The following is a 137,529-nucleotide window of genomic DNA, read 5'->3' on the forward strand; positions in this document are numbered from 1 at the left end:
CTTTTTAAGGTAGGATTTGCCCAATCCGACGTTGGCAATGGAGAAAAGAAACAGTTGGTGGGTTTTTACAATAATATTGCTGCTTTCCTTGTTTTTATGTATGGTTAGAATGAGCAGCCTTTCTCAAATTATGATCACATTTTATTATTATTATTATTATTTTTTGAGATGGAATCTTGCTCTGTCGCCTAGGCTGGAGTGCAGTGGCACGATCTCGGCTCACTGCAACCTCCGCCTCCTGGGTTCAAGCGATTTTCCTGCCTCAGCCTCCGGAGTAGCTGGAATTACAGGTGTGTGCCACCACGCCAGGCTAATTTTTGTATTTTTAGTACAGACGGGGTTTCACCATGGTAGTCAGGCTGGTCTTGAACTCCCGACCTCATGATCTGCCTGCCTTGGCCTCCCAAAGTGCTGGGATTACAGGCATGAGCCACTGCGCCCAGCCTTATTATTATTTTTTAATGGAGACAAGGTCTTGCTCTATTGCTCAGAATGAGCAACACATTCATATCTCACTGAAACCTCAAACTCCTGGGCTTGAGCCATCCTTCCACCTTAGCCTCCCAAGTATCTGAGACCACAGGCACATACCACCATGCCTGGCTAATTTTCTGTTTTTTAATTATTTTTTATTTATTTGAGATGGAATCTTGCTCTGTCACCCAGGCTGGAGTGCAATGGATCGATCTTGGCTCACTGCAACCTCAGTCTCCTGGGTTCCAGCAATTCTCCTGCCTCAGCCTCCCAAGTAGCTGGGACTACAGCCGTGCACCACCAAGCTCGTCTAATTTTTTTATTTTTTAGTAGAGATGGGGTTTCACCATATTGACCAGGCTGGTCTTGAACTCCTGACCTCATGATCCGCCCGCCTCAGCCTCCCAAAGTGCTGGGATTACAGGCATGAGCCATCGCGCAGGGCCAGAATTTTATTATATTTTATTTTTTGTAAAGATGAGATCTTGCTATGTTGCCCAAGCTGGCCTCAAACTCCTGGGCTCAAGTGATCCTCCCACCTCAGCCTCACAAAGTGCTTGGATTACAGGCATAAGCCACCATGCCTGGCCCAGTATTCCTTTTTATGGCTGAATAGTATTTCATTGGATATAACACATTTTGTTTCCATCATCAACTGATGGACATTTGGGTTGTTTCTGTTTTTTTGGCTATTACAAATAGTCTGGCTCCAAACAACTGTATAAGTTTTTGTATGAACATGTTTTCATTTCTCTGGATATATACTTAAGAATGGAGTTGCTGGGTCATACTGTGCTATGGTTTGAGTGTTTGCACCTCCACCACAATCCATACGCTGAAATCCTAACCCCCAAAGTGATGATATTAGCAGTTCGGGACTTATGGGAGGTCATTAGTTCATAGGAGAAGCCCCGAGAGCTACCTTGCCCTTTTACATCACATGAGGATACAGTGAGAAGGTACCATCTATGAACCAGGAAATGGGATCTCACCAGATATTAAATCTGCCGGAACCTTGATATTGGGCTTCCCAGTCCCCAGAACTGCAACAAATAAACTTCTCTTGCTTGTAAGCCACCCAGTCTACCTTATTTTGCTACAGCAGCCCAAATGAATGGACTAAGACCCATGGTAACTATCTTTAACCTTTTGAGGAACTGCCAGACTGTTTTCCAAAGCAGCTGCATCATTTTACATTTTCACCAGCAATGTATGAGGCTTCTGGTCTCTTTACATCCGCACCAAACTTGTTATTGTCAATCTCTTTGGCTATAGCCATCCTAGAGGGTATGAAGAGGTATCTCATCGTAGTTTTAATTTGCATTTGTCTGATGACTCAAAGATGTTTAGCATCTTTTCATGTGCTTATTTGCCATTTGTATATATGTGTGTGTGTGTATATATATATATATGCATATATATATATTCAGATTCTTTGCCTTTTTTCTTTTTTTGAGACTGGGTCTCACTCTGTCCCTCAGGGTGGAGTGCGGTGGCCCAATCACGGCTATCCACAGCCTCAACCTCCCCAGGCTCAGGTGATCTTCCTACCTCAGCCTCTTGAGTAGCTGGGACTACAGGTGCGTGCCACCACGCCCGCCTAGTTTTTAATTTTTCTAGAAATGGGGTTTCGCCATGTTGCCCAGGCTGCTCTTGAACTCCTGTCTCAAGCAATCTGCCCGCCTCAGCCTCCCAAAGTGCTGGGGTTACGGGGATGAGCCACCAAGCCTGGCCCTCATTTTTAAAGTAGATTGTCTTCTTGTAAGACTTATTTTTAATTTTTAAATTTTATTTTTTTTTTATTTTTAGAGATGAGGTGTTGCTATGTTGCTCAGGCTAGCGTACACAGGCATGGTACTCCAGTGCATGCCATAGTGCACTTCAGCCTTGAACTCCTGGCATTAGGCAAACCCTCTGCCTCAGCCTCCCCAACAGCTGGGACTACAGGTATGCATCAGCATGCCCAGCCTTCCTTTGCTGAATACTGAATACTGAAGACTAGACTTATCAGATATATGATTTGCAAATATTTTCTTCAATTTTGTGGGTTCTTTGCTTGCTTTTTTTTTTTTTTTTTTGAGATGGAGTCTCACTGTTGCCCAGGCTGAAGTGCAGTGGCGCGATCTTGGCTTACTGCAAGCTCTACCCCCCGGGGTTCACGCCATTCTCCTGCCTCAGCCTCCCGAGTAGCTGGGACTACAGGCGCCCGCCACCTTGCCTGGCTAATTTTTTGTATTTTTAGTAGAGACGGGGTTTCACCGTGTTAGCCAGGGTGGTCTCGATCTCCTGACCTCGTGATCTGCCCGCCTCGGCCTCCCAAAGTGCTGGGATTACAGGCGTGAGCCACCGCGCCCGGCCCAGTTCTTTGCTTTCTTGACAGCATCTTTTGAAGTACAAAAGTCATGAAGATGTGTCTTTATTTTCTACTGAGAGTTTTATAGTTTTAGCTCTTATGTTTAGGTCTTTGATCCATTTTGAGTTTTTAAAAAAATATTTATTTATTTATTGAGACAGAGTCTCACTCTGTCACCCAGGCTGGAGTGCAGTGGTGCGATCTCGGCTCACTGCAACCTCTGCCCACTGGATTCAAGCAATTCTCATGCCTCAGCCTCCCGAGTAGCTGGGATTACAGGTGCCTGCCACCACGCCCAGCTAATTTTTGTATTTTTAGTAGAGACAGGGTTTTACCATGTTGGCCAGGCTGATCTCGAACTCCTGACCGCAAGTGATCTGCCCGCTTCAGCCTCCTGAAGTGCTGGATTACAGACCTGAAGTGCTGGATTACAGACACCCCGCCCTTGAATTTATTTTTGTTTATGGTATAAGACAGGGGTCCAGTTTTCTTCTTTTGCATGTGGATATCCAGTTGTCCCAGTATCATTTGTTAAAAAGACTTCTTTTCCCATTAAATTGTCTTGGTCCCCGTTTTGTAAATCAATTGACCAGTCTCTGGACTCTCAATTCTATTCCATTGATTTTCGTGTTTGTCCTTATGGCAGTACCACACTGTCTATATTACTGTAGCTTTGTAATAAATTTTGAAATTTTAGGAGTGTGAGTCCGCCAATTTTGCTCTTTTTCAAGATTATTCAGCTACTGTGGGTCTTTTGCATTTCCATGTCAATTTTAGAATCAGCTTATCAGTTTCTGAAAAAAAGACAGCTGGGACTTTAATAGTGAATACACTGAATCTGTAGATCAATTTAGGGAGTATTGCCATCTTAATAATATATATGTATATATTTTATTTATTTATTTAATTTTTTTGAGATGGAGTCTTGCTCTTGTCACCCAGGCTGGAGTGCAGTGGCGCAATCTTGACTCACTGCAACCTCTGCCTCGTGGATTCAAGCGATTCTCCTGCCTCAGCCTCCAGAGTAGCTTGGATTACAGGCATCCGCCACCACGCCTGGCTAATTTTTGTATTTTCAGTAGAGAAGGGGTTTCACCATGTTGGTCAGGCCGGTCTTGAACTCCTGACCTCAAGTGGCCTGCCTTGGCATCCCAAAGTGCTGGGATTACAGGCGTGATCCATCACACCTGGCTCATCTTAACAATATTAAGTCTTCGAATCTGTGAATGTCTCTTCATGTATTCAGGTCCTTAATTTCTTTCATTGGTGTCCCCTAGTTTTCAGTGTACAAGTCTTGCACTTCTTTCATTAAATTTATTCCTAAGTATTTTGGGATTTTTTTCTATTGTAAATGGAATGGTTTTCTTAATTTCATTCTCAGATTTCTGAAATTGCTATTGTATGGAAGTACAATTGAAGTTTTATATGATTTATTTTTTCTTAATTTGTTTTTAGAGACAGAGTCTTTCTGTCACTGAGGCTGGAGTGTGGTGGCACATTCATAGCTCACCGCAGCTTTTAACTCCTGGGCTCAGGTGATCCTGCTACCTCAGTCTCCTGAGTAGCTGGGACTACAAGTGTACATCCCCACACCTGGCTAATTAAAAAAAATTTTTTTGTAGAGATGCGGTCTTGCCATCTTGCCCAGGTTGGGCTCAAACTCCTGGTCTCAAGTGATCCTCCCACCTTGGTTTCCCAAAGTGCTGCGATTACAGGCATCAGCCAATTTGCCCAGCTATATTGATTTGTATCTTGCAAGTTTGGTAACCTTGCTGAACATATTTATTTTTAATAGTTTTTTATGGATTCCTTGGCATTCTCTCTAAATAAGATCATGTCATCTGCAAATATAAAGGGTCTTATTTCTTCCCTTCCATTCTGTGTGGTTTTATTTCATTTTCTTTCTTTATTACCCGGGCTAGAACCTCCAGTACAATGTTGAATAAAAGTGGCAAGAGCAGGCATCCCTATCTTATTGATCTTAAGGGAAAAGCTTTCAGCCTTTTGCTGAATGTGATGTTAGCTGTGGGTTTTTCATAGATGTCCTTTATCCATGGATGTTTGAAATAAACATCCTGTTTCCTGTTTTCCAAGCACACCATATCATGTCATACCTCTAGGCTTTACAAACATTTGCTGAAAGAATAAACAAATATTACTCAACTTTTGGAATATCTACCATGTGTCACACATTGGTGTTTCTAAGTTGAATAAGACAAAGTTCCTGTCCTCAAGGAGCTGCAAACCAAAAATAAAATTTGAAGGCCTCCCATGTACATCTGAATGGACTTCTTCCTTGGCTAGGGCACTCTAAAATTTAACCTGAAAGACTGTTTCAGGCTATTATGGGAAGTGGGGGTCTGACATGCCTCATTATACCCCTCTGGCACTAACATCAATACAAACCTTAAGTCTGATAAGAAACATTTACAGGCCGGGCGTGGTGGCTCACGCCTGTAATCCCAGCACTTTGGGATGCCAAGGTGGGAGGATCACGAGGTCAAGAGATCGAGACCATCCCGGCCAACATGGTGAAACCCTGTCTCTACTAAAATACAAAATCAGCTGGGCATGGTGGCGCGCACCTGTAGTCCCAGCTACTCGGGAGCCTGAGGCAGGAGAATTGCTTGAATCCGGGAGGCGGAGGTTGCGGTGAGCCGAGATTGCACCACTGTACTCCAGCCTGCCGATAGAGCGAGACTCCGTCTCAAAAAAAAAAAAAAAAAAAGAAAGAAACATTTACAATCTATTCTCTCTGAAGCCTTCATCTTCATGATAAAACCTAGGTCTCCAAAACCCCTTATCTTACTCCAAACATTCCTTTCTACTGATAATTACTCTTTCAACCAATTGCCAATCAGAGTGAATATGTTTAAATCTAACTACGGCCTGGAAGCCCCTGTCCCTGCCTTTGAGTTATCACAAACTTGCAGATTTAACCATTCTAAGTCTTATGCGTGCTGATTGATGTATTATGTCTCCTTAAAATGTATAAAGGAAGCTGTACTTCGACCACTTTGGGCACGTGTCCTCAGGACCTCCTGAGGCTGTATCATGGGTGCATCCTTAACCTTGGCAAAATAAGCTTTCTGAATTGATTGAGACTTGTCTCAGATAATTTTTGGTTTACAAATTGGTGCCCATGAAGGGAGTCTGAGTGTATGTAGCCCTGACCTTTGACAAATCTCCTATCGGTGCTCGGCACCAGCTTGAGCTATCTTTATGGCTCAAATCAACAGGACAATTTGCTGAGGCTTGGGAACTCCCCTTTCTCCAGAGAATCCCTGATCTCTCAAAATTTGGTTGAGATCTAAAGTTTATTTTGCTCTACAATTCCTTTTCTGGAGTTATACTTGCTTCCAGCAAGGAAGGCAAGTTTTCCTGCTCCCATGATGTTGGAAGGCAGGTAACAGGTAACTCCTTTTCGGAGTTTTAGCTAATACCTAACAGGGAAGGCAAGTTTGAGTTTCTTCCTGCTTCTAGGATGTTAGAGAGTAGTCTTCAACCTGAGACCCATTTTTAGGTAAGAAGCTGATTTGGTTTTCTTGCTTGCTTGCTTGCTTTTTTTTTGTCTTGAAAATTCTCCATAATGACTAAAGGTTAAAGTTGACAACCAGCTGGTCTTAATTTCTCCTTACCATTAGAGCGCTAAGTGATCATATTGTTGGTTTTTGTTGTTGTTGTCCCTTTCTCCCATTGGATTTGACTAACTCTACCTGTCTTGGTCAAATCCTAATGAGAATTCCAAATTATGGGGAACAAGGCCTCTGAATAAGTTAAAATTTCTCACAGCTGTAAAAAGAAAAAAAGAAACCATGGGCTTAGTTTCTGTGTTCGCTGTCTTAATTTTCATCCATCCTATTCCTCCTTCCCCTTTGCCATCTTCAGTACCAAGAAAAAATCTAGAGAAGGCTTCTAATGACTTGAATTCCTCAAATAACTCAAAACAAAGGTGCCACTCATCCCTTTTGGAGTGTTCTGTTTTCTTTTTGAAGTTTCAAGAGTTATAGGCAGATTCTTCTTCGGTCTAAAGTTCTGCTCTCCTGTATTGCATTACCTGACCTCTTTGGCTTTGGGGGATACCAAAGATTACTTTGCGCTGTGTGAGGATTTTACCTTGGTGTGTGTAATGGCGGACAAGTGCTACAAAGTTAGGGGTGGCTAAGAACAGTTTACAGAGAGTGGTCTTCGATTTTTTTTTTTTCCTCCTGGGAAGATATTTAGGATCCTAATTCTAGTTTGGAGGTACATTTTAAAAAGTGTCTTGTCCGGCTGGGTGCGGTGACTCATGCCTCTAATCCCAACACTTTGGGAGGCCGAGGTGGGTGGATCACGAGGTCAAGAGATCGAGACCATCCTGGCCAACATGGTGAAACCCCGTCTCTACTAAAAATACAAAAATTAGCTGGGCATGGTAGAGTGCACCTGTAGTCCCAGCTACTTGGGAGCCTGAGGCAGGAGAATTGCTTGAACCCAGGAGGCAGAGGTTGCAGTGAGCCGAGATTGTGCCATTGCACTCCAGCCTGGTGACAGAGCGACACTCTGTCTCAAAAAAAAAAAAAAGTGTCTTTTTCATTGCCTTTCCTCTTGAAATTAGTCTTGATTGGCTGCTCTGTGCATTTGTGGGAGGAAGTGAACTGTCTTTTTCATAGATAAATGAGAGACTGAGTTTCTACAGCTCCAAAGAGAAAGGGCATTTTGCTCTTCCCAGTCAAAAGGTGCCCCTGAGTGCCAGGGGGCTGAGTGGGAATGTTGGGGGGTTGAGCCCCCATGATGTGCAGTGACCCTACAGGGAACTCCAAACAAAATTAGTTTAAAAAGGCTCATCCAGGAAGCACATATAGGAGCTGGTCACCCCATGCTATCAGCCCTCCCGGAGATGCTAGACCTCCAGAGTAAGAAACTGAGACACACTGTGTGTGACACACTGTGGAGTCCCACTCACAACGAGCACACTTTTCCCCACTCCACCAAACTCTAGGCCACAGCTTAGTTCCTCCTTTTAAGAAAAAATGTGGGAAATGAATTATCTAGGAATGAGGACAGACAAGGAGAATGACCCCTCTCAGGCACCCTGTTTGGTTTTATGACCCTCTACTTGCAAGTGGTTGTGTAAATGGAATGGCACGCCAGGTTTTCTAATACTCCAGCTGGTTACACATCGGGTCTGCTCTTGTGCACGTTTTAAACTGATGGGCAAATCACCTCAAAGAGAATTCAGAGCCTGAAGGTCAATCTGCAACTATAAACTTCCGAAGTTCTGTATTTCTTTGCTTTCTTTTCTGTCTGCTTTAAGTCTGCTGTTACTTTTCTACTGAGATAAAATCCACTGTTTGTATCCAACCATTTCTTTTGTTATTGTTTTTGCAAACCAATGAGTTTGTATTAATATCTCATGGCTAACATTCTGAAGTAAAAGCTGTAGGATCTTTGGTTGTATGAGTGTGTATGTGTGTTTATGTGTACATACATGGATTCTGTTGTGTTTTGGGTCACAAGGTAACAAATTGGCTACCAATTATAGATTATCCATAAATTAAATAATAAGCCCAAATGCATTTCAAGTTTACATGACTTAAGTAAAATCTTTAATAAGCTAGCTTTAAGATTGTCGGTAAAGTAATATTTGAAATGTCTTAAGACTTGTCAGCATACATTTTTGTTTGCATTTATTGATCAAGTGATTTCATACTTATCTCTGCTGAATACTATAAGGTGTCAAAATTTGGCATAAGGGTTATAAAACTATAAACCCAGCAAAAAAGTAATGATTTTTGTTTGTGTCATTTTAAATAAAAAAGACATTAATATTGTTGATTTAATGAAAACAGCTAAATCTTGAATTATTGGTAAAATAATCATATATTTAATCTTAAGGTACTTACTTAGGTAATCACCTGAAATTCACAAGCTGTAAAAATGGTTGACAGGGAAATAACTTTAAATAATGACTATCACAATTTTCATAAATAATCTAGTTTCTCTCTCTGGAGGTCTATTTTCACATTGCTATAAAGAACTATCCAAGACTAGGTAATCTATAAAGGAGAGAGGTCCATCGATTCACAGTTTAGCATGGCTGGGGAGGCCTCAGAAAACTTACAATCATGGCAGAAGGCAAAGAGGAAGCAAGGCACCTTCTTCATAAGGCAGCAGGAAGGAGAATGAATGCAGGAGGAACTACCAAATACATAAAACCATCAGATCTCATGAGAACTCACTCACTATCATGAGAACAGCATGGGGTAAACCACTCCCATAAGTCAATTACCTCCACCTGGTCTCTCTCTTGACACATGGGGATTATAGGAATTATAATTCAAGACGAGATTTGGGTGGGGACACAAGCCTAACCATATCACTAGGTAAACTATTAAAATAATTAGATAAATATAATAGAAACTTGTAAACAAACTTGTCATAAATTAGAATCTAAAGTTAAATTAAATATTTCATTAAATGTCTAGGTATTTTCCAATTAAAAAAAATTATAGTGTAGGAGAACATTCTTTAAAAAAATATATTCTTATTAAAAGGTGAATAATTTTTGTCTATTCAAAGCTTATTTAAATGTTATGTGTAAAACAAGGTAAAAGGAACCAGGAAATAAGAGAGATGCAAAGAAAGTTATAGAAATAAACAGGTATTTTTGGTAAGAAAGCTTAAAATAATTTTATATGAGAAAGAGTCTTGTATGGTGAATTTTTGTTCTAAAATAAAATGAATGGGTTGTTCAAGAAAGAGGAATATTTAGGACAAGCCAAAAGTCCAAGCATGTTGTAAATGGTCTAAGTTGTAATAAGGTTAGTAAAAAAGGAATTTATAAAAATGCAATTAATTGGCTCTAATTAAAGGAAATTATAGTAAATAGTTTTTCTAAAAATTAGACTTTGATATTAAAAATACACCCACAAAAACCTAAAGAATTGGTTAAAACAAGATTTCATTTAAAATAGAGTTACTTAATGTAATATGGTTAGGCTTTGTGTCCCATTTTCATCTTGAATTTTAATTTAACATCCCTCCTAGGTGTTGAGAGAGAGACTTGGTGGTAGGTGATTGGATCATGGGGGTGGTTTCCCCCATGCTGTTCTTGTGATAGTGAGGGAGTTCTCACGAGATCTGATGATTTTATAACTGGCAGTTTCCCCTGGGCTTTTCATGCTCTCTCTCTTGCTAGCTGCCATTTAAGACGTGCCTGCTTTCCCTTCCACCATGATTGTAAGTTTCCTGAGGCCTCTCCAGCCATGCAGAACTCTGAGTCGATTAAACCTCTTTTCTTTAAAATTACCCAGTCTTGGGCAATTCTTTATAGCAGTGTGAAAATGGACTAATACACAATGCAAGAATTTTTTAATTTTTAAATTCTAGAATCTATTTCTTTTTGAAATTATTCAGATTGATACTCAGAAGCTGTACCCTGCTATTTCAGCATCTTCTGTCTTTTGAGAAGGCCTAGGATGGTAACTCTCTCCTTCAACTTTTGTTGTAACTTTAAAAATTAATAGTCTAATGTAAGGGAGAAAATTTTTGAAAATGGGCGAATGAAAAATCTTTTGGGTCTGCTTTTGCCTGCATGTCTGTTGTATCTATATGTTTACATGTGTCATGAGGAAGTGATATTTCACTATTAAACTAAACTGTATGAAAGAGTTCTAATCATTTGACTTAAAGAAAACTAACAACTTATCAGACTGTTAGAACCTAGCTCAGATCCCCTTTAATTCATGACTTTGGCAGTCTTTGGTAAGATTAATTTGGTAAATGTAATCTCAAAATTCTCTGCAATAGTTTAAAATCTTAAAGTCATGTTATGTTAAATCAAGTAACCTTAGGTTTTTTTTCCCACTAGGAGTTTGTGTTACTAAGAATTAAAATAGTAGAAGCACAAAAGGTGTTTTTGGTGAAGTTTATAAAACACAAGGATGTGGTTCTTGCTAAAAAAAATGTGATTTTTTTCTAGTTGAGAAACCATTTAAGAGTCACTTTAAGATAAAGGAAAAATTACAGAGATAAAACTAAATGGATAAAAACAAAAAAATTAAGCCAGGGAACAAAAGTTACCTCTGAGACCTGTGGTTACAGAGAAGATAGTCAATGTGAGGGAAGGGCAAAACCAAGTAACTATTAAACCATAGGGTATAATGTAAAGGAATTGTCCCATTTTGTAGGTTGTTGTCATCAGCTTCTTGAGAAACCTTTACTATAATGGATAGTAAAAATATTATATAATTACTCTTAGGACAATTCCTTAATTTTAAATGCTACAGAAGGAAAGAGCTCGTTTGGATTGATGTAAGACCCACATCTCACTATTAAACAATCACTGATAACTACATGTGATCCAAATGTACAGGAGGTTATTCCTGAGAAAACAACCAGCCTATTGGCCATGGTAAGATCTGTTTTCCCTGAAAAGGGGACTGCCTGACTGCCCTATAAAATACCAAGTGGAGCACCCCAGATGAAGCACTTAATATGCTTCATATGTGAGCCATGTGGGACTCGCTTTATGATGGCCAAGATATTCTCCCACTGAATATGCCTATTACCCACATCATGGTAAACCTGAAGGTTAAGGGGACCCATTTTTACATGGGTACCCCTCCCACAGAATCATGCAACTGTTTGAGAGGCCTTATCAAATTTGCTGTCCCTCGTGGGGCATAACACATTGAAGTAATTAATTAAAAAAAAAAAAAAGAGAAAAGAAAACCAGAGTCGAAGGACTCTCCCCAGAAGGAGTGACGGAAATATCACCCATTTTGGATGGTTATTCACTATTTGCCTCAGATTGGAAAATTTAAAAAAAAATCAAAAGGCAAAGGTTATCACGAGAAAGCTGACATTGCCTAGGGCAATGCTGGGGCAAATTAAGATAAAAACAATTGGCAAAAGAGCCTGAGTCCCTTGGCTCAACTCCCTGGGGACCCAAGCCTTTTTTTACCAGAAAAGGTAAAATGGTCTGGGGATAGAAAAGGAAAGTTCCTGTGACCAGAACATAAAAATGTACAGATTGGGCCAGATGTGGTGGCTCACGCCTGTAATCCCAGCACTTTGGGAGGCCAAGGCAGGTGGATTATGAGGTCAAGAGATGGAGACCATCCTGGCCAACAGGGTGAAACTCTGTCTCTCCTAAAAATACAAAAATTAGCTGAGCTTGGTGGCCCAGCTACTAGAGAGGCTGAGGCAGGAGAATCGCTTGAACGTGAGAGTTGGAGGTTGTCGTGAGCCGAGATTGTGCCACTGCACTCCAGCCTGGCAACAGAGCAAGACTCCATCTCAAAAAAAAAGTACAGGTTGATGGGATTATGAAATTTGAGATGTTTACATAAATAGGCTTTATGTAAGGTAATTGTAACTCCTTTACCTAAATGTCTTATGAAAATTGTTATTGTCTGGGAGGTTGAGGTTGCAGTGAGCCAAGATGGTGCCATTGCACTCCAGCCTGGGCAACGAACTGAACTCCGTCTAAAAAAAAAACAAAAACAGAAAGAAAATGGATATTGATTGTATCTAATTGGGGGGTGTTTTCCCTATCTAGTGCCATAAAACCGAAGGCATGTAAATCTGCTCTTTCAGAAATGTTAATTGGACATGCCAAATGGGAACTAGTAAGATTGCCTGAGCCCACAAAGTGTAGGGTAGAAGCTGGAGTGCTAGTCAAACAAATCCGCCACTTTATAGCCCTTTGTGGAGCATTTATTTGTGCTGATGGCAAAAGACTGTGGGCACTTCCCAATGACAATGACTGGGCTAGAGAATTTCCACTTGAGGGGCATTTACTGCCTTGTTGTGGAATGTTGACGGAAGCTATCTTATGCCAATGGAAATAATGGTGCCCAAAGGAGCACCATGACAAAATAAAAATGGTTTACATAAGATCTTGCTACCTGAGGATACAAGGAGGAGATCCTTATGAGCAGGAAGCCTCTTCTTTTAAAATTTTTTCCCTAGGACTGATTCTAACTATGTGAGGAGCTACTAGATTCTACAGTGCCTGATAGACAACTCTCATTAGCTGTTTGGCTTGTGAATGGCAGTTCCAAGGTGAACAAACATCCTGTTTGAAAGCCCCTGTTCTGGTTATAGAAGCGTCAAACAAATCCTTTTCTTTTGAGTTATTCATAGTTTAAAGCAACTGGGTGAAGTATGTGTTTGTAAGCAAATTTGCCTTTCTATCTATCTGAGTTCTCCAAAATTTGGATTGTGAGTTCATGACAATATAGCCATTTGCATAAGCTTAGTAAGAGTCTTTTAGAACAGAGCAATTGGAGACACTGGTTATTTTGCCAAGGCTTTGACTAGAATAACATATTTGTAGGTAAAGTTCCAGCAAAGCCAACTTAATAGGAGCCTATATGGCCAAACAATTCTTGCTGCACTTTATATGAATAATCAGGCAAAGTATAAGTCTAAAATTTATTTTGCACACAAATTTCAGCCCTGACTTTTGTTTTTGAGTGCAGATTGAAGAACGAATTATTTCTTGGCTACAATAATCCTCTAAAGAGTATCAGATTATAATTTTTCTTCATATTTTTAGTCGGTACTCTAATAGAATAGCTCCCTTTTTCTGTTCTGACATACAAATATTCTTTTGATTGTCAAAATATTTATGTTATTTATCTGTCCTTGTTTTATTTCCTAGGAACCCGAAATCATGGTAGTCTGAAGACCAGGGATGTGACTCTACCTCATTTGGCATCCCACTGGGCCGGATCTGTTATTCACTGAAAATGCCCTGCTGCTAAGACTATATAAGCACCTTCTCTCTAAGCCCAGGAACTGTGGTGGATGAGGTGGATGCGTGAAATTGTTAAGGGTTGGTTTTAAGGGATAGAATCAGGTCGAGGTCAGGCCGTCCAAATCAAGGATGGGTACAAAGACACGTAAACAGATGGTAAAATAAAGGACTTTGTCTTCTAAGCTATCATGTGTCACCTTTGCATCCATCCCAACCATGAAGAATTTTCTGGCTGGGCCTGGTGGCTCACGCCTGTAATCCCAGCACTTTGAGAGGCCAGGAGTTCAAGACCAGTCTGGCCAACATGGTGAAACCCTGTCTCTACTAAAAATACAAGAAATTAGCCGGGCATGGTGGCGTACACCTGTAATCCCAGCTCCTCAGGAGGCTGAGACAGGAGAATTGCTTGAACCCGGGAGGCAGAGGTTGTAGTGAGCCGAGATTGCGCCACTACACTCCCGCCTGGGAAACAGAGTGAGACTCCATCTCAAAAAAAAAAAAAAAAAAAAAAAATTTCCTACTTCCTGTAGAATTAAAATAAAATAATTACTGATAGGATAAAGATACCTTGCAACTCACCCAGCCTCCTGGGTATAATACTCCCAGTTATAAGTTGTGCTGATAGATATATATTAAATCTTTTTTTGAACAATGCTTATGTTTTATATAGTTAATTGCTATAAGTCTGTAACTAAAACCAAGATTATAGTAGCTTAATGCATAGAAGTTTAAAAATAAGTCAATTTTGTAACCTCTCCTTTGGCTTTTGTTTGTTCACTTTCTACTTAAAAGAAAAAACAATTTTAAGGGATGAATGCCTGTCCATGTCCGTTCCTATCTAGCCTAGAGCAATTAATTGGCTGTAAGTCTTGTTGACTGTAAGTCCCTTGGCCATAGGGAGTCCCACTGACTGACAAGATGGACCTGGGGCAGGCAGCCATGTCACCCAGGCAGTGCTATGGAACAAAATTACAATTGGTGGCCATTAATGTTGTCTCTGGCAAATCTTGGCCAGAAGGGGGAGAATGTAAACTAAAAATAAAACTCAAACGCCTCGCCACCCACCCTGCAACCATCTGAATGGACTCCCCCCTCGGCCAGAGCACTCTAAAATTTAACCTGAAAGGCTGCTGCAGGTCATGATGGGAAGTGGGGGTCCGACATGCCTCATTATATCCCTCCAGTGTTAACATCAGCACAAACCTAAGTCTGATAAGGAACATTTACAATCTATTTTCTCTGAAGCCTTCATCTTCATGATAAAACCTAGGTCTCCAAAACCCCTTATCTTAACCCAAACATTCCTTTCTACTGATAATTACTCTTTCAACCAATTGCCAATCGGAATATGTTTAAATCTAACTACGGCCTGGAAGCCCCTGGCCCTGCCTTTGAGTGGTCCCGCTCTTCCAGATCCAACCATTGTAAATCCTGCACGTACCGATTGATGTATTACATCTCCCTAAAATGTACAAAGCAAGCTGTACTGCGACCACTTTGGGCACGTGTCCTCAGGACCTCCTGAGGCTGTATCATGGGTGCATCCTTAACCTTGGCAAAATAAACTTTCTAAATTGATTGAGACTCGTCTCAGATAATTTTTGGTTTACACAGCTTACACCTAGTGGGGGTAGTTTAAGAGACACTTAGGATACATTAAGTTGTTTAATCCTCATAGCAACTCTTAAAGGAAGTTGGAAGCTAAGAGATTTGCCCAAAGTGGTAAAGCCAAACCAGGTGTGGTTTAAGAGGGAGGTCCTGGCACTGAGGTAGAAGTCTCAGTTTTCTGCTGCCACCTTCCAGAGAGCCAAGAGAACCCACTCTTGCCTTCCAAGGAATGTGCCCAAAAGTTAGAAGAGTTGGGAAGGTGACTACAGTATGCATCCATGAAGAGCTCTCTGGGATCTAATCATGTCTCAGCTTTGCCACTCATTAGCTTTGTAACCTTGGGCCAGTTACTGAGTCTCTCTGACCATAAGTTTTCTCATCTTGTTTAAGAGAATAAGAACGCTGTACTGAGCTTCCATTGTTTTTTTCTGAGTGACACCCAGTTCCACTTCTGCTAACAGTGCCCAAATTTTGCTTTCCCTATTCCCAGTTGGGAGAAATAGGGGTGTGGGAGGCATGTTACTCTAGCTAGCCAGTGACATGCTCTCTGGAAATTAATCTTCAGTGGGATAACCCAAAGATTAAATTGCACTGGAGCTCATTCATCTAGAAGAAGCCCTGACAAAAATGTTGCTGGTTTTTGCTCCTCAGACAAGGAGCCTTCTCCGCTCCTGACTAGTTATTTTATGACGAGTTCTGCTTCTCCTTCATTCTGTGAGCTCCCACCACAACCTGCCCCACCAAATCGAATAATTTCCTTTTTGCTTAAGTTCATTAGAGCCAGTTTTTATTGCTTACAACAACAAACAACAACAACAACAAACAACAACAACAACAACAACAACCCCTAATTGATCCAAACACCTACCTTGCAATGCTGTAAAAATTAAATGATACGAAGTGTGTCAAGTGCTTAGGCCAGTTCTGGCAGCAGTGCAAGCAGTCAGTAAGTGGTGACAGTTGTCTGTAAGTCACCACTCGGGGCAGGGCACAAGGAGGGAGAGGGGAGCTTGTTATCGGTGTGCATTCCACTGAGAAAAACCTTCCCCCAAGAGATAGAAGGACAAACAGAAGGGAGGGAAGTCCAGGCTATGATATGCTCGTTTATTCCAAATGTCTTTATTGAAACAGAATGATAGAGCAAGAAATAATGAGGTCTGGGTGGATGTCTTTGGGCGCAGGATGGAGCCCAGACCCAGTGGTTACAGTGTGGAGCGCTCTCCCTGTCCCCTGACTCTGGCCAAGGAAGTGAATGCAAAGCAGCAGGGAGGAGGCAGGGTGGGGACGGCCCTCTGAGCTCTCCGCGATGGCTGGCGTGAGGTGCCTCTGAGCCTTCTGGGCAGCCCTGCCTTCCCTACTCAGTCTTCCCGATCTTCTTGCCACCTTTCTGTGTGGGCCAGCCTCCCGCCAGGGTACTCAGAGGCCGCTCAGAGGGCAGGGTTGGGGGTGGCAAGCAGCGGGACGTGGTCACAGCGGGTAGGGGGTGGCTGCCGCAGCAGGGAAGGCCGGCGACACAGCTCCCCGTCCCGGAGCACCTCGGGCAGGAGCTTGCGCTTGGTCTCCGGGAGCAGCATAATGCTGAGAATGCAGAGGAGGGCGCAGGCCGCCAGCACCACGTGCTGCAGGAAGGCTCCATGGCCCATGTGGAGGCGCTGGGCCGGGCCGCTCAGTCCTCCAAGCGCCCCTAGAGCCATGATCAGGCCCAGGCCACGGCCCCTGGGGGGAGACAGAGGAGGAGCTCAGCCCACAGCTGTAGCCTTGCTGGGCCCTTCTCCCGCAGCCCCCCTCCTCCAGCCCGCAGGCCCTGTCCTCAGGGGTGGGGTGGGGGAGCGGGAGGCGGAGGGGCCCGGCTCTGCCCCTGGGGGCACCCCTGCTCTCACCGGACAGTGGTGGGGATGACCTCAGCAGCAAGGAGGGTGCTGAGGATGGCGGCAGCTTGGGAGGAGAAGAGCCCAAGGACAGAGAAAGTGGTGATGGCAGCCTCGTTCAGATCTGCAGGAGCAAGAGGGATGATATGAATGCAGGTGGGGAGGTCAAGGCTGGCCTAGTCCCGGGTGTCATCCCCTTGGCTCTCTGTTCCCATGGCTGTAGCTGGGCAGGCTCTGGGCATTCAGTAATTGACTGGGAGAGCAGATGGGGCTGTGGGGCCAGGTGGAGGCTCGTGGAAGAGCTGGGCAGGGTCTGGGGCTTGTCTTGGGAGGCCTGTGCCAGAAGAAATGGCTGTGCCTGTCTGAAGCACCTCTGTTGGGGTTCCCTTGTTGAGCCCACACTGTGGGGAAGGTAGGATGCTCACAATCCCACAGGCCCAGCAGGACCAGGGAAGCAATGCCGGTAAGGGTCATGGAGAGAAGAAGGATGCCCCGGCGGCCAAATCGGTCCACGGTGACCCCCAGGAAGACACAGGCCAGGGCTGCGGTGCCGCTGGCCAGCAGAGAGCACAGGTAGAAGTCCGATGGGCTCCCTCCTCCTCCCACAGGCTGGTAGCAGTGGCGAATGGCATGGGCAATGAAGCTGTGAGAAGGGGTGGGGAAGCAAAGAACAGAGTCTGAATCCCCTCCCGCAGCCTTCCACAGTGCTGATGGTCCTCCGCAGGGGTCCTCGGGCCTTCCCACCCAGCCAGCCCCCGTTCCAGCTACTGGCCAGACACCCAGGCTCACTTGGTGAAGCCCAGGATAAGCAGATTTTTCCAGATGTTGCGGTAGTTGAGGAGGGAAGCGAAGGAAAAGGAGGATGTTGCAGGGAGAGGGCAGGTATTCTCCAGGTCTTTGGGAGAGAGAGAGGAGCTGTCAGAAGAAAACCCTGAGATCCCAGGATCCTCCCACATGGGTGGTGGGGACCCTGGGAGAAGGTGGCACAGCTACAACCATGCAGAGGGCACCATCATGTGTGCAAGTGAGGCAACACTCACAGGGATCCCTGTCTCTTACCCTGCAGGGCCTCCTGGGCCTCCTCCCCCAGCATCTGCCCATGGGGCCGGTTTCGCTCAGCCAGGATCCTCAGCACAGACTGAGCCTCCTCAATCTGCCGCTTCACTATCAGCCACCGTGCGGACTCCAGGAACAAACCAGGCCAGCTGGGGGCAGGGGGGAAGGGGTATACTGTGAGGCCTCCCTTCTCCTGATCTAGGGGTGGGAAATGTGCACCTCTGAGGGACTGGGGCTGGGGTAGGCCTGGACCAGGGGTAGTTGGAGAAGAGGAGGGGTCTCCGGGCTAGGGCTGGTTTGGAGGCAGAGATGGGAATTGCCAGATGACAGGTGAAGGGTAATACTGACCCATAAAACAGGAAGAGGATGCAGGGAGCGGTGATCATTCGCTGTAGGAATCGCCAATCCTTAGAGACAAGGGCCAGGCCCAGGAACAGGAAGTGCCCTCCCACCCCCACCAACTCCCCTGCCAGGGCCACCCGAAGCCTCTGGGTTGGGTCGCACAGCTCCAGGCCTGGAGATACAGCAGGGGTGGAGAGAGGAGAGGGAGGCCAGGGAGGAAGAAGGCATAAGAGAGAAGAGGAAAGAGGGAGGGAGGAGGACAGAGAGAGAGGTCAGACCCAGAGTGGAGGCTGCAGCCATTGCCTCCCTTGCTAACCTCTGGGTGGCAAGGACTGGGGAGATTGTTCAGCCCTCTCTCCTCTCCTGCTCAAACCTAGGAGGGCTCTAGGGCCAGAGTCCCGGGTGAGTGTTCAACATTTCCAATTTATAGGCCCTTTCCCATCAGGCCTCTTATTTGACCTTCACATCAACCCTTGTCCAAGGTCACACAGCTAGGGACAATCCTTGTCCCTGGACTTACTGCTGTCAGGGGAATAGCACCTTATTCCCCGGCAGCAGTAAGTCCAGGACAAAGACTTTAAAGATTGTCGGGAGGGGGAGATAGGTGTAGAGAGAAGCAAGAGCCCTGGATTCTTCAAGGGGGCCTGGGCAGAAAGATAGCTGAGATTCTAGGCAGCTGAAATGTGGCCTAGGGGGCAGTGAGGATGGCCTGGCGATGCAGGCAGGTAGGCATGAGACCCAAGGGAGAGAATTCTGGGAGGGTGCCACTTACGCATCAGGTAGACACCCAGGTCAACACCGGCAAGCAGAAAGCCCAAGAGGAATCGGAGGGCCATGACACCTGTGGAGGAGCCTGCAGCAGCCCCTCCTACTCCACAGGGGCCCACCAGCCCCAAGGTCAGCAGCACAATCCCGCGCCGGCCAAATCTAGAAAGTGGGAAGGGCTTCTGGTCACCCAGACTCTCTGGTGGTGGGAAAGTTGCTGGGTAAGACCCAGCTGCACACTTCAGAGCTAGAGGTATGAGAATGAAGTTCTGGGAGCAAGAGTTGGACAGAGGCTTGAGAAGATGGGGAGGGATGGGGACCATGGGTGGGTGATGCCTGGCTACTGGGCACTGGGGTGTGGTTGTGGTTCTTTAAGAGGTGGGAACATTGACTCTTGGGCTATTGGTCAGAGATTAGGGCACTTGTCAATGGATGTGACATCACTCAACAGAGGGGATGGGATATTGCTTAGGGGATTTGGGACCATTCATCCTTAGGAACAGAGCTAATGGTCAGTGGGCCTGGAGCTTATCTTGCTCAGACTGTTCAGAGGAGATGTGGGAGGGGGGTTCATTGATATACGGAGTTGGAACTATTAACCTGTGGAGGGGAGGCCATTGGCCACTTGTGCATGAGGATACTACTGGTCAGTGAAGGTAAAGCCAATGATATTAGGGGACTGAGTAATTGATTTTTGGAGATGAGGCCATTGGTCCATGGAGGTGGGACATTGGTCTATTACTACATTAAGAATGGTCAGGCTGGGCGCAGTGGCTCACACCTGTAATCCCAGCACTTTGGGAGGCCGAGGCTGGCAGATCACGAGGTCAGGAGTTCAAGACCAGCCTGACAAATATGGTGAAACCCCATCCTTACTAAAAATACAAAAATTAGCCAGGTGTGGTGGCGCGTGCCTGTAGTCTCAGCTACTCGGGAGGCGGAGGCAGGAGAATCGCTTGAACCCGGGAGGCAGAGGTTGCAGTGAGCTGAGATTATGCCACTGCACTCCAGCCTGGGCAACAGAGCGAGACTCCATCTCAAAAAGAAAGAAAAAAGAAAAAAAAGAAAGAAAAAAGAAAGATCAGTGGGGACATAGACACGGGTCTATTAATCCATAGGGTAGGACTGTTGATCAGTGGGATGAATCTATTAATCCATGGGAATAATCAGTAAGGATAAGGTCACAGACCAGGGGAGATGAGACTATTGGTAAGTGATTATGGTCACTAACTATGAGTTAGTGAAGACATGGTTACTGATTCTTGGAGGCTGGGCTATTGATCTTTGGGGATAAGACCATTGATCTATGGAGATGAAGATAGGGAGCCTCTGGTCATTGGAAAAGGGGCACCAATCTCTGGGAGTTAGGCTATTGATCTAATGGGGTGGGGCATTTTTCCATGAGGATGGGCTTATTGGTTAATGTGCTGAAGGCTACAGATTTTAGGAGACCAAATTATTGATCTTTGGGGATGAAACCATTGTTCCATAGGAATGAGGCTACTGGCCTGTGGCAATGAGGCCACTGATGCATAGGGATGGGCTATTGACCTGTAGGTTTCAGATCATTGGCCCATAGAGGTGTGTGACTATTGGGCAGTGAGGATGGGTATTGATTTTAAGGAACTGGACTACTGAATGTTGGGATGGCTTTGATCCACAGAAGTTGAGTTATTAATCCACTTGGATGGAACTGTGGATCAATGGGGCTGAGTCTAATCGGAAGTTTAGTGCAGTGAGAGCATCTGGTCAGTGGTGAAGGTGACCAGAATCAGAGACGAGATTTTTGATCTGTGGGAAGAGTTATTGGTTGCTGGGATTGGGTTGTTGATCTCTGGAGGTGAAGCTACTGACTCATGGAAACGGGGATTTCGGTGAGAGGATCTCAAAGCCCTGAGGATCCATGAGGGTGTGACTTCTAATCTATGGGCTATTCACCTACAGAGGGTTGGGTCATTTGGTGGCAGGCATGGGACTGTGGGTTATTGGGTCTGAGGATATTGTCTTTGGAGATAGTTAGTTGACTTGTAGGGGAGGGGTCGCTGGTCAGAAATGGGGTAATTTGTTTGTGAAGTTGAACTATTGATCAGTGGGAATGGAGCTGTTGGTGTTTAGGAATTAACATATTGATCTTCAGGAATGAGGTCACTGAGATGGAGCTAACAGTCCATGTGGGCTGTTAGTGGGGATGAGACTATTCTCTTTGGAGATGAGGCCATTGATTCACGGATAGGGGGCCACTAATTAGTGGGAATGGGACTAATAGTCCATAGAGGTCGAGTCATTCCCTTGCGCGGAAGAGGTAGGGAAGGTGTATTTCTTGATGGGGAGTGAAGTTGAGACATGGATAGACCATTGAATAGAAGTCCAGAGAAGACTGCAGAGTCCAGCGAATCGTCTTCGACCTCCTGTAAACGCCCGCTGCTTGGGTTAGCTTCCCTAGCACCCCCTCCTTTCTACCAGCCCTGCCCCCACGACAGCCCTCACCTGTCTGCGGGGTAACCCAGGAACAGGTAGCCGGAGGCAAAGCCCAAGATGAAGAGGATCTGCTCCAGGATCACCTGCCAGCCCAGGTCACACACCAGATCCCACTGGGGATGTGAGAAGGGTGCAGCGGGCGTGAGGCCCCGCCCTCGCCGCTCTCTGCCCGCCCCCAGACCCGCGGCCCGCCTGGCCGCCTCACCTGGCCGATGGCGTTGGTGGTGAGCACAGGAAGGCCATTATAGTCCCAATCCTTGAGGCAATGGTTGAAGTCCGGCGGGGCGAAGCCGCTGCACGAGGGGTCGGTACTGGTGGCGACACGGCTGGCGGCGCTGGCTGCTAGGGCAGCGCTGGCGACGCTGACGCCGCTGGCATTGGGAGGCTGCTCCCAGCCAGAGGCATTAGGGGGGAAGGCCCCGTAGTGGCAATGCAGCGGGGGCGCCAGCGTGAAGATGGGGTCCGAGGCCATGCCCAGAGCCACGAAGAGCACCGGCAGGCAGCAGAGGCCGAGCTGCAGCTGCTGGCCGCCGCCCAGCGCCCCCACCTGGGCGAGCAGCGCCTCAAAGCTGAGGGGGCCTGGGGGCACGGCCAGCGACAGGCTGCTGCCCAGTCCGTCGCCGCCCGCGTCTCCCTCCCCCTCCCGCTCGCGCTCCCGCTCACCCTGCAGCTGCTCCGTGGGCACCGCATCTCCGAGGGTCCCGACCTGCTGTTGGGGGGCAGGGGGTGGCAGGAGAAGGGTGAAGCGGAGGAAACCGCAGAGCAAGGGCAGGGGGCGGGTGGGAGGGAGGGCTAGGAAGGCAGTCAGGGGCGGGGGATGCGCAGGAGGAAAATGCCAGGCGCTCCGCGGGGGCGGGGGTGCTGGGAGAGGATGGCGTCGCCACCTGGGGCTCGGGCACTTACTCCGTTGGAGGTGGGGGTGATCTCTACAGTGTTGTCGATTTTGCCGCCGCCCCCGCCATTGGGCTCGGGGGTCCCGGTGGCCACCCGGGGAGCCAGCTTGCCGACCGCAGGGCCCCTGCCGGCCCGCGCCGAAAGGATGCGCTGTCCTCTGGCTCAGTTGCGCGCCGGCTGCCCGGACGCAGACAGCTCGAAGAGATCCCGCTCTGCAGCTCTGCAGCCGCGGGCGCCTCCTTGGTCTCTGCGATCTCTGCGCTGCTTTCCCCTCCCCTTCCTCTAGACTCTCCTCCCCTTCCCACGTCAGCAGAACCTTCGGTCCAGACTCTTCGTCAGAGAGAGGAAGGGGGGCCAGGGCCCAGGGGAGGGAGGGAAGGGGGGCTCTGTCGTCTCTTTCCTGGGTCTGCGGGCCATTGCGGTAAAAAAGAAAAAAAGCTGAAGGATAGTAGCTAGTCCAGGCAGATGCCAGAGATTCTTCCTCTGCTTCCAATCATTTGCCATCATTCATTCATTCATTCATTCACCCATTCACTAATCAGTAAAATTTAAGTGTCCACTACGTTCCAGGACTTGCACTAGACTTTAAGGATAACAGGGTGGACAAGTTCCACTTTGGAGACCTTTACTCCAGGGAGACAGACATGTAAACTGGCTATTACAGTACAACTTATGCATATGGAAGACTGTCTTGGCCCTGTATCAGCCCTAGCTTCAGTCCTCTACAAGGAGACCACTTTCTTGGGTTTCATCACTCCCATCCTGTTTGAATCTCCATTTCTCAACAGCATTTGGCACTGTGGACCCCTCTTCCTCTAAACACTCTCTTCCTTTGCTGCTGAGTCTCTCCTGCTCCCCTTTTCTCCATTGCAGAAATCGTCTTCCAGCTCATGGCATTGGTGCTGAGCATGGGCAGGCCATTATCCTCCCGGTTCTTGAGGCAATGATTGAAGTCCAGCGGGGTGACGCAACTGCAGGAGGGGTCTGTATTGGTAGTGATGAGGCTGTGGTGCTGGCTTCTAGGGCCATTCCTGTCTGTATCATTTAGACACCATCGTTCAGTGTCTGGAATCCTCACAGACTTAGTCCTAGGCCCTCCTCTCATCTCACACTGTCTCCACCTTGGGATCTTACCTATGCCCACAGCTTCAATCACCACCCACACAAACAATACAAACCTGACGCCCAGACTGACATCTCCAGCTTCCACCTCTGTTCTGAGCTCCAGACCTATGAAGCCACCTCTTATTTGACCTTCACCTTGGATGATTCACAGGGACCTCAAACTCAATATGTTCAAGACCAAATTTTTGCTTTTCCCCCATAACTTGGTTGGCTTCCACTGCTTTTTTCTGCAGTGAATGGCACCCTCAACATCGCATTGTGGCCAAATGCTCAGGCAACAACCTTTAGAGCTTTCTCTTCCTTATCCATGTTGAATCCTTTACAAAATTCTGCCCATTTTACTTCCTATATATTCTCAGACATCCCACATCTCTCCATCTCTACCACTATTAGTCAAGCGACCTGTTGCAAAGACCACTTTAGCCCCCTAATTCCTAACTGGTGTTCAGCATCCGCTTTGTTTATACCTCCTTACCACCCATATGTCATTTATAGTCAGATAGAATGATCTTTTCAAAATACAGATCTGATCATGTATCTTTCCTGCTAACCAGCCTTCAGTGGTGTTTCCTCACTTGTCACAGTGAATATTAAAAATCTAGATACCTCATACATGGTTCTACATGCCTGGTCACATGCTGTCTGTAGTTCCGTTTCACTTCTTTCCCCAAACTCTCTGCACTCCAGCCACAGACCTTCTTCTAGTTTTCCCAGTGCCATGAGGCCTTTGAACAAGCTGGTTCCTGCACCTAAAAAGCTTCTTAGTCACATTTTTCTCATCATTTAGCTCTCAGCTCAAACATCTTTGCTACACAGGAGTCTTCCCTAACCTCTAGAATTGCTACTCACAGTGTGGTTCATGGACCAGCAGCATACCTGGGGGCTTGTTAGAAATGCAGAATCCAAGCCTCACCCAGACCCTTGAATCATAATCTGTATTTTAACCAGATCTCCAGGCATAGGTATTATACATTAAAGGTAGAGACACACATCTCTAAGAGATTTGTTACCTGATAGGTACTTTATTCTCTAATCCTAGGTAAGGGCTAGAAAGCAGTGTTCTATCATTGTCAGCCAGGAAATCTTTCCCCCTTCTCTCCACTGAACCACACTTTTAACTTGTCTCTGTTCAGAAATTTTCCACATATGGGAAACTCTTTTCTTCAGACAGGGTCTCACTGTCTTACCCAGGCTGGAGTGCAGTGGCTTGATCACAGCTCACTGCAGTCTCCACCAACCCAGCTCAAGCAATCCTCCTACCTCAGCCTCCTGAATAGCTGGGACTACATGCATGTGCCACCACACTTGGCTAATTTTTTGATGTTTTGTTGAGACAGGGTCTCACTGTGTGGCCCAGGCCTCATACTCCTGAGTTCAAGCCATACTCCGGCCTCAGCCTCCCGAAGTGCTGGCATTACAGGTGCGAGTCACTGCTTCCCTCCGAAACATTTCTTTGCTAATGCATCAAGCAGCCTCCTACCACTTCCCCTCTCCCAACTCATTTCAGCATCTCTTCAGGTTTTACTATGGTGCTGTATAGCCAATATTCCTTGGGGATTTATTGTCTGCATCCTTGTGTCTGTCCTGGAATAATAATCACTTAATTTATACATTGTGGGGCTGTTCACATGCATTTTCTTGTTAGGTCCTCACAATAACCCTGTAAGACCATTATGATCATGCTAATATTGAAGATGAAACCAGGACTTCAGAGGGACTGGCATGATTTACCCATGGATGCACAAGTACATGGCAGATCAGAGACTTGAATTGAAACCTCTAATTCCAGGCTAATCTCTTGAAATTCTGTTTGGAAGATGATGGACGATAGACTTCAACACATAGGGGTGAATTTTGTTGGCCCCAGAATCTGACAGTGCATTTTTCTTTGAGAGTCAGATGAGAAAGGAACCTAAAGGGGAGGAGGCAAATGTGCAGGGGTGCCAACAGACTATGATTATGCCCCCAATCCAGTCATCATGCCATGGTAATATCTTGGGAAAGCAGAACTGAAGCAATTGATTTGTAGCTTGGATGTTTTCCCTTGTGGTAAATGGCTAGCGTGATCTATCTAAGCCATGGTCTTATCAATTTCACCAAAGTCCTGAAGACTGACCTTTCAACACATTGCATTCATCTGCAACCGCGGATCCTCCAGAAAATGGTTTGTCCAGAAGGATGATGAGCAGGTCATCCTGAGATGATCTACCTGGGAAGCCAAGTGAAAAGGCCTATACCCTCTTGGTGTCACCTAAGGAAGAGGGTGCCTAGACTGGCCAGCAGCAGTCTCCAGTTGGCCAGAGCTATCCTGTGGTGCAAAGCTGAGGCTGGGCCTTTAGTTGGGGTGGCCTCTCCAGGATGGCACATTTCAAGGCCCTTATGTGGTCAGCTTCTCTCCACATTGACACCTCTCTAATGACATCATATGACAATGAAGTCTTGGAGGAAGGCCCTCAGGTCAGTCATCGGCATCTGCCTTCTGGGAACACTAGTCCTCAGACTCTCCTCCTCTGGGTTTCAGTTCAGATCTCACCTCCCAACCATCCTGTCTAAAGTCTCCTTCACTGCCCTCTCCCCTCATCTACTTAGTTTCTTCACATCATCCTGCCGACTTTCATCACCAGCAAATGTCGAATCTATGGCAGGTTTATGTTTTTATTTATGTATTTTAACTGACTTATTTGTGTATCCCACTAGAACAATACATTCACAATATACTTGCAGAACTGTGCCTGGCGCATCATGGGAGCAGAGAACTTGTCCAGTGAATAGTTGTTGAAGAAAGGAGTAAAATCTCCCCCAAACCCTAAAGGCATCCTTTTCGTAGTGTGCGTCCCATAGGTATGGCTGCTGAGCACCAGGGCTGCTCACCATGCTCCCAAGAAGCAGAGTCAGGGAGGCAGACAGCAGGGTTTATTGAGGTGCACACCCATGTCTGAGCCTCAGCTCTCTCCGCCTTCTGTGGGGAGAAGCCCTCTGGTCTTTCCGAGAACCTTCAAATTCTGGACAGTTTGTGTCTTGCCCGCACTCTCAGCTAACAGTGCAGTGCTGATCTTCTAGAGCCAAGAAACAGGAAAAGAGAGAGGCTCTATGTGGCCCCAGGTTTCTGCCACCTGACTTTTCACGGCCAGTCTTCCAGAGGTGGGTGGCAGTGCAGTGACCTCCACCCTAGGCTGAGGAGAGAAGGATCCAGTTCCTCACTGCCCCAGAGCCTAGCACCTGCTCCTGACAAAGCAGGGAATAATATTAAATATAAATAATTTATACAAAATGGCTTGTACAAAAAGCTGTAGGTTAGGGGGAGAACACACCTCTGTGAGAGGTTGAGATGAGCAGAAAGGGCAGGAAAGGGGAAAGATACCCCCATTTCTCCTAGTCCCTTAACAAAGCCCTCCAGCCACCCAAGGCCTAAAGGGGGGCTTTGGCAGGCAGGGGAGGAGCAGAGCTGTGCCAAAGGACCTTCATGGAGCCAGGCTAGTGAGCAGGGTAGTGAATTGCAGGGCCTGCCCTGCCAGTTCTGTTACACACTGCACCATCTCTTGGATGGCAGGGCTGGATGGGTAGCCCAGGGCAGCTCCCTTGACAGCCAGCACAGTGGCCCGCAATGCCTGGCCCAGTGCTGTACCTGCAGCCCTGACCTGTGCTCTCAGAGGGGCAGAGGCTGCCAGCCGGCCCAGGGTGTCCCCAACAAACACCAGGCGATGAGCAGCCACCACCACCCTCTTGCTGTGGGGCACGAAAAGACGCGGGGGCTGATTAGCCTGGGTACTGGACATCAGGGCTGCCACGGCTGCCTGCAGGGCCGAGTAGTGGCTCTGGCATTGCCCAGCATAGAAGTACAGGAACTGTAGATCTCCGGTGGACAGAACCAGTGGCTCCCCTGGGGACAGGGCCTCCTGAAGGGCAAGAGGAGTGGTCAGAGAGAACATTCTCATGAGTGCCATTTCCTCCCTCACTTCTTTTCTCCTTCCTCTCTTTCTTCCCAAGGGCGATCCTTTTAGCTCTTACCTCTGCCCATCGGAAAGTTTAGATTCTAGAGAGAGCAGCAGTGAAGCACCCACACTTGATATCAGATAGGTCTGGATTCAAACAACCTCAAACTTGATTTCAGACAAGGCTTTGAACTTGGTTTCCTTAACTCTAAAACAGGGAGTCTAGGACTGCACTGTCCAATATAAACATAATGTGAACCACATGTGAAATTTTAGATGTGTTAGTAGCCACATTAAAAGTGGTAAAAAAAAAAAAAAACCCTAATATATTTTATCTAACTCCAAATATAAAAATGTTATAATTTCAACATATAATCAACATGAAAATTATTGAGATTTTTCCCATACTGAGTCTGTAAAATCCAGGGTGCATTTTATATTTGCAGCATATTTCAATTTGAACTAGGCATATCTTGAGTGCTCAATAGCCATATGTAGCTAGTGGCTACTGTACTAGATAGTGCAGTTCTAGTATGTACCTCATGAGGCTGCAGTGAAGGTCAATTGAGATAATATACAGAAAGGGCTTAGCACAGTGCATTTCACACTGTGAGCACCAGATGCGTGTTAACTGTGGCTGTGATTAATACTAACACGTGCAGTGTGCCTAGCACAGGGTCTGGCACTTGGTAAATACCTGATAAATGGTAGCTATTGTGTTGCGACCATTCTACGCAGGGTTGAGGAAACCACCTCACTTTCTGAGGCCTGGAGAGATTAACTGACGGCTTCAAAGCCCCTGGCTTCTCAGTAGTGAAGCTGGGATTAGAAGCCAGGTCTCTTAGGAGCCCAGGAATTCACAGTTGGAAGGAGGCTCAGAAGTCCCCAGGCCCAGCTCTGACCCCACAACTCAGAAACTTTCTGCTCTCCTGGCTGCTTGATTTTCTGACTCCTCTCCAACACATTCTTTCCCCTCTTTCTGAATTCCTAACATCCTCTTCCAAGGTCCAGTTCCTTCCTGTAGATTTCTAACTTGCCTCCGCTCTGTCCCTGGTTCCTGTGAACTCTCACTCCATCCTAACCTATTTCCTTCCACGGTTGATGGCTCAGTTCTTCTCCCAAGTCCCCATTCCTCCCTCCCCGGCCCCCTTCTCTAGCACCATTCCCGCCAGGGTCACCTGTGGCGCCGGCATCCCCCTCTCGGGCAGTTCAGGATCCCCTGTGCAGGCCTGATCCGGGGGCCTAGATCCCTGAGCTTTGTCCATGCCCTGCAGGAGGGGATCAGGTCTCAGTGTCGGGGTGGGGGAGCAGGACGGGGTGGCCTCTGTGGCCTTTCTGCCCCTTCCCGGACCCCCTTCCTTCCGAAGGACACTCCTGTTATCAGAGGTTGTAGTCCCTTGACTCCAGAGAGCTCTGGTGGCCCCAGGCTGGGTCTAGGAGGAACAGTGTGGCACTGGTACAAGTGTTGTGGCCAAGTACTGGGGTCCCAGGCTGCAGGGTAGAGGGAAGGGGGACAGAAGGGAGGCAGGGAGACTCTGCCTCTGTGCCCTAGGTCTCCACACCCCTCCCCTTGGTCCCTCTGGGGTCCCTCCTGGTGGGGCTGCCAAGGGGCGCTCACCTTCAGGTGGACATAGTCATACTCCTCGGCCATCGGAATGCCCTCGTACTCATTGTGGTGTCCTGCTGGGTCATCCTCCATCTCCCTGCCCTCTGGATCCCCCTCGACCTTGGGGCCTCCATAACCAGGCAGGCGGGGTGGGGGTGGGGGCAGAGGCCGGTCCTGGATGCTGCCCTTCCGGCCTGGGGCAGGAGAGGGCACTGGGGAGGGGCTGGGGGCCTCAGGGACAGGCAGGGCAGGCAGAGGGCGGCGGGACAGGCTCTCAGCTGAGGGGAGCCGGGGCCTGTGTGGGGGTGGGGGGCTTCTGGCCAGAAGCTGGGCCAGGGTGTCCTGGTCATGGGAGGCCAAGGCTCCAGGGGGCTCTGGAGAAGGGGGAGCCTCTGGCCCCAGCAGAGGCACATCATAGATCCCCTCATCAGTGCCCCCGCCCTCTCCGTCTGCCAGCAGTTCCTCGGGTGCTTCATACAAATTGAGTAAGGCTGACGCTCGTTTCAGGTTGGAGGGGGCAGCATAGATGGGGGGCCCCGGCTCCCGGCCTCCTTCCCACTCCAGATCTGGTTCCAGCTCTGCAGGTGGCTTTGGGGTCAGAGGCACATCATAAGGAGCATCATCCTCTCCAGGGGGCTGCGGGGCAACCCGGGTCAGAGGGTGGGAAAAGGAGGCAGGGCAGTCATAGGGGCCACTGGAGGGCACCCGGAGGGCGGTGGGGGGCACATCGTAGACCTGCGGAGAGGAGTGGTCAGTCATCTGTCAGCTCAGCGATGAACCCTCCCTTGGGGCCATTTGTCTCCCACCCAACATACACAGGGACCTCTAGCCCTCACCTCCAAGGCATCTCTGGGAGCAGCCAGCTGGGTCCCACTAGCTCTGGGGATCTTGTAGATGAGGTCAGGAGAGGGTGGGCAAGGTCCAGCTGGAGGTCCTGAGGTTGGACAGGGCCGAGCTGGGGGCGGCACCACATACACCTGAGGGATCAAATAGATGGGGGGTCAGGAGGAACGGAGGGGGCGGTGATCAGATAATGTCTGAGTGCGAGGAGCTTAGAGACCTTCTAACTCTCCCTGTACCGAGAGGGCCACAGCTCAGAAAGGTTGGTAGACAGGTTTCGTCCAGCGCAGAGCAGTGAAGAGCTGTGGCCTCAGGGCTCTTCCTGCCCACCTGCTGCAGGCCCTGGGTGGGGCTAGTTGGGGAGGAATGGGGCTCTTCTGGCTTGGGGTTGGGGAGGCTCCCACTCTCACCTCCTGGTCCTCATTGCTGTGATCTGGGGCTGGATATGGTGAGCCAGGCTGGGCTGGGGACGCAGGAGAGAGGCTGGGCTTGGGTGCTGGGCCAGCAGGCAAGAGCTTCACCCTGTTGGCGGGCACAATGCCCTGCTGGCCGTGTAGGGAGCAGAGGCACCAGCCGTCCAGTCCAGCGCCCTCTCTCTGCAGGACCCGTAGGACATCCCCTCGGCGGAAGGACAGCTCCTGGGGGGACTCAGCGGTGTTGTCATACAGTGCCCGGGCCAGCTGGGCCTGGTGGGGGAGGTGGGAGTAGGGAGAAGGGTCTTCAGACCCCTTTCAGGTCACGTCACCCCTGCTTAGAACCCTTCGGAGCTCCGCATTTCCCTCAAGCTAAAAAACCTGAACTCTGGATGCAGCTTTCTGCCTGGGCCCTAGCTTCTCTCCAGCTTCACCGCTTGCATTCTCTCTCTTCCTTTCAGTTCCTTCAACTAGACCAGCTCTCCTCAGAGAGGCTGATTCTTTACTCTTCTCCCCGCCCCATTCTCTGTTTGTCTCCACCTATTGTTTCCATCCTCGTATTTTATACTATTTGTCTATTTGCTTCTTTTGTATCGATTTCTTCCCTTATACTGTAAACCCTATGAACATAGGAACGGCTATATTTCTAGTCCTTGCAATAAGGCCTGACCTGGAATTGGTCATTACACATGTTGAATGAATTTCTTCCAAAACATATGAAGCCCTGCTACAGTCTCTCATAGACCTTCTCTCTGTTCCCAAGTCATTATCCCTCACTAGCAAAAGATTAGATTAAGCAGCCGCAGAGACCTCTCATTCTGAGAGACTGGGAGAGGCCTAGTCCAGACAGTGTGCCTAGGCATAATAAGAAAGAAAACAGAAACAAAGCAATTGTTTTGCTCTCAGTCTGAGCAAATAAGGTTCTACCAGAAGAGGCTGAGGTTACCATGGAGAAAAGTGTGTATTCTTGTGTGTGTCTCACCACTGCCTGGGATCCTTCCAGCAGGCATCATCATTTAGCAATGGGCCCTTCCATTGCAGGACAGAGTGTGTCTTTGTGCGTGTGTGTGAAGGGGGTTGGCAGGCCAACCAAAAGGAAACATGTATCATCCTGTTTCCAGTCCTGTCTGGTGGGGCTTATAAGCTTTTTCCATCAAGGGCCACAGGCTCAGGTAATAACTCACAGGTACCAAGTGCAAACAACGTTTCCAGACACTGTGCAAATCTTTGCATTAATCAACTCATCTCATTTAATTCTCACAACAACCTTACGAGGGAGGAACTGTCATTACCCCATTTTGGAAAGAAAACTGGAAGAGGGAGGTTAGTACTTTGTCTGATGCCATATCGCTGGCACAGCTTGTGGAGCATAATCTGAACCCTAAGCTGCTTGATCCCAGAGCCTGCGCTCTCAATCACTTGTGCTACTGCTTCTCCACAATTACAAATATAGGAATCTACTTAAAAGAAAGAGTAGTAACAGTGGCTGAGAGGGTCCCTAACTCAAAAGCAAGTCAAGCGCATAGGAAAGCCTTCTTATACCCTATTTCCCTTTGCTATAACCCTTCGCAGTGCTCTTGCTCCATGATGTCTTTTGGTAGAATCAAGCTAAAACCACTCAAAACATACAATTACATTCAGCTTCAGTTTTGATTGCTAAATGATGATGCTTGCTGGTAGGATCCCAGGCAGTGGTGACTTACATGTAGTGTTGGAGAGCAGCTAGTTAGGCATTACTAGCCAGGTAGCCAAACGGACTGACTAATTCAGCAAAAAAATCTCAAGTTAAAGATCTCAGGCAGGCTGCCACCAGACCCTAGGGAGAAGGATGCCCTGCTAGAGTCAGCAGGAGTGCATATTCCTCTTAGCTGATGTTTCCCTCTGGTGGTGAGGTTGTCCAGCCTCTCATGGCTGGGTGATTTTAACAACAAATTGACCCCTCTTCTTGCCTGATTCCCAACTCATCAAACCATTTTCTGATTATATTTTGGTTTCTAAAGGAAAGAAAAGAAACACAAAGAAACGTGCTAACCAGATGACACAAATTCCCGGTTAGTGCTGCACTTTTCTTTTTAGTTGTAAATTATAAATCAGTCTTTTGGATCTAGCCAGGGGATTAAAAGCACAGTTCTAGAGGCAGACCTGGGCTTGAGTCTTGGCTGTGTCTCTTTCTTTTAAAATTTTATTTAAAATATTTCTTTAGAGATCAGCTCTTGATCTGTGGTCCAGACTGGAGTGCAGTGGCACAATCATAACTCACTGTAACCTCGAATGCCTGGGTTCAGCCTCCTAAATACCTGGGATTACCATTGCGACCCACTGCTTGGAGGTCTGTCCCTTTCTTTTTCTTTTTTTTTTTGAGATGGAATCTCGCTCTGTCGCCCAGGCTGGAGTGCAGTGGTGCGATCTCGGCTCACTGCAAGCTCCGCCTCCCGGGTTCACGCCATTCTCCTGCCTCAGCCTCCCCGAGTAGCTGGGACTACAGGCGCCCGCCACCACGCCCAGCTAATTTTTTGTATTTTTAGTAGAGGCGGGTTTCACTGTGTTAGCCAGGATGGTCTCGATCTCCTGACCTCATGATCCGCCCGCCTCTGCCTCCCAAAGTGCTGGGATTACAGGCGTGAGCCACCGTGCCCGGCGAGGTCTGTCCCTTTCTAGCCAGGTTCCTTTGGGCAGATTGTTTAACCTTTCTGATTCTCAATTTCCTTCTTTGTAGAATTCCATATGCGCATATCCATTTTCAGATAATAACGATACTACCTTCATAGGGTAGTTGTGAGAGTTGCATGAGATAACGCATAAAGAAACTATGACAAAGCGTAGCACAGGGCCAGGTGCAGTAAATGCTCAATAAATAATAGCTGTTATTAGAATCCTGTGAGTTTGATTAGCATAAATGCCCCTGACCCCAAAAAGAAAAATCTACGTTCTTGGGACTACAAAGCTGACCAGCTGGTTTCTGAACCAGTATCTCTATGCCAGAGTACGCCCAGAGGTACTCTATCTCCAGAGGGCCTCCTTCCCCACTCTGAGCTAGGGTTTCCTGGCCATCGTTACAGATTGAGGGACTAAAAGGAATGTGGGGCCAGGTGCGGTGGCTCATGCCTGTAATCTCAGCACTTTGGAAGGCTGAGGCGGATGGATTGTTTGAGCCCAGGAGTTTGAGACCAGCCTGGGCAACATGGCAAAACCCCGCCTCTACAAAAAATACAAAAAGCTGATGTGGTGGTGCGTGCTTGTAGTCCCAGCTACTCAAGAGGCTGAGGTAGGTGGATCACCTGAGCCCAGGAGGTCAAGGCTGCAGTGAGCCGTGATTGTGCCACTGCACTCCAGCCTGGGTGACAGGGTGAGACCTTGTCTCAAAAAAAATAAAAATAAAAAAATAAAAAATGGAGTTTGGTCTGAGAAAGAACCAAACTTGAACCTGTCCTCAAAGGGTATGGGAGGACATTGGGTGGCTCTGTGCTTCTCTTTCCAGTCTCTCTCCGAGAGTCCCCACTGAGAAGGGAACAGAAAGCAGGTGACGGCCTCGCTTCCCTGGGAATCTTAGGCAGGACCTAGAAGAGGGTGGAAAGGGAACAAAGCTGCCTGGATTCAGACTGCATAGACTGTAGAACAGAAAGCAGAGGTGGGGCTGTAGAGCGCTCCTCCCGGTGTTAGGACTGAGTTCTGTCCAATGGAGCCAAGCCTCTGGGCCCTGCCATTGCAGGACAGTTGTTGATGGACTGATTGATGATGGGTGTGACCACTCCTGCTCTATCCCCCAGCAGCCCAGCTGACTGGTGAGGGAATGGCCAGCCTAATGTGGGTGGCAGAGAGCCTCTGTGCTCTCTGGGAGGCCTCCTCCCACTGTCCCATCATGCCAGCTGTCTCCTCCCTTTGTCCCGATCCTTGGAAAGTGGCCTGAGGCTGGCTGACATCACCTCCCCTCCTCCCTTTCTCCTTGCCTGATCTCCCTCCTTTGCTCTATCTCCCTTTTTTCCCTATCCCTCGTCTCGAGATGGGCCTCCTTGGGTCCTTCAGCCTCTCATTTTCCGTTTTCCGTGAGCCACTAGGTCCTTTCAGCCCCCTCCAAACCTTTTACTTGCCTCCCAATCATAAGCCTCTGCCAACCACCAGTGGCCATCTGTTCCCGCCCAAAAGGAGCAGATAGGACTCGGGCTACGCTTGCCCCCTCCCCTCCATTCAGGCGCAGCCTCTAGGAAGAAAAAGGAGAATGGGGAGGGGGCGGGGAAGAGGGGCGAGCCCTGAGCCAGGAGGAGCAGGGGATGAGGAGTGAGAGGGAGAAGGGAAACAAAAGTGAGAGGAGGGGGACACAGCCTCCTGGAGAAGAAAGGGACCAAGGAGAGAGACAAAGAGAGGGCAGAAATAACGTGACAGGAGCGCAGGGCAGGCCGTGGAGGTCTCTCCCCGGTAGCCTCCACTCCCTGGTGGACTCACCGACGTGGCAATGGCCATGGCTTTGGCCTCCCGCGCAGCCTGCCTCAGGCCAGGCTCGGTTTTGCTGACTTCAGCGGTGGCTGCCCCGCACCATGGTCCGCGGCCTCTAGCCCCCAGCTGTGGCGCCTGAGTCGTGGCCTCCGCCAAGGTTGGAGGAGGAGAAAGAAAACCCACAAAACTTCCCAAATGAGAGGCAGGCTAGCCAGGCAGGAGGAGGAGCGGGGCGGGCCGGGGCGTCGCTGCGGGACGGCATCCAAGGGCGCGCGCTGCGTGCTGTCCCCGCGGCCTCCCGGGCGCCACCGGCTCGGCCAGGCCCCGGGAGCTGCCCGCCCTAGGCCGCGGGGGCGCCCCGGGCTCGCAGGATCCGAAAATTCCCTTCCGGGGCCGGGGCGGGTGAGCAGGCGGGCGCTGGGCTGCGCTCGACGCCTCTCCAGGCCGCTCAGGAGAGCCTCGAGGGCTGGGAGAAGCCGCCGGGGCGGTTGGGCTGGACGAGCGAGTTTAGGGGCCAACCGTCTCCACCCGCCGGCCGCGCTGCAGAGCGGTGCTCCCAGGGCTGGGGTCTGCGGCGACCCCGCTGGGAGGAAGGGAGAGCGAGAACTGAGACGCTTGCCCCAAGTTGCCTGGAGCCAAAGGCCCCCGAGAGCGTGGCCGTGGGGCTGGGTCGCTGGAGTGGCCGCTTCTGCCCAGACACTCGCACCCCCGGCGGCGCGGCGGTTTTCACGCGCGCACTCACTCAGCGCGCCCGGGGGTCTGAGGTCGCCGCCACGGCGCCTCGCCCCGGGCAGCAGCAACCAGCACGTAGGCACCCCTGGAACAGGCGGGACGGCCTTCCCGAAGCGCGGCCTGCGCCCAGGCGGCGGAGGGGCCCAGCCCCCTTCCAGTCCTCGGCTCCAGGGCGCAGGGCCACGAGCTCCCGCTCCCACCCTCGGCCCCTGGCACCCGGCGCCGGCTCCGCCGCCCCCTCTCACACGCACCCTTGGCAGGGCCCCGCGGGGCGCCCCAGAGCTTGAGGGCAGCTCCCAGGTGTCTCTGGGAAGGGAAAGAAAGGCCACAAAGCAAAAGAAGGAGCAAAGAGAAGGCGAAGGAGGAGCAGGGGCCCGGGTCCTGTGGACTCGCCTGGGCTGGGAGTGGGGACACTGAGAGGGCTGCGAAGGCTCCGGGGGTCGCGCGTGGCCCGCAGGCTCACCCCTGGCCCGCGGCTGCCCTTCCCTCCCCTTCCTGGGCTCCTGGCCCCTCTCAGTGCTGTTCCTTTCTCCTCCCCTCAGGCCCTCTCCTCTCCGGCGCGGGGCTCCGTCCTGGGGATTAAGAGAAAGGAGGGAGGGGAAAGGGGAGGGGAAGGGAAGGGGCGGAGGAGAAAGAGGGACGATCCTTCCAAAGGCGGGTGTTGAGTTTCAGCTCAGGACCCTCGGGTCCGACTGCCTGTGGTACCCCCCACACCCCCCACCCCCGTCCCGCCCTGGCCCTGCCCCAGTCCCCGGCGCCTTCCTCCTCCGGACTCCGCTGCAGGCCTCGCTTGCGGTGGTCCGATCGGCTTTCTCCGGGAGCTTTCCTCTCCCCGCCACGCCCCCGTCTCCCCGGCCGTCCCCGCGCCTCTCGGCCTCCCTTTCATTAGCCCCACATCTGTCTTTCCCATGGGAGGGAGCGCGCGCCTTCCGCCCAGCGGGGCCCTTAGCAGAGCCTCTCCAATCCTCGGCGCCTCCCCTACACAGGGTTCGCTGGGCCGTTCTTGCGGGGCACAGGAGGGGAGTCTGGCGCTGGACATGGATTCTGGCCCTAGTGACAACATGAAGCAGGGCGTCTGGCCCCAGAGCTGCAGGCGGGCAGGTTGTGCGGCCTCTTACACTCCTCTGCCAGTCTGGGCCTGTCGGCCTCCTCAGCCTGGCTCACTCTTGCTGCTATGAGGAGAGGATTGGGCAGGACCGCTGGCACAAAAGTTACTAGAACTCTTCCAGAGGAGCTGGGATCTAGCCCCGCCAGGAGTTTCCACTGAAAGGACGGTGCTCCTAGCCCCCTACAGCTCCTCTGCCCTGGGATAACTCCTTAGTGTGTGCTGCTTCCCTGGACCTTCCCTCTGGGACACACACATCAGGGCCTCTCAGGCTTGAGTAAAGCCTGCCTTCTTCCATTTTTGAGGTTCCTGGTATTTAAAAAGCAAGATGACAAACAGGATTGAAAGCTGTGGTATATTTTGGATGTTTACATTGAACAAATTAACGCTTCAAACACATACAATAGAGAATGACTCTGTGCATAACCTTATTTAGAGACAAGATCAGAAATGTAATATAAGGCCCTTGGTGAACTTGAGGCCCTGGACAGATAACCCCACCTCAATATTCCACAGGCCCACACATCTAGGCATTTCCTAGGACAGTGTGGTCAGGACACCTGCCCCAGCTCCTTCCCCACTGTATTACCTGGGCACCTGTGAAGAAACCTCTGCTGGAAGGGTGTGGTGGAGCCTATGGGGTGGAATAGGGAGAGATTCTGGGATAAACATGGGGATGGGGATAAACTGTGTTGGCTCTAGGCTGGCTCTCCATGATGGAAGACTCCTGAATAGATTCCAACTCCGCTGGGATGGTAGAGGAACTTTTAAATTTCCAGGGAGAGCTCCTGCTTCCCAGCTCCAGTTAGGTTGGAGGTGGCCACTAGGGAAGATTTTCCAACCTCTTCCAGACCCCAGCCCTGGGGGACCTGGCTGCCAGGCACACGGATATCCAGCTGCTGGCGAGTGACTTGGTGTGATCTCTGCCCAGGAGACTGCCAAGGCAAATTGGGGTCCAAGGTGGAGGTGGGCAGGAAACCCTGTCTTCAAAGATGAATGCTTTGACTGGCACAAGGGGAAATAGATGGAGGCCAGAAAAGGCTAAGGAGGAAGGAAGCTGCTAGGACCAGGCAAGGGTTGGCTTGGGAGATGGGCAGGCAGTTTCCCTGCCCGGGGAAGGGTAGAAGAGGGACAGCAGAGGACAGACCAGTGGGAAATAAGGCTGCTTCTGGAATATCCAGGTGTGGAATGGAGCCAGTCAGAGTCACAAGTGAATCCTGCTTAACTAGCTGTGTGACCTTTGTCCAGTTATAGGGCATCCGAGTCTCAGGTCCTCCTCTGTGGCAGTGACTTTGGTGAGGAGTAAGCTTATGTAGATTGCCAGGCACAGTGCTCTTCTTCCATGGCTTTTCCTCTTTACCTTGGCTTCCCCTCTGACTTGTGCTTTCCAGAAAGCTGAATGTGTTCGTTGTTGAGGGCAGGTGAGGTTGGAGAAAACCCAGGCTTGGCAGGTAGCTGAGACCCTGGGTGGGTGGCAGCCTCAAGCAGTGGGTCTTCAAGGTTTGCCCTTGCCATATTCAGGGAGAAGAAGGGAAGGAACCCCTCCATTTGGCTTCCCGGGTCCCAGTCTTTTCTCCCATTCTTTCCCCTTCCCTGCAGGTCCAATGAGCTGGTTTTTTCCTCACCTGACCCCAAGACTTCCTGGACCTCTCCTTGTTTCTCCTGCTACCCAAAACTTCTTGGGTGCTCACCAATTCTTCAGTTCTCCTCTCTTTGGACCCATAGCACCTAGATTGCCTGGGTTCTAATCCTGGTTCTAACACTGGCTAGTTACCTTGGCCAAGTTCTGTGACGTCCTGGAGCCTCTGGTTCCTTGTCTGTAGAGTGGGGATGTTAATTGAACTTTTAGCATTTACTTGTTATGAGGATTAAGGGAATCCCAAGAACAGTATCAGGCCCATGAGGTGCAAATTTTGGACAAAGGCAACTACTATTATTGTTATTTGGTGATGGCCTTGTGGTGGCACTAGAATGTCAAGGACATGGTGCCTGCCCTCAAGAAACATATCATGTAGCTCATGCTTGAATCCAGTCAATACCTTCCCGCTGACTCTGGAATAAAATCCAAATGCTCCATGGTAGCCTGGAGGACCCTATGTGATCTGCTCCCTGCCCACCTCTTTCACCTCATCTTGTCTCCCTCTCCTCCTTATCTCTTGTTCAACATCTACACTGTCCTTTCTGTTTCTCAAATATGCCATGCTCTTTTCCACCTCTAGGACTCTGCATGTCCTGCCCCCTCTGCCTAAACTACTTCCCCCAGACCCTTTCTGTCATCAGGTCAAATCCTGCATCCTCAGAAAGGCCTTTCCTGGCTTTCCAACTTAAAGTTGCCCTGCCTTCCTCTCCCCCACCCCCAGTAACTCCCTATCTCATAATGCTGTTTCATTTTCTTCATAGCACTTATTATTATCAGAAATTATCTTGTTTCCTTGTTTATCATCTGTCTCCTCCTAAAACGTAAGCTTCATGAGACAGGGACCTTGTCTGGCTTGTCCTCCCCTGCATTTCTAGCAGTTAGAATAGTGCTTGGAACACAGTAGGTGCACAATAAATATTTGGTGAGTGGATAAGTGAACGAAGGCAGCCATGACTATAGGACAAAGCCGAGTAAGCTGAGGGGCCTCCTGGGGAAGGCTACAGCCCTGAGCTAAAGACATGGGTTTGTTGGGTTCTTTGTTCTGCTAACTCTGATTCTCCATGTGTCTCCCAGGGTCTAGACTGGGTTCTCCTTGAAGGCTGCTACTGAGCCTAGGCATTTTTCTAGCTAAACCATTATTATCTACCAATCAGAAAGTGGGAGCACTGTTCTGGGGGCCTCCATCTGTGCCAGGTGTTCAACCTTTAGTTGCTGGATCATAGGGAAGTATGGTAAGGTGGTGTCCCAAGGCTGAGGGAAGCATCTACTTACCAGCAGGAGCAGAAGTATTTCAACATTTGGCGTTCGGTGCCTTAGCTTCACGTACAGTGAGTGCCGATGAGCTTCAGTAGACCCTGCTGAGTCCTGTGGATTCAGCACTATTTCAGGAGCTGAGGTCTGGAGCAGCTAAGCTGGTTGGCACATTTGTGACCATCCGGGTTAATGTTCCCCCCAATCCCCGCCCACCCAAACCCACCCACTTCTACAATTAAGAGGGAGGAGCAGAGAGAGGGCTCAAGATCCAGAGCTGGTCATTGGCAGGGCCAAGACTTCAAGGCAGCAGGTGGAGACTTGCATATCTTCCTGAGAAGGGGCGGGGAAGACATATTCTCACTTTCTGTAAGCCCCAAGAGCCTTTCCAAGCCAAGATTGGGAAGTGTATTCCACCACATCTTCCCTGCCCTTTCCTGGCAAGTGCTTCTCTCTTTCCTCAGGGCCACAGGGACAGGAATCCCAGGAAACTCTCTTCAACTGCCAGGTCAGGCCTAGGCAGGTGAAGACGTGCTGGGAGGGGACCTTGATGTCATGTGCCATGCAGACTTTCCTTTGTTCCCGCCTCCAGCCTTCTCCCCATTGCCACCCCCCTATCCTCACACCCCCAAGGGTTCCCTGGAAGCTGAAGTGACTCAGGGATTCCAAAACTAGTCACCTCAGGAGGAAACCCCACTGGAAAATGTTTCTCAGGACAGGGAGTCACCCTAAGGAGTCCCACAAAGTTGCTACTGAGATAAGGACAGAGGGTGAGCAAGTGGGGTGGGGTGGGGGCATGTGGCTCAGATCACAGGTTCTCAGGTCAGTCCTGGTCATCATGGGGGTGGGAAAAGCCAACCCTTCCTGGAGGGGTTCCCCCTCTGTCCTAGAGGGACACCCCAAAGGACTCTTCTGAAGGGCAACGTTCCTGGTGACCTAGGCTGGGTCCTCCCTGCAGCGTCAGCAAGTGAAACAGGTAGTTGGGATCACTTCTGGCTCCTTTGAACACCCCCTCCTGGGCAAGGGTCAAGATAGGAGATCTGAGCCAACTCCATTTCTACTACCTTCTTAGCCCTGAGGTTCTGATTGGTGAGAGTGAGACCCATAGGTATCCAGCTCTTCTGAAACGGCACTGCCTCCTAAGAGCCTGTTCTGGGATTGAGGTTTTCCCAGGAGCACCGGAAGCCACCTTGAGGCCATGTCTGCCAGACAAAAGGCTAGGAAAGGGAGCTAGTGCAGTGAATCCGAACAGCAGGGCTGGATACCTAAGTGGGCAGACACACCCTGTGGCCCTCAGCAGGTGCAGTTGAAACTTGTCCCAACCCAAGCCCAGGTGAGCAGGAAAGCATTCACTGTGGGGCTCCCCTTCCATTCACAGCCAACTAAGGGTAGGCACAGTGTGGCACTTCCATGCCAGGAGGTTAGATGTGGAATTGGTCAGAGCTGGAATGGGAAACCAGCTCAGCCTCTTTCTTTGTGATCTTGGGTAAGTTACTAAATTTCCTTGAGCCTCAGTTTCCTCATCTGTAACATGGGGATAATAGTTTCCATGTCATGGTTTCATTGTCAGGATAAAATGAGATGATGCATGCCCAGGGCTTAGCACCATGCCTGGCACATGTAAGTGCACAGGAGCTGAGGCCAGCAGGATATGGAAGGGAGAGGACGTCTGCGAGTACTGGGGGCAGAGGGTGAGGCAGTGAGAGTGGGACCATGATACTGGCCTCATCACTGTTCCTGAGTGCCCCTGCTCTCCCAGCCACCACCTGCTTCTTCTAAGTGCCCCCCCATCCCACAGTTCCAGGTGCCCCAAGACTCACCAGAGCAGAGCAGTTTCTCCCAGTTTTCCAGATTGCCCTTTGACTTCATCACTTCTTTCTTTTGGGGCTGCTTTGCCCTAATGCATTGGAAAGATTCCTCTCACTTTGCAGTTTAAGTTATTCCTGGTTCCCTTTGTTTATTTCCTAGTCCTTGGTTACTAGAGGAGTATTTTCTAAGGGAAAGTACATGCAAATCAAGCCACATCATTCTAGGGGCAATGTCTGTGTATGGGTATGTTGGGTGGGTGTGGGGGATGAGGCAGGCCAATAGGCAAGCATGAAGAGAAGGACCTGGGGGGAAGGACACACTGGCCCACTCTCAGCACAGTGTCTCCCAAGCAGGCTGGACCCGGCTGACCTGTGTCTTTGGGGTCAAGCCCAACTCTAAGCCTTTCTGGGGCACACATACACCCTCCTGGCTAACAGTGGCCCATGTTTCTGGACCTGCTGAGGCTGAGTGGGCTCACTTCATGGCCTGAAAGCAGTAGCTGACCCTGTCATGGGCTTGGTCCCCAAGGCTCTGTGAATGAGAGCAGGTTGGTTCCTGGAACTGAGACCTCCTTCCTGTTGGGTCTTAGGTGAGGCTGTTTCAGTTTCCCTCCTCTTCCTTGCTTCACCTTCTCATTTGTGCAATGGGGACACTCACCCACAGCTTCTTCCATCAGACCTTGCCCATCCAGCCAACAAACTTAGGAAGTCAGGGTCTTCCAGCAGCCCTGTGAGGGTAGGCTTGTATCCCCGGTGGGGGGCAGTGACTGGCGAGGGCAAGGGGGAGTTAGGGAGTGGGTCATGGACAATGGGGGAGAAGTCATAGATGATGGGGGTCATAGAATTTTGGGGTCATTGAAAATGTGGAAGAGGTCAGAGAACAAAGGGAATGGGAGTCAAAGGATGTCTAAGGGAAAGGAAATAATCATGAAGGTGGATGATCAGAGGGACACCAGGGAAGAGGGGAATGGTGAAACCAGACCCTGGATGGGGGGAGCAGGGATCATGGAAACGAGGCCTCTTGAAGGGAGGCCACAAGACATTTCCTAATTTTGGCTACCAAACCAACCAGGGAAATCCCGCTAACGCCAGTTCACAAGAATGCAGAACAGCAGACTGTTATTGCTTTGACCCCATGGCCAGAAAAATTCAAAGAGCAAAGTTTACCCAATCAGCTACCAGGCATATAATGATGGTCATCACAACTTCCATGAGTATTGCATTTTAAGCAGCCTTTGGAAATACTTTCAGAGTTTTTTTGGTTTTGTTTTTTAATCTCAAGTCACTCCCTAAAAAGATAGTGGAAATAAATTTGAATAAACAAAACAGGCTTGCTGAAAATAAAATCAGGACTCCTAACCTGCTCCAGTCAGCCTGCTTCCACGAGGCCTGTCAGTCAGTGCCCCACTTGTGACTGAGTGTGCAGTGCCCAGCATGTACCAGGTCAGTGCAGAGGGCTGCCTGAGGGCTGTGCTGAGAGGGAGAGGAGCAGAGATGCTGCTGAGGGTGGAGGGAGGCCAAGCTGCCAGGTTTGGGGCTGGGGGCCAAGTGGAGTGAGAAACTGGGATCCCAGGGGGAGGGTGCAGATGAGGGAGCGACCCAGATTAGGTGAGGACAGTTCTCTCATTAGCCTTTTCCTACAGGTGGTTGCATTCTTGGCAATGGTCATGGGAACCCACACCTACAGCCACTGGCCCAGCTGCTGCCCCAGCAAAGGGCAGGACACCTCTGAGGAGCTGCTGAGGTGGAGCACTGTGCCTGTGCCTCCCCTAGAGCCTGCTAGGCTCGACCGCCACCCAGAGTCCTGTAGGGCCAGTGAAGATGGACCCCTCAACAGCAGGGCCATCTCCCCCTGGAGATATGAGTGAGTCTGCTGCCCCTCCTGAATGCCTGCCCTGTGTGTGCTGGCCAGGGTATGCGTGAGGGACCAGGGCAATTCCAGCTTACTTTCCCATTTTGATCTCAGAGGGGCTGTAAAGGTTTGGGAGTTAGACAAGGTCTGTATTTGAGTCCTAGCTCTGACTCTCATTGGATGATCTTGAGTCAATTCAAGTTTTCAAAACTCAGGTTTTTTTTTTTTTTCACCTGCAAAATGATATAATGCCCCATAGGCTAATGTGCAGATCAAATGAAATATAATGTATGTAAAAGTCTGTATTTATGTTGGTTCTCTCCTTTTCTTTTAAAACATCCCTGTAATGGCCCATGTTTTTTCTGGGTAAAATATTAGGGAATAATGGCATGATACAGGCATGAAGCATCGCAATACCAATTGATACTGCCCTGGCCATGAATGGGTTAGTTATAAGCATACTAAAGGAGTGAAACCCTTAACTTTTGGGGGCAGCTGGCTGGCTGGAGCTGTGGACTGGATATCTTTGATCATGATCATGGATACTGTATTCTTTCACTCAGTGTGCCACATGAGCTGCTTCTCAGAAAAAAGTGATGCCGGGTTAACTTGGGAAAGACTGCTCTATCTCCTACCCCTTGGAGATTCATACTGTCATTGTACATTAAAGTCTGCAAGAAGTCTGTAGAAAGTAAACCGTTAAACTAGTGTTTCCCAAATTCATTTAAGCACCCAACAGGTGCAGGTGATTTATTAGGGAACCCACTTTGGGAAGTGATGTGCTAGCTAATTCCATTTGCCAGGGCTTGTCTGTGTGGGGAATGGTCCCACAAGCTGGAGACTGTCGCCTGCCAGACTAATGGAGTCGCAGACCTGTGGGACATCTACTTTTCAGTGTTTTTCATCTTTCTTTCTTTTTTTTTTTTTTTGCCATGAAATCCTTTCAGAATAAGTAAATAAGTCTTCCCATGCACTCTCAAGTATGCTTATAATATAAGCTTGCACAGCGTCTGGAAGAATGTGCAGGAAATAGTTGAGGATAGCTTCTTCTGGGGAGTGGGGCTGGTAGGGAGAGACTATTAGCTTTCACTCTTTATACTCTTTAATACTTGGATGTCAGAGTGGTTTTTACTTTTGCAATAATGCTATAATAATAATAGAAACACCACCTAAAGTCCGGCCCGGTGGCTCATGCCTGTAATCCCAGCACTTTGGGAGGTCGAGGTGGGTGGATTACCTAAGGTCAGGAGTTCAAGACCAGCCTGGCCAACCATGGCCAACATCGTGAAATCCCATCTCTACTAAAAATATGAAAATTAGCTGGGTATGGTGGCGGGCAACAGGAGAATCGCTTGAACCCAGGAGGTGGAGGTTGCAGTTGAGCCAAGATCGTGCCACTGCACTCCAGCTTGGGTACTCCGTCTCAAAAAAACAAAAACAAAAAATCAAAAAACAAACAAACAAAAACACCTAAAGTGTAATCCTTACAATAAGAAACCTCATGCTGAGTCAGATAGAAGCAGTGCTGGTCAATGGAGGCTAAGGCAGGAGCCTGCTCACCCTCCCCTGCCTCCCTCAGGGTCCCAGGACCAGTTGGAAAGCACTCTGTCACCTGCTACCCTCATTTACAGTGGGGAAAATTTAATAAAGGAGGGAGGTGACTTGTTCAAAGTTACACAGCAAGTGGGTTCAGAACTGAGACAAGAGGCCAAGGCCCCAGACGGACCATTTCCTTCTTCTGGCACTCCCATGCCACCCCACCCTCTCTGTTTCCGGCCCATCTTTCCAGGGCCTGACAAGTGCCGCCCCCACAGGTTGGACAGAGACTTGAACCGGCTCCCCCAGGACCTGTACCACGCCCGTTGCCTGTGCCCGCACTGCGTCAGCCTACAGACAGGCTCCCACATGGACCCCCGGGGCAACTCGGAGCTGCTCTACCACAACCAGACTGTCTTCTACCGGCGGCCATGCCATGGCAAGAAGGGCACCCACAAGGGCTACTGCCTGGAGCGCAGGCTGTACCGTGTTTCCTTAGCTTGTGTGTGTGTGCGGCCCCGTGTGATGGGCTAGCCGGACCTGCTGGAGGCTGGTCCCTTTTTGGGAAACCTGGAGCCAGGTGTACAACCACTTGCCATGAAGGGCCAGGATGCCCAGATGCTTGGCCCCTGTGAAGTGCTGTCTGGAGCAGCAGGATCCCGGGACAGGATGGGGGGCTTTGGGGAAAACCTGCACTTCTGCACATTTTGAAAAGAGCAGCTGCTGCTTAGGGCCGCTGGAAGCTGGTGTCCTGTCATTTTCTCCCAGGAAAGGTTTTCAAAGTTCTGCCCATTTCTGGAGGCCACCACTCCTGTCTCTTCCTCTTTTCCCGTCCCCTGCTACCCTGGCCCAGCACAGGCACTTTCTAGATATTTCCCCCTTGCTGGAGAAGAAAGAGCCCCTCGTTTTATTTGTTTGTTTACTCATCACTCAGTGAGCATCTACTTTGGGTGCATTCTAGTGTAGTTACTAGTCTTTTGACATGGATGATTCTGAGGAGGAAGCTGTTATTGAATGTATAGAGATTTATCCAAATAAATATCTTTATTAAAAAATGGTCTAATCTCTATTTGGCATCCGTGGTGCCTGAACATCTCGCGGTCTCCCAGCCTGTCCCTTCTCCTTTCCACCATTGGCCCTCACCTCTGTCCACCCTGCCAGCTCTCTCCGCCCTCCAGAGTTTCCGCTGCACCCTCCCGTCCTCTCCCATCTCTGTCTCCCTGGCCCATCCCGAACACCAGGGTGGGGGCTAGGCCGCGCTCCCGGCATGCTGGAGAGACAGAGGCCCATTGAGGCATTGCAGCAGGCACAGAGCGCCCCCTTGTCCCCCAACAATCCGCCTTTGTCCTCCAGTCCTGGCTGCTGCAGCTTGGTCCTGGGGGTGCTGCCTGGGCTGGGCTCCAGCTCACACCCTCCCTAAAAGGAAATGGGAGAAAGGACCGGCCAAACAAGAGGGTTAAGGTTAGAGAAGGGGGACACAAATGTCTTCAGGCTTAGGTCCCTGGGGGCTCCCAGTCCTGCCCCTGTTCCTCTACTCACGTCCCAGCTCCTCCCAGTTTCTATTCGGACCTCCTCCTCTCCCCTTCCTTCTCTATTCCAGGCTGGGTTGGGCTCTAAGCAAGGGGAGGGATTAGAGCCTCCTTCCTCTCTGCCCCTCCCCATGGGTCTCTAGGGGGCTGGTGCAGGCAGCAGCAGAGGCACTCTGGGCAGCTGGGTGAGGGCCCATCTGGGCAAGGCCCCCAGCGCCTGCCTTCTCTCCCGGGGCCCTGTGGGCAAGCCTCCTGCTTCACTTTCAGGTTTCTCGAAGTGCCTTCTTGCTCCTGTCTGTTTCCCCATCCTGCCAGATTTCTGTTTCTCTTGCTGGGCTTTTGGCAGTAGGGGGCTGTGTTGATGGGCCCTACGAAGATGCTCAGTGCTCGAGATCGCCGGGACCGGCACCCTGAGGAGGGGGTAGTTGCAGAGCTCCAGGGCTTCGCGGTGGACAAGGCCTTCCTCACCTCCCACAAGGGCATCCTGCTGGAAACCGAGCTGGTAACAGCTGCCTCCCAACCTGGTGCCTCCATCTCCCTGACCCCCAGCTCCTGGCCAGCCTTATGCCAGCCCCCAGCTCGCCCTTCAGTAGCCTCCTTCCCCAGGTCCTCTGGACACCTCTCCTGCCCCCAGCTGCCCCTTCTTCATCTCCTACTCTGCCTTCTTGCTGCTTCTCCACCCGGAGACATTTACAGCAGGTTTCAGTTGCAGCAGGAAGGACTGCAGTTAGACAGGATGACTTTTTGGGACATTGAGGGAGCTTGAGACATAGGGATGGGTGGGACAGGGGCAATGACAGCCTCTAACATGGCCACTTCTCAGCACGTCCAAGAAGTCTAACTATCAAAAAGGGCAGACTTCCTGTAACTGCACTTTATCTGTGGTCTGCTGCCCAGAAACATCTCTTCTCAGGAAAGGATCTTCCCCTGGTTACTTAGCAAGACCACAGTGTAGAGTTAAGGCCTCTGCACGTATGCCACCCTAGGTCATCAGAGCTAAAGGGGCTCCCAGAAACCACTGGGCAGCATCTGCCTTCTCTCTTGGCATGGAATCAAAGGCTCTGGTCCTTGTCAGATGGCTTTCAGGCATCTGGGGGTGGGGAAAGCATTATGGGGCAGGGGGCTCCTCTTGGTCCCTGTGGAGTCGGGTCCCTGTGGGCACAACTCCAGGGGCTGGCGTTCACACTGTACCTATGAATTACTGTGGGATAGTGCTCCTGGGAGCCATATGGCTTGGCCAGACTGCTGGGGTTGATGGGTGAGCAGAGTGGGAGGCCGGAGACTGCCCTTGACCGGCAAATGCCCTGCAACGGTGGCTCCTGACACCAGGGGATAGGGAGATGTGCCTGAGTCCTTCCTCCCCTCCAAGGACAGGTAGTAGGTGCCAGCCTAGGGGAGCTTCCAAGGAGGGGAAGGCAAAGCCCTGGCCCCTGCCTGTGTCCCCTTCCTGGCATGTTCCACATGCTCGGTCCTGCAGGCCCTGACCCTCATCATCTTCATCTGCTTCACGGCCTCCATCTCTGCCTACATGGCCGCGGCGCTACTGGAGTTCTTCATCACACTTGCCTTCCTCTTCCTCTATGCCACCCAGTACTACCAGCGCTTCGACCGGCTTAACTGGCCCTGTCTGGTGAGGAACCCTGACCCCTAGCCCAGTTTGGGGCCCTTCCTTCTCCTCTAAATGATGCATTTTCCTTTCCTCCCCGAGCTTCTTTCCATTTCCACACCGCAGCTGGGCTTTGTCCCATGCTATGCCCTGCACTCAAAGGTGTGCTTTGACTCACACTGATTTCACAGCTGCAAGGCCACGGGCAATCAGGAGGACCACATCCACTAGATCTACTCTCCCACTCAGCAAAGATCCAGCCCCAGCCCTGGCCTGGCTTGACCCCCGGGGCTGGCCTACTCCAGCCTCTGTCCCCTGGGCTCCAGCCCCAGCGCCTGGCTTCTGGTCCTGGTTGCTCTGGTTCATCTGCTTCCACTCCCTGGGTAGCAGTGTGAGCGCTCTGTCTCTTGAATGTGCTTCATATTGTGTGAGGGGTATCCCATGGAGGGGTTCAGAATCCCTCAGGGTCGGGCTGCTGGCTAGCCTGGAAAACTTCAGGGCAACGCCCCCTGCCTTCTGAGGTCCTGTTAACCCTGCACCCCTGGCCCCCAGGACTTCCTGCGCTGTGTCAGTGCCATCATCATCTTCCTGGTGGTCTCCTTTGCAGCTGTGACCTCCCGGGATGGAGCTGCCATTGCTGCTTTTGTGAGTTCAGCCCTGCAGGACTCCTTAGCCCCTCAGGAGCTCAGGCTGGTGCTTGCACACTTTCTGTATCAGAAGCCACAGCCAGGGCTTGGGGTTCTGGCTTGCACCTCGCCCTATACCTTAACCCAATGGCCCTATAGCCTCTGTTTTGCCATCCCCACTCCCACTCCCACAGGTTTTTGGCATCATCCTGGTTTCCATCTTTGCCTATGATGCCTTCAAGATCTACCGGACTGAGATGGCACCCGGGGCCAGCCAGGGTGAGTGCCTGTGCTCTGTGGAGAGGAGATGCCCTCCCCACCCTAGCTACCCATCCTGATGTGGGTCCCTACCTGGCTCCATCCTCACAGGGGACCAGCAGTGACTCTGGGGCTACCTGGCTCCTAGGCCCAGCCAGCCAGAGAGGACAGTGGAGCCCAGACATGTCTCCTTGGGATTCACTAGCCCCCAGCCCGCCAAACCCCACCCCAGCCCTACAGAGCAGTCTGGCCTGAGACGTCACTGGGGACTTATCTGTGGAGCCTGGTGCTCCAGGATGTGGCTCCTCATGAAGCTCTGGCCAGAGGAGGGGAACTTATTGGGGGAGGGGGGGTGGAGGGGAGGAATCTGGGGCTCTAAGTCATTCCCAAATTAAAATATTCAAATTCTACTGGTGAGTCTCTTTCTTCCCCAGAAATTAGGCAGGTCAGGAATGTCAAGGAGTATTCATGGGAATGTTGCCAGAGCAGGTCGTGGTCTGTCTCTGGGACTGGGTCTGAGCAGTGAGGATGTGGGGGCTAGCCAGAGGAAGCTGAAGACATCCTCCAACACAAAACTTCTACGCTACACCTCTGTGTGCACGGCCACTTTGTGGTGTGCCTGGTGGCTGGGCATCTGGAGTTCTGTGTCTGAGAAGGCACAGCCTTCCTCATGGGAGCATGCATGCACCACCACACGTGTTCCCGCAGGTTAGTGGGCTGGAGGCCAGGCACTCGCCTGGGGCGTGTGCAGAGCTCCCCCTTGTGGTGTGGGGAAGACTTGGCCCACAGGACGCAGGGAGAGGGCAGCCTGAGGTATCAGAGGAGGGAGAGATTTCCCAAAATGCGAATGCTGGGAGAGCCGTTGATTATCAGCTGGTCCAATGCCCTCATTTCACATAAGAGAAAACAGGCCCAGCCAGGGGAGGTGAACTCATTTGTGACAGAGCTAGGGCCGGAACGCAGCTCTTCTGACACCTAAGCGAGTGTTCTGGATACTGTACTGAGCCTCCTTGTAGCTCAGAAAAGAATGGCCAACTCTTCCCTCCACTGCGGGTCCACCTTCCCAGCTTGCCAGCTCCTCAGCACACATTTCCTGAGCATCTCCCATGCGCACTGTGCTGGGCGCCAGGGCCTCAGAGGTGACGGGGGGCCTGCCCTTGAGCACTCACAGGCTGGGAAAGAGACAAGCTGGTCAAGAGCTCCCCACAGTGAATGCTATGGGAAGGCTCAGGGGAGTTTGGAGCAGACACTGTCACAGCCCGGGAGTCAGCCCTGCTGGGCTGAGACAGACAGATGTGCAGCCAGACATTCCTGCCCAGCCCGAGGAGCCCAGCATGGCCTGGCTCAGCAGCTCCATCCCAGCTGACGTGCTATCTCCTGTCGCTGATGTGTGTGTGTTCCCGCCCTGAGATACAATCCTTCTTCTGGAGCGCTCCTTCCAGCTGCAGGCCCCAGCTCCCAAGTCCTGCCCGAACCCTGGATCTTGAACTCTGGTCACAGTGCTCTGCTTCCTTGGTGGCAGCCACTCCTCTCTCTTGGTCTTTTTCCTGCCTCCTGCTTCCTGTTCTCCTATCCTTGTGTCCTGGCTCACCATCAGAGCTGGCAGCCTCTCCTGGGCTAGAACCAACAGGATTTTGTGTTTCTCTGGTCACTGCTCACATTTCTCAGGGCTTTATGCACAGTCCATTCTCATGGTCTCAGAGGAGGGTTAGAAGAGGCTCCACTTGGGGAGTCAGGGAGATGGGGTGCCAGGTGAACGGTTAAGGAGGCGGTCAGCAGAGCCTGGCTGCAAAGCCCAGTGGGGAGTGGGGATTTGCTTTGTGCAGAACGGGGTCAGGACCGGGCCTGTCCCACAAGCAGCTGTGTGATCCAGGCCAGACTGTCCCCAGTAGGAGCTTAGAGAGAGCAGAAATGTGACCACAGTGTTTCCCTGTACAGGCACCTGTGCCATCTGTGTCTGTGTGAGAACCAACAGGAAATGAGCAATGCCCAGGCTTGGTCCTCATGGCATATTGGTTTGGGCTCAGTGTTGATTGGCCCCAGAGTCTCAAGATGCCCTCACGGTGAGGTGCTGAATCATAGGAGGCAGGGGGAGACCCCTGGGGAAGACAGGGAGGGGGCTCCCTGGGAGTTACTTCCTAGGGGCTGACTAGAATGGAATCTCTCCCATCTCCTTTCCCATACCTTAATTCTCAGCCAGCTCTGAGCCTTTTCTGGCATTGGTGGAAAATTAATTTCAGAAAGAATGGGTGTCCTAGGACACCTTTAATCATTGCAGCCTCAGGGGTGGGGTAGGTGGAGAGTGGCTTCAACTTCGGCACCAAAATTCTATCTCCTAGCATCTTGGACTGGATCACCATTTTGATGCCATTGTTTTCTTCACTTTTGAAATTTCTCCCTCTCCACCCTTGTGTGGTTGACTGAGCAGAACTGGGACTCACAGCTGTCCACGTCAGGCAGAACACCTCACTCCTCTGCACCTCGGTCTCCTTCCTTGTGGATATGGGATGCCTTGGCTCTGGCAGCTCTGATACAGGGGCTGCGGGCCTCCCTCCTCTCAGGCCCCCTACTGCTCTGATCCAGGATGGACAGCTGGCAGGAAGGACAGATGGGCTCAGGCAGAGTTTGGCACTCATATTTATTACAGGTTGGCAAGAGTGAGGTTCCCGAGGCAGTGTCACTCCTCATCGTGCATTTTTTGCTGCAAAAAGAATAAGAGGTGTGAGGGGGCAGCTGGCAAGAGGGAGAAGTGTGTGGGGACAAATCCCTGGGGCTTTCAGAGGCCTAAGGGAGATGCCCTTGGAGGGAGAGGCAGGGCCCCAGGGATCTTGTGGTCCCACGTTAGAGGCACTTTTGGTTTAGGGGGATGGAACTGGGGATCTCTGCAGAAGTTCCAGTCAGTGGGGGGCTGTTTTGAGCAGGAGAGTGGATTCTCAGGTTATGTAAGCTATGGGACCCTCAGAACTGCCTACATATAGGGCAAGCAGTGCCCACTCTGAAGGGCACCCATATCAGGGGGCATGCTAATGTGGAAGTGACTAGTGAAGCCCAGGGGAGGGACCCACCTTGGCACCAATGTCACGGCTCTTGGCTCGAAGCTTGTTGACCTGGGACTCAGCGATGTCCGCCCGCTCCTCTGCCTCATCCAGCTCATGCTGCACCTTGCGGAACTTGGACAGGTTGGTGTTGGCTTGCTCCTCCTGTGGTGGGACAGTGGGGATGGGTGAATGAGCTGGAGATGGGCTATGGGATTCTCAGCCTCTCAACCTGAGGTTCCAGCTCCCTGTCCCTGAGGCACCCATGCCTCATGCATATTCCTGCAACAGCCTTCCCAAGGGTATCCTGCAACTGCCTTGCACTCTTCTCAAACATGTCCAGCACTCAGAGTCCTTCACGGCCATCCACTGCCCCAGACAAATCCCATGCTGCCCGATCTGGGCCCCTTCAGAATCCTGTTTTGCTGCACCTGTCCCGGACCCCAGCTTCCTGTGCAGGCATGCTAATCAGCAACTCACATCCACCCAGATGTCTTCCCCACTGCCCTATGGCTAGCTGGGTCCCCTTCTAGGCCCAATTCCACTGCCACCTTCCTGCCTTCAGCTTTGGCTGCCCCATGTCCTGCACTAGCATCTACACTGCCTTCTGTTGGGTTATGGTATCTGAATTGTAAGCAGCTTGTAGGTGGTGCCTTTGTTAATTCAGAACACCTGACAGCTCTGCGCATACCAGATGTGTCAAATAAATGTTTGAGAGTTAAAGTTTATAGCAAACTCTTTGTCCAGGCCCCTCTGTAGGAGATATTCATTGGTTCTCACAAATAGTAGGTGTGTTGATGAGAAAGGGAAGAAAGCTCTGAACTCACCGCCTCCTCGGCCTGGCGCTTGTAGGCCTTGACCTTCAGTTGCAGCTTGTCCACCAGGTCCTGCAGCCGCAGCAGGTTCTTTTTGTCTTCCTCTGTCTGGGGGTGGGAGGGTGGGAGAAGCCGGTTTGGAGGGGGAGCAAATGCAATCACCTTTCCCTCCTCCATCATTTTACTCTTCTCCCCTTGCCTTTGCTGCCCCTCCCTGCAACGATCCAGGTCAAAGAGGTGGTGGGGAAGATTCTCTGACTCTATCGTAGGTCAAAGGGGCAATGCAAGGTTGTCAGTCGGGGATCCACAAAGCGATGAAGGCTGAAGTCGTAAAGCTAGAAGTAGGGGGAGGGGCTCAGAACCTAATGGAATTCCCTAATGTGGTAATATAAAAGCACCAGGTCTGTTCCAGCTCCAATCTGGTGGATAAAGCTCCAACCTGGACTTACATAGGTTCTCTTGGCCAGTAGTTCTTGACCAGAAAAGGAATGCAGAAAGAAGGGGGTATTATCATAATCCAGATTATTCTACATTCTAATATATTGTACTGGGCCAGAATTCAGGCATTGGGATCACTGGCTCCAACGTTACTCGATCATTCCTATCTCTTTATCATTGTATGTGCCAGGATGCCATTTCTACTTCTGTCCACAAATCACTCTGTGGTTCTGTATCTGTAACCTCTTTCTTGTGCCTCTGGTATCCATCTATCAAATGGACTGACACCCTCGTCTCCTTGGCCTTTTCTTCCCAGGTACACTGAAAATAACGGGCCAAGGGCACAGCTCTCAGCTATGCAAGTGGAGGTTTTAGAGCATTCTAGGGTCCTCTTTCTCTGTGGCCTTCTCTTTGTGTGCCAGAAGTTCCATGGAAGATTTCCCGGTCTTTTCCCTTGCCCTGACTCTTATCCCCACAGTCGAAGGTGGAAGGATTCTTTGAACTGTTCTGATGTCTTCATGGTAGCACTTTGAGTTATTTAAAAAAAAAAAAAAGAGAGAGAGAGAAACCTGGGGAAAGACTAGTTAGAAGGGTTTTCAGGAAGTAGAAGTAGATTCTTCATTTGCTGGAAAAACTCATAGACTCAAGTCAAACTGACTGCAGAGCGTGAGAAGAAGGTTAAATCTACCAACAGCATCTCAAGGAGGAGGTGAGAGGAGCCCTGTGCGGGCGGGGCAGTGGGGCCAGAGAAGAAACTTCCACATCTACTCCTGGCCTCTGGCGCCCGCCGCACCTGGTAGGTGAGCTCCTTGATGCGCCGCTCGCTCTTCCTCATGCCCTTCACCGACTCTGCGTTGCGCTTCTGCTCGGCCTCCAGCTCACCCTCCAGCTCCCGCACCCGTGCTTCCAGCTTCTGCAGCTGCTTCTTGCCGCCCTTGAGGGCGATCTGCTCAGCCTCATCCAGCCGGTGCTGCAGGTCCTTAATGGTCTGCTCCATGTTCTTCTTCATGCGCTCTAGGTGGGCGCTGGTGTCCTGCTCCTTCTTCAGCTCCTCTGCCATCATGGCGGCCTGTGTGCAGGAGAGAGGTGGCAAGGAACATGGGCCAGGGGCCGGGGCCTTTTGCCCCCCAAGGATCTCCTTTCTCCCATCAGGCCCTCAAATCCACAGAACTGCAGAGTTGGCTTGGTGTTACAGCACAGTGGCCTGGCCTGGACCCAAGGCCTTGTTTGTGTCTTTAGGGGAGGCAGAAGGTGGGTGGTCACTTACATCCGTGATGGCCTTCTTGGCCTTCTCCTCGGCGTTTCTGCACTCCTGCACTGCCTCCTCCACTTCCGACTGGAGCTGGGTCAGATCCGACTCCATCTTCTTCTTCTGGTTGATGAGGCTGGTGTTCTAGACATGGAGAGAGAAAAATGATCAAATATATACTACACTTTGTTACCTGATTTCATACCCTTTCTCCAGAGAGAATTAAAGGTGGTCATTTTTTTTTTAAACAACAAGCCCACTTTTAGACTATTGATCGTTTTGTACCTGCTTTCCCTTTTCCTATGAAAGTGCATACATTCTAGACATTATATCTAAGATTACTAAACTCTGAAAAAAGACTTCAAATAGCAAAAGGTCTGCAGTATTACCCTGGAGCTCTTTAGCAACATGTTTACATAGGAGCATGACAATATTCCAAGGAAAATGGAAACAACTTTTTACCAGGACAATGTTCCAGAGATGTTTATAGCTATACCAAGAATGTAGTGGGGTAAGGAAGAGGGGATGAGGTAAGTGCATGATGTCATTCTCACACATACTAGATTAAAGAACAAAACTCCACAGGGCACTGCAAAAGGTGAGCACAAAGTCTCATTGCAGAGTATAACTGAAAACAGTGTGGGTGGGATTGCAGAAAATGGTGTTCTAGCCAGCTTGGTTTGCAAGAGATGCAGTTATGCTTCTTTAAACTCCCAAACTCTCATCTTTACAGAGCAAGCCGGAGGCTGTCTTTCAGATCAAGAATATCAAATAACAGGATACATTCCACTACTCCCAGATTTGTGGCTTTGGCAGGTATCAGCAATCAATCATGACCCTCTTAGCTTCTAAGTAGAGACCGCTTTCTCAATATAATGGTTCTGCAGCCACCACAGATGAGAGTTGGCCTAAGAGAGGAAATGATTTGTGACCCTGGCTAGATGTGCTCACTTAGAACATCTGGCTTTTCTAGATGTCCTGGGCTCTGCACTCAGTAGGTTTCCACAAGGTGGCTCCTGACCCCCTCACCTGGGAATGCAGCAGCTGCACCCGCTCGCTGGTCTCAATCAGCTCCTGCTCCGCCAGCTTCCGGGACCGCTCTGTCTGCTCCACCACGGCACGCAGCTCCTCCAGCTCAGCCTGCAGCAGGTTGTTGCGCCGCTCCACGATGGCGATGTTCTCCTTCAGGTCGTCGTTGGCACGGACCGCATCGTCCAGCTGGATCTGGGTGTCCTGAGGATCAGGAGAGTGGGTGTGAGCAGAAGCCAGCCTCGATGCCCTTCACTGAGGGCACCTGTCAGAGGTCCCTGCAGTAACCTAGGGGCAGGAGGAATCTGCTGCCTGTATCCAGACACCACTGCTTCTCCAGGCCAGTCCCCCCTGGGTGAGGGGACCTCCCGCCCCCATGTACCTTCAACAAGCTCTGGAGGCTCTTGACTTGCTTCTGGGCCTCAGCGGCCATGCGGTTGGCGTGGCTGAGCTGGATCTCCATCTCATTGAGGTCTCCTTCCATCTTCTTCTTCACCCTCAGGGCCTCGTTGCGGCTGCGTGTCTCTGCGTCCAGGGAGGTCTGCAGCGAGTCCACCACCCGCAGGTGGTTGCGCTTGGCCTGTTCCATCTCCTCGTCCTTCTCTGCCAGCTTCCGCTCGATCTCTGCCTTGATCTGGTTGAACTCTAGCTGGGCCCGGAGGATCTTGCCCTCCTCGTGCTCCAGGGAGGCCTGGGAAGGGGTGGGGCGAGGGCGGGCAGACAGGGCACAGGGCAGGGTTGAGAGGGAGGATGAGAAGATACACGGTGTCAGCCAGGACTATTGCCCAGAGAAGAAGAGCTGAGAAGAGATGGGGAGGTGGGATCTGCACCCCATGCCCACCACGGTGCTATTGGGGAGAAAGTGCTGGACTCTCTGGGCTTCCTCTGTCAAGAAAAGGGTTTGGACCTCACAATTGCCAGACCCTCCAGCACTAACACTGCATAAATTCCTGACCTGTCTAAAGTATTATAGAAAAGGGAGGAATTTTTATAACCACAAATTCAAAATTTTATCTTGTTTTCCAGGTCCCTCACCCTTTCCTGAGAAAAGTTAGAAGCCCAGAAAACTCAGGGCTATTCCCAGGTGCTTAAAAATGAAGAGTAACAATAGCTAATATATATTAAGTGCTTAAATGTGTTACCTCATTTAATCTTTATAATAATCATGTGTAAAATCATATGAAGTATGTACAGTTAATTCCATTTTACAGATGAGAAAACTGAGGCAGAGAGAGATTAAAGATTTTGCCCAACGCTGCAGTGAAAGTCCTCAAGCTGTGTTCCAACTCAGGCCTGTTTGACTCTGGAACCCCACACTCCTACCCACTGTCTAAGTGGTTATTATTATGGCCAGATTCCAATTTTTAAAACCTGGTGGGAAACAAAACCTTTGGCCTCTAATCAGACTGACATTTTCCTTTGTGCAGACCTTGGCTTTGGAGGTAGTCATGGGTAGTGAATAGTGGGTAGATAATGTTGAACAAAGAATATGGAATGAATAGATTTTGTCCTGGGGTCAGGGTCACCCCCAGGTGAGGGAGAAGTGGGAGACAGTGGCAGAACAGGGATGGGGTGCAGGGAGTTCTCGGCCCTCACCTCTGCCTCCTCCAGGGCTGACTGCAGCTCCAGCTTCTCCACCTCCAGCTGTTTGCGGACCTTCTCCAGCTCATGCACATTCTTTCCTCCTTCTCCTAGCTGCTCAGTAAGGTCCGAGATTTCCTCTGGGGACCAGAGGGCCAGAAAGCTCAAAGCCTGTGTTCCCCCTGCCCCTGCATGGCCCTCCCTCCCACCAACTCATCTCTGGCCTCTTGGACCCCCAGCACACCCTGAAGGTTCTTGTTCTCCCGCTTGAAGGTCTCTAGGTGCTCCAGGGACTCCTCGTAGGCGTTCTTGAGCTTGAAGAGCTCTGTGCTGAGGGAGCGAGCCTCCTTCTGCGAGGACTCCAGCTCCGACTGCGACTCCTCATACTTCTGCTTCCACTCGGCCAGGATCTGCCCGGGGACAAGGCTCACTCTTCAGCCCCCCAGCCTTAGCTCCCCAGCCCTCCTGCTTCCCAGTGCCCCAGCCCCCAGCCTCAGCCGCATGTCCAAGATCTGTCCCTGGTCCCGAGCCTGGGCTTAGCCCTCCTCCCCCACCTCCAAGGAGGATGGCTCTGGCCTCTCACTGAACCCCTCATGCCCCCTTGCCCTGCATGCTGGCTGCAGCCCCCACCCAGGGCCCACCTTGTCGAAGTTCCTCTGCTTCTTGTCCAGGGCTGCAGCAGCAGCATTGGAGCGCTCTACGTCCACCATCAAGTCCTCGATCTCATTCTGTAGCCGGTGCTTGGTCTTCTCCAGTGAGGAGCACTTGGCATTAACAGCCTCCACGGCCTCCTCGGCTTCCTGCAGCCGCTGGGCCAGCTTCTTCCTGCCCAGGTGAGGGTGGAGGGTGTGTGTGTGACTCTACTGGGCAACACTGGAGCCTTGGGTGGACCTTCTTCCACCCCCTCCCTATATCTCCTTGAGACACCGTAAGTCCAGCCTAGCAGGAGCTGAGCCTGCTCGTGCCTGGAACAGAGTCCGCCAGCACGGGCTGCCCAGGCGTCCTCCCTACCTGCAGTGGCATCTGGGTGTCAGTGCCCCCTGCCCTCACCCCCCACACAGGCTGATCGATGGTAGCTCCTCTGACCAACAAGCTTTTTGCTCGTCTTATACGTGAGCATCAGGTATAACCCGGGCCAAAAGCTCGCCCGTCACAGGAAGTGGGTCAGGGCCAGCCAGAGTTCACAGAGCAAAGAGTTCAGGCTTTCTTCCAAGCACTTCTGTTGCCCTCCGAGTTCCTCCTGTCTCTTCCACTTCCTTCTCATGACCACTCTGCCTGTCCCCACCCCAGGTCCTCTCGCCCCTTCCTCTCTGAGAGTCAGGTTAAGGGGGTATCTGGAGCTCACTTGGCCTCTTCGAGCTCCTCAGTCCGCTGAATCGCGTCCGTCTCATACTTGGTCCTCCACTGGGCCACCTCCGAGTTGGCCTTGGAAAGGACGCGCTGCAGCTCGGCCTTGGCCTCTGTCTCCTCCTCGTACTGCTCCCGCAGCAGGTCGCAGTCATGCCGGGCCGACTGCAGTGCGTGGGCCAGGGCGTTCTTCGCCTGGGGAGGGGTGGGCACCAGGAGGTGGGAGGGACTCCCTGTGCCCCATTCTCTAGATTCTCTTCTTATCTAGTACTTCAACCAAGCCCAGCCTTATTCACCATGTGGGCTGATGTGGCACCTCACTGTTTGAGGAGTTTCCCAGTCTGCTCACCCCATCCCCTTACGAATAAGAAAAGAGGCATTAAATGACGCTTAGCTGCAGGGCAGAACCTAGACTGGAGGGTCTTTCCCTTGCAGAGGACTCTTTCCAGCTCCAGGCTCCATTTCTGGCATTGAAGTGAATTGCCTCAGGGCTGCCATGAAGCCTGCCCACCCTCCCCACTGGGCCTCACCTTGCCCTCCTCCTCCAGCTGCCTTTTGAGGTCCTCCATTTGCTGGGTATAAGAGAGCTTCCCCCGGGTCAGCTGCGAGATTAGCGCCTCCTTTTCCTCTAGCTGCCGGGCCAACTCCCCTGGAGGTGAAACGAGGGGCTTGTGGGCCATTTCACAAGTCACGTCCTGCCCTAGGCAGGTGCAGGGCTGGTTAGGGGCACCCACCATTCTCGGTCTGCAGCTTGGCTCGCTGGGTGGTGAAGTCATTGAGGGAGCGTTGGGCCTCTTCTAGCTTCACACGGTACTCATTGGCCTGGTCCTCCAGCGTCCGAGACACTTTCTCCAGGTTTGCCTTCAGGAAGCAAGACAGGAAGGGTGAGTGTGGGAGGGGCTGAGTCGACCAGAGGAAGGAAGAGAGGGTCAGAGATGGGGAACGCCAGAGGGCAGGAGGGGGACACAGAAGGTGTGGGAGGGCGCAGTCTGAAGAGGGACTTGAATTAAAGAAAGGAGGAACATGAAGAGATAGAGAGGGAGAGGAGAGCCAGAGAGGGGCAGGGGAGACAGGAAGAGAGACCAAAGGATGATAAAGAGAATGAGAATGACAAGGGAGATGGCAGAGAGAGAAGGCATGGGGGAGGCTCCGCTGTGCAGAGGAGAGGGCGAGGGGAGGCCGAACAGAGCCTGCCTTGGCCTTGATGATCTGCTCCATGTTGGAGGTGACGTCATCCAGCTCCAGCTTGAACTCGCTCTTCTCCTTCTCCAGCTTCTGCTTCACCCGCTGCAGGTTGTCGATCTGCTCACCCAGCTCGGCCACGCTGTCGGCGTGCTTCTTGCGCAGGGCCGCGGCAGTGGCCTCGTGCTGCAGCGTGGCCTCCTCCAGGTCCCGCCGCATCTTCTGGAACTCGGCCTCGCGCTTCTTGTTCATCTCGATCTGCACGGATGTGGCCCCGCCGGCCTCTTCCAGCCGCTCGCTGATCTCCTCCAGCTCCCGAGACAGGTCTGAGCGCAGCTTCTCCACCTTAGCCCTGGCGGTGCGCTCGGCCTCCAGCTCCTCTTCCAGCTCCTCGATGCGTGCCTGGGTCAGACACAAAGGGCTCAGACCCACCGGCTGGACCCCTCCACTGGAATCCCCCCGGCTCTGAAAAGCTACCAGGAACTTAGGTTCCTCTCAAGCAGTGGTTCTCAACTAGGGGCAATTTTGTGCCCCAGGAAACAGTTGGCAATGTCTGATTGTCATGTCTTGGTGGGGCTTGCTACTGGCATCTAGAGGGTAGAGGCCAGGGATGCTGCTAAACTTCCTATAATGCATAGGCCATCAGTAGGAATTTGGTTGAAGCTCCCAAGGGCATCTCAGACCCAGTGTGAGTATCTGCAGCCCCAAATCCTGAGAACCTGTGGTTGAAGGGGGATCCGGGTATTCTGTGAGATCAAGAAGTTCTGAGTCCCCAGATTCACTAGGCTCTGTTGCGCTATCCATAAGACAGGAAAGTGAGTGCTTGTATTTTACAAATATCTGTGACAATATGCCTCGAAACAATGAGATACCTTTGCAATTCTCCAAGTTAACCACAAAGTCCAATCAACCATATTCCTTGCTCTCCCGGGCTTGCTGTGTTTATGCCCAGGGCTGGGTTTCAACATGATTGCTCCCTTCCAGGCCAGGAAAGTGCTAGCAGGCTACTCTCCTCTTCACCTTATCTCCTCATCCTCTTTAAGTGCCCTTACCTCACTTTTCGGGCCTTAGCCTTGGTCTTGACTAAATTGGGAGAATATCGTATCTACCATTTTGATCTGTTGTCTGGCTAGCCAGGAGCAAAACGGGGGTTCAGTGGAAATCCCTTCACCTCGGGTTATGGACAGCTTTAATGGACTGTTCATGGATGGGTCCTACAAGCAGCAGAGAGGACCACCATGCCTCTGCTCCCAGGATGGAGAAGGTGGGACTTCTGAGCAAGATCTTGGGGATGAAGGAGGAGCCATAGCCTATTGCCGAGACCTGATGAGATTAACAGGACTGTTATTCTGTGTCCAAGAGGCCAAAGAAGTTGCCCAGACCTAGGGTAGAAGAACCTGAGGATGGCCCGATATTCTAGCTAAAACCCAGAAGGGGCATCCAAGAAGATGGGAGGGCAAATTACTAATGAAGGCAGGCCAGTCCCTGTGCAGCCCCAGAGGAGTGGAATTGTGTTCATACATTACTTGCAGCCTGGGCCATGGGCCTCAAGTGCAGAGGGGAGACTATCTCTTTCTACCAGCCACAGTCTGCCCCAAAGTGAGAGGACAAGGTCCTGCCCCAGTAGCCGAGTTCCTGTTGCCCTTGGGGTCACTATGTCCAGACCTGGCCATGTAGCTTCTGTAGCTCTATAATGGGGATGGCAGTGGACTTCCAGGGCTCTTCTGACAAACCCGATACTAAAAGCACATTAGGGTTTGAGGTTCATTAAAGCTAAGGGAGACTATGGCTGTTCACTAAATCTTGAGCTGCAGAGGAATGAGAAGGCCATTGAGAAGACAAAACAATACCTTCTTAGGCTAGTGGCTGGCTGACTTCTCTAAATTGGGCTATATTAATATGATACTTGTATAGAATTTCCTAGTTGACAAAATGGTTTCAAATACATTATCCCCTCTGGTCCTGTGTGGTAGGTATTGTCAGTCTCATTTTACAGGTGAGAAGAGAATCTGAGGATCAGGGAGGGTAAGTGACTTGCTCACGGTTGTTGGAATTGGCTCTTATCATGAATGCCCTATGGGGACTCAGCCTGGGTTAGTGGCTGGGGTTAGTACCGGGAAGAATATGAACAGAGCAGCTCACAGGAAGGTGCTCCTTGAAGCCTTTTTTTTTTCACCCTGCGTTCAGAGGGCAGAACTACCAGAGGAAGGGTTAGAGGAGAATAGAGCTCTATCATTTGTCTTAGAGTAGAAAGTCCCTGAGGCAGAGCAGATCTCAGAAGGAGAAGCCCTTTAGTAGGTATGAGTCCCCCTTCTCAAACAGTTTTGCTAACGTAATGTATTCTTGCTCCACGGGGGAAGGCTAGTGTTCCTGAGTGCCTGTAAGTCAGGGATGGTTTGGTCTATGAGGCTGCCTGGAGTTCCAGATATTGTGTAGAACCCTACGCAGCTGCTGCAGCCTCAGTTACCTCAGGGCTATTGAGCTCCCACTTTCATGCACTGGGAAAAAAAGTCACCTGGTTTTCCTTCAGTTTCTTCTGTAGTTGAAGGGCCAGCGCCTGCTCATCCTCAATCTTACTGTTCTGCTGATTAATGTCAAACTCCTTCCTGCAGGAGAAGGGTGGGGGTGGGGGAGTGACAGGTAGCCTTCCTTCCTCTGGGGCTCATTCTTTTCTTGGCCTTAGTATGCCAGAATCGGCACCTCCCCCTCCCCTCACCAGCCCAGAGAGTGGCGGAAGAGGGCTGTGATTGACCTCATTCCCAGCGTACCCAAGGCAACTGTGGCCAGTGGAGGCGCAGAACCCTGCACTCTATCTACCAGGCCAGACACCTCCATTAGCCCCTCCTGGCCACCACAGTCTCCTACTTCTTAAGCTTTTCTTCCAGCTGCAGTTTATCATTTTCCAGGTCCATGATGCTCTCCTGGGTCAGCTTCAGGTCGCCCTCCAGTTTCCGCTTTGCTCGCTCCAGGTCCATGCGCACCTTCTTCTCTTGCTCTAGGGATCCCTCCAGCTGTTGGAGGGAAGAAAATAAGCAAAGTGTGGAAAACATGAAATCCATAGTGTATGCTCTTTTGCCTCCTTCTAAACTTGAAGTCCAGTGGGATTGGAAGTCAAACCAATAGAGAAATCCTGCAAGCACAAAGGATTCAGAGACCTACTGTAGTGAGGAACTACAGAAAGCAAAAAACTTCAAGGGCCATAGAAGTTAATTCTAGGGATCAGGACTTTCTGGGCCATTGGTGTTGCCTGCAAAATCTTGCTCTGAGAGCAGGAGCATGGTTCTTACTACTCACATCATCCACCTGCTGCTCCAGCTTGACCTTAGACTTGGACAGGCTGTTGACCTTGTCTTCCTCAACCTGAAGGTCATCCAGGGCCTGCTGATGGGCCTCTTGTAGAGCTTTCTTCTCCTTGGTCAGCTTAGCGATGATTTCATCCAGCCCAGCCATCTCCTCTGTTAGGTTCTTCACCTGCCGGCCAAAAACCCATCCCCTTTAGGGTCAAAGATCACCAGCCTGGAGACATCTGTAGGGACCTCCATGCCGAGGACCAGGACCACACTCTAGTCTGGGAGTCTTGAGGAGACCTGGGCTGAAGCCAGAGGGAGCTGCCCTCACCTTGTTCTCTGTTGCATGCTTCTCCTTCTCCACCTTGGCCAGTGTCAGCTCCAGGTCATCAATGTCCTTCTTGAGCTCTGAGCACTCGTCTTCCAGCTTGCGCTTCTTGGCAGTGAGCTCCGCGTTCATCTCCTCCTCATCCTCCAGCCTCTCATTCATCTCCTTTACTTTGGCCTCCAGCTGAATCTTGTTTTTGATCAGCTGGTCGCAGCGCTCCTCAGCATCATTGAGGTTGTCTTGTTCCTGGGAGAAGAGAACAGGGAGGAAGCTGATGGTTAAAGAGAGGAGACCTAGGGTCTTAAAAAGAGCTGGCACTCCTAGACTCCCAGTCCCTGGTCGTGAGATGGGCTATAATCTAGGGGACGGGAGGAGAGGGCTGAAGAGATAATTACGTGGCCTCACCGCCTGCACTTGGAGCTGCAGGTCATTCTTCTCCTGCAGCAGGGACACCATCTTCTCCTCCAGCTCCTTGCGGCGAGCCTCGGACTTCTCCAGCGTCTCTTTGATGCGCCCGAACTCTTCCTTCATGGTGGCCATCTCCTTCTCCGTCTCTGCGCTCTTCAGCAGTGGCTTGATCTTGAAGTAGAGCTTCATCCAGGGCCAATTCTTGACCCCCATGAAGGCCCGAATGTTCCACTGGATTACCAGCAGGGCATCCCTGGCAAGGAAACGTGGAGGCAGGGTGGGGCACTATAAAAGAGAGCTTCCCAATCATGGGCCCTACTAAGCAAGTTCGTAGGCACGTAGACTTCCTTCTTGTGCACACCCACCTCCAACATCACTACACTGAACATGGAGTTGCTTGATAAATATTTATTAATCAATTTGATGAAAGGGCAGTTTATGTCCTCCCAGCTGGGATATTAGTGGTAATGGAAACTACCACTTATAGAATGTCTACTCTGTTTGGTTTTTCTATTCTCATAAGAACTTCAAATATGTTAAAAATTATGTAGGGGTTTACATATAAGAATGTCTATAATAAGTATGTAAGTTATGCAGCATGAAAGCAAAATGACTATCCACGAACCTACCACCGAAACAGGAGCTGAAATGTTACCAGCCATTGATCTACCTGTGCGTTCCTTCCTACACCCCTGTCACCCCACCAGGAGCAGCCGCCACTCTGAATCTTATTTTTCCTTTCCTTGCTTTTTCAAAAATTACTTTAATCACATATGAATGTATCTTTATTTTTATTTTACTTTATTTATTTTGAGATGGAGTTTCACTCTTGTTGCCCAGGCTGGAGTGCAATGGCACAATCTCGGCTCACTGCAACCTCTGCCACCCGGATTCAAGCGATTCTCCTGCCTCAGCTCCTGAGTAGCTGGAATTACAGGTGCCTGCCACCATGCCCAGCTAATTTTTGTAATTTTAGTAGAGACGGGGTTTCACCATGTTGGCCAGGCTGGTCTCCATCTCCTGACCTCAGGTGATCTGCCTGCCTTAGCCTCCCAAAGTGCTGGGGTTACAGGCATAAGCCACTGTGCCCAGCCATATGTATGTATCTTTAAACAATGAATGGCTGGTTTTGATTATTTATGAGCTTTATAAAAATTGCATCATGCTGTATGTATCCTTCCAAGATTTGCCTTTGTTTACTAACAATATGCTTTAATGTTCAAACATATTGTATCATGTAGTTGGAGTTCACATCTTTTCACTGTTTTATAATATTCCACTGAATGACTGTAATACTATTTACCCATTCCCCTGTGGATGGAAATTCAAGTTGTTTTAAGATCTTTGCTATTATGACCAATGCTGCTAAAAGATTATTTTTCATGTCATGGTGTACATGTATAAGAGTTTCTCTGTAGGAATGTACTCAGGAGTGGAATGGAGAAGTATGCAGCTGTTCAACTTTTTTTTTTTTGAGATGGAGTCTCGCTCTGTCACCCAGGCTAGAGTGCAGTGGCTCGATCTCGGCTCACTGCAAGCTCTGCCTCCCAGGTTCATGCCATTCTCCTGCCTCAGCCTCCAGAGTAGCTGGGACTACAGGCACCTGCCACCATGCCCGGCTAATTTTTTGTATTTTTTTAGTAGAGATGGGGTTTCACCATGTTAGCCAGGATGGTTTCGATCTCCTGACCTCGTGATCCGCCCGCCTTGGCCTCCCAAAGTGCTGTGATTTCAGGCATGAGCCACCGCGCCTGGCCTGCAGCTGTTCAACTTTAAAAGATAGTGATAAACTGTTTTCCTAGGAAGTTGCACTAATTTACACATCTGTAAGCAATGGGTCAGGCTTCTTAATTTTTGTCAGTCTAGTGATTTTTAAAACTTTTAAAAATTATTTTTCCTTTCATTTGATTTTTATCTACTTGTTTCTTTCATTTTTTAAAATTTGTAGACCATCTGAGCAAGCAAAGTCTAGTGTTTTAAAATGGTATTTCATTGGTGTCTTAATTTGCATTTTCCTATAGAGAAGTTTCTTTAAAAAAAAAAAAAGAAGAAGAAGAAGAATTCACAATGAGATTCAAAGTGGTAAAGTAACTTGCCCAGGCCAGCTGGTAGGTCTGAACCCAGGTCTTCTGACCCACACTAGTTGACATTGCGGATCTGCCTCTACATCTCTAGTGCATGCCTCCCTTTTCCTCCTGTCTCACCTGCGTTCCACTATCTTCTTGAACTCAATGCGCATGAGCTGGCCCCGGGCTTGGGCCTGCATGCGCGTGATGATGCGGCTCAGCCTCTCATCCCGCATCTCCTCCAGCAGCCCAAGCAGCCCTGCCTTGAAGAACACCTGCAGGCAAGGGGTAGATGCAACAGGCCGCAGCCTCAGAGGGGAGTATCCAGGTTGGAAGAAGAGGGTGGAAGACCCTGGATGAGCTCCCAGGTGACCCATCACCCCATGCCTTCTAGAAGTAAGAGTAAAAATTTGACAAACAAGACCGGAAATGAAGCTTGGGTTTCAGCCCTTGATAAGGTTGATAAGGAAGCCAGAATTAGGCTTCTGCCTCCTAAACTCCTCTCTGCTCCACTCAACATGGCCACCTGCCCTGCAACCACCCAATGGGGCTCTGGACTCACCTTGGTGTGGCCAAACTTGTACTGGTTGTGGTCAATGTCCAGAGAGCTGAGCAGTTTCTCTGTCCCCTTCCTGCTATCAATGAACTGTCCTTCAGGGATGGCCGCTGGGTTCAGGATGCGATACCTGAGGAGGGAAGTGTCCAGAGTCACCCATGCTTTGCAGTGATCTGCTCTGCCCACAGAATTCCAGGGTCACCTGCAGATCCCATTCCCACCAGGGCAGCCTGGCTCCCCCTGTTCTATGAGCTCTGGGGCACCCTCATACCCACCTCTGCCGGAAGTCCCCGTAGAGGATGCGGTTGGGGAAGCCTTTCCTGCAGATGCGGATGCCCTCCAGCACGCCATTGCAGCGCAGCTGGTGCATGACCAGGGGGTTGTCCATCACCCCTGTCAGGAGGGAAGGGGAAAGGGTCAGCCTTAGGGTAAAGTGGATGCCAGCTGTCCTCCCCAGACTAAGGTCTTCTCCTGGCTCACCTGGAGCCTTCCGCTCATTGGGGATGATGCAACGCACAAAGTGAGGATGGGTGGTCCTCAGGTTGGTCATTAGCTTGTTGAGATTTTCCTGGAGGCAGATGAAGGTGGGGAGTTAGGAGCCACAAGGACCATCCCTTAGGCCCTTAAACCCTGGTCCCCAGACACTCTCCACCAGAATCATCAAAGGGACAGGGGCTGCCACATAATTTATGACGTGAGTTCAGGCTTTTGTGGAATCTACACACTAAAAAATGACTATGTAGCCCTAGCTTCTTTCCTCATCAAACTCAAGCATCAGAATAGGTGGTGCAGCGAGAAGTCTCTGGGCTGGGCCGTTCCACCAGGTGTCCTGGCACCCCTGGGCCCTTCTTACCCGGTGGAGAGCCGACACCGTCTGGAAGGATGAGCCCTTTTTCTTGCCTCCTTTGCTTTTACCACTGTCCCCTAAATAGCGAGAGGAGAAATAATCAACAGGAGCTGGAAAATAGAGGAGCCCTTGGGCAGAGGCAGAGCTCTGCTGCTCGCTTGGTAGCTCTGAGACTTTGGGCAAGGAATTCTCCAAGATTCAGTTTACCATGAGGATGACAGTAACAACTTCCCAAAGTTGTAAAGAGGATTAGATAAGACCACGCCTGTAGGGCAGCTCACCAGTGCTTGCCCATAGTAGGCACTGACATACATCAGTGCCCTTAGCTCTCCCTCTTCTAGACTTGCCCTTCCTTCTTATATCTTTCCACATTCTAGTTCTCCTCCTCCTCTTCCTCTTCTTCCTCTTCTTCTTCTTCTTCTTCTTCTATTTTTGAGATGGAATCTCACTCTGTCACCCATGCTGGAGTGCAGTGGTGCAATCTTGGCTCACTGCAACCTCCATCGCCCGGATTCAAGCAACTCTCCTGCCTCAGCTTCCCAAGTGGCTGGGACTACAGGCAGGTGCCACCACCCCAGGCTAATTTTTGTATTTTTAGTAGAGACGGGGTTTCACCATGTTGACCAGACTGGTCTCGAACTCCTGATCTTGTGATCCACCCGCCTCGGCCTCCCAAAGTGCTGGGATTACAGGCGTGAGCCACCACGCCCAACCTCTACTTTTCTTCTTACACTTTATCCTCTTCATTTCAAGCCACATCCTTTCTCTTCCTTTTCTGAAGTGGAGGCTCTTTTGTTCAGTGTCCTCTCAACATTTGTTGAGAACTCCCACATGCATCGTTCCCTGCTGGGCATGGTACAGGGATGCATGTGCCACCCTCACTGACCTCCAGTTACTCCCCATCTTGAGGAAACATGAGACAGCTATATCAACACTCATAACACAAAGTGGAGAATGGCAGGTGCTACAGAAGCCCAGCTGGACTGTGGTGAGGTGAGCCAGGAGGTGGCTTGACTCACGGGCTCCCCTGTGCCTGCCTCTGGAGTCATGTGCTTTGAAGCAGCAGGACCCTGGCCCTTTGTGTCTTCAGAAGTCCCCTGGCCCAGTGCAGGGGCTGCCTGCTTACCAGTATCGGCAGATGCGTAGGAGGAGAAGAGAGTGGCCATGAGCTTGAGGGAGGACTTCTGGTACAGGGCCACAACAGTCTCGTTGAGAGGATCCTTGTTTTTTTCCAGCCAGCCCAGGATGTTGTAGTCCACAGTGCCGGCATAGTGGATCAGGGAGAAGTGGGCTTCCTGCTTCCCCTTCATGTTGCGTGGCTTCTGGAAATTGTTGGACTTGCCCAGGTGGTTGTCGTACAGCTTGGCCTTGAAGGTCATGTCAGTGGCCTTGGGGAACATGCACTCCTCCTCCAGGATGGACATGATGCCCATGGGCTGAGGGCAGGGTGAAGAGGCAAAGAGAGAATCACTGAGCACACTCCCAGGCTTCCACAGTCCCATACCCTGACAGGAAAAGGACTCTGGAGCCAGTAGCGCTGGCCTGCTGAAGGGGCGCTGTGCTGGTACCTCTTACCCTAAAACAGGAAGCCAATATTCCCGGAATTTAAAAAGCCCCTTCCTCCTCCTTTCTGCCCAGTGGGTCCAACAAAGAGTCATGCACTCCTAATCACCACCAACAAGGCCCACAGTGCCTCACAGCACAGCCCCTTCTCTCTGATGGCTCACTGCCCCAGAGGCAGGAGGGCAGGGACAGATGTGTGTCAGAGGCACCGGGCCAGGCTCTGTCTGTATGACACCAGTAGCAATTCTTCAAGGGTTAGATAGAAGGATCCAGGTTCTTCACCACACTCTGCACTTCCAAAAACCTGGTGGTTCTTGATTTTTCTTGGGGCAGGAATCCTTTTAAGAATTTGTTGAAGCTAAAGACTGTCTCTCCAGAAAAATGCATGTACACACACACACGTACACACACACACGCACAAGCACACACAAGTATGTATGAATGTACACATGCTTTTTTCCACACACAGTTTTATGGGATTCTGAGGGCTCTGAAACATGAGAACTCTGGTTAAGAATCTGGGTAATGACCCAAAGCATGTGGGGAAGCTCCCATTTTATGAAGGCCGTGGCTGGGCTGGGTGTGGGTCAGACAATCCGGGCTCTGGCCTATGCTGACAAAGAGCAGAGGTTCACTGAGAGCAAGTCAGCCCCAGCCTATGGGGCCTCCTGCCTGCGGCCTTGTCTCTTCTGAGGAATGTCCATAAGCAAGAGGGCTGGAGACTGGCTTATTTCTCAACCAACAGGAAGGTGGTGGGAGGCCAAACATCTCTAATTTCAGCCTAGGATCTTTCCATGAATGACGCTTCTCATGGGTGGTCAGAGGGGCCAGGGGCCTCTCCTTCACTACATCTCACTCTTAAGACACTGAGGGGACCACCACAAAGGGGCATAAAGTGCAAGGTCCTGGGAAAGAAAGAGTGGGGGGATCATCCTGTTCATGCCCATGACTTCACAGTGGGGAGAAGCTGGGCCTGGAGAAAGGCCTGGGATTCTTGGGACTCTAGTTTCTTGGGTGTAGAAGGGACTCAGCCACCACTTTGTCTGGATGGCAGAGGAGGGGGCATAGGTGGTGAGGCCAAGGAGGCACCTTCTCGATGAGGTCAATGCAGGCCTGCAGGTCCATGCCAAAGTCAATGAATGTCCACTCGATGCCCTCCTTCTTGTACTCCTCCTGCTCCAGCACGAACATGTGGTGGTTGAAGAACTGCTGCAGCTTCTCATTGGTGAAGTTGATGCAGAGCTGCTCAAAGCTGTTGAACTGCAGGAGGCATGAGGGGTGGGAGCAGTCAGAAAGTGGGTGTGAGTGGCCATTGGGGCTGTGCCCGTGCACTGTGCCTGAGCCCAGCAGGGCGTGGCTGGTCCCCTCCATGTCAGGGCAGTAGAGGAGGGCTTCCCCTGAAGACAGGGACAATGACTGCCTCTGTCACCACACAGTCCCCACTGCCTTCCCATGTCTGGTCCACAGCTGGCTCTCAGCAAATGGCTGTTGAATGTGGGAGCGAGCGAGTGATTGTTCTCCCACTCCCAGGGGTCCCAACTCACGTCGAAGATCTCGAAGCCAGCGATGTCCAGGACTCCTATGAAGTACTGGCGTGGCTGCTTGGTCTCCAGGGTGGCGTTGATGCGCGTCACCATCCAGTTGAACATCTTCTCATACACTGCCTTGGCCAGAGCCCCGATGGAGTAGTACACCTGCTGCACGCTCTGCCCCTTGGTGACATACTCGTTGCCCACTTTCACCCGAGGGTGGCACAGCCCCTTGAGCAGGTCAGCTGAGTTCAGCCCCATGAGGTAGGCCGACTTGTCGGCATCTGGTTGAGAGGGAAAGGATAAGTGAGCACTTCCTTTTTTTTTTTTTTTTTTTTTTTTAAGATAGAGACTTGCTCTGTCACCCAGGCTAGAGTGCAGTGGCACGATCTTGGCTCACTACAGCCTCCACCTCCTGGTTCAAGTGATTTTCCTGCCTCAGCCTCCCAAGTAGCTGGGACTACAGACATGAGCCACCATGCCAGGCTGATTTTTGTATCTGTAGTAGAGACAGGGTTTCACCATGTTGCCCAGGCTGGTCTCAAACTCCTTACCTCAAGTGATCCACCCGCCTTGGCCTCCCAAAGTGCTGGGATTACAGGCATGAGCCACTGCACCTGGCCTGAGTGAACACTTTCAGGGAGTGAGCCTCCTTCCCTGTCCTGGGGCCAAGGCTTTAGGAAGCATCAGGTCCAATTTCTTATCCTTAAAGAGGAAGAAATCAAGGCCTGGAAGAGCACAGGGCTTGCCTTGGTTACTCAACCAACGTGTGCCTGAGTCAGGCTGGAGCGCAGCCCCCTTATCCGGCCCATGGCCTCTTGCCACAACTGGCTCTTCTCAGCTCTGTCTCTACATCTGTGGCGTCTCTGGGTCAGGTCTTTCACAGGCACTGCTGTGGGCATATCCCCACCTTCACCACATCCCTCGCCTCTCCAGGGCAAGGGTGTGGCTAAGTGGCTAGATGTCCTCTGCTCCCTGTCTCCTTCATTCTCTACCCCAGTGTCTAGCCCTGAACTGGCCATGCTGTCTTCTCCATCCACATGCTACCCAATCTGACTGGCTGAGAGTATATCAGACAGCACCACGCTCCTACCCCCAGCCAACCAAATGTGTCACCCAACATGGGGATTTCTCTGTTTAGAGGAGGAGTTATTTGGTGTGATTTCAAGAATGCTGTAATAACTGTTGGTGTGTTATCATGAACCCCAGCTTGACACTTTGATCTGGGCAGACTTGGAGAAGGGTCCCTGAAGGTAGGGAGGAATGTTCTTGGGCACCTGTCTAGCACTGTTTGCACCTTCACATTTTCTCAAAGGACCTCACAGTAGCCACCAGAGGAGTGAGGAAAGATTGTTGATCCATTTCACTGAGGAGGAAACTGACACACCAATGCCCTGGGCTGTGTCCTGACCCCTGGCCCACTGCCTCCCAAACAGAACATGGTATGAGCCCACGAGGGGCTTACCCAAGGGCTGGGCAGGCAAAGGCCCTGCATTAGTGATGGTGACGTGCAGAGCTCAGGGGCTGTGCTTCCTGGGGCTGGGCGAGTCTTGGGCACAGGAGGAAAATTCCCCACCTCAGTTCTGGTGAGTGCAGCTGGGGTTGAGGAGTTGGGATTGTGGCGGACTCTGTCTGCCCACCTCTCCCACGTCCCTGTCCCTCACCATCCCACAACACACCCCACTGCCCCACAAGCCTCAGAGTCTCTGGGATCTGAGTCCCCCAGAGAGCCTGGTCAGCACCTCAGGCCTTCCCAGGGCTGCCTGCCTGCCCCTCCCACCTTCAGTGCCGTCTGGCTCCGCCTGCTCCTCCCGCTGCTTCTGCTTGAACTTCATGTTCCCGTAGTGCATGATGGCTCCCGTCAGCTTGTAGACGCCAGCTTTCTCCTCTGAAGTGAAGCCCAGCACGTCAAAGGCACTCTGAGACAGAGCGAGAGACAAAGAGGGGGGTTGGAGCAGTGGCCCCAGGAGCTCCTGGGGTCCCTCAAACGGCCGCAGCAGCCCCCTCACTCACATCGGTGGCCATGAGCTCCTCGGAGTCATCAATGGAGGCCACGGACACCTCTCCCTGAGACACGAAGGCGTAGTCGTAGGGATTGTTGGTGACCAGCAGCATGTCTGCACCAGGCAAGGGGTGAGGCAGGGGCAAGGGGGCAGGCGGAGGGCAGGGAAGGGGCAGGGAGAGTTGGGAAAGGGAGGGAGGGGCAGGGAGGGGTAAGGGACGGGGTGAATGGAGGAGGGGAGGACAGGGAGCAGGGAGAGAAGAGAAGTCAGCAAGGACCAAGGAGTGAACCCAGAGGAAGCGAAAGGGTAGAAGAGGGGCCCTGGCAGGGGCTCCAATAACAAGGAGGAGGGAGGGTGGCAGGGGAGTGACACATGGGAGATGGGGAGGCAAATAAAGAGGAGAAGGCAAAGACAAGCCGAGGGAGGAGTGGAGAGAAGGGTGGCGAAGGAGTGAGGTGTGTGACTGCACAGGGAGGCGAGAGGAGATGCAGGTGGTCTTGGGAGGGAAGGGAGAGGGAGCCGGCGGAGTGAGCGGAGAGAGAAGGGAAGTGAGCAGCAAGGTGGGGCACAGTGGGGAGCAGGAGGGCCCTGCCCTGCATGCAGGAGTCTTTGGGGTGTGCAGCAGGGACAGCAGTGGGTGGGGGGTGGCAGGCAGGTTCACCCAGCAACTCCGGCTTCTTGTTGGACAGAATCTGGTAGAAGATGTGGTAGTTTCTCTCAGCTTTCAGCTGGAAGATCACTCGAGACTTCTCCAGCAGGTCTGAGGTGGGCGGAGGGGAGGAAGGCAGGTGAGGAAGGAAAGAGAGTAGAGCCAGAAAAAGGTGGCCATGGGGGCAGAGGGCAGGGGGCACCCACAGCTTGATGAAGAGGGCCAGGCGAGAAGATGTGGCTTAAACAAAAAGGATCCTAAAGCCCAGAGGCAAATGCAGACAAAGCAGGAGATGGCAGGAATGATGAGACTGGCCGCCAGGCAGGGAGAGAAGGCAGAGGGGGACCTGGAGGGTGGCAGCCTCCCTGCTGGTACTCACAGGTCTCTATGTCTGCAGAAGCCAGCTTTCCAGTGGCCCCAAAGTGGATCCTAATGAATTTCCCCTGGGGACGAATGGGACAGAGTGAGGGAACTGGCGGGAAGGACAGAGTGAAATCCTGGCCCTCTATTCAGCCCAGAAGCCCTGGATGGTTCTGGAAATGTAAACGACTTCTCTGGTGTCTCAGTTGAGTATAAGTGAAGCCGGGCAGAGGATGCCACCCTCACACACTGTGCAGGGACCTCCTAGTGGAACCTCGGCCCACAGGGGAACGCATACAGAATGCCTCCTGCTCATACCTCTCATATGATCTCACCTAATCCTCCCAGTAATCTGCAGGGTGGATATTAGTCCCCCTGTTTCACAGGTGAAGGAACTAGGGCTCAGAGAGGTGTAAGGACTTGCTGAGCAAGTGGAAAGTCAGACCTTTGGCTCCAAAGCCTATGCTCTCTTCCCACCAACGTGTGCATGTTGATATCCCAAAGCCAGATACAGTACAATCAACTGGGTGTGGCAAAACAGCACCCCCTTTTTCTTGTCAAGGCTGGATGAGGCCATTGGGAGTGGTCAAAGGCACTCACAAAGCGGGAGGAGTTGTCGTTCCGGACAGTCTTGGCGTTGCCGAAGGCCTCCAGAGCGGGGTTGGCCTGGATGATCTGGTCCTCCAGGGTGCCCTATGAAAGGAGCAGAACTGCATGGGTTCATCCTCCATCCACCTCCAGGCAGTGGTGAGAGGGCAGGGAGGCTGCCCTGGCCCTGAGGAATGGGGGTGCGGGGCTGGGTGAACCGCTGGTGGGTCTGCGACTCCGCAGGATCCTACCCAGACCTCAGGGTGAGTGTCTCCTGTCAGGAAGGTCTTCCATACTGGGCTGACTATCAGGAGCCCAGCTCAGTGTGGCTGTCCCCAACACGTCACAGGGAGGGGAGGGTTAGGGGTAACTCGGGTCGGCCTGCCCCCCTACCCCTGTTCTGCCGAGCCTGTGTCCCCCATGGCACCTTGTTCGCATTGGCATTGTCCTTCTTGCCACGGTCACCTATGGCTGCAATGCTGGCAAAGTACTGGATGACACGCTTGGTGTTCACAGTCTTCCCCGCCCCGGATTCTCCCCTGGGGGTCACAGAGACCAATCAAAACTCAGGATTCCTACTGTTCTCCATACAGGGCTCAGCATCACATGCTCCCCTTCCCAGCCCGGCCATCAGAGCCCAGCACCCAGCAGGATTTGCCTGACATGGTTCATTGCTCTGGCACCCCTCTAATGAGAGCTCAGTGCCCCATGCTCCCTGCAATCCCAGCCTTAAACCTCTCCTCCCAGCTACACCCTAGGCATCAGCCTGTATGCCCCCAGACCAGTCCCTTCTGTGGGAGGATGGCACTCGCTCACGTGATGAGGATGGACTGATTCTCCCGATCTGGAAGAAAAAAGAGGAGAAGCAATGGGGTCAGGGCTGAGGATCTGGGTGGGTGTCCGGGAGGAGGAGCAGAGACCAGGGGCCACCAGGCTCACCTGTCAGCATGTACTGATAGGCGTTGTCGGAAATGGAGAAGATGTGGGGCGGGGCCTCACTCCTCTTCTTGCCCCGGTAGGCGGCCACCACCTCGGCATTGTACACCGGCAGCCACTTGTAGGGGTTGACGGTGACACAGAAGAGGCCCGAGTAGGTCTGGAGCAGGAGACAAGGCTGGGCATGAGGTTGGTGGGGAGAGCCTGGGACAGGCAGTGGTGGCAGCCAGGCATGTCCCTGTTCACTCCAGCTGGCTCTGCTCCTCCTGCAGCTGACTAGGGGTGGAGGGGGGAAGGGGACTTGGGTCCTCTGGGAGTCTCTCCCCCTCTTCTTGGGAGAGCCCCCCTGGCTTATTTTGGCCTCCACGCAGCACAGGAAGCCTCTGCAGTGGGCAGGAGCCACTCACATATATCATCCAGGCTGCGTAGCGCTCCTTGAGGTTGAAAAGCACCGCGGGCTCATGCAGGAAGGTCAGCATGGCCATGTCCTCAATCTTGTCGAACTTGGGTGGGTTCTGCTGCAACACCTGGTCCTCCTTCACAGTCACTGTCTGGAGGGGGCGCATAGGCAGGAGGATGAATGACCACAATCCCTCCGGGACCCTTGCCAGCACTGCCCACTGACCTCCTCCCAGGACACAGGGACTTGGCCTTGCTCCCCTTGCTCTGACCAGTGCCCCGGCCCCTACCCCGTATGTCCCCTAGGACACTTTCCCCAGATAATTTCCCTTCCCATTGTATCTCCCATCCTAGAGACTGTCTTAGGGTACCTTTCTCTTGCCAGATCCCCAGACCATCCTGGGGACACCCTGTGCCCACGACCATCACTCTTCAGTCCCTATGTTCCAAGGGTCTTGGGGCAGACCTGGAGATTGGCAGCTCTCAGATCTGTGCACACCTTATGCTGACCCCGAGGCTGTCTCCCGCGGGCAGCGCTTTAGGGTATCTGTTGCTCAGGGCAAACCTTCACCCCTGCTGGAAAAGTAGTTCACCCATCTACTCCACACTCCCCATCCATCACTGTTGGTGTGGTTTGATTGGCAGCAGTCAGTTTGCCATGCCCTGATGTCACTAGATCCTGCCAGTAGGTATTCCAGTGTTTTTTATAGTGGAGAAATCCGTGGCTCTAAATGACTAAATGATTTGCCTGCACAGTGACTAGCGGGTGGCAGAGCTGGGATCAGAGTCAAAAGCCCCAGGGGATTGTGGCCTGTTATTCTACACTTCAATGGGTTGTAATATTCAGTCAACGAGTTCATGAGGCACACAGCCCTGAGCCGCAGCTGGTAACCAGGGGTGATTCTCTTGGCTGGCGTGAGCAAACCAGGGACCAGAGCTTCTGAGTGCCAGTCAAGGAGAGTGCTCAGCTCAAAAGTTTCTGATCTTTGTGTTCATCTGGGTCTAAGAATTACTCTTGATTTGGGTGAACGGAATTTGAGAAAGTGGACTCATGGAGGAAACTGAGGCACAGGGAAGAGGGATACAAGTGCAAGAAGGGGGCATCATTTAATGCTGTGTCTGTGCCCTCTTTATCTACAAGACCCCTCTTAGGCGAACACTGAGGTCCTTCTTCCTCAGCATCCTCTCTGGCAAGGGGCACATGGCCCTGGGTGGCACCTGTTGCACCAGCTCAGGTCAATTTGAGAGGGATCAGATTCTGGGCTCCTCAAAGGAGCATGTCCTGGCATCCCCACTGGCCTTGGCTTTTCTCCAGCCCTCTCAGCTCCCCCTGCAAGTGGCTCCACCTCTGCATCTTCTTTCCCAGACCTCCTTCCCTTCTGCCCCGGCACCATGCCCTACTCACCTTCCCATTCTCGGTTTCAGCAATGACCTTGCCTCCCTCCCGGGACAAAATCTTGGCTTTGACAAACTCTTCCTTGTCATCGGGCACGAAGCACTCAGTGCGAATGTCAAAGGGCCGGGTCTGGGCCTCTAGACGCTCCTTCTCTGACTTGCGGAGGTACTGGGCCGCTGCCCCAAAGTCAGCCATCTGGGCATCGGTCATCTTGGTGCTTCCCCTGGGTCAGAGACAGGAGGGCTATGTTACTCCTGAGGGAGCCCAGGCTCCAGCGAGTGGCTTTGTCCTCTGCAGCCCCCCTCCCTACCCCCGCTCCTCTCCTCCACCCTGGGAGAGGCACCTGCTGTTGCACCCTCCCCTACTCAGGGCTCTGCTTCTCCTGCCCTCTGAGGTGATGCTGAAGGACAGTCTCTGTAAGGGGTTTCCCTGGGGTGGCATTGGCTGGAGTATGCTAAGGGTTGGCGCTGAGTGCTTGGGACAGCAGACCCCTGGTCCAGCAATCCGGCTCCCAGGAGAAGCATGCCCCGCTCTCTGCAGAGAAAATGGGGGCAGTTCTCACCCGGTTATCCCTTCACGGAGAATCCTGAAGAATCTGGACCGTGGGTGGAGCAAGGAACCACAGAGGTAGAGCCGGGCAGAGAGAAGAACAGATGAGGAGAGTGAAGAACAACAGAGGCAGGCCACCCGGGGATGGAGGCAGCCCCAGAGCGCAGACAGGCAGGACAGACCAGGGAGTCAGAAAGGGAAAGACGCAGAGGCAGAAAAGAATGGGCGCCGAGTCAGTATGAGTGCGAGGGACGGGGTGTGGAAACAGGGTTAGAAGCAGAGAGGCAGGGAGGTGAGAACACGTGCCAAGAAGGAAGGGCAAGGGAGAGAGACAAAGAAGCATGATTGTGACAAGTGTCGATGAAGACCAAGAGGCAAGATAAAACCAGGATCAAGGGAAGGAAGCCATCCAAAGGAGGAAGGAAGATGGAAAGATGGAGACAACATGTAGGAGACTCAGAATGATGCAGAGAAAGAAATGGAGAGTCAGAGAAGAAGAAAATAGGTTTCTGGGTTTCCTGTGGAACCTCCTTGTGTCAGGGGGAACTTCCCTGGGCCTGGAGATAGGCAGTTTTAATAGAGCCCTTAGGCCTCCAACTGACCTGCACCCCACTCCTGGTGAAGGATGTCCCTCACGGTGGGGGCTCTGTGGACGGGCTGCAGGGCATCCCACCCCAAACCTCCTCTTACCTGGGCCGCAGGAGTCTCTCTATCTGTCCTCAAAGCTCCAGTTCCTTTATATCCCGTTTCCCCCACCCCCTGTCTAAATTTGGAGTCCTTCCGGAGGGACCCTCCCTCCCACCTCTCTCCCCTCCTGGCTCCTCCTCCTTTGATCCTTTGGCTCTGGAGGTGACAGGAGGACAGCAGGGCCCCCTGATTTGCCCAAGAAAGGTCTGCTGCCCCAGCCTCTCTGGCTCCACGGCCTTTTTTTAGTCCTTGGGCACATTCCTCCCCTTCAAAGGGCTGATGAGCAGATAGTGGGAAGACAGGACCTTCTCACACCGCCTCTCCCACCCTGCCACGGCCCTTACCTCGGTTATTTTTAACCCGAAGGGTGAACTGAAAACATGGGTGAGGGTCACCTTCTCCTGCAGGCCAAATGCCTGTCCTCTGCCTCCCAACCATGGGCTTTCCTCCCCTGTTCCCCAGCCTCTCCTTCCCATTCTGACCTCCCTCACACAGCCCCAGGCTGGGAGCATCTTCCTGCTCTTAGTACTGGAGCCCCCAGTGCTAGGGACTAAAAGCTGCAGTATGGTGCCCAGGGAAGGGATCTGCTGTCCATCTCCATGGCTCAGTTTTCTTTTGTCAGGAAATTCTGTCCTGGCCTCAGTCTGCATAAGTGCCATGCCTGGTCTCCTTCTGTTCCCCAAGTCTTCAGACAAGTGTTCTCCCAAGGTCTTGAGGCCACCCTGGTTTGGGGACACATCTGGAGTCCCCACCCCTTCCCTAATGCTCCTGATAGAGTGGCCATCATCCAACCTGCTCACACAATGGCAGTGATTTTCCCTGCCACCTCAGGCAGATTTTCACACAGAACCCCAGTTCAGCACTCTCACATACAGACTTGACCGTGTCTGTGCCCACCTTCAGCCACACATGCAGATTTTTCACACTTACCCACTCAAGCTTGCAGATTTCTTTTCTACTTTCTTTTGTGTACATGGATGCACACACTTGCACATCTGCATTTGCACACATAGGCTTTTGCCCTCCCCTGCTACCCTCTGCTCCTGGGGTGGGGTGGGCAGAAGAAGATGGTGCTAATCCCAGGGCCTGAGAGAGGAGGGGAGTGGGTGAGGGGCTGTCCCCTTCTGCCTCTCCGGGCTGCCAGAGGGTGCAGGTGCCTGGCAGGCCTGGGGATTTACACCATCTGGTCCCCAGGCACTGCATTCCATCGGGGTGGGGCTCTGCCGCCTGCCCCCTCCCCAGGCAGAATTTTGTTGCCCCTTTCCAAGCCCTCCAGGGCTTATACTCACATTCCCTTCTTTGTGGGTGTCCTCAAGCACCCTAGGCCCTCAAGGCCCCGCTCCCCATCCTCCAATGCTGCCATCTCTCAGAGGCTGTAGGTGTCAGGTCTTCAGCAGGCTGTTCCTGTTATGACTAAGTGGACATTGTGTTCAGGAAACAAAGCCAGACTCCCCTGCTCTGGCTTTCCCCCCACCCTCACACCCAGGAACACCCTCCCAGCCCCCCTCCCACCAGTTTACTGTCACCTCTCAATATAGCTCCAGGGTGTGGAGGTGGGTAGGACGACAGGGGTCAGCTTCTCTGGGTAGGAGCACTTTCCATTAAGATGTGGCCTCTCCCCTAGCTCCCTAGGACGCTGCCACCCCATTCCTGGGCTCAGGAACACACCTCTCTTTCCAGAGCATTTGGACCTTTTCTCAATGTCCTTGGAGGGACCTTAGTTGACCCCACATCCCCATCTCCTGCAGGTGCTTATGCCAAATCATTACCCCCAGGGGATGCAGGCCACCTGTCCCCAGCTCTAGGTTACTCGAGGCCCCAGAATTCGAGCCGGGGGGTTAGCCCATGGCCAGTGCGTCACTGCTTGGTTCCCATAGCTCTGGGGACATGATAAGGAGCTGAGAACGCCAGGTCAGTCTGGGTCGGGGTCAGGTGACAAAGACCAGGCTTTGTCCTCAGGGAACCCTGTGCTCTGAGCAGGCCTCACTTGGTATAGGTGGTGGTGGCAGGGCAGCGGGGAGTGGAGGTGGTGGGGGGTGGTCCCCCGCTCCTATGGAAGGAGGAGGAAGGAAAGTGTTCGCTCAGCCCCAGGCCCCGCCCCTGTCTGCTCCGCTGTACCGTCCTCTCCCTTCCCCAGGCTCCTTCTCTCCCTGGCTCTCACATACTGCTCTCCGTCCTCCCTAAGCTGCCTTGCACACAGCTCCTCATTCTGCTGGGAGTCCTGGAATATAAGGACAGGGATGGAGGCTTCGGCCACAGGTGAGGGTGCCAAGGAGGCAAGGCTGGCCTCCCTGGCACAGGTTGCCTGTCTTCTGCCTGGCTCCCCGTTGCATCTGTCTCTATGTCTCACCTTCATTCCCTCTGCCTGCTTCTCCATCTCAGAGTGGGGCCTGCCTCCGATTCTCCCTGGCCCATGTCTCCACCCGGCTCAGGGTCTAACATGAGGCTCTGCCCTCTCCGAGCTGGCCTCTTCTCTCACCCTGGGCCTCCACATCTTGCTCCAGGCTCTTCCTCCTCCTTCTCTCCAATCTCCTTGCGCCTTCCTGACTCTCCTTGCATTTGCAAGTGACCCAGGATTCTTTCCTTCACTCGGGATCACCACCTGCAGCTCTTCAAGCTTCTCCCTCCAAGGCTCCCTCTCTTTTCCTCTCTCCCCATCCCCCTCAGCACCCCTCCTTCTCCCTGGCTTGGCTCTCAGACCTCTCTCAACCCTGCTGTCTGCATCCAGCCCCCGGCCATTCTCGTAGGATCTGTATCTCTTGCGGTCTCTCTTGCTCTGGTTGCTTAGGTGCCCTGGGTCTCTCTGCATAGCTCCCTTTTCAAGGGTCCTCTCCTTTGTTTCTAGTTATCTCTTCATTGCTGTCCAAGTCTGTTCCTAGCCAGAGGAATGGCCCTAGGGATCTCGGCCCAAGCCGAGGTTGTGCCACTGCACTCCAGCCTGGGCAGCAGAGTGAGACTCCGTCACAAAAAAAAAAAAAAAAAAAAAAAAAAAGGCTGAAAGAATCCTAGAAATCACAGAGAACTGAATTACCTTGGCCTCTGGGGCTGTGTGGTTCAATTGAGCCGGAAAAATGAAAAGGAAGCATCCCTGGTTTGAGGGAGCTCTGTCTGGGTTGGCCTAGGGAAGGAGAATGGAGGTGGCTACGAGGAGAAAGGTGGCGGTGCCTGCAGATCTTTCTGGGGCCTCCTCATTTCCTGCATCTTTTTTCCTTGTCTCTGTTTCCTCTGGTTACCTTGTCCTGTGGTTGCTCAATCTCTTTGTCCACTGCCGCCCCCTCAGGTCTTTCCTTGTCCCCTCCCTACCCCCTTTTTCTCCTCTGCTGTCACCTGCTATTGTCCAGTACTGGTTTCTCCTTCTCCGGCTTAGGGCCCTTGGCTCTGGCTGCCACAGTCCTCAGAACTCTGAGCTCAGAGCTGGGTACAGAGCAGGAGTGGGCTCCGAGTGGGTGTGTTGGTGGGTTGGGGGAGATCCAGTCCAGGGCTCAACCACTGCTTCCCAGGTTCCCAGTGGGGCCGACAGCCCCAGTGCCTCTCAAGCCCCTGACCTCTGTGGCCCACAGTCCCAGGCCTGCCTAAGCAACCCAGCTGTGGCAGGAACTCCAAAAGGGCTGAACTTGTTTAGTTGGAGGGGACTTACTCCTTCCTCCACCTCCCAGCCCTCTCGGGAGCCATCCCTTCCCTCCCTCTCCCCAGAGTCCTGTTCACACATAACCTTCCCCAGCCCCTCATCTGTCTGCCTCCCCTCAAGATGGCTTGCCATAAATGGGCCAGGAGAACCCCATCTTCCCACAAGCCCAGAGGACAAAGGGCTTGGTAATGGGAATTACAATGGGAAGAAATGAGTGGGAAGAAGGGAGCACCCTGGGCCAAGGGGGCTCGGCACCAGGAGGAGCTGAGGAGGACGGCAGGTGGGCTGAGGGTGTGTTTCTCCCACCTGTGGTGGGCAGGGGGTATGCTGGCTTCTGGCGGTGGCTGGAGAGGGTGGTGGCTCTATTTAAAAGGGGATGCAGGCTACAGCTGTGAATCCTTGTGTACTCTCAGAGACTCGCCTGGGACTGGCACTTAGGCAGCCATTGCCTCACCTGGCCCAGTGGTTCACACTTCTGCGGGCTCAGAAAGGGCACTGGCCAGCACCCACACCCCGAACCGCTGCCCTTTGCCCAGCCCTGGGCAGTATCCATGGTGGTGGGTGGGGCAGGGTTGACGGAACCTGGGGTGCAGGTCCACAGTAGATGGGCTCAGGGTGCTCTAGGTGAACTTTAGGGGTCTCCCTAAATCTCCTTTAAATCCTGGCTGGACCAGGGAGAAGGCTGGGAGGAGAGGTGTCGCCTCTGCTGCATTTGGCTGGTTTGGGGGAAGTGAAAGGGGGTTTCAGTGCTGCTCCACGAAGGCCTCCTAGGCCAGGCCTTTGAATTTGCCCCCACTCCCCTGCATTTCCACCTCCCCTAGTCCAGACCCCATCCCCGGGTCCTCAGGGCAGTGAAGAAGAGTCTGGAGTCAGGATCTCGGCTTCAAGGAAAATTGCTTTATTCTGCTTCCTCCCAAGGAGCTGTTACACAGGCTCCAGCATGGGGCTTTGCTGGCACCTCCAGGGCTGAGCAGATCAAGATGTGGCAAAGCTACTCCTCATTCAAGCCCTTTTGAAAGGAAACAAAGTCCAATCAGTCCTTGGAGAGATGGTATTGGGCAGGGACAGGGCACGGGAACAAAGGTGAGAGGGGTCTGATGGTGGGGGGCCTGCTGTGTGGGCAGGTGGAAGCCCCTGTGGCAGCAGCACATGTGTTTCCAGGGATCGATGTTCAGGGGCAAGTTCTGGAGGGTAGGGTTCTGGGGTTGGTCAGAGGGAAGTTGCCTGGGTGAGAACAAAGCCAGGCCCAGGTTCTCTGGGATGTCCATTTTAGGTTTGAGTTACAAGATTGCAGGACAAAATTAGGTGGAAGGGAACTGGAAACTAGCAGTTGGGGGGAAACTGGGATATACTGGTTGTATATAAATTAGGGTCTTCTAGGGTGGCACCCCTCCCTAAGGCTGAAATTCCCAGAACCACTGAAACTTAGAGCTGAGCTGGGAGTGGTGGCTCACACCTATAATCCCGTACTTTGGGAGGCTGAGGCGGGTGGATCACAAGGTCAGGAGTTCAAGACCAGCCTGGCCAACATGGTGAAACCGCATCTCTACTAAAATATAAAAATTAGCTAGGCATGGTAGCACATGCCTATAATCCCAGCTACTTGGGAGGCTGAGGCAGGAGAACCCAGGAGGCAGAGGTTGCAGTGAGCCGAGATTGTGCCACTGCACTCCAGCCTGGGCGGCAGAGTGAGACACCGTCTCAAAAAAAAAAAAAAAAAAAAAAAAAGTTAGAGCTGGAAGAATCCTTGAAATCACAGAGAACTGCATTACCTTGGCCTCTGGGGCTGTGTGGTTCAAGTGTGTGGAATAAATGAAAAGGAAGCATCCCGGGTTTGAGGGTGCTCTGTCTGGGTATGCCTGCTGTGGGGGTGACTAGCAAAGCCCAAAAGAGGGACCCACCTTCGCGCCAATGTCACGGCTCTTGGCCCGCAGCTTGTTGACCTGGGACTCGGCGATGTCCGCCCGCTCCTCTGCCTCATCCAGCTCGTGCTGCACCTTGCGGAACTTGGACAGGTTGGTGTTGGCTTGCTCCTCCTGCGGGAGGTGGGAGCATGAGGTGAGAGGGGGCCTGGGTTCTCAGACTCCTGGCTTGGGGGACGAGCTCTCCTATGCCTCCCCTGGGCCTAGTCCCCAGCAGGGTCACTCACCGCCTCCTCGGCCTGGCGCTTGTAGGCCTTGACCTTTAGCTGCAGCTTGTCCACCAGGTCCTGCAGCCGCAGCAGGTTTTTCCTGTCCTCCTCCGTCTGGGGGCCAGAGGGTAGGCAGGGGGTGAAGATGGCACAGTCATAGAAGGTAGCATCCCCTCCGCCCTGCCCTGCTTCATCTGATATCCTGACCCAATTCTACTTTCTGATCCTCACTAAACACTTGAATTCTCCTTATAATTTCTTACCAAATATGTGTAAATATTTTAAATGATCTGTACCAGGAAAGAGTCCAAAGAACTAGTGGGACTCCTGAAATTATGCACAAAATTGTGTGTGTGCAGTGCTCCAGGGAGCAGGTTTTTCAGGGTCCGGGGACCCCATGCAGGATGAAGTCCCCTGCTCTGGACCTCGGCACATGCTGGGAGTGACTTTGGGGCTATGAGTGTGATGGAATTTCCTGGGCTGCAATGCAGGTGACACTGACTTAATCTAAGTTAAGGACAAAGTGTGCTTAGAGGGATAGTGACATCCTGGATTGGAAAAGAAACAAATTCTAATTCAGAGTCTGATTCTAGAAAACACCTCAGAAAGCTAGAGTCCACACTGCCCTGGGCAATGAAAAAGTTTTTATGCTTGTTTGAATGGGATGGGTGTGTTTTTGGTGTCTTTTGGGGGTGACCCTGGCTACATATTTGCTTTCTGGTGAGCTGTACTGGGTGAGCTTTGTCTGGAATTCTGTGTTTGTCCCCTGGCAATGGGCTAAGAGTGGGTGTTGAGATGGAGCTCCCAGGCCAGGAGGCTCAGAGACTGACCTCTGAGCTAGGGGACATTCAGAGTGGGGCAGGGCTAGGCAAAGTGAAACGGGGGCTGCATTCCCATCCTCGCCCTGGAAGAAGCTAAGAGCAAACTCTTCATTCTCCTCAGCTGGTTGTCACTGTGGCTATGGTGCCAGGGCTCTGCCTGGAGTCACCGCCCGTCGCACCTGGTAGGTGAGCTCCTTGATGCGCCGCTCGCTCTTCCTCATGCCCTTCACCGACTCTGCGTTGCGCTTCTGCTCGGCCTCCAGCTCATTCTCCAGCTCCCGCACCCGCGCTTCCAGCTTCTGCAGCTGCTTCTTGCCGCCCTTGAGGGCGATCTGCTCGGCCTCGTCCAGCCGGTGCTGCAGGTCCTTAATGGTCTGTTCCATGTTCTTCTTCATGCGCTCCAGGTGGGCGCTGGTGTCCTGCTCCTTCTTCAGCTCCTCTGCCATCATGGCGGCCTGTGTGCAGGAGAGAGGTGGCACATGGTCTGGTCAAGTCCTCACACACTTGCTGCCCAGCCCACGGAGAGACACTGGTCTGGATCGGGTGGGTGGAGTGGGGGACTTACATCCGTGATGGCCTTCTTGGCCTTCTCCTCAGCATTCCTGCACTCCTGCACTGCCTCCTCCACTTCAGTCTGGAGCTGGGACAGGTCAGCATCCATCTTCTTCTTCTGGTTGATGAGGCTGGTGTTCTGGGTTGGGGGAGGGTTGGGCAGAGCAGGAAAAGCATTGAGCATCTATGCATAGCTCTCAAGCCTTGCTTGCTGAGCCCCAGCCTGTGCTCCCTTCAGGAATGAGCAGGGGAGCTGCTCACCTGGGAATGCAGCAGCTGCACCCGCTCACTAGTCTCAATCAGCTCCTGCTCCGCCAGCTTCCGGGACCGCTCTGTCTGCTCCACCACGGCACGCAGCTCCTCCAGCTCAGCCTGCAGCAGGTTGTTGCGCCGCTCCACGATGGCGATGTTCTCCTTCAGGTCGTCGTTGGCACGGACCGCATCGTCCAGCTGAATCTGGGTGTCCTGAGGATCAGGAGAGTGGGCATGAGCGGGGAGCCAGCCTCGGTTCCCTTCACTAAAGGCACCTGTCAGAGGTCCCTGCAGTAACCTAGGGGCAGGAGGAATCTGGTGCCTGTATCAAGACATTACTGCTTCGCCAGGCCACGTGGAGGCCAGTCCCCTCTGGGTGAGTACCTTCAACAAGCTCTGGAGGCTCTTGACTTGCTTCTGGGCCTCGGCGGCCATGCGGTTGGCGTGGCTGAGCTGGATCTCCATCTCATTGAGGTCTCCTTCCATCTTCTTCTTCACCCTCAGGGCCTCGTTGCGGCTGCGTGTCTCTGCATCCAGGGAGGTCTGCAGCGAGTCCACCACCCGCAGGTGGTTGCGCTTGGCCTGTTCCATCTCCTCGTCCTTCTCTGCCAGCTTCCGCTCGATCTCTGCCTTGATCTGGTTGAACTCCAGCTGGGCCCGGAGGATCTTGCCCTCCTCGTGCTCCAGGGAGGCCTGGGAAGGGGTTGGGGGAGGGGATGCAGGCAGACAGTCAGGGCACAGGGCAGGGTGGGGGTCGGTTCACTAATCATGGATACGAGGTGACTTCAAGAGTGGTGTAAGTGGTTCAAAGAAGCAGAAGGTGGAGGAAAAGAGAATCTAAGAGAAAATAAAAATAAGCCTAAGAAAAAGAGATTCAGGCCCTCACAGGGGAGAGCCAGCTATGAAGACAAGGAGGAAAATGAAGAGAAAAGTGTTGCCAAGGAAACAGAGGCAATCAGGTATAGAGTATAAAAGAAAACAGAGGGAGGCAGAGGTGGGAACCGGGAGGTATGTGGAAATGGGAAACTCAGCTAAGATGCAATGGGTAAAATGTTTATATGAAGAGAGTTCAGTGACTGGTCATTCATTCACTCCACAAATCTTCATTGAATGCCTACTATGTGCCAGGCTCTGTCCTAGGCTCTGGGGATGGGACAGTGAACAAAACGGACAAAGCGGGGGATGAGAACAGGGACCAAAAGCCTGGAGCTCAGCTCCCTGCACCCCGTGCCCTGCACACACACACACCTCGGCCTCCTCCAGGGCTGACTGCAGCTCCATCTTCTCGGCCTCCAGCTGCTTTCGGACCTTCTCCAGCTCATGGATAGTCTTTCCGGTAGAACCCAACTGCTCAGTCAAGTCGGAGATCTCCTCTGTGTGGGGAACACGGTAACTCGGTTGAGGGCTGCTGAGGTCCAGTGGAGTTGCAGGGACACGCCTCTTTGCCCAGACCCCTCTTGGAGCCCCTGGGTGGCACCATATGGGAACACTGCCAGTGCAGCTCCTCCCCAGCCTCTTGGGCCCCCAGCACACCCTGCAGGTTTTTGTTCTCCCGCTTGAAGGTCTCTAGGTGCTCCAGGGACTCCTCGTAGGCGTTCTTGAGCTTGAAGAGCTCTGTGCTGAGGGAGCGAGCCTCCTTCTGCGAGGACTCCAGCTCCGACTGCGACTCCTCATACTTCTGCTTCCACTCGGCCAGGATCTGCCCGGGGACAAGGCTCACTCTTCAGCCCCCCAGCCTTAGCTCCCCAGCCCTCCTGCTTCCCAGTGCCCCAGCCCCCAGCCTCAGCCGCATGTCCAAGATCTGTCCCTGGCCCCGAGCCTGGGCTTAGCCCTCCTCCCCCACCTCCAAGGAGGATGGCTCTGGCCTCTCACTGAACCCCTCATGCCCCCTTGCCCTGCATGCTGGCTGCGGCCCCCACCCAGGGCCCACCTTGTCGAAGTTCCTCTGCTTCTTGTCCAGGGCTGCAGCAGCAGCATTGGAACGCTCTACGTCCACCATCAGGTCCTCGATCTCATTCTGTAGCCGGTGCTTGGTCTTCTCCAGCGAGGAGCACTTGGCATTAACAGCCTCCACGGCCTCCTCGGCTTCCTGCAGCCGCTGGGCCAGCTTCTTCCTGCCCAGGGGAGGGTGGCAGAGGGTGGGGAGGATGGAGGGTGTGGATGGGGACAAGAGGAAACAACATGAACCTTCTCGAAGACAATCCTTGAAACCTCAGAAGTGTAGCTGGAGAAGCCTGAGGACAGGTCCCAGGGGCTGAGAACAGCAGGCAGAGGATCCCAGCAGGGCGTGGAGACCCAGGCACCCTCTGACCCTGGCCCAGCCTCTGGGCTATGGACATTGAGGAGGTATGGGCTTCTGCAGCCCTCCCCACTGCCTTTCCCTGCCACAGTGCCCTGCCCCAGACGGAAGCGCTCTGCCCTCAGACAAACCTTTTGTTCGTCTTATATTCGGATCAGAAACATAATTCGAGCAAAAAGCTTCCCTGAGAGGAGAAGGAGGTGGGGCCGGGGCAGAGTCCTCCTGTGTTGTCAAACACTAGCTAAGCGTCGCCTGTGTGGGATCTGCTGAGGCTGGGGCTGGGCTGAGTCCTGCCTGCAAAGGGGCCTCAGCCAGAAGTCAGGCTGCTCAGAACTCACTTGGCCTCCTCGAGCTCCTCAGTCCGCTGAATGGCGTCCGTCTCATACTTGGTCCTCCACTGGGCCACCTCCGAGTTGGCCTTGGACAGGACGCGCTGCAGCTCGGCCTTGGCCTCCGTCTCCTCCTCGTACTGCTCCCGCAGCAGGTCGCAGTCATGCCGGGCCGACTGCAGTGCGTGGGCCAGGGCGTTCTTCGCCTGGGGAGGGGTGGGCACCAGGAGGTGGGCTCAGCTTTCTCCATAAAGCAACCCCACCCTTGCCCTTCTCCTCACCCCAATCTCAACATCATCCCTTGGCCTCATCTATGTCCAAACCCCCAGTGGACCTGTCATGGTTTACTGTTTGCTGATAACAAAGAATGCCAATACGGCAGTGAACTATTTAAGAAAAGCTTCGTGGCCATTGGCCCTGAGCTTCTCCCCACACCAGACATGGTCATCATCACCGCCATTTTACCTGGTTGGGGAGAGGGAAACAGGCTCAGAAAGGTTAGGGGACTTCCCTAACCTAAGATCACTGAGCTATAAGAGGCAGGTTAGTATTGAACCCTGGAGTTTTTTAAAAATCATGTTCTTTCTCCTTTTTCATGAGTCCAGCAAAGTGCTAGGAATAGGCTCCAGTTTAATTTCTTTCTCCAGTTTTCAGGTGGCCCTGCAAATCCCAGGACCCATTTGTGCAGTCCCTACATCCCCTAGCCGTGCCCAGGCAAGGCCATCTCGTGCCTCCCTAGTTCATTTTCTCTCCTCCTTCTCACACCCTGCCTCCCGTCCAGGGATGCAGCAGAAGCAGAGGGCCTCAGCCTGGGGAGTAGATGGCATGCGGCAGGGTTTGGGCTGTGATTTCTTTTTAGAATTCTTGGAGAACTGTTGGTCCACAGCCAGCCTTATTGCTGGGAAGGGAAGTGATGTTGATGCAAGGCTAGTCAGTGTGCTCCTTGCTTGGGCCAGGTGGCCCGAGTCTAGCCCTTACCTTAACCTCCTCCTCCAGCTGCCTCTTGAGGTCCTCCAGCTGCTGGGTGTAGGTGAGCTTGCCTCGGGTCAGCTGGGAGATCAGTGCCTCCTTCTCATCCAGCTGCCGGGACAGCTCACCTGGGGAAGCACCATTCTAGATCAGCACTCCTCTCTATCCCCACCTCCTCCTCTAGCCCTCAGGCCCCACTTTCTGGAGAGACTCTGTGTCTGTGTGTGCGTGTATTGGCTTGTGCCCGAGGCTGGAGTGGCTCAGGAGGTTGGGGAGACTGTGGTGGGATCCATGGAGCCCCTGCTCTAGGCTCACCATTCTCGGTTTGCAACTTGGCCCGCTGGCTGGTGAGGTCGTTGACAGAACGCTGGGTCTCCTCCGCCTTGCTCCGGTGCTCATTCATCTGGTCTTCCAAGGTCCGGCACATCTTCTCCAGGTTAGCCTGAGAAGGGAAGGAGAGTTATATGATGGATGTTGGGGGCGGGGGAAATGAAGGGGTGTAAGAGGTGCAACTGAAGGAGAAAGGAAGAGGGAAGGTGTGAAAAGAAGGAGGGGATCTGAGAACCAGGCAGAGGAAGGGAAGTGGGAAAATGAACCATGAAGGAAGAGGCACTACATGGACAGAAAGGGGAGGTGGGAGGAGGAAGTTGGAGGAGGGGAGGCCGAGCAGAGCCTGCCTTGGCCTTGATGATCTGCTCCATGTTGGAGGTGACGTCGTCCAGCTCCAGCTTGAACTCGCTCTTCTCCTTCTCCAGCTTCTGCTTCACGCGCTGCAGGTTGTCGATCTGCTCGCCCAGCTCGGCCACGCTGTCGGCGTGCTTCTTGCGCAGGGCCGCGGCAGTGGCCTCGTGCTGCAGCGTGGCCTCCTCCAGGTCCCGCCGCATCTTCTGGAACTCGGCCTCGCGCTTCTTGTTCATCTCGATCTGCACGGACGTGGCCCCGCCGGCCTCTTCCAGCCGCTCGCTGATCTCCTCCAGCTCCCGGGACAGGTCTGAGCGCAGCTTCTCCACCTTAGCCCTGGCGGTGCGCTCGGCCTCCAGCTCCTCCTCCAGCTCCTCGATGCGTGCCTGGGTCAGACACAAAGGGCTCAGACCCACCGGCTGGACCCCTCCACTGGAATCCCCCCGGCTCTAAAAGGCTCTCGGCTTCTCTGGAACAGCAAGTCAGTTTAGCTCTTCCAGTGGAGAGGTGGGAATTAAAGGATTTGGGGAAGATGGTTTGAAGAGCCGAGTTAGCCTTCCTTTAGGCGAGGGCCTGACAGTCTACATGCTCTTTATTGGAAGGAAAGTGGTTGAAACTTGCTCTTAAAGATGGACAAAGAGACCTGTGTTCTGGGGATATTTTAAGCAGTTTAGTCATAAAAAAATAACAAAAGTTGAAAATGAGAGAGCCGTATTTGTCTGACCAGACAACTAAAGACCTAACACAGCTTCTGCTCTAGAGTAAGGAGGAAAGTCATGCCATCAGAGTCGAAGGACTCTTAAAAACCTCCATGTAACAGGGGAGGGCATGGAGACCCAGAGATCTGGAGTGGGCTCCCAGAGGTCACCCAACTAAGGCAGAGCTGAGACAGGACGCCAGGAATTCTGCCCTCCAGGCCTGTGACCTTTTCAGGGTCTCTGTGGATCACCTGACCCCTTTTGGATGTATCCATGGGCACACTGTGATAGCTGCGTGCCTGCCTCCATGGACACATAATCAGTTTCTGTAATGCTGTGAACAGGACACCCTAGAGGAGGGGGCAGGGGAAACAGAACCAGCCCAGGGACTCAGCATCCCGCGTGGGTGTCCAGACCTCACCTGAAGCTCCTTGAGCTTCTTCTGCAGCTGGCTGCCGAGGGCCTGTTCATCCTCAATCCTTGCATTGAGAGCATTCAGCTCAAAGTCTTTTCTGTGGGGAAGGAGGGATGGTGAGGTAAGGGAGACTCGTGGGGCCTCAGGAGGGTCCACCAGTGGTTGAAAATGGTAATGATACAGGTAAAGAGTAGGATTTCATTAGAAAAACAGTTTCTGGGGGTGATGTAGGATCCCTGGAAGTGTAACACCTGTGGTGAGATTGAAATCCAACACGAATGTAATGGGAGGAGTGCTGTAGACAGGGTGATGGGGACTGGGCTCTATAGGACATTCCCATCTTTGGTCCTTGTTTTCTCATAATGTAAAATGAGGGGGTTGGACTAGATTGTTTCAAAGGTCCTTTTTAGCTCTGATGGTCTTTAATTTTGTCACTATTGCTTTGGGTAACTCAGCTAACCTTTCTGAAACTTATTTTCCTCTTTGGTAAAGTGAAATTAAAGATACCATCCTTAAAAGGTGTTTTGAGAATCAAATAGGATCGTGTATTTATTCATTTATTCAACACATTCTGTGCCTGGGAAGGTATGAAGATTCCTGTGCAAACACAAACTTGATGAGGATGTAGATTATGATGATTCTCAAAGCCTTTCAAAGTCCTGAGCCTGAAACACCGTAAGACCTTCAATTATCAAAATATGTTCTGCAAGCTCACTGTTTACCAAGTCTGGAAAGTCTATACATTTTGGAAGAACTTACACTAAGAATTGGAACCACAAGTTAAGCAAAACAAAGAAATGGCCCTGATCCCCTGACTTCTTGAATGTGAGGGCATTTCTTGGTGCCCTGTGGGCTCTCTGTGAAAAGCCACAAAGGGACTTTCCTAAGAGGCTCTCATGTGGAGCCTTCATGTCAAGGAACTGGTCTCCAAAGAGAGATGTGTATGAAGGGGGAAGGCTGTTATTTTCATTCCCACTGAGTGCCTAACAAGAAGAAAGGACTCATGGGATACAATGGACTTTTTGCCAGGGAGGACCATCTAACTAACCCTGATATCTGGGACTAGGGGAGGAAAGCCCTTGCCTGGGAGGCCTTTTCCCATGGTTTGCGCCTCCACTTGTGGAGGCTGCTTGAGGTTGTTGCCTCAGAGGATGACTGTCTTGGGTCTGCTTGTACTGTTATGGGCTGGGGAGGAGGAAGGGCAGCAGGGAGGGGACACAGTACTTTTTCAGCCGCTCATCCAGCTGCTGCTTGTCATTCTCCAGGTCCATGATGCTCTCCTGGGTCAGCTTCAGGTCACCCTCCAGCTTCCGCTTCGCTCGCTCCAGGTCCATGCGCACCTTCTTCTCTTGCTCCAGGGATCCCTCCAGCTGGTGGAGAGAAGGAGCCAGGCCCAGTGAGGCAAAGCATCCTGACTTGGTGATTTTGTTGTTCAGTTACCTCAGGACTTGGTAAATCTTTGTGTTCAGGACTTGGGAAACCTTCCCCAGAGTGGGCCAAATGTTATTAGGGGACTGTGAGATTGCCTAGATATAGGGGATGCTCAATCAATATTTTATAGATAAAGGAATGAATGATTGTGGGATGAAACCCCAAAGCCATATTCTTTCTTTCTTTCCCTTTCTTTCTTTCTTTCTTTCTTTCTTTCTTTCTTTCTTTCTTTCTTTCTTTCTTTCTTTCTTTCTCTCCTTTCTTTCTCTCCTTCCTTCCTTCCTCCTTTTTTTTTTTTTTTTTTATGGCGTCTCACTCTGTCACCAGGCTGGAGTGCAGTGGCGTGATCTCGGCTCACTGCAACCTCCGCCTCCCTGGTTCAAGGGATTATTCTGCCTCAGCCTCCTGAGTAGCTGGGACTACAGCCGCACGCCACCACATCCAGCTAATTTTTGTATTTTTAGTAGAGATGGGGTTTCACCATATTGGCCAGGATGGTCTCCATCTCTTGACCTCGTGATCTACCTGCCTTGGCCTCCCAAAGTGCTGGGATTACAGGCGTGAGCCACCGTGGCTGGCCGCCGTATTCATTCTTTCAGCATCCTATAAACACCTACTGGGCATCAGGCTCTGTGCTAAGCACTGCAGTCCCCAAATTGAATAGATCTAAGTTCCTATCTAAAGGAAGCTTGTAGTCTTATGGCTGAGATAGAAGCTTAAATAATTAAAATACAGAGTGATAAGTGAGTCAACAGACATATGTGCATCAGAGGGAACAATGATCAGATTCTGCCTTAAATATTGGAATTTCAAAAATTCTACTTGGGGAGCCTCACAAAATTTCCAAAGAAATTTATCATGTTCTTATGAGATGACCCTCTAAATCTTGTGTCAAAGGCAGAGATATGTGGGATTGAACTTAAATTAAATAAGAAAACTCATCTCTATTATTGATCATACCAGTGAGATTAGATACATAATTCAGAATTGATCACCACCTCTGACTTTTCATTCCCCAGCTCCCTTCTAGAAAGATATCAGGAAAGTTAACATCCTCTAACCCTACCCCCCTCTAAACATAAACACACACACACACACACACATAGCTCTGGGCACAGATAGACATGGCATATCTAGGCCCCACAACTCTCAATCTACTCACATCATCCACTTGCTGCTCCAGCTTGACTTTGGCCTTAGTCAGGGTGTTGACCTTGTCCTCCTCGGCCTGAAGGTCATCCAGAGCCTGCTGGTGGGCCTCTTGCAGAGCTTTCTTCTCCTTGGTCAGCTTGGCGATGATCTCATCCAGCCCAGCCATCTCCTCTGTCAGGTTTTTCACCTGCCGACCAAGAATCCCATCTCCTTTAGGGTCAAAGGTCACCAGCTTGGTGCCATCTGTGGGGAGCTCCATGTCAAGGTCCATGCTGCTCTCTGGATGCCGAGTGGCTAGCCTGGGTCAAGGTCAGTATGGTCTGAGAGTCCCGACGAGACCCGGGCTGGAGCCAAAGGGAGCTGCCCTTACCTTGTTCTCTGTTGCGTGTTTCTCCTTCTCCACTTTGGCCAGTGTCAGCTCCAGATCATCGATGTCCCTTTTGAGCTCTGAGCACTCATCTTCCAGCTTGCGCTTCTTGGCAGTGAGCTCAGCATTCATCTCCTCCTCATCCTCCAGCCTCTCATTCATCTCCTTCACCTTGGCCTCCAGCTGAATCTTGTTTTTGATCAGCTGATCACAGCGCTCCTCAGCATCTGCCAGGTTGTCTTGTTCCTGAAGGTGAGGAACAGAGGGGAGGCTGTTCAGGGGGTAAGGTCCTCATTCTTGCAGGTAGAGGGAAGGAGAGGCACATCATTCAAATAGGAGGGGAACTCTAGGATATCCCCACTTGGCAAGAGCTTCAGAAGTATGGGGAGGGGAAGAGTTTCAGGATAGTGTAACTTGGGAACACTGGGGAGGGGAGCAGAGAGGAAAGGAACCAGAAATCTTCATCTGGACCTCTTCCTCTGGTCTCCTCCATCGAAGGGCGGGAATTGCATTTGCTGATGCCAAGCACTTATGTATGATGGCTTAATGAAATGGACAGCTTTATTCCCTGTCTAGAGGAAATTGAGGCTCAAAGATGATGCATGGTCTGCCCAAGGTCACAAAATAATTAAGCTGTGTATCTAGGTTGAACCCAAGTAGAAAGCCTGTGCTTTTAAAAGTCAGCTCTTTTCCCTCTGCCCTTTCCTCCTCCTGAGGGACCTCTTTGGAGGTCTTTAGAAGTGTTGATCCCAGAGTCCTCTGACTGAAGGAACAAGACAGTGAGCCCCTGTGCAGGGAGGTGCAGGGTTGTGGGAAGTGAAGGCAGAGCAGGGTGGAAGAGCCAACAGTAGCCCAGGAGCCTCACCGCCTGCACTTGGAGCTGCAGGTCATTCTTCTCCTGCAGCAGGGACACCATCTTCTCTTCCAGCTCCTTGCGGCGAGCCTCGGACTTCTCTAGCGCCTCTTTGAGGCGTGTGAACTCCTCCTTCATGGAGGCCATCTCCTTCTCTCTTTCTGCACTCTTCAGCAGCGGCTTGATCTTGAAGTAGAGCTTCATCCAGGGCCAATTCTTGACCCCCATGAAGGCCCGAATGTTCCACTGGATTACCAGCAGGGAGTCTCTGCAGGGGCCCATTGAAAGGAGTGCTGAGCCTCCTGCCTCCTTCTTACCTGAGGTCCTGAAACCTTGGGAATATCCCATTTCCTTCATCCCTCCCACCCTTCCTGAGGCCTCTGACCCTGTGACTGCAGTGTGTTCATATGAGCCCCTCCTGCAGGTCTCTGTGTTTGAAGATCTGCTGAGCTCTTTTTCCTGACACTGCCCCTGAACCAGCCTGGGCCTGAGAGAAGCGGGAAACCTCCTCTTGAGATCTCTCACCTACGTTCCAGCAGCTTTTTGTACTCCATTCTGGCGAGCACACCTCGGGACTGGGCCTGGATACGCGTGATGATGCGGCTCAGCCTCTCGTCCCTCATTTCCTCCAGCAGCCCCAGCAGCCCGGCCTTGAAGAACACCTGCAGGCAAGGTGTGTGTTGGGCATGACTAGGGAGGGGTACGAGGGAAAGAGATGGTGGGGATTACCTTAGGAAGGGTAACAGCCTAGAAAAGGATTGCAGGGAGGAGGTCAATGGCAGCTGGAGCTGGGATGAGGGGAGTGGTGCTAGATGTTCCACTGGGAGGGGTAGCATACAGGTAAGAGATTTTGCTAAGATGATTACAACAGGAAAAGCATCAGAGGAGTCAATGGAAAAGAGATGTCTTCCTTTAATTAATTAGTCTCCTTTCCTCACCTTGGTGTGGCCAAACTTGTACTGGTTGTGATCAATGTCCAGGGAGCTGAGCAGCTTCTCTGCCCCCTTCCTGCTATCAATGAACTGTCCCTCAGGGATGGCCGCTGGGTTCAGGATGCGATACCTGAGGAGGGAAGTGTCCAGAGTCACCCATGCTCTGCAGTGATCTGCTCTGCCCACAGAATTCCAGGGTCACCTGCAGATCCCATTCCCATCAGGGCAGCCTGGCTCCCCCTGTTCTATGAGCTCTGGGGCACCCTCATACCCACCTCTGCCGGAAGTCCCCGTAGAGGATGCGGTTGGGGAAGCCTTTCCTGCAGATGCGGATGCCCTCTAGCACACCATTGCAGCGCAGCTGGTGCATGACCAGGGGGTTGTCCATCACCCCTGTGGCAAGAAGGAAGTAGGAGGAATCTGTGAGAACACTGGACTGAAGTTCTGGGTTCTGATCCTGGCTTTGTCACTGATTAGCTTGTAATCTTAGCAAGTCAGTTAGTAACAATCATTTGTTTCATTTTCTTCTAGCCACATTTTTAACTAAAAGGCTTTCACATTCCTTTTTTATATGATTCACACCTATTATCATAGGTGGTAGCCAGAACAGATATATCCCATGTTCTAGATGAGTAAATTAAGCCCAGAGGGGTTATGGGACTGGCCCAAGGTCACTAAGCTGATCAAGAACAGAGCCAGGTCTTGAACCCAGGTCCCTGAGCCTCTGTCTCCTAATTAGCCAAAAATGGATTAACAATTTGAATATGTCTCATTGGGGGATTAAGTGGTTCTGCAGGTAAATTTAAAGTTGAACTAAGATTCTGTCTTGGACAACCAGCTATCCAAGGGGTTGTAGGGCCACTGATGAGGTAATGTCCATCAGAGTGCCTTACACATCACCCGCATTACACACTGCAAGTGCAAGGTAGCGCTGAGAGGGAGGTACCCTGGGAGGCCTCATGGGGGATGGGAGGAGAAGAATGTGGTTTGGAAACCACTGTGGTGGTAGGTAGGGAGATGTCCTAGGAGGTCCTGTTCCCAGGGCGGTGTATGCCCAGCAGTGGGCTGGCCTGAGTTTGTGGCCTCACCTGGAGACTTTGTCTCATTAGGGATGATGCAACGTACAAAGTGGGGATGGGTGGAGCGCAAGTTGGTCATCAGCTTGTTCAGATTTTCCTGTGGCCAAAAATGCAATAGAGAAAAGTAAAGAAAATGCAAGAAAGAGATGCAGGAAGAAGAGAGGAGAAGAAGGAAGGAAAAGAGAGATGGAGAGAATTCGAGAAGTCACAGAGATGAAGGGGCCCTGGGGGCAGACAGGGATAAGGAGAGAGGGTGGGAGACAGAAGGGAAAGAGGAGAGAAGGGAGATGGGAAGTAAATAAGTGAAGAGGCCAGGAGATGACGGGAAGAGAAGACAGAGTGAAAATGGTCACGAATGCACCAAGGAGACAGGGAACGGGAGGAGTAGGGGATGAACAAGGCAGGGAAGGGCGGGACTGGGTGGGGTTGGGCAGATGGGGAGCCAAGTTGGCTGGGGCTGTGTCCCACTCACCCTGTGCAGAGCTGACACAGTCTGAAAGGACGAGCCTTTCTTGGCCTTGCCTTTGCCCTTCTCAATAGCTGCAGGAAGGAGAGTCAACAAAAGAAGCATCAGTGTGGGGAGGTAGGGTGTGAGTAAAGAATCACAGCCCCTCTTTACATCCTTGCTGGCATTTGGCCCCTGGGTGAGGGCCTTCAATGTGGCTGCCTCAGTTTCTTCACCCAGTTCCATCCCACTGAGTCTGTAAACCTTGGGGTACAACCTGACATTGAAGTGGTGGGGTGTAGCAATTGACCTGGCTCAGAACCTTGGCAGAATCCCTGCTCCTCTGTACCGGGAGCCTCAGTCCCTACTTACGCGCATCAGCCCCAGCATAGTTGGCAAACAGGGTGCTGAGCAGCTTGAGGGAAGACTTCTGATACAAGCCCACGACAGTCTCATTGAGAGGATCCTTGTTCTTCTGAAGCCAGCCAATGATGTTGTAGTCCACGATGCCGGCGTAGTGGATCAGGGAGAAGTGGGCTTCAGGCTTCCCCTTGATATTGCGTGGCTTCTGGAAGTTGGCGGATTTGCCCAGGTGGTTGTCAAACAGCTTGGCCTTGAAGGTCATGTCGGTGGCCTTGGGGAACATGCACTCCTCTTCCAGGATGGACATGATGCCCATGGGCTGAGGAAGCAGGAGAGAGCATCACTGAGTGTCCTTCACACAGGTGGACATGGATTCTGCTCTATGGTCAATATACTTGCTCGTGGAGGTGCCATGTTGGGTGTTAAGGTAGTAGGCTCAGTTCTGAGTACAGTTATCTACTGACTGGAACCGGTTCAAGGTGGAGGATTTTGTCTGATGACAGAAGGACCTTTGTGAAAGTCTGGGAATATGGATTCTATCGATGCTGTACACACCACTCCATGACCCAGATGCCTGAGATGCTAGGGTTGAAAATAGGTGCACTCTTATGATCCCCTACACCACCCTCACACTTCCTGATCCTTGGATGCATAAACCAGGCCCAATAAACATGCAGGTGTGGGAGGTCATCATGCAGGTGCCCATCCTCCATGTGTCCACTCTCAAGCCCCTGGGAAATCAGCTGTCCCTGGTGCCACCCTGTCCTGGGTACTCAGCACAACATAGGCTCTGGAACCAAGGGCTCGGATCCTTCAGCCCCTTCTATTTTTATATTCCCCAGAAGGGAGAGAGGCTGCTATTTTGTCTATGGTGTTCGTGTTGGGTGTGCAGGGAGAATTCAGGTGGTAAGGCCAAAGAGGCACCTTCTCGATGAGGTCAATGCAGGCCTGCAGGTCCATGCCAAAGTCAATGAATGTCCACTCGATGCCCTCCTTCTTGTACTCCTCCTGCTCCAGCACGAACATGTGGTGGTTGAAGAACTGCTGCAGCTTCTCGTTGGTGAAGTTGATGCAGAGCTGCTCAAAGCTGTTGAACTGCAGGGGGCATGAGGGGTGGGAGCAGTCAGAAAGTGGGTGTGAGTGGCCATTGGGGCTGTGCCCGTGCACTGTGCCTGAGCCCAGCAGGGCGTGGCTGGTCCCCTCCATGTCAAGGCAGTGAAGGAGGGCTTCCCCTGAAGACAGAGAAAATGACTGACTCTGTCACCACACATTCCCCACTGCCTTCCCATGTCTGGTCCACAGCTGGCTCTAAGCAAATAGCTGTTGAATGTGGGAGCGAGCGAGTGATTGTTCTCCCACTCCCAGGGGTCCCAACTCACATCAAAGATCTCGAAGCCAGCGATGTCCAGGACTCCTATGAAGTACTGGCGTGGCTGCTTGGTCTCCAGGGTGGCATTGATGCGTGTCACCATCCAGTTGAACATCCTCTCATACACTGCCTTGGCCAGTGCCCCAGTGGCATATATCACCTGCAAGGTGGAGGAGAGACCCATATTGAGCAGGGTTGTTGGGAAGAGTGAACTTGAAAACTCTCATCCCACCATGCCAGTCTCCCTACCCTGCCCACCCATTATCATCTGAAGATAGACCCACCTGCTGGACATTCTGCCCCTTGGTGACGTACTCATTGCCCACTTTCACCCGAGGGTGGCACAGCCCCTTGAGCAGGTCGGCTGAGTTCAGCCCCATTAGGTAGGCAGACTTGTCAGCCTCTGGAAGGAAAAGGCAAGTAGCAAAGTTGGTAAAGAGATGACTGCTGGCCTGGCGTGGTGGCTCATGCCTGTAATCCCAGCACTTTGGGAGGCCAAGGCAGGCGGATCACTTGAGGTCAGGAGTTTGAGACCAACCTGGCCAACATGATGAAACCCCAACTCTACTAAAAATACAAAAATTAGCCAGGCATGGTGGTGCATGCCTGTAATTCCAGCTACTCGGGAGGCTGAGGCAGGAGAATCACTTGAACCCAGGATGTGGAGGTTGCAGTGAGCCAAGATCGTGCCACTGCGCTCCAGCCTGGGCAACAGAGCAAGACTCCATCTCAAAAAAAAAAAAAAAAAAAAAAAGAGAGAGATGACTGCTGAGCAGACATGGCCCTCCATGACTTGACAGCTGCCCCCAAGAATCCCTGCCTCCCACCTTCAGTGCCATCTGGCTCCGCCTGCTCCTCCCGCTGCTTCAGCTTGAACTTCATGTTTCCAAAGTGCATGATGGCGCCTGTCAGCTTATACATGGAGTTTTTCTCCTCTGAAGTGAAGCCCAGCACATCAAAAGCGTTCTGTAGGGAGGCCCCGTATTGGCGGACCCCAGAAAAAGAAGTATGATGGGTAAGTGAGATCCCTTGTAAGTTGTAGAGAAAACTTGTCTCCTTAATCCCTGTGGGTTCTGAGACTCCCATACCCAGTGGGGAGCTCCAAAACAAAGGATGTAAGATGCAGGGAACTCCAAAACAAAGGATGTAAGATGCAAGAGCAGAGCAGACGTCAGTTGGCTGCAGCCCCAGTGTCAGTGGCCACAGCTTTTCTGAGTTACCCACTTATGCTTCCTGGCCCTACACTTGCTTCCTGCCTGGCCTTCCATACATGTCTGCATCTGTTCACCTAACAGCCCCTCCAGCCCCATGCCGTCTGCATGGCCTTCCCTCCTCGTCCTGCTCCCTTGGTGATGCTTGTTTCTTGGCTTGTGTGTCTCTCTGTCTCATGGCTTTCAGCTCTTCCTGGTTTGATAGAACACCAGATACTGGCCAGTCCTGTCTCACCTCATCCATTCCCCAGTACACCCTGATCACAGGGCACATTCTGGCTCTCAGGATGTCCATACCACTTTAAACAACCAATGGCCAGCGTCTTAGCTCTGCTTTTGGACCCCTGTTTGCCCCTCACTGCCAATGCTCCCACCCCCTGGCTGGGTCCTCACACACTCACATCAGTGGCCATGAGCTCCTCAGCGTCATCAATGGAGGCCACGGTGGTCTCTCCTTGGGAGATGAATGCATAATCGTAGGGGTTGTTGGTGATCAGCAGCATGTCTAGGGGAAAAAACATGGTTAGGGTGGGGCACAAGCCCCCGGCTCTCATGGAGGCTGCTCACCACAGCACATGGCCTGAGGAAGAGCACAGGACAGGGCTTGGCTTGGCCCCACATCCCACTGAATTGAATCCAGCAGTGCCATGAAACCCAGGGCATGCCAGCTGAATCCAGCCACAAGCAGAGGGGACCAGGTTGCCATGGAGATAGTTGGTCTCAGTCAGTGGCTCTGACTCACCCAGTAGCTCAGGCTTTTTGTTAGACAGGATTTGGTAGAAAATGTGATAATCCCTCTCTGCTTTCAGCTGGAAAATAACTCTGGATTTTTCCAGAAGATCTGTGAACAGGTGGGGAGAAGAAGGAGAGAAAGAAAAGTTAAGGTTTGGGCACAAGGAAAATTAATGATAAATGTAGCAAGCAAAAGGCAGAGGGAAGGGAAGAGCCAGAGAGACTAGTCGGACAGACACAAAGAGATCACACAGAGAGATGGAAACAGAGACCCAGAAGGAGAGAAATAGTCTCAGAGAGAAATCCCAGAGAAAGACACCTAGCCATGCAGAGACAGAAATGGAGAAAGATGCAGAGGAAGTCTCAGAGAGAGACAGATATGTAGACCTGAAGACAGAGACACCTACAGACAGAGACTAAAAGAGGAGAAAAACAGAGGGAGGGAGGGGAGAGAGAGAGAGGTCAAGACCAGATGGTCTAGAGCAAGGGTGAGCTTAGGCTGAGCCTAGCAGATTCATGGCACTCACAGGTCTCTATGTCTGCAGATGCCAACTTTCCTGTTGCCCCAAAATGAATTCGAATGAATTTCCCCTGGAGAGATGGAAGAGAGTGGTGATGAGTCGGGGGAAGGCTCATATCTGAGACCATCCCTCCACCAGTCCAAGTCCCAAGGCCAAGGTCAGGGACCACTCACGAAGCGGGAGGAGTTGTCGTTCCGGACGGTCTTGGCATTGCCAAAGGCCTCCAGAGCAGGGTTGGCCTGGATGATCTGGTCCTCCAGGGTGCCCTGCAGAGGCCAAGAAGGAGGCAAGTGAGAGCTCTTCCCCCTCCCTTTCTATGGTACAGGACCTTGGAGGGCAGCAGGCCTACCTTGCCCGGGCTCTGGTCCTTCTTGCTGCGGTCCCCAATGGCTGCAATAACAGCAAAGTACTGGATGACCCTCTTGGTGTTGACCGTCTTCCCTGCTCCGGATTCTCCGCTGTGAAGACAGGGGCTTATTGGGCAGTGAACAATACTACTGGAGACCAACAAGCCTCAAATCAGGAGAGAATGCCTGGGCCTACCCGAGGGTAGGAGCCCTGGGCAAGAAGCTGCCAGGTTATCTGCACCCAAAATCCACAACTGTCTTCTGATGCACAGAGGTCAGGACTGGCACCAGGAAGGATGCCACCAGAAGGCACTGGTTTGGGCAGGCTGAGCCTATGCTTGGCTGGGCAAAGTAAACAGGGGAGATGGGCCTGGGCTGTTTTGGGAAAAGTGGGTAGGGCTGGAAGAGTGGGAAATGTTTCTGAAGGGAAAGAAAATGGAGAGGTGAAGACATGGCGATAATGAGCTTCTGGATAAACGCGTGATGAGTTGGAGGAGAGTGGGTGAAGGAGGTGGGAGAGGAAAAACATGAAGGGGATGGAAAGCAGAAAGGAAGAGGGAGAGCAAAGAGAGGGGTCAGGGTAATGGTCAGAGAAGAAGGAGATGGGCACGAGGTTGGGGGGAAAGAGGCTGAGTCTATGCTTAGGGGCCTGGGACCCCTGATGGGGCTGGAGGCTGGGATCAGGGAGATTCTGAAAGGGAATACGGTAGCAGCTACACTCACGTGATCAGGATGGACTGGTTTTCTCTGTCTGTGGGGAGAGGGTGGGGAGGAAAGGTCAGGAGCTGCACAGGATGCTCTTGTGGGGCTTCTCCCTTCCTTCTCCCTCTCCCTCCCGGCCTATCCCAGTTCCCTTCAGGAAGACCCTTCCGGGGCCTCTCACCTGTCAGCATGTACTGATAGGCATTGTCAGAGATGGAGAAGATGTGGGGCGGGGCCTCGCTCCTCTTCTTGCCTCGGTAGGCAGCCACCACCTCAGGAGTGTACACCGGCAGCCACTTGTAAGGGTTGACGGTGACACAGAAGAGGCCCGAGTAGGTCTGGGGATAGAAAAGGAGCAGTGACTCGCCAGTTGCGAAGGGGGAGGGCTGGTGATTTTGGGAGTTAGAGAAAGATCCCAGGAGAGAAAGAAGAGAAAGGAAAACCTCTGCATGCACTCAATCTGAGTAATGCCAGTCCCCAGAGTGTTGGAATTGAACCAAGGATGTTGGGACAAGGTTAGAGTGTAACCCTGCCTAGACACAAACAGAAGACACTCTTGGCTCCTGGGGTGGACATGGATGGAGCAGGAACAGAGATCCCAACGTGGGGCCAGGTGCAGCACTCACGTAGATCATCCAGGAGCCGTAGCGCTCCTTGAGGTTGTAGAGCACCGCGGGCTCATGCAGGAAGGTCAGCATGGCCATGTCCTCGATTTTGTCGAACTTGGGTGGGTTCTGCTGCATCACCTGGTCCTCCTTCACGGTCACTGTCTGCAAGAGCCCCCACCCAAGCCCTCCTGTCAGCCTTGGCTTTCCCTCCTTCCTCAAGAGGGTTAGGAGTTGGTGAGTGACAGGGCAATAGTGCTCAAGAGAGAAGGAACCAGGATCTCACAGGGAAGACAGAAGGGATATTGGGAAGGAGAGGGCTCTTTGGAGGGTCTGGATTCTTCCCCAAAGGGAAGGAGAATGGGACCATCCTCAGGTCTGCATGGGCGTGGGGCATGGGTGTACCCCTCTCTGTCCACCCAGGTGTACAGGTGGCCAGGGTGGACTCTCACATCAGCCTGACACCCACCTTGCCATGCTCGGTCTCGGCAGTGACTTTGCCACCCTCTCGAGACACGATCTTGGCCTTGACAAACTCCTGTTTGTCATCAGGCACGAAGACATCCTTCTTGAGGTCAAAAGGCCTGGTCTGCGCTTCTAGCCGCTCCTTCTCTGACTTGCGCAGGTAGGGGGCGGCAGCCCCAAAGACTGCCATCTCCGAATCTCCCATGGCTGTGCCTGGAGTGAGCAGAAGCTGGCTGCCCTCCCATCTACCCATTCTCCCCTTCCCTCCCTGGGCTCTCCCCTTCAGTGGGAGCCCCAAAACCTAGCACCATGCTCAAGAGTCAAGAGGAGTTACCAGTGAGTCCCTTCCTCTTTGAGGTTATCCCTTAACCAGAAGAGCAGCCTAGCAAACCTGCCAGGGTAAAAGGAGCAACTAACTATTGTTCAGCTGGGGCTCTCCTAGGGGAAGGAAGAGCATTCTGAGCTCCTTGTAGGAGCAGAAATCTAACTATTTCCATCTCTGACCCTCATCTATCCCTGGACCTCCTGGTCACAGGTAAGTAGCTCTTGATAGCCAAGATATTCTCTCCAGCACACAGCAGAAACTAGAGTTCCATAGGCTGGCTTTGGGGCTCTAATGCCCAGTCTTACTACATTTTCAATGCTCTAGCTTCAGCTTTTCTTACCTGGGCTACTCAAGTGTGTCTACAGATGAGGAAAGGGGCCAAGGCCTGCAGGGGACCTGGAGAGAGGGAAGAGGCTGTGTCAGGGCAGGCTATGCCCAACCTGGCCAGTCCCACCTTCCTGCTTCTCCCTGGCTCTGTCCTTCAGCATCCACCCTCTTCCAAAACAAGGTGGAAAGGGCAGTCAGCTTCTCTGGTCCCATCCTTCTTGTTTTTCAAACCCTATTCCCTTTTTCCTCAAGAACTAGTTCTAACAGCTTCCTGGTGTCAACTCAACATGAACCCTAATCCTCTTCACTCCTGCGAGATGGTCCCACCCCTGCCTGTACCCATCTAGTGGTACCTTTCTTTGAGCCATCTGAGAGACAACTAATGGTCACATTTGTTCGGCACTTTCCAGTCTAAAAGCACTTCAATGCACATTCTCCTACTCAGTCTTCACCCCATTTGACAGATGAGGAAATCGAGGTTAAGTGACTTGCTTGTCCAAGAGCCCATGACAACAAGTGGGAGAGCCAAGACTTGAATGCAAGTCTGATGACTCTAAAGAGAGTTCTTTTCCATCCTGTCCCCATTTTGTTGTCAGACTTTGTGAACATTCTCAGAGAGAAGACACTGTGGGCTTCCTCTCACAGACACACCCATCACATAGCCAAACACCCTCCACAAGCCCTCTGATGAACACTCATGCCTGCTGCTTGGGCATGCCTCTCACACGAAGACAGGCTTCCTTCCCATACCTCAGTCCGCACCCCAACCCCAGGGTGCCATATATGCCTCAACAGCAAATGTGCACATTTCAGGATGTGTGCCGCGTAAGCAGACTCACATCACTGCGTGTTCTTCAGTACACAAAGACCTGGAACATCCTACACCCCCGTGCCTGTGAGTTCCTTCTGCAGAGGGTACAGATACTATAACAGTCATGACTCGTGGAGGCATAGACAAGAACCTCTGCATGCGTGGACAGGGGTAGCTACACATTCCAGGCCTCACAGAATCACATGAAGGCATACACACTTCCTAGAATCCTTCTCCACCATCCTTTCTCCCTCCCTGCAAAGGAACCTCCTCGTTCACAGACATGATCATACACCCACATCTCCCACTTGATATTTCTCTATCAGTCAGTGAGGTACATACCCTTTCTTACATTCAGACTATGCAGGCTTGTCCACACACACACACACACACACACACACACACACACACACACACCCTGTAATGCATATTGGTCCCATATGCTCAGATGCAGATATCTTCCCCTAGGAACTCCTGTGGCACATACGCCCATGTTTAGACCTGCACATGTGTGCCCGGTGACTGGACCTGGTACTCTGCATGAAGTCCTGCATGAAGCTTGCTATTCCAAGAGGAATCCCTTCCTAAGCCTGGAGCCCCGTTATCCCAGAGTAAAGCCTCCAGCTCCCGCTCCTACCTGAGAGCAGCAGGGAAAGACACAGAGCAGGACAGAGCTGTGGAGACAGACCTGGTCTCAGGGGCTGTATATATGGGGCAGCAGGGCACCCCCACCCCCAACTGCACCCAGTCCCTAGCCGGATTTAGAAAGGGCTGTTGTCACTAGAAGCATTTCCCCCAGGCTCCCCCCCTTCCCAAACAGTGCTCCCCTCCCCCCCTCCAGCTAGGAAACAATTGGAAGTGGTCGTCATTGTTATGGCATGGAGTGTGCAGGGTCTGAGTTCCAGGGGGCGGGGTGGCTCAAAGTGCAGCAAAAATATCTCCCAGGCCAGGCCTCACATTCCACAGCTGGCAGGAGAGGGAACTGACCACGACCACCAAGACCACAGGCAGCAAATGTCCTGGCTCTCCCGCAGGGCACTTCTGGCCCTGGACACTGCTCCCCCTCCAGTCCCCTGCTGCGAGGCCCCTGATGGCCTGGCCCCATTTCCACAGTGTCCTCCCTGCTCTCCTGGCTCAGGTCCTGTATCCAACTGGAAGCTGGGAAGGGGCTGAGTGTCAGCAGCAGAGAAGGGTAGGACAGAGTTGGGGGCATGGCCCCAGGGTGAGGCGGCTAGACTGGGGCAGCTGGAAGGACGTTTCCCAGCCAGGTGGCAAGAACAATAACCATGGAGCTTAGAGATGGGGACTCTGGCTCAGGCACTGATTTCCTTGGACCAGCAGGCAATGTGTTGAGGTCACCAAGCCTCCGAGCCAGACAGGCCTTTAGCAATCCATCCAAGCACTTCATTTAATGGAGAGGGACAGTGCATTCTTTAAGGTTATACAGCTAATCGGGGCAGCAGGATTCAAGGTGGGAAACCTCAGCAGATGGGAGTGGAGCCCGGCCTGCGGAGGGTAGCCTGGAAAGGTGGGCTGGGATTCCAAAGATGTGGGGACCCCCTATGCGCAGAGAGCAGGACCCAGCTGCATTGGTCCTAGTTTGGAGCCGTTTGCCTGACTCACGTTCCTGGCTCTGCCCCACAGGTACTAAAGGCCTGAGCCCAGAGACAGACCCTCTCAGAGCTATAGATAATACAGCTGCTTGGAGCTGGAAGGAGACCCCTAAGACAGCTGTTGTCTGGCCCACCCAGCCTCAGCTTTATCCAGAGCTGGAGGCGACTAGTGTTCTGGCAAGTGAGGCAGAGTAACAGGACAGGAAAAATCTTCCCCTCTGCAGGCCTGAGGAACAGCCACAAAGGAGGGGAGGAAAGGGAGCTGGGGCCCAGCCTATGAGCACAGAACACAACCGATGCCATGCTCTTCTAGCAACGGGGCATGCAAGCTTGACTGGCTCCGTGTCTAGGCAACCACTGCACGATTTGGTGTGAAATCTCCCCCTTGTTCCCAAGCACAGCTCTTCCGCGCATGCGGATTAGTCCCTCTGATTAGCTGTCAGCTTGGAAGGAGAGAGGCAGGCCTGGGGGATGGGTGCAGCAGGTACATTTTGAAGGTGGGGTGGGCATAGCAGGGAAGGGAAAATCCAGGAGGAGGCCTCTGTGGGGGTTGCTTGGTAACCAAGGCACTAAGGTACAGTCTGAGGACATTGAGCAGCTATAAGGGGGGTGCAGGCAAGTGGGGGTAGACCACGAACTGCAAGGGCTGTGTCTGACAACACCACAGCTCTGCAGTGCTAAGGTATAGAGTTGCTGAGGTTATCCCAGTAGCCTGTGCTACTAACATGCCCGGCAGAACAGACTCTGTCAGTACCCCCCAGGCCCTGCCAGGCGCTGAGGAATCAGCCCCATTGACAGAGACAGACCCTCTCAAAGCTATAGATAATACAGCTGCTTGGAGCTGGAAGGAAACCCCTAAGACAGCTGTTGTCTGAGGTTCCCTGTAGGAACCTCAAGGATTGGCGATGAGGGGCAAAAACTCCTTTCGTCCCCACCTTCCAGCTTTCCAAGCTCCAAACTGCCACCCCTCCCTGATTTCCCAGGGCAATTAAGATGCACAAAGGGTGCTTGGGACGTAGTTGAGCCGTTTCAAAGCCAGTGTCTTCACCACAGGCCAGCCTCCTTCCTTGGCTGGGGACTTGGGAAGTCTTTTCTGCATTTGGGAAATCAATCACACTTTGTTTCTCTCCTTTCGGGTTTGGGAGGCTCTGGTCTGTTGGTGTTTGGGTGTTATTGTTCTCCACCCATGCCCCCTCTCATTGCAGATAGAACTCACCTCCCTAACTAGGCTTTGCCTCACAGCTCAGACAGATCAGAGGGCCTGCTGTCCTTAAAGATCCCCACTCACTCCCTAGCTCCTCCAGCACCTGCTCTTGGTTACATCATGATTCTCTTCCTGATGCTTGCTGCTGTCTGAAGACTGAGCAGCTTTTCAGATTCCTCCATTCAACAAGTATTTATTGAGTGCCTACTATGTGCCAGGCATTATTCTGGTCAATAAGGACATAACAATGACCCAAAGAAAGATCCCTGCTCTGGACTGCTTTAGTCAACTGTTTGTAGAAATGGCATCCAGGCCTACCCTTTGCACACATGCATATTCCTTGTGGGGAGAGTGAGGGGCCAGGGGCCCCACCATGCTGGGGTGGGTGGGGATTGTGCAGAGTGTGCTACAAAGTGATAGCAAGATAAAGGAGAGCAAAGCAAAATGCTATAAATAAAGAGAGGCTGGAGGGAGGGCCGCTTCGGCAAGGTAGACCAAATAAGGCCTGAAGTGAAAGGAAGGTGATCTGTCCCCCGTCTTCCCCTCCCCGCATTGTGCCGGCTTTGTCTGCACTCTGTCACCACCCTGATCAAGTGTCAAGCCAAAACAGGGGCCATTTGCTGTGAACATGCCAGCGGTAGTTCAGAGGAAAAGTTGCTAAAATTACTCCCAGTAATTGTGAGGGAGGGAGACACCAGGGCGAATTAGAAGTGATGTCAGCATGGAGAGAGGGGAATCAGAAAAAAGCTCCGGTACCCAAAGGGAAGGAAGAAACAGGGCAGGGAGAGGCAGGGCACTTGGTGCAGGGGAGAAATGAGGTACTCGTTGTTTGTGCACAGGGCAGAGGGGAGCCACCCAGGAGTGGAGGCTGACTCTCCCATCCGCCTGCCCCCAGAATCCCTGACCTTGGGGGGACCCTGCCCTGGCTCCACACGAGCCTAGGATTAGGGAGCTGAGCTTTCTGCCTGTCTCAGATTTCCCTTTACAAACAGCTGCTCCTTCTTGTCATTCTTTTGTCTTCCTGCTGGCTTCAAAATCTTTTGTACTTGTGCACCCCCTCTCATTCCCTACTCTAGGTCTCTGCTTTCTGATGGATGTGAACAACGAGAGAGATGGAGGGCCGGGGACAGGCTTGGGGCTGGCCTAGTTCAGTTTGGGTAGTTAGGGCAGGTTGATCTTGCCTTCAGGGAGTGTTTGGAGGGACACAACTCACCAAAAGGGAGACTTTGTGGGGAGTGGCCGGTCTGGAGGGCCAGAGGCCTCAGAAGCATACAGGATGAGCAGCCTGGTCAGCTTTGGAGTCAGTCACAAAAATCCACTTTGAAACCCAGTGATTCCATTTTCTAGCTGTGTGGTCTACGTCAGTCATATAATTGCTTTGAGCCAGTTTTGTCATCTATAACATGGGGATAGCCACATTTTGTTTCCAGGGCTACTCAGGCCATTAGAGATTGCACAAGCAGAGTCTATACACAGCAGACACACTGTGGGCCCTCACTGAATGGCAGCTCTTAGGTTAGGAACACAAAATTGAGGAAGCCAGGCTGCAGACAGGAGGGCCGGTTGCCCTGCCATAGGTTCTTTGTCTCCACACCTCCTTCAGCCCCACTAAGTCCACTTGGTTCAAAGGATGGTCTGGACCAGAGTAGATCACAATCCTGCAGTCTTGTGGTCGGCTCTACCCAGACTGTGACTGCCCTTGGGAATGTCATGCCAGGAGGCCAAGGTTCTCAGACTGTCCTAGACTCAGTCTAGGCCCACAGTCCAGCCCTGAGCTGGGATAGGCATCGCTGCTTGATTGCTGCCCACTGAGCTTCCCTCATGACAATCCAGTGTGTCCTGAGGTCCACCAGGAGTTGACCCAGGCCAAGTGGTGACATTGGTCAGGCCACCAGATAGGAGCAGGCTGGGCGTTGGTGGCTCACACCTGTAATCACAGCACTTTGAGAGGCTGAGGCAGGCAGATCACTTGAGGTCAGGAGTTCGAGACTAGCCTGACCAACATAGTGAAACCCCGTCTCTACAAAAAATACAAAAATTAGCCGGGCACGGTGGTGCACTCCTGTAGTCCCAGCTACTCAGGAGGCATGAGAATCGCTGAAGCATGAGAATCACTTGAATCTGGGAATCGGAGGTTGAAGTGAGCTGAGATCGCACCACTGCACTCCAGTCTGGACAGAGTGAGACTCTGTCCCAAAATAAAATAAAATAAAATAAAATAAAATAAGCTTTCAAGATGGGGACATGACATTGGAGGTTGGTGAGGGGAGGGCTTTAAGAAGCACTGAGTATCAGGATATGTTCTGGGCAATGAGAATCACAGAGTGACCAAAGGCATGGAAGGGGAATGGTGTGGTGAGTTCATAAGGACTCGGAGGACACATGCCTGATGAGGCTATGCGTATGGGGGATCTGGAGACATAGGTGGAAGGAAAGAAAGGTAGGGCCCCATTGTCGGAGAGGGGAAAGGGCTATATACATATTGAGTGACCACCTGTGCCAGGTGCACAGTGTTTTATACACCATGATCTCATGCATGTTCACAATTGTGTGTCACTTAAATTGTGTTTTATGGAGGAGCAATGGGGTTCAGAGAGGCTAAGATGTTTGCTCAAGGTAAGTAGCAAATGTGGCACTGGGATTCAGACCCAGGTCTGTCTTGCTCAAAGGGCTTTCTATGGATTCTGCCCTGTTTCCCAGGACAGCAAAATGGATAATACCTGGAAGCAATGAGGAATGACTAAAGGTCTAAACCATGGCAGTCATTGTGATGTCTTGAAACCAGAGTTTGATGGGCCTAGCAGGGGTATTATTGGGTGCTTTGCGGAAGAGAGGCTGGAGGCAGGGAGACCCGAGAGGAGGATACAGTAGCCATTGACGTTGGCAGGAAAGCGAGACCAGCAGCATGAAGTGGAAAGGCAAGGCTGGAAGGCCATTCTAAAGAAGGAATAAAATGCCTTGCTGACAGCCTGGATGCAAGAAATGAGGAAGGGAGAGGCATGACTGCACGATGTCAGCAAGGATGGGAATAATGGCAAAAGGGACACGTAGGAGGAAGGACAGTGTTCCGTTTGGGGGAAATGGAGGTAAGAGTGGGGCAACCAATGGAAGATGTTTTGCTTTCCTGAAGGAAGCTGGAGCTATGAGACCAGTGGGCAGAACTGGAAAAAGAGGGCTGACTACCTCAGGGGATGTGAAAGAAGCCATGAGGTTGGAGAGAAGAGGAAAGGCCTGGGAGATACCCACAGTACAGCGATGGGAGAAGGAAGAGAAGCCCGCAGAGAAGAGAAGGAGATTCAAAGACAGCCAAGGAGAGTGAGAAATGGGCAGTTTCCTAGAAGCCAAAAGAAGCATTTCAAGAAGAGCAGGTGGCCAGCAGTGTCAGATGCCAAAGAAAGCCTGTGTATCAGGAAGACAGAGAAAAGAACTTGGATTATCTTGGAGCAAGCAGCTAGTGTAGTGTCACAGGCAAAGCCAGGCCACAGGGAGTTAATGAGGAAAAAGATGAGTGGACAGGAAGTGGAGGCAGTGGGTGTACACCATGCATTTGAGGAGTTTGGCAGTGAAATGAATGAGATTAGACAACAACTCAAGGGAAGAGGGCCAAGTAGCACGGTTTGTTTTGTTTTTAAGGTAGGGCATTCCAGAATATGTGAAGAGGGGGTAATAAAAGATGCCCTTGTTTTGTTCACCATTTTCTTTTGCACTTTCTGGTTGTTTTCTTATTCTCATCTCCCTTTTTCGAAGGCTGGGGGGTGCTTTGAGAATGCCTAGAGAGTTTGGGTGCCCACCACCAGAAAGTGGGCTTGCAAACATGAGGCTCAGCTGGCTCCCTCCTCATCTTCAGATATGCACGTAGGGAGCTCAAGGCAGAGCTCGATGCAGCCCTGGCTGTCATCATTGGGCCCACTCACTGGCTGGAGAAGGGTCTCAGCCTCCTGAGTTCCATCATATAAAGATTAAAGTAGGGCTGGAGGGCAGGGAGTAGCCCTAGCGAATGATCTGGAAACATACGTAGTGCTCAGTAATTCAATGTCTTCTGCTTGTTTTTGCTTCAGTATTTTTACTTTACCTAGAAAGACAATGTCCCTGGTGTGAAGGTACAGGTGCCTTTACTGGGCCCAACCTACAACTCAGCCCCAAGAGAGCTTCCTAGTCTCTTAGGGCAGGGCTTTTGCTGGTGCTCCAGGAGAATGGTGGAATGCTGACCCTTCTGGGATGTTCTGTGCTGTAGCAGGCATTTGAGACTGCAGCAGCACTTGCTGGGTGTGCAAGCCCAGCAGAACCTTAATTCCACTTTAGTGCAGAACCTTAATTCCAGTCCTTTGCTATACATGCCCCAAAGTTCTCCACAAAAGTTAGAAACTGAGTAAGTAGGCAACAGATACACATATTATGCAGGTTCTTCCGGCCATGGGAGAAGGTGGTAAGTGACCTCCCTGGGTCTGAGAGTCACAAAGTCAGATTTGGAACAGAGGGGCCTGGGGAGCTGGCTGGTGCTTTTCTCAAGGGAAACTTTTCCAGGGCAGCTAGCAGTCCCAGTGCCAGACTGCCTCTTGGGTCCATGAATCAGATTGGAGGCTGAGAGCTGGTCAGGCTCCTGGATATCTGAAGGGACCAGTGCAGAGGTTTAGCTTCCCTACCCGTAGCAAGGAAAGAAGGGCCTTTATCAAAGATCTGGGAGTTTACTAGATTAAAACAGCTGAACCATTCTAAGCAGGAAGAGTGGGAAGAAAGCAAGATGGGACAGTAGTTGGTTTGCTGGGAGTGAGGAAAAGTCAGGAAAGGGGTCCATGGAGAGGCTGGGAGAGGGGCAGAGGAGGAGATATGCAGAGATATTGCATAGTAGCGGGGCTGGGGGAGCTGAGGTCCGGCTGTGGGAACAAAGACAGTGGAGTGACTAGGCTAAGACTGCAGAAAAGGTGCAGAGCTGTGTATCTGTGCATGGTGGAGGAGATGACCTTGCCCAAGGGCAGAGCCTTGTGGCTCTGAGAAGCCAGGGCAGGGGGCACAGGCTCCAGCCTGGTCTCCCCGTGCCTGGGCCCCTTGTCTCTGAGATTACAGCCTTGGCTGCCAAGAGCAGCTCCATGGGGGTGGTGTGAAACAAAGCGAACGGCCCTTTTGTGATTCTGGGTTCCTAAGAATAGCTTGGCTGTGTGTTGGGAGGTGTCTGTAGCCTGCCTGTCCTGGGTCTTGTTCTCAGAGGTGTTCGAATGCCTGGTGTTGGCAGGGCTCATTGCTAGTTGCTGGGGAAGTGGAGGCTGTCAGCCCACCTCAGCCTCTGTTACCTGTGCTTGTCCAGCTCAGCTTTGGGAGAAGGCTCAAGGCCCAGGGACAGTGGAGGGGCAGACACGGAGTGGCCCCAAGGGGTTAAGGGAGAGAAGACAAAGGCCACAAGCCTGGAAAACAAATTTGATGCCTGAAAATGAAGACAGGGAGGGTTCTGGGAAGGTAGGGGTTGAGGGACAGCAGCCAGAAGAGGTCAGAGCAGGGATGGACACATGGGAAGGACTTGTGGGACGTGGAGGAGAAGCAGAGAGAATAGGTGCACACAGAGGCCAGAATGTGGAAAGCAAAGGGATGAGGAATGGACCAGGGGAGGGGGAGCAGGATGGACGGGTTGACAGAGAAGAGCAGATGGAAGGAGAGAAGAGAACGAAGCGGGAAAGGCAGTGGGCGCTTCCACAGAGATTCAGGGGTGGAGGGGGGTGGCATGACTCTTGGAAGAGCTTGGAAGCAAGGCTCTCAAACTCCATTCCTGTGAGATAACAATGCAGTCAAATCCCTCCCTAATCTCCCCTCCTATTATTAGCCCAGCGTCCTCTCAGAGAATAGGCCACAGGTCCCTGGGCTCTGTCCTTTCCCCCATGCCCTTGGCTGGAATTAGACAGACGTGCCTGCATGGTCATCTGCTAACCACGGTGTCCGGGCTTCTAGGCAATGTCATTGGACAAGAGGATAGAGAGGTAGTGGGAAGGGGATGGAAGGTCACCGGACACCCTCCGTGGACGAGGCAGCAGCTAGACACAGAGAGGGGTGAAGGGGTGCACCAGAGGTCTTTGTGCTCAAAGAGTTTTCAGATCAATAGAATAAATACACAAGCAACATGATCACAAGTACAAAATAACATGGTTAACACGTGCAAAATAACTGGAAAGTCAAACACATAGCCATGGGGATGCAAAAGAGCTGTCATGAAAGGGCAGAGCAGAGACGGGAGGGTTTCTGGGGAAGGTGAGCTTGGAGGTGGGTCTTGAGAGGATGGATCTCGAGGAACCACGTCCACAGCTGCTGGCCAATGCTGTGGGCATTCTGGAGGAAAGAAGGGAATCAAGGAGACAGTGGCTTTTATGTCTACTTTTCTGGCCCAGCCTCTAGGGGCAAGGTTGTTAAAAGCTTAATAGCAGACTCCTGGGTTTTTAAGCACACTGGTATTTGTCGCTATTTACTTAAAACTGCTGTTTCTTGTCCAGCGTGTTCCTTTTACATTTTCCCCTTAGCCTCCCTCTTGCCTCTAGTATCCCTAAATACTGTCTATCATTTTGATACTTAAAATGGCCAAAAGTTATCATACATATTTTTATTTTGAGCTCTTTTGACTCTGACAAATCGAAATAAAATAAATACATGATGAATAATGTACCAAAGAAAGTGAGCAGCTGCTGTTCTGTGTTCCTATGAGGGCTCCAATTGCTCTTGCAGGATGAGGGACATAGATGAGATTCTCTGGATCATATTCAGGGAGAGGGTGGAGGAGGGTGGAGGTAGCTTGCTTTCTCTCTCTCTTTTTCTTTCTGTTCCTTCTCTCTCTCAACTTGCTTTTTTCTTCCTCTCTCCTTCTTTCCTTCCTTTCTTTCCTTTCTCCCAAATTATAAAAGTAATGCTCATTACTTTAAAAATTCAAACAATAAATCTTCTATAAGGCAAAACAAGTGAAGTCCCTTCCGCTGTTCACAATCCCATCCACAAAGGTTAATAGTCAGAGTGTATCCTGTGCTTGTCCATTTGGAACCTTTTATGTATATGCATAAAATACAAGTTGGGATTTTTTTTTTTTTTTTGACAGAGTCTCACTCTGTCACTCAGCCTGGAATGCAGTGGTGTGATCTCTGCTCACTGCAACTTCTGCCTCCCAGGTTCAAGCAATTCTTGTGTCTCAGCCTCCCCAGTAGCTGGGATTACAGGTGCACACCACCACACCCAACTAATTTTTTAGTAGAGATGGGGTTTCACCATGTTGCCCAGGCTGGTCTCGAATTCCTGAGCTCAGGTGGTCCACCTGCCTCGGCCTCCCAAAGTGCTGGCATTACAGGCATGAGCCACCACACCCGTGGATTTAAAAAAAAAATAGAGACAGAGTCTTTCTATGTTGCCCAGGCCGATTTTGAACTCCTGGACTCAAACAATCCTCCTGCCTCGGCCTCCCAAAGTGCTGGAATTATTGGGATGAGCCATTATGCCCGGCCACATGGGAATTTTTTTCAACTGGGATATAAAAAAACGAAACATGTATATTCAACCAGGGAACGCTGACTTAAAAAAAATGTATGTAGTTTTTGGAAGCTTCTCAAGTCATTAATCATTCCAGGATCCCTCTTCAAGTGACACATGTGGACAGTTACCAGAGTCTTCAGAGGCTATATGGTAATCAGCACTCAAAAGTGAATCAAAGTGAATTTTGAGAAATGAATGAAAGAGGCCAAGGAAGGATAAGAAAGAGGATGCCAACCCCTTTTAACTTCAGCCCTTCTTTGTCCCTGGACATCCTCCTGTCAGGAGAGGTCACTTGGACAACATCTGTCTGGGGTCAGAAGTGACAGTAGGTGCATGGTAGACTCTCGGGTCATGGGAGATTATCCTCATGGCAGAGTCACCTGTCTCTGCTTGTGAAAAAGACTTTTTTTTTTTTCACAATGGCAGCATTGGCATAATGATGCCTAGTAATTACTTTTGCAAGGCTGGTTCTGAAATGCCACATTTTTCATGCTCAGAAAAAGGTGGTCATTTTATCTGGTCGTTTTTCTGTTTTGAACTCTGGAACTCATCCTGAATGTCACATTTGTACCTGTCCTTTGTGTGGAAGCTCTAAAGTGGCCTTTAGCCAAAAGTCAATCAAAAGTTTTGAGCAAGATCCTAATATAGTTGATGACTGATGCAGCCCTTGAGCTGACAGCTGGTGTAGCATGGATGGCTGGATTCCTGATGTGAAAGTATGAGACCAGAAGCATCTGAAACGCCCAACTCTCTACTCTCATTGGGCTCTGTGCTGCTCCCCCTCCTCCCCACTGCAGGCCCCACATGAAGCCAATACTAATTCCCCAGTTTCTGCCTTTTCAGAGACCCACTGTGTGCCCTGCCCAATCAAAGGGAAAACCTGGGATGGAAAAAAGGAAAGAAAAATAGAAGGTAATTATTATGGCTCCTGACAGCTCTGTCAGCAGGATAAGGGCCTGAGATATGGAACCATCCTCTCTTGCAAACAGGGAGCATGCATGTGGAGGACCAAAGGTGGGAGGAAGGCTTGAAATCAAGAGAATGGAGGGTGAGAAAGGGAAGTGCAGGGAGTGGGGTCTACAGCCCCAAAGGTGAGCCTCAAGAAGGCCTCACCTCTCTGGGCAGTGCCAAGAATCCTGGGGAAGAGAATATGAGGAGTGGCCTGGCTCCCAGCCCTTGTGTCCTACTTCCCCTCTCCCATGCCTCATTATACCTGAAGGGTCAGTCCCGCCCCTGTCACTGGATGCGTGTGAGAACCCAGGAGGAGGAGCTGCATGGGCTCTGGCCTACACTTAGAGTCTCAGCATCATCACTCTTGCTGCTGTGCCTTAGTTCTAGAAATTCAGCTTCTATCTTGTTCCTAAGACTTGGGCCCCACCCTGTGCTGCAGGCCGGTAACTGAGCCCTGGTTCCCTCTGCCAGAGGCCTTGTCTTGGTAACCCTCTTAGTTTTCCTGGCCCCGTCTACTTCTCAGGGATTAGATTTTTCCCTTAAGCCCCAGCCAAGAAGCCAGGGGCACTGTTTCCTGCTCATAGAAGGAGACAGCATATTTTGATAACTAAGAACATGGATTTTGGAATCAGACTTAGGTTAAAAAATCCTGGCTCTACCACGAACCAGCTATGTGACCTGGGTGAGTTATTTACCCTCTCTGAGAAAAAACATGCAGTATCATGTGCAGTCTTATGACCCAAAATATAATCCATAGACTGGTAGCATCAGCATCAGTGGGAGTTTGTTAGAATTGCAGAACCTCAGGCCCCAGCCTAGATCTATTGAGACATTAGCATGTTAACAAGAACCCAAGGTGATTTTGTGCACATTAAAGTTTAAGAAGCACTAATGCAGAGGAAAGAGCACAGGCTCTGGAACCAAGAAGATCTTGCTCTGAATCCCAGCTCTAAACCTCAGTCTTATCTGTAAAATGTGGATGGCAATACCTACTCCATATACTTATCTTGAGGATTATGTATATGAAGTTACAGGCACAGGTTCTAAGAAACAGTGAATTCACTAACAGTGAATGTATCTATTACTATCTATGGCCTGCTTGGCTTTCCAAACCTGTTCCAGTGCCCTCTTATTAGAACATCTTCCGGATTCTGATTGCTTCAATAGACTACCTCCTTTTATCTGCTGCCAGGCTAGTCCACATCCTCCCAGCCTCTGCAATGAGAATGTTCTCCAGGATCTGCCCCATCTCACTGGGTCCTGTCTAACTCCAGATCCCAGGTCCTTCCAGGCCTACTGTTCTGCTGCAGTTAACAGGAACACAGCTTACCACACCCCAGGAATTCATTCCACCAACATTGATTAGCACCAGCTTTGTGGCAGGCATAGTCTTGACTTTGGGAGCTCACAGAATAATGTTGTTAAAAAGATTAACTGAGGCACATAAGATTTAAAAGAGTTTACTTGAGCAAACAGCAATTCGTGAATCAGGCAGCTCCAAACCAGAAGTGGCTGGGGGGCTCCACTAAGGGTGCACAAGTGGGAGGCTTTTCCAGGAGGAACATGGAAGTAAGGCAAATAAAACATTTGATTGGTTACAGGTATACAGCTGTCTTATTTGGTCTGTCCTGTTAGAAAGTCCCTAGTCACACAATTATAAGTTTGTTGGTTGCTTCTGATTCATTGAGCTTAAGTTCTGTTTTTCTTTAACATAGGCATTTACAAGAAATAGCCCAAGTTAAGTTTCACTTATGTTCACAAATCAAGCAAGGTTAAGATCACTTAAGAGGCCTAACTGGCTTTTCCTGCTCCGGGATTCCTCAGGCCCAGTGTCCATTTCAATTACTTTAACACTGTAGCAGGACAGACAAGCACAGAGGTGGTTACAATATAACAGAACAGGTACTATAATGCAGGAAGTACCAGGTGCTATGAAGGGCAAAGTCCGGATGCCATGGGAGCATGAAGCAAGGCCACGTGATTTGGACTGGCGATCAGGGAAGGCTGTCTGGAAGAAACACCACTTTAGGTGAGACTTAAAGGATAAATTGGAATATGTATTAGTCCGTTCTCACATTGCTATAAAGAAATCCCAGAGACTGGGTAATTTATAAAGAAAAGAGGTTCAATTGGCTCACCGTTCTGTAGGCTGTACAGGAAGCATAGTGGCATCTGCTTCTGGGGAGGCCTCAGGAAGCTTCCAATCATGGTGGAAGGTGAAGAGGGAGCAGGCACGTCACATGGTGAAAGCAGGAGCAAGAGAGGGAAGGGGAGGCGCTGCACACTTTCAAATGACCAGATGGCACCAGAACTCACTCACTACCGTGAGGACAGTACCAAGGGGGATGCAGCTAAACCATTCATAAGAAATCTGCTCCCATGATCCAGTCACCTCTCACCAGGCCCCACCTCCAACATTGGGGATTACATTTCAATATGAGATTTGGGTGGGGACACAGATACAAATTATATCAGAATATGTCAAGAAGGAGCTGAGCAGAGAAGCCAGCGTGTCCAAAGCCCTAAGAGGAACTGAAATTGATTCAGAATGGCTAAAGTATGGGAGTAATCAGGGGAATATGACAAGAGAAGAGCCTAGAAGGCAGGTTCAGCTGGTCATGAAGGACCTTCTGAACCAAGTTAAGGAAGTTTGGACTTTAATCTATAGGCATTGAGCAGCTATTAATGTGTTTTAAGAGAGATCATGATACTATCTGATTTTATAGAATAGGTGGCATAACCAGTCATTCTTGGGGAAAGCAACGTTTAGTTTCTGATTCTTTTGCGTGAGAGATTCTAGACTTGTGGTCACAGGTAAAGAATGAAGAAATCTACCTAGAGAAACTGGGAACTAGAGAAGAGAAAGGGGAAGGGATCCAGGAGAAAGGTACTCAGTTACATTTATATTATTCGGTAGATTCCACCTTTGAAATGTCCCGCCTCCTCCTTTCTTTTCCATTCTCTCGAAAAACACTAGGCAAGCCCCTTTTTCACGTCTGGATAATTGCAACAGCACCTTAACTAGTCTTCCAGAGGTTCATTTCACCAGATGGCGAGCAGACTTGATTTTCTAAAGCACTACCTCTTACATATCTGTCATTCATAGAAACTTCCAGGGCTCCCTGTTGTCTTTAAGATGAAGCCTGGACTCCTCTGGCTGGCATTTAAAGGCCCTCCATAAGCTGGCCCAACTGCCCCACCTTATCCCTTCACAGTCTCCCCCAGGTCTGCCTGGTCTATGGACAGCACCCTCACCCCAGGTTGGGCTTTCTCAGTCCCTGACCTTGTCGGGACTTTTTCTGGCTGCTTTTCTAGGCACAGCTCAGTGGCTCTGCTTTGAAAGCACTTGCCAGTCCAACACAGCTACCCCTGAAACACACAAAACAAACTTTGTTGAAACTTTACAACTATAAAAATGACACCCAAGATCTCCTACCCAATCACGTTATTCTCCTTTGTTCAGTTCTTTCCAAGGGGTGTGTATATGTGTATAATATATATTTTTTGTATGGCTGCTGTGTGTAGATATATATGTACATAATCTCATAAAACACCAATTAGCACTTCATATTCTTACAATCTTATATTTCATAAATGGGGATAATAATATTGCTAACCTATGGGTTTGCTGTCAGATAACTTAATACAGTGATATAGTTTAAATATGTGTCCCCCCAAATCTCATGTTGAAATGTAATCCTCAGTGTTGGAGGTGGGGACTGGTGGGAGGTGTTTAGGTCCTGGGAGTAGATTTCTCATGAATGGTTTAGCTCCATCCCCTTGGTGCTGTCCTCACCATAGTGTGTGTGTTCTCTCAAGATCTGGTTGTTTAAAAGCATGTGGCACTCTCTCCCTGTCTTGCTCCCGCTCTTGCCATATGACATGCCTTCTCCTGCTTTGCCTTCTGCCATGAGTAAAAGTTCCTTGAGGCCTTCCCTGAAGCTGAGCAGATACTGTAAAGCTTGCAGAACTGTGAGGCAATTAAATCTCTTTTCTTCGTAAATTACCAGTACCAGTCTCAGGTACTTCTTCATAGCAATGCAAGAATGGCATAATACATACAGAGATTCTCAAACTTGTTCATGCTGCAGAATCACACAGAAGCTTTGTTAGGACACATTTGCTTGGCTGGGTGCAGTGGCTCACGCTTGTAATCCCAGGACTTTGGGAGGCTGAGGCAGGCAGATCATTTGAGGTCAGGAGTTTGAGACCAGCCTGACCAACATGGTGAAACCCCATCTGTATGAAAAATACAAAAAAAATTGGCTGGTGTGGTGGTGCATGCCTATAATCCCAGCTACTTGGGAGCCTGAAGCAGGAGAATCACTTGGGCCTGGGAGGTGGAGACTGCAGTAAGCCGAGATTGCATCACTGCACTCCAGCCTGGGATGCCTGAATTTGCATACCAGATGCTACTGGATTGAGGACCACACCTTGAGAACCACTGAATTAATGCATGTAAAGTGCTCAGAATAGTGCCTGGCATGTAGTAAATGCCCAATAAATGGAGCTACGGAGCTATTCATTTGCTATTTCTGAGTAAAAATATTAACATTTACTTGTTTGATATTTAGATTGTTTATAGTTTTAAATAACATTGTTATTGAGATATAATTCATGTGCCATAAAATTTACCATTTTACAATATACGATTCAGTAGTTTTTAGTATATTCAGAGTTGTGCAAGCATCACCACTATCAAATTTTAGAACATTTTCATCACCCCCAAAAGAAATACCATACCTATTAGTAGTTACTCCTCTTTCCCACTGACTCCCTGTTTGTAGTTTTTTTGAACTTGTAAATAAAGTATCTCTAAACATAAGTACACATGGCTTCTTTTTATTTTGAATGATTTCAATAGAACAAATTCTAGGAGACGAATTCCTTAGTCAAAAATTATGAATATGTTTACATATAACCACTCTTTGAAAGCATTAATTTACAATCATTGTGGCTTTTTTTCCTGCTGTTGCTTTTCATTGTTAGCATATTGCTTATTCTTACATCGCTTCAGTTTCCTTAAGTTGATGTCACCAGAATATGAGGTCCTTGGGGTTGAGAACTGTAATATTTTCATCTTTGTGTCCCCTAGGGCTACACTACTGAGTGTGGTAGTCACTAGCCAAACATGGCTGTTGGGTACTTGAAATGTGTCTAGTGCAACTGAGACACTGAATTTTTCATTTAGTTAAAATTTAAAATGAAGGGAGATCAATTTATTTTCAACAAAGATTCCAAAACAATTATTTGAGGAAATGGTGCTGGATACACACATGCAAAAAGATACATTTAGACCACACCCCACACTATACACAAAAATAATGTAAAACAGTTCAGAGACTTACATGTAAGATCTAAAACTTACAATTTTTGGAAGAAAACATAGGAAAAGTCTTTGGTTAGGAAACAAGTTTTTACATACAATACCAAAAGCATAATCCACAAAAGACAAAATTGTAAGTAGGACTTCATCAAAGTTGAAAGATTTTGTGCTTCAAAAGATGTCACTAAGAAGATTAAAATTTTAAAAAGAAAATTAAAATCTAAGCCACAGACTGGAAGAAAATACTTGCAAATCATATTTCTAATAAAGGACTTGTGTTAAGAATAGATAAAGAACAATTACAACTCAATAATAACACAAGAAAACTTTAAAATAGTCAAAAGGCTTATAGACTTAAAGTCAGCTAATTAGCAAGGTTAAAGAAAGAAAAGATTTATAGATATCTCAACAAAGATATGCAAATGTATAATAAGCACACGAAATATGCTCAACATCATCAATCATTATAGAAATTCTAATTAAAACCTCAATGAGATACCACTTCATACCCATTAGTGTGACTATAATAAAAAAGAAAGGCAATAATAAATTGTGGCTAGGATGTGGAGAAACCAAAACTCTCCAACATTGCTGGTGAGAATGTAAAATGCAACAGCTACTTTGGAAAACAGTTTGAACTTTTCTTAAAAGCTTAACTGACATACATGTACCGAATAACTCAGCCATCCACTTTTGGGTATTTACTCAATGAGAAGAAAGTATATATCCACACAAAGACTTATATAAACAAGTTCAAACAAGCGTTTATTCATAAACGCTTGGATATTATTCATAATATCTAAAAAGTGGAAATAATCCCAATGTTTATCATTAGGTGAATAGATAAACAAAATGTGGTATATCCATACAATGGAATATTATTCAGCAATAAAAAGGAATGAGTACTGATACATGTTATTAATGTAACATGGATTAACCTCAAAAACATGCTAAATGAAAGAATCCAGATGAAAAGGCCACATATTTTATGATTCCATTTATATGAAACGTCCAGAAAAGGAAAATCTATGAAGACAGAAGGCAGTGGCTGCCTGAAGCTGGTGGTGGAAATGGCAATGGACTGCAAATGGGTGTAAGGGATCCCTTTGGAGCATTGGGAATGCTCTAAATTGGATTGTGGTGATGCTTGCACAAATGTAAATTTTCCTTAAAAATAATTGAATTGTATAAAGGGGTGAATTTTATGCTATGTAAATTATACCACAATAAAGCTCTTAAAAAACTAAAGCAGTGTAAAATACTTTCCGTAAAACACAGCTTTGTTGTTTTGGTAGGATTGTTTTACTTTAACGATCAACATAAGATATTGTCGTATTATAGTAACATATCAAGAATATGTGTTGTTTCTAGTGTATACACAAACATCACCAAACTAGTTGTTGTCAATAGATTGATTTGCTCCAGTGCGTTTTTTTCACCCTAATTTAACATTATAATGTGTTTATTTGAATATTTGATATAGATAGCATGGTTATAGTGATACCTATGTAGAGTCATAATTGGTAATTAAATTGAAATACTTATTATTTTAATTTAATAAATATAACATTTTTATAGTTGAAAAATAAGTATGTACAAAATGTTTTAGTTTAAAACGAAGGCATGTTACTAACATAGAATCTAGTGGGAACACTTCTGATTGTGAACACTCCAACATGTAAAGAGATTATAAGTCGGTCACTCTCATTCTCAAAGCAAGAAGAAAGCTGAACTGAAAACCTACAACTTTTCTTAGTTCTAGCAGAGAATTTTGGCTACAGGACAAACTATCACCCTGAAAACTGGAGAGACGGGTGAATACAGAGAATACAAGCCAGCTTACCTGAAGCAGGAGGTGCTGGAACCAGTAACTGACAGGAACACCTAAATGGTAACTTCGATGAATTGCCAGAGGCTGAGCGTGAATTCGCTTGAGAGTTAAAAACTCCTGGGAGCCCATTCTAAGGGGAGAACCCACATGAGTTTCATGAGTTTTACCTCCCACCAGGTTCTCATGATGAAGAATGGAGAGAAATATCCTTATGTTTGGCAGGGCGAGGGTAAAGTGACCATTTAGAAATAAAACCAGAGCTTTCTCCACAACTAAGGCCTATCCAGCAGGGGGAAAGCCTTCGCCGATGTCTTCTTTTACTTGGGGAAAGGGAAATTTTCTAGCTCCATCTCATTCTGGACTTCCTGTCTCACATATGAGGTAAAAAACAAAACAAAACAGAAAAATACCCTAAGAAACAATTCATTCTGGACTTCTTATCTCACATATGAGGTACAAAACAAAACAAAACAAAAAAATACCCTAAGAAGCAATTATGAAGGTTACAGTCTAGAGTCACAGGCCCACTAAAATACTGAGCTCCAATCATAGGACTATAGAATGCTCTCCTACCCCGTATCTTGCTACCACATCAACAGGACTCCTGAATAGTAAAAGTGGATTATAGCTGACAGGGCTGCAAGGCTTAGATTCTATTTACGAAGGAATTTCTAGGGAAACTCAAAGACAACAGAGGAGGCAAACACAAGGACTTTAGAAGAAATTAAAATCTTTGACACCTACTGCTGCAGCAAACTAAACACAGTCTAACTCCTGGTCAGATAAAAATAAAAATAAAACTTCACACAAAGTCTACCTCAATTCCTATTACCATGTCTGCTTTCAGCAAAAAATTACAAGGCATGCTAAAAGACAAGAAAAAACACAATCCAAAGAGACATAGCCAGCATCAGAACTAGACTCAGATGTGGCAGAGATTTTGGTATTATCTGTTTTAAAATGTACTGAAGATTTTGTTTTAATCAAGTATGGTAAAATGACAAACATGGAGACAACTGCCTTGAAAGAAGAGTTTATTACAGTTCTTAAGAGGAGGGGACAACTCATGCCACACAGGGCCAGATGGAGAAGCATCCGGTTCAGTCAGGAGGTAGACAGAGGGAGAAAAGCATGGACACAAGCCTTTATTGTGTTTTCCACAGAAAAGGAAGGCAGGGCAAGGTAAATAGCTTAACTTTGACCAGTCTGGACAATTTTAGCAGGCTCTGTGTTACAGCAGTGATCTCTAGTTGTCTGGTCTCTGGCCCTGGGATTAATTAGGGCAGGGGAAATACTGGCTTGGTGTGCAAGAGTTAGATAAAGGAGGTGGTTAGGGATATAAGCTTTGGATTGGTTGGTTTTCTGGATGCTCATGGGCAAGTTGTTTACTGCCTCTAGAAATTAGTTAGCTCTGGAAGAGGCAGTCTTTCCAGGATTAGCAGGCCCCTAAGATGTCAAAACCTCATAAAATACAGAAAATTAAGAAACATGATTAAGACATTATTGGAGTGGAAATTTAAATTAACTATGATTAATATGCTAAGGACTCTAATGAAAAAAAGTGGATAATATTCAAGAACAGATGGGTAATGTAAAGCAGAGAGATGAGAACTCTAGGAAAGAATCAAAAGGAAATGTTAGAGTCAAAAACACTGACCAAAAAGAAGAATGCCTTGATGGATTAGTAGACTGGACATGGCTGAGGAAATATTCAAAGAGCTTGAAGATATGTCAATAGAAACTTCCCAAACTGAAATGCAAAAAGAAAAGTAACAATATTCGAGAACTGTGGGACAATTACAAAATATGTAATTATGTGTAATGGAAATACCAGAAGGAGAAGGAAATGGGCAGAATAAATATTTGAAGTAATAATGGCAGGCTGGGTGCAGTGGCTCACTCCTGTAATCCCAGCACTTTGGGAGTCCGAGGCGAGTGGATCACAAGGTCAGGAGTTCAAGACCAGCCTGACCAACATGGTGAAACCTTGTCTCTACTAAAAATACAAAAATTAGCCGGGTGTGGTGGTGGGTGCTTATAGTCCCAGCTACTCAGGAGGCTGAGGCAGGAGAATCGCTTGAACCTGGGAGGCAGAGGTTGCAGTGAGAGAGCACGCCACTGCACTCCAGTCTGGTGACAGAGCGAGACTTCATCTAAAAAAAAAAAAAAAAAAAAAAAAAAAAAAAAGCTGAGAATTTTTTTAAATTAATGACAGAAACCAAACCATAAATGCAGGAAGATTAGAAAAAAATATCAAAGCAGGATAAATACCAAAAAAACCCTACACCTGGGCATATCATATTCAAATTGCAAAAACCAAAGACAAAGAGAAAATCTCAAAGAAGAGAAAAAAATTACCTATAGAGGAACGGATAAGAATGAAAATGTAATTTCTTGTCAGAAATCTGCATGCAAAAAGAGAGTAAAGTGAAATATTTAAAGTGTTGAAAAAAAAATCCACCAAACTAAAATTGTGTATACAATGAAATTATCTCTCAAAAGTGAAGAGAAAATAAAGACTTCCTCAGGGGACCCTTTCTATTTTGGAGAATGGAGGCTACTCCAATTTAAAAAAAAAAAAAAGTTCTCAAACAAACAAAAGTGAGGGAATCTGTCACCAGCAGACCTGCCTCTCAAGAAATGCTAAAAGACAATTACATAAATCAGAAACTTGCATCTACATAAAGAAAGAAGAACATCAGAGAAGGCAAAAGATGAAGATAAAATAAATCTTTTTCTTAATCCTATCAGATCTAATAGATAACTGTTTGTTCAAAGTAATAATAGCAGCAATGGATTGGGTGATTAGAGCACATGAACAAGTGGTTCGATGAATTATAGCGATGTTAGTAGAGAAGGGAGGGAGGAATTAGGAATACTCTGTTATATTATAAGGTACCTGCATTAACCGTGAGACAGAATATTATTTGAAAGTGGATTTCGATTAGTTGTAAATGTATATTGCAAATCCTAAGGCAACCACTAAAAAATTTTTGTAAGAAGTGTAAATGGGGCTGTGCATGTTGGCTCACGCCTGTAATCCCAGCACTTGGGAGGCCAAGGTGGGTGGATCACCAGAGGTCAGGAGTTCGAGACCAGCCTGGGCAATGTGGGAAAACCCCGTCTCTACTAAAAATACAAAAATTAGCTGGGCATAGTGGCGCACGCCAGTAATCCCAGCTACTTGGGAGGCTGAGGCAGGAGAATCGCTTGAACCTGGGAGGCAGATGTTGCAGTGAGTTGAGATCGTGCCATTGCACTTCAGCCTGGGAGACAAGAGTGAAACTCCATCTCAACAAACAAACCCAGAAGTGTACGTGATATAGTGATATGATAAGAAATATATATTTGGTCTTTATCCCTGGTTTCTGATACAGAGCTCCTAGTGTAATACAATAAATTAATATTTTATTTTTGTCCCCAGTTCCTCACACAGAGTAGCTCGGATCCTTGGAATATCCAGGGTGATAGAGGTGGTAGTTATTGTTATTAATAGTAAGCACCTTACAACCATACCTGGTCTTATGTTGATGAAGTGACCCTTGGAGGATGGGGGCTGACTGGCAGAGGGACAAACTATGTGATTAGAGGGCTATGGTTTGAATGTATGTGTCCCTGCAAAATTCATGTGTTGGACTATAGCTCCCACAAGATGACATTATTAAGAGTTGGGGACCTTGGGAGTGACCAGGCCATGAGAGCTCCTCCTTGTGGATGAGATTAGTACCCTTATAAAACAGCCTGAGGGAGAACATTCATCCCTTTCGCCCTTCTGCTCTTTTGCCAAGTGAGGACACAACATATGTCCCCTCCAGAGGATGGAGCCACAGCCACAAAGCACCTTCTTGGAAGCAGAAAGCAAGCCCTTGCCAAACACCAAGTCAGCCAGTGCCTTCATCCTGGACTTCCTAGCTACCAAAACAGTGAGAAATAAATTTTTTCTTTTATTTTTTGGGACGGAGTTTCGCTCTTGTTGCCCAGGCTGGAGTGCAATGGTGCGATCTCGGCTTCCTGCAACCTCTGCCTCCCGGGTTCAAGCGATTCTCCTGCCTCAGCCTCCTGAGTAGCTGGGATTACCAGCACGCACCACCACGCCCAGCTAATTTTGTATTTTTAGTAGAGACGGGGTTTCTCCATGTTGGTCAGGCTGGTCTCAAACTCCTGGCCTCAGGTGATCTGCCCGCCTCAGCCTCCCACAGTACTGGGATTACAGGCATGAGCCACTGCGCCAGGCCAATAAATTTCTATTATTTATAAATTACCCAGTCTGTGATGGTTTTGTTGCAGTGGCAGAATGGATTAAAACAGGTTGGAACTTTCAGCACCCACCCCCTCTGCCCAACTTCCAGAGAAGGGAGAGAGGCTAGAGATTGAGTTAATCACAATGGCTAATGACTTAATCAATCATGCCTATGTAATGGAACCTCCATAAAAACCTCAAATGATGAGGTTGAGAAGGTTTCCAGGTTGGAGAACACATCCATATGCTGGGAGGAGGGTGCACCTCAACTCCATGGGGACAGAAGCTCCTGTGTGCAGGACCTATCTGGACTTTGCTCTATGTGCCTTTTCAGTGATTCATCTGTATCCTTTATGATAGCCTTCATAATAAACTGGTAAAGGTAAGTAAAGAGATTCCCTGCGTTCTGTGAGCCATTAAAACAAATTACTGAGTCTGAGGAGGGGGTCATGGGAATCCTCAATTTGTAGTCCAGTGAGAGAGAAGTGTGGGTAACCTGGGGATCCATTACTTGTAACTGGCATCTGATGTGGAGGTGGGGCAGTCTTGTGGGACTAAGTCTTTAACCTGTGGGATTTGTGCTAACTCCAGGTAGTTAGTATCAGAATGGATTAAATTTTAGCATGCTTAGCTAAATTGCTCTGTGTGAAAACCCTACATATTTGGTATCAGAAGTCTTGTGAGTAGAGAAACAGTTTTCCTTTAGATATGCTGAGTGGAGAGAAAATGGAATCCCATAAAATGCTCAATTAAAACCAGAGAAGGCAGAAAAAGAGGGAAGAATTTTTAAAAAACAAAAAAGTGTAGTGAATACAAAACAATTACACACATGGTAAATACATAATTCAAATATATCAATAATCACTTTAAATGTGAGTGATTATAAATGTCACCATGGATGGCAATAGCAATTTGCAGTAGCAAAGCAAAATGGGGAAAAAAAAGTTGTTCCTTGTGTAAAAAAATTTTAAGATAATAAAATGGACAAAATATTAAGAGAAACTTTCAATAAATACGTAGTGAACTTGATTTTTAAATTTCTGTTCAATAATCAAAATGAATTGATAAAATTAGTCTCCTGAAATCAAAATTAAATGTCCAAAAATTAAAAAAAAATTAACAGAATCTGAGCTTGTAACTTTATTGAGCAATAAAATGGCTTAGATTCTTACACAAAAAAGAAAACCATTTTTAGATGGAGATGTAAAAGAATCTGTTGTTTCAGTTATGAAAATTTTGTCAGAAAATTATAGGGAAAAGTCTAGAAAAATTTTTTTTAATGCAGGCTCTCCAATTGAAGACAAAACAGTTGCTATAGAATTCAAGACACCTCTAACAAAGTCAAAATTCAAATGATTCAGGCCGGAAGTGGTGGCTCACGCCTGTAATCCCAGCACTTTGGGAGGCCGAGGCGGGCTGATCAGATGAGGTCAGGAGTTCAAGACCAGCCTGGCCAACATGACGAAACCCTGTCTCTACTAAAAATAAAAAAAATTAGCCAGGAGTTGTGGTGTATGCCTGTAATCCCAGCTACTCGGGAGGCTGAGGCATGAGAATTGATTAAATCCGGAGGCAGAGGTTGCAGTGAGCCAAGATCATACCACTGCACTCCAGCCTGGGTGACAGAGTAAGACTCTGTTTCAAAAAAAAAAAATTCAAGTGATTCAAAATTTCAAAAATTGCAAGTACTTTTCTTTAGCTTTAGATGAATTATGCAGTATGAGATACTGCCCAATTAATACTTTAGGCTTTTTGTTTTGTTTTGTTTTATTGGTCTCAAAAGACTTCTAAATTTACAAAGAAATATGTGGCTCCCCCCCAAATTGAATTCATGGCATAGAATAATTTTGCTAGATATAAAAAGTTTGGTTTATATCAAAATGGATGGCGCTCCAGCCATGTCAGGTTAAAAGTTCAAATGTATTGGAATTTTAAAACAAGAGACTGGTGTTTCCATTATTGTTTTATCATACCACATGATACATATTTAAAATATTTGTGTTCAACTTTCTGAAACAGACTGTATGAAAAATTCATGGATATGGTTGTTAAAAATTTCTCAGCACTTCCCAACTCATGTTTATGAGGCCAATATTACCCTGACATCAAAACTAGACGAAGATATCACAAGAAAAGAAAAATACAGAGCAATATTTCTTATGAATATAGATGTAAAGGTTCTTAACAAAATATAAGCAAATTGCATCCATCAGCACATAAAAAGGATTATATACCATGACCAACTAGGATTTACACCAGGAATGTAAGGCTAGCTTAACATTTGAAAGTCAATTAATGTAACACACAGTAGCAAGAGAATCAAGAACAAAAATCACATGATCATCTCAATAGACATAGAAAAAGCACTTGGCAAAATACAACACCTTTTCAGGATAAAAACACTTAACAAACTAGGAATAGAAGGAAACTTCCTCAGCCTGATAAAGGGCATTTATTGAAACTCCACAGTTAACATAATACTTAATAGCGAAAGACTTAATGTTTTCCCCATAAGATCAGGAGTAGGAAGCCTAGGATGTCCACTGTTGCCACTTCTATTCAACATTGTATTGGAGTCAGGGCAATTAGGCAAGGCAATGAGATCAAAGGCATCCAGAATGGAAAGGAGGAAGTAAAATTCTATTTGCAGATGACATGATTTTATATATAGAAAATTCTAAGGAATCCACTAAAACACAATTAGAATAATAAATGAGTTCAGCTAGGCCAGGCGCGGTGGCTCATGCCTAGAATCCCAGCACTTTGGGAGGCCAAGGCGGGCGGATCACCTGAGGTCAGGAGTTCAAGATCAGCCTGACCAACATGGTGAAACCCTGTCTCTACTAAAAATATAAAAACTAGCCGGGCGTGGTGGTGGACGCCTGTAATTCCAGCTACTCGGGAGGCTGAGGCAGGAGAATTGCTTGAACCCAGGAGACGGAGGTTGCAGTGAGCCGACACAGTGCCACTGCACTCCAGCCTCGGTGACAGAGTGAGACTTTGTCTCAAAACAAAACAAAACACAACAAAAAAAAAACATAAATGATTTCAGCAGAGTTGCAGGGCACAAGATTAATATACAAAAATCAATTGGATTTCTACATACTGGCAATGAACAATCAAAAAATAAAATTAAAACACAGTTCCATTTACAATAGGATCTGCAATAGCTGAATAATGGCCATCCCAAAATACCAAGTCCTAATCTCTAGAACCTGGAAATGTTACCTTATAAGAACAAAGGGTCTTTACAAATGTGATAAAATCAAGGAGTTTACCTTAGAGAGATTATTCTGGATTATCCAAGTGGGCCCTAAATCCAATCACAAGTGTCCTTATAAAACAGAGGCAGAGGAGATTTGACAACACAGAAGAGTAGGCAATGTGACCAAGGAGGCAGAGACTGGAGTGACATGGCCACAAGTCAAGGAATGCTGTCAGCCATCAGCTTGAAAGGGTCAAAGAACAAGTTCTCCTCTAGAGCCTCCAGAGGGAGTGTGGCCCCGTTGACACCTTGATTTCAGACAAATTCAACTGATTTTGAACCTTTAGCCTCCTGGATGATGACATAATAAATTCCTGTTGTTTTAAGCCACCAAGTTTATGGTGATTTGTAAAAGCAGTCATAGGAACATAATATGACATGAAAAATAATTTTGAAAACATAGCAATAAATTTAGCAGAAGAAATGCAAAACTTACACCCTAAAACCTACAAAATATTGTTGAAAGAAATTAAAGAAGACCTAAACAAGTGGAAAGATGTCTCATGTTCATAGATCTGAAGGCTTAATGTAATTAACATGGAAGTACTCTCCAAGTGGATCTACAGATTCACTGCAATCCCTATCAAAATGCCAGTTGTCCTTTTTGGACAAAAATTGACAAGCTGATCGTAAAATTCATATGGAAATGCAAGGGACCCAGAATAGCCAAATAATATTGAAAAATAACAAAATTGTTAGACTGGGTATTGTGGTTCACGCCTGTAATCCCAGCACTTTGGGAGGCTGAGGCGGGTGGATCGCTTGAGGCCAGGAGTTCAAGACCAGCCTGGTCAAAATGGCAAAGCTCTGTCTCTATTAAAAAAACTAATAACAAAATTGGAGGACTTACATTTCCTAATTTCAAAACTTATTACAAATATACAGTAATCAAGATAGTGTGGTACTGGCATCAAGACAGACATACAGATTAATGGAATAGAATTGAGAGTCCAGAAATACACATGTACATTTATAGCCAATTGATTTTTTTTTTTTTGAGACAGGGTCTCACTCTGTTGCCTACTCTGAAGTTCAGTGGCACAATCTTGGCTCATTGCAATCTCCACTTCCTGGATTCAAGCTATTCTCCTGCCTCAGCCTCCTGAATAGCTTAGACTACAGGTGTGTGCCACCACACATGGCTAATTTTTCTATTTTATTTTTTTGGTAGAGACAGGGTTTCATCATGTTGCTCAGGCTGGTCTTGAAATCCTGACCTCAAGTGATCTGCCCGCTTTGGCCTCTCAGAATGCTGGGATTATAGGTGTGAGCCACTGCACCTGGCCATTTATGCCCAGTAGATTTTTAACAAGGGTCCCAAGACCCTTGAGGAAATGATCAACAAGGAAAGAATAGTCTTCTCAAAAAATGTTGCTGGAACAACTGAATATTCACATGCAAAGGAATGAGGGCAGACCCCTACTTCACACCACACACAAAAATTGACTTTTTTTTAAATTATTATACCTTAAGTTTTAGGGTACATGTGCACAATGTGCAGGTTAGTTACATATGTATACATGTGCCATGCTGGTGTGCTGCACCCATTAACTCATCATTTAGCATTAGGGATATCTCCTAATGCTATCCCTCCCCCCTCCCCCCACCCCACAACAGTCCCCAGAGTGTGATGTTCCCCTTCCTGTGTCCATGTGTTCTCATTGTTCAATTCCCATCTATGAGTGAGAACACGCGGTGTTTGGTTTTTTGTCCTTGCGATAGTTTACTGAGAATGATTTCCAATTTCATCCATGTCCCTACAAAGGACATGAACTCATCATTTTTTATGGCTGCATAGTATTCCATGGTGTATATGTGCCACATTTTCTTAATCCAGTCTATCATTGTTGGACATTTGGGTTGGTTCCAAGTCTTTGCTATTGTGAATAGTGCTGCAATAAACATACGTGTGCATGTGTCTTTATAGCAGCATGATTTATAGTCCTTTGGGTATATACCCAGTAATGTGATGGCTGGGTCAAATGGTATTTCTAGTTCTAGATCCCTGAGGAATCGTCACACCGACTTCCACAATGGTTGAACTAGTTTACAGTCCCACCAACAGTGTAAAAGTAAAGTGGATCTTACATTAGGTCTTTGATCCATTTTGAGTCAATTTTTGAACTCTTAGGAGGAAACATAAGTGTCAATCTTCATGAACTTGTTGCCTAAGCAACAATTTCTTAGATATGATACCTAAAGCACAAGCAACACTCTGCCCCCACCCCCCAGAAAAAGGTAAATTGGACTTCATAAAAATTAAAATCTTGGCCAGGCATGGTGGCTAACACCTGTAATCCCAGCACTTTGGGAGGCCGAGGCAGGAGGATTCCTTGAACCAAGAGTTTGAGACTAGCCTGGGCAACATGGCAAAAATCTGTCCTGTGAAAAAAAAGAACCCCACAAAAATTAGTCGGGCATGGTGGTACATACCTGTAGTCCCAGCTATGGGGGGCTGAGGCTGCAGGATCACTTGAGGCAGGGAGGTCAAGGATGTGGTGAGCTGAAATCATGCTGGTGCACTCCAGCCCAGGTGACAGCACGAGACACTGTCTCAAAAAAAAAAAAAAAAAAAAAAAAGAGGAGAAAAAAATAAAAAAAGGCCAAGCATCGTGGCTCACACCTGTAATCACAGCACTTTGGGAGGCTGAGGCAGGTGGATTGCTTGAGGTCAGGAGTTCAAGACCAGCCTGGCCAACATGGTGAAACCCCGTCTCTACTAAAAGTACAAAAAATTAGCCAGGCATGGTGGTGCATGCCTGCAATCCCAGTTACTCGGGAAGCTGAGGCAGGAGAATCGCTTGAATCCGGGAGGTGGAGGTTGCAGTGAGCCAAGATCGTGCCACTGTACTCCAGCCTGAGTGACAGAGCGAGACTCCATTTCAAAAAGCAAAACAAAACAAACCAAACTTAAACAATTTTGTCCTCCAAATAATACCATTAAGCAAGTGAAAAGACAAAACAAAGTGGGAGAAAATATTTGCAAATCATGTATCTAATAAGGGGCTTGTGTCTAGAATATGGAAAGAACTCTTACGACCAATAATAAAAAGACAACTCAATTTAAAAATGATCTGAACAGACAGTTCTTTTTTTTTTTTTTTTTTGAGACGGAGTCTTGCTCTGTCACCCAGGCTGGAGTGCAGTGGCGCAATCTCGGCTCACTGCCATCTCCGCCTCCTGGGTTGGGTTCAAGCAATTCTTCTGCCTCAGCCTCCCGAGAGCTGGGACTACAGGCATGTACCACCACACCCAGCTAATTTTTGTATTTTTAGCAGAAACGAGGGCTGGTCTTGAACTCCTGACCTCGTGATCCGCTCTCCTCGGCCTCCCAAAGTGCCGGGATTACAGGCGTGAGCCACCATGCCCAGCCGACAGTTCTTCAAAGATACTCACGTGGCCCATGAGCACATGAAAAGATGTCCAACATCGTAAGACATTAGGGAAATGCAAATCAAAACCTCAATAAGACACCGGAGTAACTCACTAGAGTAACTATAATTAAGACTATAGATTATAGCAGATGTTGGCAAGGATGTGGAAAAATTGGAACTGTTTTATTGCTGGTGGAAATGTAAAATAGAGCAGCCCTTTGGAAAACAGTCTGGCAGTTCCTCAAATGGTTAAACATAGAGTTACTGTATGACCCAGCAACTCTACTCCTAGATGTAAACCCAAAAGAATCGAAAACATATGTTCCCATAGGAATTTGGCTACAAATGTTTATAGCAGCACTACTTAGCCAGAACGTGGAAACAACCCAAATGCCCATCAACTGATGAATGGATAAATAAAATGAAGTATATCTATACCATGAAATATTAGTCAGCAGTAAAAAGGAATAAAGTAGTGGTATACACTACAATATGGATAAACCTTGACAACATTATGCTAAGTGAAAGCAGCCAGTCACAAAAGACTACACATTGCATAATTCCACATTAAGGATATGTTCAGAATAGACAAAGCTACAGGGATACAAAGTTGATTAGTGGTTGTCTAGAGCTGAGGGTTAGAGGGCTGGGAAAAAAAGGGGAAGTGACTACTAATGGATACTGGGTTTTTTTTGGAACATTGTAAAAATGTTCTAAAATTATTATGGTTATATTTGCACAACTCTGTGAATATACTAAAAGCCACTGAATTCTATGATTTTTTAAATCAAAACAATTTTTTTTTTTTTTTTTGTAGAGATGGGTTTCACTATGCTCCCCAGGCTGGTCTCAAACTCCAGGCTTCAAGTGATCCTCCTGCCTCAGCCTCCCAAAGTGCTGGGATTACAGGTGCAAGCCACCATGCCCAACCCCACTGAACTGTATCCTTTAAATAGTGAATTGTATGATATGTATATTAAATCTCAGTATAGCTGTTAAAAATTTTTCTCAGTATATACTTGAAATATTATGGACGATTGCCAGTTTATGAAACTGTTGAAAGAAATAGAAGACAATAAATTTAATGATCTTGTATTCTTTGCCAATGCTTGTTGGTTGAGTGGTAGAAGAGCTTTACAAAGATTTATTGTACTGTTAGCTCCAAGATTCTCTTGTAACAAAAGGAATGACTGTGTCAGGGCTCAGAAAACGATACTCCACAGTATGGCACTTTGGCATGCTAAGCACTTTGAACTAAAGGAGACTGGAAGGCCTTAGAAGCAGCCTCAGAAGCAAAGTATTTCTCTGACCTTCTCCTGCCCTCTTGTCTGCTGCCCTTCCTTCTGCTGCAAGGCAAGCCATAGAAACTAGAATTCTGGCTGGGAGTGGTGGCTCACACCTGTAACCCCAGCACTTTGGAAGGCTGAGGTGGGCAGATCACTTGAGGCCAGGAGTTTGAGACCAGCCTGGCCAATGTGATGAAACACCATCTCTACTAAAAATACAAGAATTAGCTGGGCATCGTGGCAGAGGCTGCAGTGGGCAGAGATCGTGCCATTGCACTCCAGTCACTCCAGCCTCAGCAACAGAGCGAGAATCTGTCTAAAAAACAAAAAACAAAGGCCGGGCGCGGTGGCTCATGCCTGTAATCCCAGTACTTTGGGAGGCCAAGGCTGGTGGATCACAAGGTCAGGAGTTCGAGACCAGCCTGGCCAATGTGGTGAAACCCCGACTCTACCAAAAATACAAAAAAAAATTAGCCAGGCGTGGTGGCGCATGCCTGTAATCCCAGCTACTCAGGAGGCCGAGGCAGGAGAATTGCTTGAATCCAGGAGGTGGAGGTTGCAGTGAGCTGAAATCACGCCACTGACTCCAGCCTGGCAACAGAGCAAGACACCGTCTCAAAAAAAAAAAAAAAAAAAAAAAAAAAGAAAAAAAAGAATTAGAATTCGTCTTCCCTAATGCAGGTTGTAAAAACTGGAACCCCAGGGCTGGGTGTGGTGGCTTATGCCTGTAATCCCAGCACTTTGGGAGGCCGAGGTGGGTGGATCATGAGGTCAGGAGTTTGAGACCAACCTGGCCAATACGGTGAAACCCTATCTCTACTAAAAATACAAAAATTAGCTGGGCATGGTGGCATATGCCTGTAATCCCAGCTACTCAGGAGGCTGAGGCAGAAGAATCGCTTGAACCCAGGAGGCAGAAGTTATAGCGAGCTGAGATCGCGCCACTGCACTCCACCCTGGGTGACAGAGTGAGACTCCGTCTCAAAAAAAAAACAAAAACAAAAACAAAACAACAAAAAAACTGGAAGCTCTGTCCCCCAAACCAGCCATAAAACCTAAAAATTTTACTCTAAATTTCTCTCACTTTTCTGCTAGGAGCTAGCCGTAAAAAATATTCTCTGACTTCCTCATTTGATTGTCAGTCATAAATCCTCATTTTGGAGGGGTCCTCCCTGTAAACCAGAAAGTATCTGAAACAGGTCTCAATCAATTTAGCAGTTTATTTTGCCAAGATTAAGGACGTGTCTGGGAGTGAGGCTTGTGCCTTTCTCCAAAGATGACTTTCAGGGCTTCACTATTAAAAGGGGAAAAGTAGGCTGGAGGAGAAAGATTGAGGGTACACTAATTCACATGTTGCAAGACAAAAGGAGCAGGTAGGGGAATAGTCAGTTGGTATTTGTCTCAGGCTCAGTAAATCGGCACACAAGATAAGGTGAACACACAGTAAATACTTGCAGAGATATTTAACATTTTATCTGTAGCTATCCACTTAGGAACAAAAGCAAAGGCAGTTGCTTGCATGACTCCGTTGAGCTTAATTTTTTTCTTTTGGCATAGTGAACTGGGGTCCCAAGTTATTTTCCTTTCGCATTCCCTATACCCTAAAGGATTGCTATCTAGAGAGGCTAAGAAAAATCTGAACAGACAGGCCTTGCTGGGATTCCCCCCTCAGTCTAGTTCTGTCAGATCATACTCTTTTTGTCCTATCACATTTCTACACGCTGTCCATTCTTCATCAAACCTAACCATAAAAATGGAATCTTCATTTCTGAAGGCTCCTGTGTCATGTAAAACTTTAAATAAATTCATCAAACTTTTTTCTTGTTAACTTGTCTTTTGTTATAGGAGTGTCTTCTATGACCCCTATGATGGGTGAGGAAAGGTATCACACTTTTCTGCCCCTATAGTTGACAAGTATTTTATTTTTTTAGAGATGGGGTCTCCCTCTTTCACCTTTTTTTTAGAGATAGGGTCTTGCTCCGTCACCCAGGCTGGAGTGCAGTGGCACGATCATGGCTCACTGCTGCCTTGACATGGGCTCAAGTGATTCTCCTGCCTCAGCCTCCAGAGTAGCTGGGACTACAGGCTCAAGTCACCGTTCCTGGTGGACAATTATTTTAATAATCAAGGCCGGGAGCAGTGGCTCATACCTGTAATCCCAGCACTTTGGGAGGCTGAGGCAGGTGGATAGTGAGGTCAGGAATTTGAGACCAGCCTGGCCAACCATGGTTTAGTAGAAACCCCGTCTCTACTAAAAATACAAAAAATGAGCTGGACATGGTGGCGGGTGCCTGTAATCCCAGCTACTCAGGAGGCTGAGGCAGGAGAATCGCTTGAACAGGGAGGCAGAAGTTGCAGTGAGCCAAGATCGCGGCATTGCACTCCAGCTTGGGCAACAGTATGAGACTCCGCTCAAAAAAAAAAAAAAAAAA

The 137,529-nt window shown here is 50.0% G+C and overlaps 6 protein-coding genes and 2 non-coding genes across 16 annotated transcripts; 2 read left to right on the plus strand and 6 right to left on the minus strand.

Moving 5' to 3' along the window:
• Positions 1 to 16,272: 16,272 nt before the first annotated feature.
• On the minus strand, positions 16,273 to 22,843 carry SLC22A17 (solute carrier family 22 member 17). Of its 3 annotated transcripts, none has more exons than XM_063793233.1 (10): positions 22,595 to 22,843; positions 21,897 to 22,400; positions 21,701 to 21,804; positions 19,221 to 19,375; positions 18,455 to 18,620; positions 18,110 to 18,255; positions 17,840 to 17,945; positions 17,422 to 17,693; positions 17,063 to 17,174; positions 16,273 to 16,898 (listed from the first exon to the last, which is right to left on the minus strand). In XM_063793233.1, the coding sequence occupies exons 2-10, from the start codon at positions 22,161 to 22,163 to the stop codon at positions 16,610 to 16,612; spliced, it is 1,617 nt and encodes a 538-aa protein (XP_063649303.1). In that variant the 5' UTR covers positions 22,164 to 22,400; positions 22,595 to 22,843; the 3' UTR covers positions 16,273 to 16,609. The 3 variants fall into 3 exon arrangements, with proteins under 3 accessions (XP_063649303.1, XP_063649304.1, XP_016781376.1); XM_063793234.1 differs by having other exon boundaries at positions 17,476 to 17,693; positions 22,595 to 22,842; XM_016925887.4 differs by having other exon boundaries at positions 21,897 to 22,397; positions 22,595 to 22,745.
• A 3,508-nt stretch (positions 22,844 to 26,351) lies between these two features.
• EFS (embryonal Fyn-associated substrate) lies at positions 26,352 to 35,025 on the minus strand. Of its 3 annotated transcripts, XM_009427503.4 has the most exons (7): positions 34,942 to 35,025; positions 30,499 to 30,774; positions 30,085 to 30,225; positions 29,261 to 29,983; positions 28,821 to 28,910; positions 27,336 to 27,606; positions 26,352 to 26,883 (listed from the first exon to the last, which is right to left on the minus strand). In XM_009427503.4, exons 1-7 carry the CDS (start codon positions 34,957 to 34,959, stop codon positions 26,879 to 26,881), a joined length of 1,524 nt encoding a protein of 507 aa, XP_009425778.1. In that variant the 5' UTR covers positions 34,960 to 35,025; the 3' UTR covers positions 26,352 to 26,878. The 3 variants fall into 3 exon arrangements, with proteins under 3 accessions (XP_009425778.1, XP_509854.2, XP_001162568.1); XM_509854.7 differs by lacking the exon at positions 26,352 to 26,883 and having other exon boundaries at positions 27,078 to 27,606; XM_001162568.6 differs by lacking the exons at positions 26,352 to 26,883; positions 30,499 to 30,774 and having other exon boundaries at positions 27,078 to 27,606; positions 34,942 to 35,023.
• Positions 35,026 to 43,053: 8,028 nt separating this feature from the next.
• IL25 (interleukin 25) lies at positions 43,054 to 45,904 on the plus strand. The gene is made up of 2 exons (XM_009427505.3): positions 43,054 to 43,331; positions 45,134 to 45,904. The coding sequence occupies exons 1-2, from the start codon at positions 43,054 to 43,056 to the stop codon at positions 45,387 to 45,389; spliced, it is 534 nt and encodes a 177-aa protein (XP_009425780.1). The 3' UTR covers positions 45,390 to 45,904.
• Positions 45,905 to 46,282: 378 nt separating this feature from the next.
• CMTM5 (CKLF like MARVEL transmembrane domain containing 5) lies at positions 46,283 to 49,284 on the plus strand. Of its 3 annotated transcripts, none has more exons than XM_016925891.3 (6): positions 46,283 to 46,316; positions 46,700 to 46,886; positions 47,862 to 48,014; positions 48,543 to 48,635; positions 48,811 to 48,895; positions 48,986 to 49,284. In XM_016925891.3, exons 2-6 carry the CDS (start codon positions 46,746 to 46,748, stop codon positions 48,997 to 48,999), a joined length of 486 nt encoding a protein of 161 aa, XP_016781380.1. In that variant the 5' UTR covers positions 46,283 to 46,316; positions 46,700 to 46,745; the 3' UTR covers positions 49,000 to 49,284. The 3 variants fall into 3 exon arrangements, with proteins under 3 accessions (XP_016781380.1, XP_003314312.1, XP_009425781.1); XM_009427506.3 differs by lacking the exon at positions 46,283 to 46,316 and adding an exon at positions 46,341 to 46,569; XM_003314264.3 differs by lacking the exons at positions 46,283 to 46,316; positions 48,543 to 48,635 and having other exon boundaries at positions 46,334 to 46,886.
• Positions 49,285 to 51,493: 2,209 nt separating this feature from the next.
• On the minus strand, positions 51,494 to 79,008 carry MYH6 (myosin heavy chain 6). Of its 3 annotated transcripts, none has more exons than XM_016925888.4 (39): positions 77,705 to 77,726; positions 77,028 to 77,060; positions 76,475 to 76,688; positions 75,078 to 75,221; positions 74,674 to 74,830; positions 74,551 to 74,578; positions 74,162 to 74,273; positions 73,747 to 73,839; positions 73,166 to 73,229; positions 72,799 to 72,897; positions 72,148 to 72,251; positions 71,915 to 72,053; positions 70,150 to 70,418; positions 69,695 to 69,865; positions 68,169 to 68,478; positions 67,049 to 67,119; positions 66,676 to 66,763; positions 66,471 to 66,588; positions 66,202 to 66,325; positions 65,778 to 65,914; positions 63,571 to 63,826; positions 63,169 to 63,411; positions 62,845 to 63,021; positions 62,416 to 62,561; positions 62,066 to 62,156; positions 59,563 to 59,952; positions 59,103 to 59,229; positions 58,899 to 59,017; positions 58,367 to 58,563; positions 57,663 to 57,846; positions 57,266 to 57,431; positions 57,037 to 57,161; positions 55,823 to 56,131; positions 55,441 to 55,644; positions 54,430 to 54,555; positions 53,956 to 54,231; positions 52,737 to 52,832; positions 51,940 to 52,074; positions 51,494 to 51,575 (listed from the first exon to the last, which is right to left on the minus strand). In XM_016925888.4, exons 3-39 carry the CDS (start codon positions 76,673 to 76,675, stop codon positions 51,552 to 51,554), a joined length of 5,820 nt encoding a protein of 1,939 aa, XP_016781377.2. In that variant the 5' UTR covers positions 76,676 to 76,688; positions 77,028 to 77,060; positions 77,705 to 77,726; the 3' UTR covers positions 51,494 to 51,551. The 3 variants fall into 3 exon arrangements, with proteins under 3 accessions (XP_016781377.2, XP_016781378.2, XP_054522376.1); XM_016925889.4 differs by lacking the exon at positions 77,705 to 77,726 and adding an exon at positions 77,617 to 77,639; XM_054666401.2 differs by lacking the exons at positions 77,028 to 77,060; positions 77,705 to 77,726 and adding an exon at positions 78,991 to 79,008.
• On the minus strand, positions 58,105 to 58,174 carry MIR208A (microRNA mir-208a). The gene has a single exon (NR_035710.1). It is a non-coding gene; the product is annotated as a microRNA mir-208a (primary transcript).
• A 3,198-nt stretch (positions 79,009 to 82,206) lies between the features above and the next one.
• MYH7 (myosin heavy chain 7) lies at positions 82,207 to 105,203 on the minus strand. Its single transcript, XM_016925890.4, has 40 exons — positions 105,151 to 105,203; positions 103,716 to 103,771; positions 103,055 to 103,263; positions 102,607 to 102,750; positions 102,162 to 102,318; positions 102,002 to 102,029; positions 101,281 to 101,389; positions 101,105 to 101,197; positions 100,938 to 101,001; positions 100,421 to 100,519; positions 100,080 to 100,183; positions 99,295 to 99,433; positions 98,752 to 98,870; positions 98,478 to 98,627; positions 98,023 to 98,193; positions 97,108 to 97,417; positions 96,763 to 96,830; positions 96,300 to 96,387; positions 95,487 to 95,604; positions 95,218 to 95,341; positions 94,805 to 94,941; positions 94,292 to 94,547; positions 93,430 to 93,672; positions 93,070 to 93,246; positions 91,701 to 91,846; positions 90,483 to 90,573; positions 89,360 to 89,749; positions 88,998 to 89,124; positions 88,692 to 88,810; positions 87,723 to 87,919; positions 87,016 to 87,199; positions 86,619 to 86,784; positions 86,334 to 86,458; positions 85,470 to 85,778; positions 85,095 to 85,298; positions 84,847 to 84,972; positions 84,461 to 84,736; positions 83,479 to 83,574; positions 83,231 to 83,365; positions 82,207 to 82,338 (listed from the first exon to the last, which is right to left on the minus strand). Exons 3-40 carry the CDS (start codon positions 103,253 to 103,255, stop codon positions 82,321 to 82,323), a joined length of 5,808 nt encoding a protein of 1,935 aa, XP_016781379.1. The 5' UTR covers positions 103,256 to 103,263; positions 103,716 to 103,771; positions 105,151 to 105,203; the 3' UTR covers positions 82,207 to 82,320.
• On the minus strand, positions 87,501 to 87,576 carry MIR208B (microRNA mir-208b). Its single transcript, NR_035711.1, has one exon. It is a non-coding gene; the product is annotated as a microRNA mir-208b (primary transcript).
• Positions 105,204 to 137,529: the final 32,326 nt, after the last annotated feature.

This window comes from Pan troglodytes, chromosome 15, assembly GCF_028858775.2.
Source record: "Pan troglodytes isolate AG18354 chromosome 15, NHGRI_mPanTro3-v2.0_pri, whole genome shotgun sequence".
Classification (NCBI taxonomy): domain Eukaryota; kingdom Metazoa; phylum Chordata; class Mammalia; order Primates; family Hominidae; genus Pan; species Pan troglodytes.

Bases quoted from the DNA above. Each gene is read 5' to 3' on its own strand.
- SLC22A17 (XM_063793233.1), bottom strand. From the start codon at position 22,163: ATGGCCTCGGACCCCATCTTCACGCTGGCGCCCCCGCTGCATTGCCAC. The intron at 18,621-19,220 runs GTAAGTGGCACC...CTGTATCTCCAG, and splicing joins CCTGGGTGTCTACCTGATGC to GCCTGGAGCTGTGCGACCCA. The intron at 17,946-18,109 runs GTAAGAGACAGG...TCTCTCCCAAAG, and splicing joins GGCCCAGGAGGCCCTGCAGG to ACCTGGAGAATACCTGCCCT.
- EFS (XM_509854.7), bottom strand. The intron at 29,984-30,084 runs GTGAGGGCTAGA...TCCTCTCCGCAG, and splicing joins CTCCCAGAGATGCCTTGGAG to GTCTACGATGTGCCCCCCAC. The intron at 28,911-29,260 runs GTGAGCGCCCCT...CCCCTCCTGCAG, and splicing joins ATGACTATGTCCACCTGAAG to GGCATGGACAAAGCTCAGGG.
- IL25 (XM_009427505.3), top strand. From the start codon at position 43,054: ATGAGGGAGCGACCCAGATTAGGTGAGGACAGTTCTCTCATTAGCCTT. The intron at 43,332-45,133 runs GTGAGTCTGCTG...CCGCCCCCACAG, and splicing joins ATCTCCCCCTGGAGATATGA to GTTGGACAGAGACTTGAACC.
- CMTM5 (XM_016925891.3), top strand. From the start codon at position 46,746: ATGGGCCCTACGAAGATGCTCAGTGCTCGAGATCGCCGGGACCGGCAC. The intron at 48,015-48,542 runs GTGAGGAACCCT...CCTGGCCCCCAG, and splicing joins GGCTTAACTGGCCCTGTCTG to GACTTCCTGCGCTGTGTCAG. The intron at 48,636-48,810 runs GTGAGTTCAGCC...CCACTCCCACAG, and splicing joins GAGCTGCCATTGCTGCTTTT to GTTTTTGGCATCATCCTGGT.
- MYH6 (XM_054666401.2), bottom strand. The intron at 74,579-74,673 runs GTGAGCCTGGTG...TTTTTCTTCCAG, and splicing joins CTATCAGTACATGCTGACAG to ATCGGGAGAATCAGTCCATC. The intron at 72,054-72,147 runs GTGAGTGAGGGG...GCTCTGTCTCAG, and splicing joins AGGAGCTCATGGCCACCGAT to AGTGCCTTTGACGTGCTGGG.
- MYH7 (XM_016925890.4), bottom strand. From the start codon at position 103,255: ATGGGAGATTCGGAGATGGCAGTCTTTGGGGCTGCCGCCCCCTACCTG. The intron at 96,388-96,762 runs GTGAGTGGGACA...TTTTGGCCACAG, and splicing joins CTGTGTCAGCTCTGCACAGG to GAAAATCTGAACAAGCTGAT. The intron at 94,942-95,217 runs GTGAGGAAAGGA...CCTTGCCTGCAG, and splicing joins ACAAGTTTGGCCACACCAAG to GTGTTCTTCAAGGCCGGGCT.